Here is a 144,179-nt window from a genome sequence, read left to right on the forward strand (position 1 = left end):
ACGTGTGCATCAGGGGTGCGTGGGAAGTAACACACGCAAAAGGAGCAGGGTATGTGTATTTCAGGGGTGCACGGGAAGTATCACACGCGACTCCATCAGGGTACGTGTATTTCAGGGGTGCGCGGGAAGTATCACACGCAAAAACAGCAGGGTACGTGTATTTCAGGGGTGCACAGGAAGTATCACACGCAAAAGCAGCAGGGTACGTGTATTTTAGGGGTGCGCGGGAAGTATCACACGCAATTCCATCAGGGTACGTGTATTCCAGGTGTGCGCGGGAAGTATCACATGCAAAAACAGCAGGGTACGTGTATTCCAGGGGTGCACGGGAAGTATCACACGCAAAAGCAGCAGGGTACGTGTATTTCAGGGGTGCGCGGGAAGTATCACACGCAAAATCAGCAGGTTACGTGTATTTCAGGGGTGCGCGGGAAGTATCACACGCGATTCCATCAAGGTACGTGTATTACAGGGGTGCGCGGGGAGCACCACACGTGAATTGCATGTGTGGGTCCACCCAGGTGTTCCCTCTACACCCTCCACAGCCCCTGCACGTGGCCCACACCACAGGGGCCTACCCTGCACATGTCCTGCAGGCACCCCATCCACCATGGCCATGCCCCCCAGCCAACCCACATGTCACCTTGCACTACAGCCCACCAACGCATGTCCCCCTGCACCCCCAGCCACCAGGGGCAGCCTCCACCAGGCCCCCACTCATGTCTCCCATTACCCCCAGCCACCAGGGGCAGCCTCCACCAGGCTCCCACAAATGTCCCCCTGCACCCCCACCCCCCAGCAGTGCAGGGGCAGCCTCCACCAGGCCCCACCCATGTCTACCACCACCCCCACCCCCAGCTACCAGGGGCAGCCTCCACCAGGCCCCCACTCATGTCCCCTATCACCCCCACCCCCCAGCAGTGCAGGGGCAGCCTCCACCAGGCCCCCACTCATGTCCAACTCATGTCTCCCTGCACCCCCACCCCCCAGCCACCAGGGGCAGCCTCCACCAGGCCCCCACTCATGTCTCCCCTCACCCCCCAGCCACCATGGTCAGCCTCCACCAGGCCCCCACTCATGTCTACCACCACCCCCACCCCCCAGCAGTGCAGGGGCAGCCTCCACCAGGCCCCCACTCATGTCTCCCATCACCCCCACCCCCCAGCCACCAGGGGCAGCCTCCACCAGGCCCCCACTCATGTCTCCCATCACCCCCACCCCCCAGCAGTGCAGGGGCAGCCTCCACCAGGCCCCCACTCATGTCCCCCTGCACCCCCACCCCCCAGCAGTGCAGGGGCAGCCTCCACCAGGCCCCCACTCATGTCTACCACCACCCCCACCCCCCAGCCACCAGGGGCAGCCTCCACCAGGCCCCAACCATGTCTCCCATCACCCCCACCCCCCAGCAGTGCAGGGGCAGCTTCCACCAGGCCCCCACTCATGTCTCCCACCCCCCAGCCACCAGGGGCAGCCTCCACCAGGCCCCCACTCATGTCTCCCATCACCCCCACCCCCCAGCAGTGCAGGGGCAGCCTCCACCAGGCCCCCACTCATGTCTCCCACCACACCCAGCCCCCGGCCACCAGGGGCAGCCTCCACCAGGCCCCCACTCATGTCTCCCATCACCCCCGCCCCCCAGCAGTGCAGGGGCAGCCTCCACCAGGCCCCCACTCATGTCCCCTATCACCCCCACCCCCCAGCCACCAGGGGCAACCTCCACCAGGCCCCCACCCATGTCTACCACCACCCCCACCCCCCAGCCACCAGGGACAGCCTCCACCAGGCCCCCACTCATGTTTCCCTGCACCCCCACCCCCCAGCAGTGCAGGGGCAGCCTCCACCAGGCCCCCACCAATGTCTACCACCACCCCCACCCCCCAGCAGTGCAGGGGCAGCCTCCACCAGGCCCCCACTCATGTCTCCCATCACCCCCAGCAGTGCAGGGGCAGCCTCCACCAGGCTCCCACACATGTCCCCCTGCACCCCCATCCCCAGCAGGGCAGGGGCAGCCTCCACCAGGCCCCCACTAATGTCTACCACCACCCGCACCCCCCAGCCACCAGGGGCAGCCTCCAGCAGGCCCCCACTCATGTCCCCCACCACCCCCACCCCCCAGCATGCAGGGGCAGCCTCCACCAGGCCCCCACTCATGTCCCCCATCACCCCCACCCCCCAGCAGTGCAGGGGCAGCCTCCACCAGGCTCCCACACATGTCCCCCTGCACCCCCACCCCCCAGCAGTGCAGGGGCAGCCTCCACCAGGCCCCCACTAAAGTCTACCACCACCCCCACCCCCCAGCCACCAGGGGCAGCCTCCACCAGGCCCCACTCATGTCTCCCATCACCCCCACCCCCCAGCAGTGCAGGGGCAGCCTCCACCAGGCCCCCACTCATGTCCAACTCATGTCTCCCTGCACCCCCACCCCCCAGCCACCAGGGGCAGCCTCCACCAGGCCCCCACTCATGTCTCCCACCCCCCAGCCACCAGGGGCAGCCTCCACCAGGCCTCCACTCATGTCTCCCACCACCCCCACCCCCCAGCCACCAGGGGCAGCCTCCACCAGGCCCCCACTCATGTCTACCACCACCCCCACGCCCCAGCAGTGCAGGGGCAGCCTCCACCAGGCCCCCACCCATGTCTACCACCACCCCCACCCCCCAGATGTGCAGGGTCAGCCTCCACCAGGCCCCCACTCATGTCTACCACCACCACCACCCCCAGCCACCAGGGGCAGCCTCCACCAGACCCCCACTCATGTCTCCCATCACCCCCACCCCCCAGCAGTGCAGGGGCAGCCTCCACCAGGCCCCCACTCATGTCACCCACCACCCCCACCCCCCAGCCACCAGGGGCAGCCTCCACCAGGTCCCCACTCATGTCTCCCATCACCCCCACCCCCCAGCAGTGCAGGGGCAGCCTCCACCAGGCCCCCACTCATGTCTCCCACCACCCCCACCCCCCAGCCACCAGGGGCAGCCTCCACCAGGCCCCCACTCATGTCTCCCATCACCCCCACCCCCCAGCAGTGCAGGGGCAGCCTCCACCAGGCCCCCACTCATGTCTCCCACCACCCCCACCCCCCAGCCACCAGGGGCAGCCTCCACCAGGCCCCCACTCATGTCCCCTATCACCCCCACCCCCCAGCCACCAGGGGCAACCTCCACCAGGCCCCCACCCATGTCTACCACCACACCCACGCCCCAGCCACCAGGGACAGCCTCCAACAGGCCCCCACTCATGTCTCCCATCACCCCCACCCCCCAGCAGTGCAGGGGCAGCCTCCACCAGGCCCCCACTCATGTCTCCCATCACCCCCACCCCCCAGCAGTGCAGGGACAGCCTCCACCAGGCTCCCACACATGTCCCCCTGCACCCCCACCCCCCAGCAGTGCAGGGGCAGCCTCCACCAGGCCCCCACTCATGTCTGCCACCACCCCCACCCCCCAGCCACCAGGGGCAGCCTCCACCAGGACCCCACTCATGTCTCCCATCACCCCCACCCCCCAGCAGTGCAGGGGCAGCCTCAACCAGGCCCCACTCATGTCAAACTCATGTTTCCCTGCACCCCAACCCCCAGCCACCAGGGGCAGCCTCCACCAGGCCCCCACTCATGTCTCCCACCACCCCCACCCCCCAGCCACCAGGGGCCGCCTCCACCAGGCCCCCACCCATGTCTACCACCACCCCCACCCCCAGCAGTGCAGGGGCATCCTCCACCAGGCCCCCACTCATGTCTACCACCACCCCACCCCCCAGCCACCAGGGGCAGCCTCCACCAGGCCCCCACTCATGTCCAACACATGTCTCCCTGCACCCCCACCCCCCAGCCACCAGGGGCAGCCTCCACCAGGCCCACACTCATGTCTCCCACCACCCCCACCCCCCAGCCACCAGGGGCAGCCTCCACCAGGCCCCCACTCATGTCTCCCACCACCCCCACCCCCCACCCACCAGGGGCAGCCTCCACCAGGCCCCCACTCATGTCTACCACCACCCCCACCCCCCAGCAGTGCAGGGGCAGCTTCCACCAGGCCCCCACTCATGTCTACCACCACCCCACCCCCCAGCCACCAGGGGCAGCCTCCAGCAGGCCCCCACCCATGTCTACCACCACCCCCACCCCCCAGCAGTGCAGGAGCAGCCTCCACCAGGCCCCCACCCATGTCTACCACCACCCCCACCCCCCAGCAGTGCAGGGGCAGCTTCCACCAGGCCCCCACTCATGTCTACCACCACCCCCACCCCCCAGCCACCAGGGGCAGCCTCCAGCAGGCCCCCACTCATGTCTCCCATCACCCCCACCCCCCAGCAGTGCAGGGGCAGCCTCCACCAGGCCCCCACTCATGTCTCCCACCACCCCCACCCCCCAGCCACCAGGGGCAGCCTCCACCAGGCCCCCACTCATGTCTCCCATCACCCCCACCCCCCAGCAGTGCAGGGGCAGCCTCCACCAGGCCCCCACTCATGTCCCCTATCACCCCCACCCCCCAGCCACCAGGGGCAACCTCCACTGGGCCCCCACCCATGTCTACCACCACCCCCACCACCCAGCAGTGCAGGGGCAGCCTCCACCAGGCCCCCACTCATGTCTCCCAGCCAACATTTCACCACAATGTAGATCCCTGGCCCTTATGGTCAGCCTCCAAATGGCAAACACCCACCCGAGTATTGCATCCACCCACTTAGAAATGGCAAAACCATGACAGAAGCCCAATTGCAAGTTTGGAAATGAACACATGTCCCTCACATACACCCAATGGGTGTCAGTGAATGTCAAAGCCCATATCATGATATGCATGAAACCAATGAGATGATACTACACATTGAACTTTGACGAAAAAATATGTATTAAAAGCAACATAAATTGAATCAAAAATAAACAAACAATAATAGAATAAAAAAAAAAACAACAGCAGGTCCGTGAAATAATGCTAAACCACAAATCATAATGCAAAGGAAAGGTGTCCAAAGTCACAGTCCACAAAAATAAATCCAATGGAAAATTAAAATCGAAAACCATTGTTCCATGGCGAAATCATAATAAAAATTGAAAATCCAAAATTCAACTATGTACAGATAAACTATCCAGGGTCCATGATCCCAACCGAAGAAATGAAACCTATCTAATAACACTACCTACAAAAAATAACTATATACAAAAATGTGGCCCATTGTCCAAAAGGTCCAAAAAAAAAGCTAAACCAAAGGAAACCTAACACTAACTATATAACTATTTACAAGGGCAGCGGCCTAGTCCGACGGCTCACTTCGGGATGTTCCGGGCCAGGGCATCATCGAACCCCTGCTCAATGTCCCAGAGGCGCTCCTCCTCCATGGCCCCGAGGGTCCGCAGGGCCGTCCACATGTTCCCCCCAAACTCCCTGCGGATTGCCTCGAGGCACTCGGCACGCCTCAGGGCCCTCTGCATGGAGTTCTCCGCCTGACCATCGTGAGCCGTGCCTCTTCTGCCCGCTGCCGCTCCGCATCTATGGCGTGGCCCAACCGCTGCCGTGTCCTGGGTCCTCCTGCCCTCCGGCCGATGCCTGCCCCTCCGATGTCGAAGGCCCCGAGCCATCATGGCTCCCGCCACGTTGCTGCTGCTGCGGCTCTGCCCGTGCACTGCCTCCTGCTGCCTGCACATCCTCCGCTGGCTGGGGTGCAGTCGTTGATGTGGCCACCCCTGCTGGACGTCCGACTCCCGACTGTGGCAGGGATGCCTCCTCCACCAGCCTGGCCGCACCGTCAGAGGCAGCTCCACAGGGCCCCCAGGTGACTGATGGGTGGGAAGATAGCACGGAGGACGACTGGCGCATAGGGGGTTCACTTGAGGAGGGGGTCTGAGCAAGCCCCATCAAACGGAGGAATCCGGCCTGGGCGACCTGTCCCAGTAGGCCGACGCGGTCAACGAGCCATTCGAGATGACGTGCAGTCTCCTCATGAAAAGACTGCAGGTCACCTCGCATGGCCCGTTGACACAACACCACACCAGTCAGGACAGGCTCAACCCGGACCCGGATAGCCACGTCTGCAGGCAGAGGAAGGCCAGTTGTCGTTAGCTCATCCCCTGCCTGAAAACGGGTCTGGACGTAGGCATCCCTGCTGGTGCAAGATGATGCAGTGACAGGATCAGGGACAGGATTGCACACAGGCACCTCCGCGGCGACCTGTGCTGCCTCCTGTCCCTGCACTGCACCACTAGAACCAGTGGAATCCCCACCTCCAGACCCCGTCTCTGTTGCTTGCACGGCCTCCTCCTCCACCAAACCCCCCACCAACCTGGATGACTCCGTGCCATCTTCCCCCGTTGGGCCCTGTGGGGTCCCAGCTGCCCCTTCTGCTGCCGAGGAGTCCAACTCCGACCTCCGCCTCTTGGACCTCCCCCGGCAGCTGCGGCCTGGGACGCGGCACCGGACTCCTCACTCCCCGACGAGATGACAACCTGGGAGGAGAGCCGGGCCTTGCGTCTCCGGCTGGCGGTGCGATCCCCGCCGCTGTGCTCCACAGCACCTTCTCCGCCCTCTTCATCAGTTGGCGCTGCAGACAGGGAGAAATAAAACACAGGCATCAGGGCACTGTACAATGGACACATACACACATGACAGTTGCACATGAGTGGCATTGGCAAACCTCAGACATGGCATCACAATCGGCAACACACATGTCATTTCAACTTGCACACATGAGCCATACCACAGCCACATCGCAACTGCCAGCACCATCCATACACATACAACAGCATGAGCAGGCAAAGGTGAGCCAGACATCACATGCAACACAGGGAGTGCACTACACATGCACGCACACCACCACACTTCCATGCATGTGTACACCTCAGCCAACTGTCGCAGTGTTCCGATGGGCATCCATGTCACATCTGCCAATCAGGCTTCCACATCCCGCTGTCACATGCAGCCATGTTGCCTCACTGTTGCACCCTTGTCAAATACACACACATGCACATGTACACAGTGCTGATACATGCAGCTGAAAACAACATAACATGCGCGACATCACGAACATGCCCACTTACATACACATTCATCCAAACATGTGTGCCCACACAACTGCATTTGGCATGCAAGCCTACACACACAAGCACCATCCATGTCTCACACATGACAGCCCTCGCATGTGTTAGCCTCACGGTCCTGTACACCCCCACCCATACTCGGCCCCATACAAACAGATGTGCAACCGGCACACTACTGGCACATCACCACACGCACAGCTTACAATCACGATGCATGTACACTTACCGCTCGACTCCAGACGGGTCTGCCTCTCAAGGACCTGGACGTGGAGCGCTGGGGATATGCGTTCCAGGACCCTCATCTGATCTTCCGACAAGTGGCCCCGGCGCCCCTTAGCATCCGCTGCCTTCAAGAGGCGCCGGGCCTTGTTCAGGGTCCTGGACCTGAAGTCCTCCCAGCGCTTCTTGACATGTTGGAAGTCGCGGACTGCCACCCCCTCCGCGTTGATAGCAGTCACGATTTCCGTCCAGATCCGAGTCCGTCCTTCCTTGTCGGCGCGCACACTTCCGTAGAGGGCATCATACTGCCCCAGGACTTGCTCCACCAGGACACCAACTTCCCTGGCACTGAAGCTGGTGCCCCTCTGCCTCTCTGGCCGGGGGTTGTCAGTGATGCCAGATGTTGCAGTGCCCGACATGACAACCCCAGAGGCAGGAGTGGGTGGGCAACTGGGTCCTGGGGCTGGGCTGTGGAGCGATGGAATCCCAGTCGGGAGTCTTCGGTTCCAGCAGGGGTGGTCACAGCAACACCACCCCTGGCTGATGTGCAGACAGCAAATGGCAGGGCACGTGGGCAGCAGGCAGGCAGCAGCAGATGGCAGGTGGGAGCGTGCTCGGGGCTCTGGGGGGCAGTAATTCAGCCTTCTGGGCAGGAGCGTGGTCTTCCGTGTGCTTACGCGTAGCCAGCTTGATACGGAGTGATTTGGCACGTGAAAATCCTGCACGATTGCATGTAAATCGAGGAAAGGCCCTTAGCGCGTATGCACGTCAGCACGCATATGCGATTTCATTGGACCAAAGGCCCTTAGCGCGTAAGCGCGTCTGTGATGTGACACGCGTGGGTGTTTCCCTCATTACACATGATGACAGAGCACATGTGGATTTCCACCAATCACGTGTGAAACTTCCTGCGCACCCCAGAAATACACGTACCCAGGCCAATCGCGTGTACGCTCAATTCCCTCCGATTACACGTGTTGACACTCGGACGTGCAGTTTTACCACGTGTGCTCGCATATGCGATTTCATTGGCCCAAAGGCCACCATGCGCAGCTGTGACGTCACGCGCATGGCCGTAGAGAATGGCGCGTGTAAAAATGAAGAGATACACGTCTGAGTGTCAAAGCGCGTAATTGGTGGAAATGGCCTCATCGCGTATGCGCGTCTGTGACGTGTGTATAAAAGGTACGTGTAGAACGCCATTTCCTTGTGCGTGCTTTTCGTGGAGAGCGAGTGGGTGAAATCTGTACTTCTTGTCGGTTCACACGCGATTTACTTCACGGCGTTTCCAGTTCGTACTCCCTGTTACCTCTGACAGCTTTTTCTCTTTTCCTCTTTTTCCTGGGCCTGTTTCCTCAAACAGCGTTCCCTTCTACTGTTGTCCTGTCTCCTCAGACAGCGTACAATTCTTCTTTTGGCGGGGGTGTTGCCAACGTGCACACGCGCATATTTTTCACGCTTTTGTTCCTGGCAGACGGTGAGTCGCGCACGTATTTTACATCTGTGCTTGCCCCGTGTGTCGCGTACCCCTTCAGAGGTCATTCTAGGCTGCGTGTGACACGCATACGTTCATTCTTGTGTTTCTGGGTGCCACAGCGTAGTGCAGGTTTATTTTTCCACGCACGTGGTCTAGGAGGGGTTGCGTGCACCTTACTTCCCTTTTTTGGGGTGCCTGTCCGTTGCGTGACCCGTCATCTTTCCCCAGGGGTGACATACAGCCTTGCTAGAGCACTAGGGTACAATTACCATCTGGTACCCAACCCCTTTGACCCCCAATTGCCCAGGACAATAGTTCACATCGACTCCCATACGCACAATAACATCAGTGCCATGGCTGGGAGGCGACCAAGCCGTAAGGGTGGCAAAGGTGGCCGAGCCCCAAGTGGTGGCCGTGGTGGATCCAGTAGGGGACGTGTCCGTGACTTGCAGGGTGCCCCTAGCCCCCCATTTGTGGAGGAGCAGTAAGGGACACCCATGCCCCCCCTGGTTGAGGTTAACGTGGCTGACACCATCCATGCTCAGCCCTTGTTGGACCAGCCCACTGTGGAACCAGACCTGGCACAGGGTGACTCCATGGCTGACTTCCAGGTCAGCAGGTCTAGGCCACGTGCGCCGGTGAACGTTGGTGTCATCAGGCCACGTGGATCAGGGGCAGCTCGGTCATCTGCTGTCCCGCGTAGGCAGGCTGGGGAGGCTGCAGGGGCAGCTGCGGCTCCATCCACCCCACCTCTCACACACCCAGCCAGGACAGTGTCGGTCCAAGTCCATCATGCTGACATTCCCCCTGACACCATCACACTTGAGCTAATGCCTGCACCAACTCCCATGCTGAGTGTGCAATCCCACGCTCCTGCCCCTAGTGTCCAGAGCGGCGTAGGACACTCGGGATCCCCACCACCTTCCAAGCAGAAGAGGAAGAGTGCTCGTCCAGTAGAGGCTGATGCCCCAGACACGGCTACACAGTCCGGCCCGTCAGCTTCAATGAGGCCGAACTGAATGCACTTGTAGAGTATGTGTCCGCACATGACCGCGAAATGGTGATTGTTGCAGGATCCAAGACCACACCTGCACAACGTCGGGCACACTGGCAGACCATTGCGGACATCATAAGTGCCCTTGGAATCGTGAGGCGCACAGCTAATGAATGCTACAAGCTCTGGAATGACCTGAAGCGCAGGGCAAAGAATAAGCTGGTCTCAAGTCATGCCGCAACTCTAGTGACTGGAGGTGGGTCTCCAGCAGACGACATAGAACTCACTCCACATGAGCAGGTTGCTGGGACCTACATCACGGAGGAACAGATCCAAGGCGTGGGAGAACTGGCAGATTACGAGGCATTGTCCGGTGAGTGCACATGCATGTGTGTGTCATCCATGTGCATGGTGTGTGTGGGAGGGCTTCTGTTTGGGTGCCAGGTAGGGTGTGTGTGCCTGAGTGGTTCGGGTCACCCATGTGCCTCTTCCTATACATTCTTGGCACCAGCATTTGGGTATAGCAGCATCCCTTCTGCCAACATTAGACATCCAGCCCAACACCACGCCAGTTGCCCTTGGAGTGTCATCTTGCCACAACATTGTTGCTTATTTACCTCTGTTTATTCAGGCAGATTGTTTGCATACCACCACTTTCACTCGGGATTTCTCAGTCCTATTGTCACATGTATGACATGGCTATGGTACAGTGGACTGGCTTAGTTTCCTGGACATGATTAGTTTAGACATGTCCCTGTGCTATAGGACCATTTTGGACTGGCAGCTGCAGGTTAAACATTTGAACCATTTCAATGAAAAGATCAATTATATGATCAAACTGGACTGAATGAACAATTGGTGACCTCCTCTCCCTCTTCACTTCATGGCTAGGGTACATGCCATCTGTGTGATGGCATGTGTATTTGACCTGCCAATCACTGGCCAATGTGTGATGCCACTGCTAGGCAGCATGCAGCAAATGTGTTCATCTTCCATCTTGGTGTCATCAATGTGTGCCATCTGCCTCCCCATCACACGCAGTGACGGTGCATGCATGGGAGGGTTTTAGTCATGTGGGACATGTGTCAATCAAGTACTGTTTCTGTAGCCTCTCAGCCCTAATTGTGTGCCATAGTGCTAATGCCTGTTTCCATTTGTTTTCTTTTATGTCTTTGCAGGGGATGACGCACTTGATACTGCTGGGGTTGTGGAGATGGTGCAGACCCAGGAGGGGTCTGAGGGCCGACCGACCACCAATGAGGGACGTGGTGTGGTGGTGGGTGAGAACCCACAACTGCTGCAGGTCGTGCTCTCAAAGGGTGTCTCTGGCTGCACCTCCCCCGAGCTGTATTCAGGTGTCGATTCGGATGATGAGACCTATGTGCCGTCGCAGGTGAGTGTTCCTGGGAGGGATTCTGTTCTGTCCGACCCATCTGCACCAGGGTTGGAACCCCCAATGGGGATGTCAGTGTTGACAGGTACGCCTTTGGTGGTTACGGATGCAGGGTCACACTCCGGGACATCTGATCCTGTTCCTGGGCCAGCAGATCAGAGGGGGAATGCAGTCCTGCAGCCTCAGGCAGTGCCGGCACAGCAAGGCGCAGTTCGCCTTGCCCCAGACAGGTGTGGTGCCCGCCGACGTGGTGGCCGTCAGCCACCTGGCAATACCGCATGGGAGCAATCCATATACGGTATGGCAACCCAACAGTCAGCATCATCAGAGATGATGGCTCAGGCCATGGATAGGGTGGCCACTTCCATTGTCCCCCCCGAAAGGCTGATGGAGCGACGACAGCAGGCAACCGACTCCATCTGCCAGTCACACAGGGAAGACATGTTGGCGTCTGACAGGGACAGGCGGGCGGCACTGGCGACTCTGCAGGAAGCCATCTCCATAGAGTCCCAGGGCCACAGGGAAGCCATCTCCATAGAGTCCCAGGGTCACAGGGAAGCCCTGAGGGTGGAACTCCTTCACCTCAGGACGACTCTTGTTGAGCTTGAGGCTTCAACAAACAGAAGGACAGAACAGCAGCTAGAGCGTCTCACCCGTACGCTCTCAGCTGAGATGCAGGCAACTAGGGCGGAGGTCTGGGCATCCCGTGAGTTGTTGCATGGGGACCTCTGCACACTTATCCTCCAGAACGAGACCTACCACACCCGCATGCTTGCAGCCATGGAGGAACAGACTAGGGCTTTGCGTGGGCTGCCTCCCATAGTGCCACCACCTCCTGATGCAGCTGCAGAGGGTGAGGAGAGCGACAGCAGTGATACTCCCACAATAGGGTAGCCGTGTAGGCCATGAGCCCATGGAGGTGTTTTTTTTTCGCAAGATCCACACAGGTGGGTTTTGATGTGCACCCTGTCCTTGTACCTCCTGGGTCGCCTCCCACACCCCCCCGGGCCCATTAATGGCCATTTTAGATTTTTTTTAATGTTTTTTTGGGGCAGTATGTTGCCTTGTGTGGCTCCCGTGGGCATACGCTGCATTGTGGCTGGGCACATGCAGGCTTGTCATGTATTTGGTTCAGATGCTTGGGTTTTTGTCACACGCACCCCTCCTGCTTCCCGTTTCCATGGGCTTGCAAAGGGTGTGCCCAAGTGACATTGATGTACATAGTGACATTGGACTCCCTTGCGCATTGTGGGCAGTCTGTCATCAATACTGTGTATACATTCATAGTGCATATTGTTGTTGTATTGTACACTGCATGGTGTATTGATATGTGCCTCTGCATCCATCTCATCCTCCTAATTTGCAGGTCCATTCCTCATATCTTCACAATGCGGTCCACCTTGGAACTGGAGTCCATGTTGTAAGCAGTGCACCTACACTCTGGCGTGGCGCTAACACTGTATACTTGGAAGTGTTCGGAGGGCTGTCATCATCAGGTAGTGAGGCTAGCAAATTTTTAAGTCTGTAATGTCATGTTTAAGGTAGGTTGGAGGTTGTGTAGGTGATTGGTATTCTTGGTAAGTATTTGGTAATGTGGGTTGTAGGTCCTGCATTACTGTGAGCATTTCATGTGTGGACATGTTTCCATTAGGGACACTGTAGCTGGTGACACTTGGGGCATGTTGTGGGGATTAATTTCTTTCCTCTCACATTGCATGCCATGGTGTGTTGTGTGGCCGTGCCGGGGAGGGGATGGGTGACATGGCACTGTTTTCATGTAGTATTTTGCGAGTGGGTATTCATTTCTGCAGCATGGAAGTGTCTTTTGATGACACTGCATTGGTGGTGTTTGTGTAGGTAGGGATGCACACATTGTGACACTTCCACATGAACAATCTCAGGCTGCTATGGTTCTGACAGTTGACTGTCCCTTTGTTCGTCTTAATTGTCAGGTCGAGTCATCATTGCTTATCAGATGGTATGTGCCAGGCCTGTGTGCACTCCACTGGGGTGTGATTTCTATGTGAAGTAATTAGCCACCAGCTGCTTACGGGCTGCCTCACCACATGCCCTCTCCCCTCCCATGCGCAGCGGGCGTGCATGTGGTTGGGGATGTGGGGGCACCACCATGTCCACAGCCACGCCCCGGTGTGTTGCAACATTGTGCAGGACACATGCTGCCACTATGATCCTGCACACTACTGGGGGCGCATATAACAGCTGCCCGCCAGAACGGTCAAGGGAGCGAAAGCGTGACTTGAGCACTCCGAATGTGCGCTCCACTATGCCCCGGGTTGAAATATGGGCTGTGTTGTATCTTACCTCTGGATGCGTGATGGGGTTCCGAATTGGCGTCATTATGTGGGTGCTCAGAGGGTAGGCACTGTCCCCTGGTGAGGAGGTGATGGGTATCATTAGTGGGGTAGTGACATAACTCTGCATCTGACATGCATGCATGTGCTGTGGCATTCATACTAACCAAGCAGCCATGTATCGCCATGCCGCCCAGCTTCTAGGTCCCGGCTTAGGGTAGACATTCGGTAAATGAAGCTGTCGTGGGTGGAACCTGGATAGTTGGCATATACTGAGGTGATGATTCCCTTAGCATTACATACTACCTGCACGTTGATGGAATGCCAGTGCTTGCGGTTCCTATAGATGTGCTCAGATGCCCTGGGGGGACGTAGTGCCACATGGGTGCAGTCAATGGCACCTAGCACTTTTGGGAATTGTGCCACACCGTACAAATCGAGGGTGGCAGCCTGCCTTTCTGCAGGAGTCCTGGGCAGGTATATGTGCCTACGGACTGATGGGCGTGCAGTGATGATGTTCAAGACCTGGTGTAGGCAGCGTGACTGCATGGCCTGTGACACCCCACCCACTATGGCACTTGTCCGCTGAAATGATCCTGTGGCCAAGAAGTGCAGTACATTGAGGACCTTCTCCAGGGGGCTGAGTGCTTGGGAGCACAGGGTGGGTGATGTGAGGTCATCCTCCCACTCACTGACCAGGTCCAGTATTATGTGTGGTGGAAACCTGTACCTCCCATACACCTGGTCATCAGGCATCCCAAAAAGGCTGGTTCTGGGAGTGAAAATTCGGGCCCTCACTATCCTCCTCCTCCTTTGGTAACCCACGGCCACTGCTGCTATGAACGGTATATTCATCCTGGCGTATGAGCTTGTTTGTTGTTTGCGCGCACTTTTATGCTGCGCGGGTCGACATACGCCTGCTTCATGCTGGCGTACGTGTTTCAGGATTGGACCATTTATTTTTCGGCACGTCGTAGGCGAACGTGTGTATCTTTCCGCCCATCCCAGGAATACACGTAGCACGTTCTCCCAGGCCCAGCCGTGGGAAAATATTCCCGCCCACCCCTGGAATACATGTACCCCACTCTCACAGGCCCAGTCGCGTGTGGAACCTCCCGCGCACCCCGTAGTACACGTACCCAGGCCAATCGCGTGTGGAACTTCCCGCGCACCCCGTAGTACACGTACCCAGGCCAATCGCGTGTGGAAGTTCACACGCACCCCGAAGTACACGTTGTTAGGCGGAAACCTGTGCAGTTCCCTCTGGGACCACTGCAAAAGATTTAGGACTACAGGTGTTTGGCAGTAAACCCACTTGGTAGCAGTCTGTACCACACAGATTCACTTGGTAGCTGTGGCTGAGCAGTCAGACTTCCCTCAAGAAGAGTTAAGCAGTATGTGGAGTATACAATATAGGGCAATTCTTCACAGTAAGACAAGCAAACGCGCAACGAGGCTCAGTGTAAAGATATTAAGGTATTTATTTATAACGGAACATCTATGGAAAACACTATGGCACTATTACGGCAAACACTTCAATCACAATTACTCTACGAAGAAGAAAACGATCAATCCTCCTAACAATATTTCGACAAGTCTAGGTTCTACCGGTATCACTTATTTTCAGACAGAGGTGTATACCTCAACCTAGATGGCACTCTGATATCAGTTAGGATGGGAGAGAAAAATAGGCAGGTTACGAAGTCAACACAGTTCAATACTTTACGGGAAAAAAATGCAAGGCAAGAAGACAAGAACCACAATAGATCATAAAGTTCAGAGGCCAGGCCCACTCGGAGAGAGGCAAAGCGATTTGTCCCAAAAAGTCTCTTTGTGGAAATGCGTTCGAGCCCGTATAGCAAATTGTTATTGGAAAGTTTGGAACCAGTTCAGAACCACACGTTAAAGAAAGCTTGGAGGCGACCCAATGGAAAGGCGAGGATTAAGACACCTCACTCGATCCGGCAGAAAGGGAAGCCAGGCGGACACGGTACCTTGTTTGTGGAGAGACAGCTCCGGCGGGGGCAGTTGTTCCTGGTGGTGGATGCACGTTGGGTCTTTGCCAAGAGTGGAGATGATCTCGTCGTCGAAGAAAAGTGAAGTCCGGTGCACCACCAGGGAAGAGACCAGCCGCGGAGTGCTCCGTCACAAGGCACCACCTTTTGGTCATGGTACAGGGGTAGTGGCTATCCGGTTGCCGAGGTGCTCTGCACAGGCAATTCGACCACTGCGTCCTGAGGTGAAGAAAAAGGAAAAGGGGACTGGTTGTTCCCACCAGTCAGGGGAAGAGACTCTCCGGCAGGGAGATCTCCTCTGTCGTCGGGAAGTGGTGAGTCGGTTCCGCAGGACTCCACCGGGAGTGTCGTCGTGCAGGTCGGCTCAGCGTTACCCTCGTCGGATTCTTAGGTCCTGTGGCGACTTCTGAAGATCCAGTCCCAAAAGCCCTGCTTTTATGCAGAAAACCCCCATTCATTCAGCCTAGCTGTCAATCAACACACGCTAAGTGGTGAGCGGCGAGGCTCACCACTTGGGCCAATCACACCAGAGTGCAACCGGAGTTGGCAAGGCAACTCGGTCCAGGGTGCCTAAACCCCCTCCCACACACCTGTGGTAACCCAGACAGAATGGCACCACTTTGGAGGGTCTCTGTCCAGAGGCCCGCCAAAAGTGGAACAAAGGGCTCAACCTTTGGTTTAGGAGTCACAGAGACGAACACAGACGCCATTTTACAAACCGAGTTCTGGCAGAAAATACCATCCGATAAAGTTATTTAAGATAAGTAGACCGGTGGTACGTTAGAGATTAACGAGGAAAAGTATCAATCTCCAACAATGGGACGAATCCCAGAGGGTTATGTTCGGGGTCGAGCATAACAAGTAGTTTCCACTGCCACCAGCCAAAACTCGACGAGGGGGGACGGGACAGTGCCCCCTCGAGTAACAGATCTCGGAGTAATCGAATTACCCCTACTAGCACGTCCACAATAAGATGGTTTGTACTAGTTCTGTTAGTAAATTTAGGTCTAGTAAAGCCAATGGTGACTTTACATGCCCGTGGAGACAGTAGGCAGACCCCGGGTATGAAGTCTATGGTGGAGGTCTGCTAGGACGCCCCAGTGTTACGGCACGTAGGGTGCGGTGTAACACACATAGAAAAACATATCAGACCCTATGGAGTAAAAGACCCCATAGCCCATAGAACACATTGACATTCAAAGGAATTACACACATTCATGTCCAAGAGTGGGAGGAAAAGAGTCCCACTCTTGGCAGGATGGAAAAAAGCAAACTCCAGAAATCCAGCAAAAATGCTGGGGGACTCACTAGGTTAGGAAATTCAGCCTAAACAGAGAATTCTCCCTAACACACGTACCCAGGCCAATCACGTGTGGAACCTCCCGCGCACCCCGTAGTACACGTACCCAGGCCAATCGTGTGTGGAAGATCACGCGCACCCCGAAGTACACGTACCCAGGCAAATCACACGGCTGGGGGGTGGGGGTGATGGGAGACATGGGTGGGGGCCTAGTGGAGGCTGCCCCTGGGGGGTGGGGGTGGTGGTAGGCATGAGTGGGGGCCTGGTGGAGGCTGCCCCTGCACTGCTGGGGGGTGGGGGTGGTTGACATGAGTGGGGGCCTGGTGGAGGCTGCCCCTGCACTGCTGGGGGGTGGGGGTGATGGGAGACATGAGTGGGGGCCTGGTGGAGGCTGCCCCTGGTGGCTGGGGGGTGGGGGTGCAGGGGGACATGTGTGGGAACCTGGTGGAGGCTGCCCCTGCACTGCTGGGGGGTGGGGGTGGTGGTAGACATGGGTGGGGGCCTGGTGGAGGCTGCCCCTGCACTGCTGGGGGTGGGGGTGCAGGGAGACATGAGTGGGGGCCTGGTGGAGGCTGCCCCTGGTGGCTGGGGGGTGGGGGTGGTGGTAGACATGGGTGGGGGCCTGGTGGAGGTGGCCCCTGGTGGCTGGGGGGTGGGGGTGATAGGGGACATGAGTGGGGGCCTGGTGGAGGCTGCCCCTGCACTGCTGGGGGGTGGGGGTGATGGGAGACATGAGTGGGGGCCTGGTGGAGGCTGCCCCTGGTGGCTGGGGGGTGGGGGTGGTGGTAGACATGAGTGTGGGCCTGGTGGAGGCTGCCCCTGCACTGCTGGGGGGTGGGGGTGCAGGGGGGCATGTGTGGGAGCCTGGTGGAGGCTGCCCCTGCACTGCTGGGGGGTGGGGGTGATGGGAGACATGAGTGGGGGCCTGGTGGAGGCTGCCCCTGGTGGCTGGGGGGTGGGGGTGATGGGAGACATGAGTGGGGGCCTGGTGGAGGCTGCCCCTGCACTGCTGGGGGGTGGGGGTGGTGGTAGACATGAGTGGGGGCCTGGTGGAGGCTGCCCCTGGTGGCTGGGGGGTGGGGGTGGTGGGAGACATAAGTGGGGGCCTGGTGGAGGCTGCCCCTGCACTGCTGGGGGGTGGGGGTGATAGGGGACATGAGTGGGGGCCTGGTGGAGGCTGCCCCTGGGAGGTGGGGGTGATGGGAGACATGAGTGGGGGCCTGGTGGAGGCTGCCCCTGGTGGCTGGGGGTGGGGGTGGTGGTAGACATGAGTGGGGGCCTGGTGGAGGCTGCCCCTGCACTGCTGGGGGGTGGGGGTGCAGGAGGACATGTGTGGGAGCCTGGTGGAGGCTGGCCCTGGTGGCTGGGGGGTGGGGGTGATGGGAGACATGAGTGGGGGCCTGGTGGAGGCTGCCCCTGCACTGCTGGGGGGTGGGGGTGCAGGGAGACATGAGTGGGGGCCTGGTGGAGGCTGCCCCTGGTGGCTGGGGGGTGGGGGAGGTGGTAGACATGGGTGGGGGCCTGGTGGAGGTTGCCCCTGGTGGCTGGGGGGTGGGGTGATAGGGGACATGAGTGGGGGCCTGGTGGAGGCTGCCCCTGCACTGCTGGGGGGTGGGGGTGATGGGAGAAATGAGTGGGCGCCTGGTGGAGGCTGCCCCTGGTGGCTGGGGGGTGGGGGTGGTGGGAGACATGAGTGGGGGCCTGGTGGAGGCTGCCCCTGCACTGCTGGGGGGTGGGGGTGATGGGAGACATGAGTGGGGGCCTGGTGGAGGCTGCCCCTGGTGGAGGCTGCCCCTGGTGGCTGGGGGGTGGGGGCGGTGGTAGACATGAGTGGGGGCCTGGTGGAGGCTGCCCCTGCACTGCTGGGGGAGTGGGGGTGCAGGGGGACATGTGTGTGAGACTGGTGGAGGCTGCCCCTGCACTTCTGGGGGGTGGGGGTGATGGGAGACATGAGTGGGGGCCTGGTGGAGGCTGCCCCTGGTGGCTGGGGGGTGGGGTGATGGGAGACATGAGTGGGGGCCTGGTGTCGGCTGCCCCTGCACTGCTGGGGGGTGGGGGGGCAGGGGGACATGTGTGGGAGCCTGGTGGAGGCTGCCCTTGCACTGCTGGGGGGTGGGGGTGATGGGAGACATGAGTGGGGGCCTGGTGGAGGCTGGCCCTCGTGGCTGGGGGGTGGGGATGAAGGGAGACATGAGTGGGGTCCTGGTGGAGGCTGCCCCTGCACTGCTGGGGGGTGGGGGTGGTGGTAGACATGAGTGGGAGCCTGGTGGAGGCTGCCCCTGCACTGATGGGAGGGTGGTGGTAGACATGGGTGGGGGCCTGGTGGAGGCTGCCCCTGGTGGCTGGGGGATGGGGGTGGTGGTAGACATGAGTGGGGGCCTGGTGGAGGCTGCCCCTGCACTGCTGGGGGGTGGGGGTGATAGGGGACATGAGTGGGGGCCTGGTGGAGGCTGCCCCTGGTGGCTGGGGGGTGGGGGTGCAGGGGGACTTGTGTGGGAGCCTGGTGGAGGCTGCCCCTGCACTACTGGGGGGTGGGGGTGATGGGAGACATGAGTGGGGGCCTGGTGGAGGCTGGCCCTGGTGGCTGGGGGGTGGAGGTGATGGGAGACATGAGTGGGGCCTGGTGGAGGCTGCCCTGCACTGCTGGGGGGTGGGGGGTGGTAAACATGAGTGGGGGGCTGGTGTAGGCTGCCCCTGCACTGCTGGGGGTGGGGTGGTAGTAGACATGAGTGGGGGCCTGGTGGAGGCTGCCCCTGCACTGCTGGGGGGTGGGGGTGATAGGGCACATGAGTGGGGGCCTGGTGGAGGCTGCCCCTGGTGGCTGGGGGGTGGGGGTGCAGGGGGACATGTGTGAGAGCCTGGTGGAGGCTGCCCCAGCACTGCTGGGGGGTGGGGGTGATGGGAGACATGAGTGGGGGCCTGGTGGAGGCTGGCCCTGGTGGCTGGGGGGTGGGGGTGATGGGAGACATGAGTGGGGGCCTGGTGGAGTCTGCCCCTGCACTGCTGGGGGGTGGGGGTGGTGGTAGACATGAGTGGGGGCCTGGTGGAGGCTGCCCCTGCACTGCTGGGGGGTGGGGGTGGTGGTAGATATGGGTGGGGACCTGGTGGAGGCTGCCCCTGGTTGCTGGGGGGTGGGGGTGGTGGTAGACATGAGTGTGGGCCTGGTGGAGGCTGCCCCTGCACTGCTGGGGGGTGGGGGTGATAAGGGACATGAGTGTGGGCCTGGTGGAGGCTGCCCCTGGTGGCTGGGGGGTGGGGGTGATGGGAGACATGAGTGGGGGCCTGATGGTGGCTGCCCTGGTGGCTGGGGGGTGAGGGTGGTGGTAGACATGGGTGGGGGCCTGGTGGAGGCTGCCCCTGGTGGCTGGGGGGTGGGGGGTGTTGGTAGACATGAGTGGGGGCCTGGTGGAGGCTGCCCCTGCACTGCTGGGGGGTGGGGGTGATGGGAGACATGAGTGGAGGCCTGGTGGAGGCTGCCCATGGTGGCTGGGGGTGAGGGTGCAGGGGGACATGTGTGGGAGCCTGGTGGAGGCTGCCCCTGCACTGCTGGGGGGTGGGGCTAATGGGAGACATGAGTGGAGGCCTGGTGGAGGCTGCCCCTGGTGGCTGGGGGTGGGGGTGCAGGGGGACATGTGTGGGAGCCTGGTGGAGGCTGCCCCTGCACTGCTGGGGGGTGGGGGTGATGGGAGACATGAGTGGGGGCCTGGTGGAGGCTGCCCCTGCACTGCTGGGGGGTGGGGGTGGTGGTAGACATGAGTGGGGGCCTGGTGGAGGCTGCCACTGCACTGCTGGGGGGTGTGGGTGGTGGTAGACATGGGTGGGGGCCTGGTGGAGGCTGCCCCTGGTGGCTGGGGGGTGGGGGTGGTGGTAGACATGAGTGGGGGGCTGGTGGAGGCTGCCCCTACACTGCTGGGGGTGGGGGTGGTTGTAGACATGAGTGGGGGCCTGGTGGAGGCTGCCCCTGCACTGCTGGGGGGTGGGGGTGGTGGTAGAAATGGGTGGGGGCCTGGTGGAGGCTGCCCCTGGTTGCTGGGGGGTGGGGGTGATAGGGGACATGAGTGTGGGCCTGGTGGAGGCTGCCCGTGGTGGCTGGGGGGTGGGGTGATGGGAGACATGGGTGGGGGCCTGATGGAGGCTGCCCTGGTGGCTGGGGGGTGGGGGTGGTGGTAGACATGGGTGGGGGCCTGGTGGAGGCTGCCCCTGGTGGCTGGGGGTGGGGGTGGTGGTAGACATGAGTGGGGGCCTGGTTGAGGCTGCCCCTGCACTGCCGGGGGGTGGGGGTGATGGGAGACATGAGTGGAGGCCTGGTGGAGGCTGCCCCTGGTGGCTGGGGGGTGGGGGTGATGGGAGACATGAGTGGGAGCCTGGTGGAGGCTGCCCCTGCACTGCTGGGGGTGGGGGTGGTGGTAGACATGAGTGGGAGCCTGGTGGAGGCTGCCCTGCACTGCTGGGGGTGGGGGTGATGGGAGACATGCGTGGGGGCCTGGTGGAGGCTGCCCCTGGTGGCTGGGGGGTGGGGGTTAGGTAGACATGAGTGGGGGCCTGGTGGAGGCTGCCCCTGCACTGCTGGGGGGTGGGGGTGATAGGGGACATGAGTGGGGGGCCTGGTGGAGGCTGCCCCTGGTGGCTGGCTGGTGGGGGTGCAGGGAGACATGAGTTGGACATGAGTGGAGGCCTGGTGGAGGCTGCCCCTGGTGGCTGGGGGGTGGGGGTGATGGGAGACATGAGTGGGGGCCTGGTGGAGGCTGCCCCTGGTGGCTGGGGTGTGGGGGTGGTGGTAGACATGAGTGGGGGCCTGGTGGAGGCTGCCCCTGCACTGCTGGGGGGTGGGGGAGATAGGGGACATGAGTGGGGGCCTGGTGGAGGCTGCCCCTGGTGGCTGGGGGATGGGAGTGCAGGGGGACATGTGTGGGAGCCTGGTGGAGGCTGCCCCTGCACTGCTGGGGGGTGGGGGTGATGGGAGACATGAGTGGGGGCCTGGTGGAGGCTGGCCCTGCTGGCTGGGGGGTAGGGGTGATGGGAGACATGAGTGGGGGCCTGGTGGAGGCTGCCCCTGCACTGCTGGGGGGTGGGGGTGATGGGAGACATGAGTGGAGGCCTGGTGGAGGCTGCCCCTGGTGGCTGGGGGTGGGGGTGCAGGGGGACATGTGTGGGAGCCTGGTGGAGGCTGCCCCTGCACTGCTGGGGGGTGGGGGTGATGGGAGACATGAGTGGGGGCCTGGTGGAGGCTGCCCCTGCACTGCTGGGGGGTGGGGGTGGTGGTAGACATGTGTGGGGGCCTGGTGGAGGCTGCCCCTGCACTGCTGGGGGTGGGGGTGGTGGTAGACATGGGTGGGGGCCTGGTGGAGGCTGCCCCTGGTGGCTGGGGGTGGGGGTGGTGGTAGACATGAGTGGGGGCCTGGTGGAGGCTGCCCCTGCACTGCTGGGGGGTGGGGGTGATAGGGGACATGAGTGGGGGCCTGGTGGAGGCTGCCCCTGGTGGCTGGGGGGTGGGGGTGCAGGGGGGCATGTGTGGGAGCCTGGTGGAGGCTGCCCCTGCACTGCTGGGGAGTGGGGATGATGGGAGACATGAGTGGGGGCCTGGTGGAGGCTGGCCCTGGTGGCTGAGAGGTGGGGGTGATGGGAGACATGAGTGGGGGCCTGGTGGAGGCTGCCCCTGCACTGCTGGGGGGTGGGGGTGGTGGTAGACATGAGTGGGGGCCTGGTGGAGGCTGCCCCAGCACTGCTGGGGGGTGGGGGTGGTGGTAGACATGGGTGGGGTCCTGGTGGAGGCTGCCCCTGGTGGCTGGGGGTTGTGGTAGACATGAGTGGGGGCCTGGTGGAGGCTGCCCCTGCACTGCTGGGGGGGATAGGGGACATGAGTGGGGGCCTGGTGGAGGCTGCCCCTGGTGGCTGGCTGGTGGGGGTGCAGAGAGACATGAGTTGGACATGAGTGGGGGCCTGGTGGAGGCTGCCCCTGGTGGCTGGGGGTGTTGGGAGACATGAGTGGGGGCCTGGTGGAGGCTGCCCCTGGTGGCTGGGGTGTGGGGGTGGTGGTAAACATGAGTGGGGGCCTGGTGGAGTCTGCCCCTGCACTGCTGGGGGGTGGGGGGGTGGTAGACATGAGTGGGGGCCTGGTGGAGGCTGCCCCTGCACTGCTGGGGGTGGGGGTGATAGGGCACATGAGTGGGGGCCTGGTGGAGGCTGCCCCTGGTGGCTGGGGGGTGGGGGTGCAGGGGGACATGTGTGGGAGCCTGGTGGAGGCTGCCCCAGCACTGCTGGGAGATGGGGGTGATGGGAGACATGAGTGGGGGCCTGGTGGAGGCTGTCCCTGGGGGTGGCGGTGATGGGAGACATGAGTGGGGGCCTGGTGGAGGCTTCCCCTGCACTGCTGGGTGGTGGGGGTGGTGGTAGACATGAGTGGGGGCCTGGTGGAGGCTGCCCCTGCGCTGCTGGGGGTGATAGGGGACATGAGTTGGGGCCTGGTGGAGGCTGCCCCTGGTGGCTGGGGGGTGGGGGTGCAGGGAGACATGAGTTGGACATGAGTGTGGGCCTGGTGGAGGCTGCCCCTGGTGGCTGGGAGGTGGGGGTGATGGGAGACATGAATGGGGGCCTGGTGGAGGCTGCCCCTGGTGGCTGGGGGGTGGGGGTGGTTGTAGACATGAGTGGGGGCCTGGTGGAGGCTGCCCCTGCACTGCTGGGGGGTGGGGGTCATAGGGGACATGAGTGGGGGTCTGGTGGAGGCTGCCCCTGGTGGCTGGGGGGTGGGGGTGCAGGGGGACATGTGTGGGAGCCTGGTGGAGGCTGCCCCTGCACTGCTGGGGGGTGGGGGTGATGGGAGACATGAGTGGGGGCCTGGTGGAGGCTGGCCCTGGTGGCTGGGGGGTGGGGGTGATGGGAGACATGAGTGGGGGCCTGGTGGAGGCTGCCCCTGCACTGCTGGGGGGGTGTGGGTGGTGGTAGACATGAGTGGGAGCCTGGTGGAGGCTGCCCCTGCACTGCTGGGGGTGGGGGTGATGGGAGACATGCGTGGGGGCCTGGTGGAGGCTGCCCCTGGTGGCTGGGGGGTGGGGGTTAGGTAGACATGAGTGGGGGCCTGGTGGAGGCTGCCCCTGCACTGCTGGGGGGTGGGGGTGATAGGGGACATGAGTGGGGGGCCTGGTGGAGGCTGCCCCTGGTGGCTGGCTGGTGGGGGTGCAGGGAGACATGAGTTGGACATGAGTGGGGGCCTGGTGGAGGCTGCCCCTGGTGGCTGGGGGGTGGGGGTGATGGGAGACACGAGTGGGGGCCTGTTGGAGGCTGCCCCTGGTGGCTGGGGTGTGGGGGTGGTGGTAGACATGAGTGGGGGCCTGGTGGAGGCTGCCCCTGCACTGCTGGGGGGTGGGGTGGTGGTAGACATGAGTGGGGGCCTGGTGGAGGCTGCCCCTGCACTGCTGGGGGGTGGGGGAGATAGGGGACATGAGTGGGGGCCTGGTGGAGGCTGCCCCTGGTGGCTGGGGGATGGGAGTGCAGGTTGACATGTGTGGGAGCCTGGTGGAGGCTGCCCCTGCACTGCTGGGGGGTGGGGGTGATGGGAGACAAGAGTGGGGGCCTGGTGGAGGCTGGCCCTGCTGGCTGGGGGGTAGGGGTGATGGGAGACATGAGTGGGGGCCTGGTGGAGGCTGCCCCTGCACTGCTGGGGGGTGTAGGTGATGGGAGACATGAGTGGAGGCCTGGTGGAGGCTGCCCCTGGTGGCTGGGGGTGGGGGTGCAGGGGGACATGTGTGGGAGCCTGGTGGAGGCTGCCCCTGCACTGCTGGGGGGTGGGGGTGATGGGAGACATGAGTGGGGGCCTGGTGGAGGCTGCCCCTGCACTGCTGGGGGGGGCTGGTGGTAGACATGAGTGGGGGCCTGGTGGAGGCTACCCCTGCACTGCTGGGGGTGGGGGTGGTGGTAGACATGGGTGGGGGCCTGGTGGAGGCTGCCCCTGGTGGCTGGGGGGTGGGGGTGGTGGTAGACATGAGTGGGGGCCTGGTGGAGGCTGCCCCTGCACTGCTGGGGGGTGGGGGTGATAGGGGACATGAGTGGGGGCCTGGTGGAGGCTGCCCCTGGTGGCTGGGGGGTGGGGGTGCAGGGGGACATGTGTGGGAGCCTGGTGGAGGCTGCCCCTGCACTGCTGGGGATTGGGGGTGATGGGAGACATGAGTGGGGGCCTGGTGGAGGCTTGCCCTGGTGGCTGAGAGGTGGGGGTGATGGGAGACATGAGTGGGGGCCTGGTGGAGGCTGCCCCTGCACTGCTGGGGGGTGGGGGTGGTGGTAGACATGAGTGGGGGCCTGGTGGAGGCTGCCCCAGCACTGCTGGGGGGTGGGGGTGGTGGTAGACATGGGTGGGGCCCTGGTGGAGGCTGCCCCTGGTGGCTGGGGCTTGTGGTAGACATGAGTGGGGGCCTGGTGGAGGCTGCCCCTGCACTGCTGGGGGGTGGGGGTGATAGGGGACATGAGTGGGGGCCTGGTGGAGGCTGCCCCTGGTGGCTGGCTGGTGGGGGTGCAGAGAGACATGAGTTGGACATGAGTGGGGGCCTGGTGGAGGCTGCCCCTGGTGGCTGGGGGTGGGGGTGATGGGAGACATGAGTGGGGGCCTGGTGGAGGCTGCCCCTGGTGGCTGGGGTGTGGGGGTGGTGGTAAGCATGAGTGGGGGCCTGGTGGAGGCTGCCCCTGCACTGCTGGGTGGTGGGGGTGGTGGTAGACATGAGTGGGGGCCTGGTGGAGGCTGCCCCTGCACTGCTGGGGGTTGGGGGAGATAGGGGACATGAGTGGGGGCCTGGTGGAGGCTGCCCCTGATGGCTGGGGGGTGGGGGTGCAGGGGGACATGTGTGGGATCCTGGTGGAGGCTGCCCCTGCACTGCTGGGGGGTCGGGGTGGTGGTAGACATGGGTGGGGGCCTGGTGGAGGCTGCCCCTGGTGGCTGGGGGGTGGGGGTTGTGGTAGACATGAGTGGGGGCCTGGTGGAGGCTGCCCCTGCACTGCTGGTGGGTGGGGGTGATAGGGGACATGAGTGGGGGGCCTGGTGGAGGCTGCCCCTGGTGGCTGGCTGGTGGGGTGCAGGGAGACATGAGTTGGACATGAGTGGGGGCCTGGTGGAGGCTGCCCCTGGTGGCTGGTGGCTGGGGGGTGGGGGTGATGGGAGACATGAGTGGGGGCCTGGTGGAGGCTGCCCCTGGTGGCTGGGGTGTGGGGGTGGTGGTAGACATGAGTGGGGGCCTGCTGGAGGCTGCCCCTGCACTGCTGGGGGGTGGGGGAGATAGGGGACATGAGTGGGGGCCTGGTGGAGGCTGCCCCTGGTGGCTGGGGGATGGGAGTGCAGGGGGACATGTGTGGGTGCCTGGTGGAGGCTGCCCCTGCACTGCTGGGGGGTGGGGGTGATGGGAGACATGAGTGGGGGCCTGGTGGAGGCTGGCCCTGCTGGCTGGGGGGTAGGGGTGATGGGAGACATGAGTGGGGGCCTGGTGGAGGCTTCCCCCGCACTGCTGGGGGGTGGGGGTGGTGGTAGACATGAGTGGGGGCCTGGTGGAGGCTGCCCCTGCACGGCTGGGGGGTGGGGGTGGTGGTAGACATGAGTGGGGGCCTGGTGGAGGCTGCCCCTGCACTGCTGGGGGGTGGGGGTGATAGGGCAGATGAGTGGGGGCCTGGTGGAGGCTGCCCCTGGGGGGTGGAGGTGCAGGGGGACATGTGTGGGAGCCTGGTGGAGGCTGCCCCTGCACTGCTGGGGGTTGGGGGTGGTGGTAGACATGAGTGGGGGCCTGGTGGAGGCTGCCCCTGCACTGCTGGGGGTGGGGGTGATAGGGGACATGAGTGGGGGCCTGGTGGAGGCTGCCCCTGGTGGCTGCGGGGGTGCAGGGAGACATGAGTTGGACATGAGTGTGGGCCTGGTGGAGGCTGCCCCTGGTGGCTGGGGTGTGGGGGTGATGGGAGACATGAGTGGGGGCCTGGTGGAGGCTGCCCCTGGTGGCTGGGGGGTGGGGGTGGTGGTAGACATGAGTGGGGGCCTGGTGGAGGCTGCCCCTGCACTTCTGGGGAGTGGGGGTGGTGGTAGACATGGGTGGGGGCCTGTTGGAGGCTGCCGCTGGTGCCTGGGGGGTGGGGGTGGTGGTAGACATGAGTGGGGGCCTGGTGGAGGCTGCCCCTGCACTGCTGGGGGGTGGGGGTGATGGGAGACATGAGTGGGGGCCTGGTGGAGGCTGCCCCTGGTGGCTGGGGGGTGGGGTGCAGGGGGACATGTGTGGGAGCCTGGTGGAGGCTGCCCCTGCACTGCTGGGGGGTGGGGGTGATGGGAGACATGAATGGGGGCCTGGTGGAGGCTGGCCCTGGTGGCTGGGGGGTGGGGGTGATGGGAGACATGAGTTGGGGCCTGGTGGAGGCTGCCCCTGGTGGCTGGGGGTGTGGGGGTTCTGTTAGACATGAGTGGGGGCCTGGTGGAGGCTGCCCCTGCACTGCTGGGGGTGGGGGTGGTGGTAGACATGGGTGGGGGCCTGGTGGAGGCTGCCCCTGGTGGCTGGGGGGTGGGGGTGGTGGTAGACATGAGTGGGGGCCTGGTGGAGGCTGCCCCTGGGGGTGGGGGTGCAAGGGGACATGTGTGGGAGCCTTGTGGAGGCTGCCCCTGCACTGCTGGGGGTGGGGGTGATGGGAGACATGAATGGGGGCCTGGTGGAGGCTGGCCCTGCTGGCTGGGGGGTGGGGTGATAGGAGACATGAGTGGGGGGCCTGGTGGAGGGTGCCCCTGCACTGCTGGGGGGTGGGGGTGATGGGAGACATGAGTGGGGGCCTGGTGGAGGCTGGCCCTGGTGGCTGGGTGGTGGGGGTGATGGGAGACATGAGTGGGGGCCTGGTGGAGGCTGCCCCTGCACTGCTGTGGGGTGGGGGTGGTGGGAGACATGAGTGGGGGCCTGGTGGAGGCTGCCCCTGCACTGCTGGGGGGTGGTGGTAGACATGGGTGAGGGCCTGGTGGAGGCTGCCCCTGCACTGCTGGGGGGTGGGGGTGCAGGGGGACATGTGTGGGAGCCTGGTGGAGGCTGGCCCTGGTGGCTGGGGGTGGGGGTGATGGGAGACATGAGTGGGGGCCTGGTGGAGGCTGTCCCTGCACTGATGGGGGGGGGGGGTGCAGGGAGACATGAGTGGGGGCCTGGTGGAGGCTGCCCCTGGTGGCTGGGGGGTGGGGGTGGTGGTAGACATGGGTGGGGGCCTGGTGGAGGTTGCCCTGGTGGCTGGGGGGTGGGGTGATAGGGGACATGAGTGGGGGCCTGGTGGAGGCTGCCCCTGCACTGCTGGGGGGTGGGGGTGATGGGAGACATGAGTGGGCGCCTGGTGGAGGCTGCCCCTGGTGGCTGGGGGGTGGGGGTGGTGGGAGGCATGAGTGGGGGCCTGGTGGAGGCTGCCCCTGCACTGCTGGGGGGTGGGGGTGATGGGAGACATGAGTAGGGGCCTGGTGGAGGCTGCCCCTGGTGGCTGGGGGGTGGGGATGGTGGTAGACATGAGTGGGGGCCTGGTGGAGGCTGCCCCTGCACTGCTGGAGGGTGGGGGTGCAGGGGGACATGTGTGGGAGCCTGATGGAGGCTGCCCCTGCACTTCTGGGGGGTGGGGGTGATGGGAGACATGAGTGGGGGCCTGGTGGAGGCTGCCCCTGGTGGCTGGGGGGTGGGGTGATGGGAGACATGAGTGGGGGCCTGGTGTCGGCTGCCCCTGCACTGCTGGGGGGTGGGGGTGCAGGGGGACATGTGTGGGAGCCTGGTGGAGGCTGCCCTTGCACTGCTGGGGGGTGGGGGTGATGGGAGACATGAGTGGGGGCCTGGTGGAGGCTGGCCCTGGTGGCTGGGGGGTGGGGATGATGGGAGACATGAGTGGGGTCCTGGTGGAGGCTGCCCCTGCACTGCTGGGGGGTGGGGGTGGTGGTAGACATGAGTGGGGACCTGGTGGAGGCTGCCCCTGCACTGATGGGGGGGTGCGGTGGTGGTAGACATGGGTGGGGGCCTGGTGGAGGCTGCCCCTGGTGGCTGGGTGATGGGGGTGGTGGTAGACATGAGTGGGGGCCTGGTGGAGGCTGCCCCTTCACTGCTGGGGGGTGGGGGTGATAGGGGACATGAGTGGGGGCCTGGTGGAGGCTGCCCCTAGTGGCTGGGGGGTGGGGGTGCAGGGGGACATGTGTGGGAGCCTGGTGGAGGCTGCCCCTGCACTGCTGGGGGGTGGGGGTGATGGGAGACATGAGTGGGGGCCTGGTGGAGGCTGGCCCTGGTGGCTGGGGGGTGGGGGTGATGGGAGACATGAGTGGGGCCTGGTGGAGGCTGCCCTGCACTGCTGGGGGGTGGGGGGCTGGTAGACATGAGTGGGGGGCTGGTGGAGGCTGCCCCTGCACTGCTGGGGGTGGGGTGGTGGTAGACATGAGTGGGGGCCTGGTGGAGGCTGCCCCTGCACTGCTGGGGGGTGGGGGTGATAGGGCACATGAGTGGGGGCCTGGTGGAGGCTGCCCCTGGTGGCTGGGGGGTGGGGGCGATGGGAGACATGAGTGGGGGCCTGGTGGAGGCTGCCCCTGCACTGCTGGGGGGTGGGGGTGGTGGTAGACATGAGTGGGGGCCTGGTGGAGGCTGCCCCTGGTGGCTGGGGGGTGGGGGTGGTGGGAGACATAAGTGGGGGCCTGGTGGAGGCTGCCCCTGCACTGCTGGGGGGTGGGGGTGATAGGGGACATGAGTGGGGGCCTGGTGGAGGCTGCCCCTGGGAGGTGGGGGTGATGGGAGACATGAGTGGGGGCCTGGTGGAGGCTGCCCCTGGTGGCTGGGGGTGGGGGTGGTGGTAGACATGAGTGGGGGCCTGGTGGAGGCTGCCCCTGCACTGCTGAGGGGGTGGGGGTGCAGGGGGACATGTGTGGGAGCCTGGTGGAGGTTGGCCCTGGTGGCTGGGGGGTGGGGGTGATGGGAGACATGAGTGGGGGCCTGGTGGAGGCTGCCCCTGCACTGCTGGGGGGTGGGGGTGCAGGGAGACATGAGTGGGGGCCTGGTGGAGGCTGGCCCTGGTGGCTGGGGGGTGGGGGTGGTGGTAGATATGGGTGGGGGCCTGGTGGAGGTTGCCCCTGGTGGCTGGGGGGTGGGGTGATAGGGGACATGAGTGGGGGCCTGGTGGAGGCTGCCCCTGCACTGTTGGGGGGTGGGGGTGATGGGAGACATGAGTGGGCGCCTGGTGGAGGCTGCCCCTGGTGGCTGGGGGGTGGGGGTGGTGGGAGACATGAGTGGGGGCCTGGTGGAGGCTGCCCCTGCACTGCTGGGGGTGGGGGTGATGGGAGACATGGGTGGGGGCCTGGTGGAGGCTGCCCCTGGTGGCTGGGGGGTGGGGGTGGTGGTAGACATGAGTGGGGGCCTGGTGGAGGCTGCCCCTGCACTGCTGGAGGGTGGGGGTGCAGGGGGACATGTGTGGGAGCCTGGTGGAGGCTGCCCCTGCACTGCTGGGGGGTGGGGGTGATGGGAGACATGAGTGGGGGCCTGGTGGAGGCTGCCCCTGGTGGCTGGGGGGTGGGGTGATGGGAGACATGAGTGGGGGCCTGGTGTCGGCTGCCCCTGCACTGCTGGGGGGTGGGGGTGCAGGGGGACATGTGTGGGAGCCTGGTGGAGGCTGCCCTTGCACTGCTGGGGGGTGGGGGTGATGGGAGACATGAGTGGGGGCCTGGTGGAGGCTGGCCCTGGTGGCTGGGGGGTGGGGATGATGGGAGACATGAGTGGGGTCCTGGTGGAGGCTGCCCCTGCACTGATGGGGGGTGGGGGTGGTGGTTGACATGGGTGGGGGCCTGGTGGAGGCTGCCCCTGGTGGCTGGGGGATGGGGGTGGTGGTAGACATGAGTGGGGGCCTGGTGGAGGCTGCCCCTGCACTGCTGGGGGGTGGGGGTGATAGGGGACATGAGTGGGGGCCTAGTGGAGGCTGGCCCTGGTGGCTGGGGGGTGGGGGTGATGGGAGACATGAGTGGGCCCTGGTGGAGGCGGCCCTGCACTGCTGGGGGGTGGGGGGGATGGTAGGCATGAGTGGGGGGCTGGTGGAGGCTGCCCCTGCACTGCTGGGGGTGGGGGTGGTGGTTGACATGGGTGGGGGCCTGGTGGAGGCTGCCCCTGGTGGCTGGGGGGTGGGGGGTGCAGGGGGACATGTGTGGGAGCCTGGTGGAGGCTGCCCCTGCACTGCTGGGGGGTGGGGGTGATGGGAGACATGAGTGGGGGCCTGGTGGAGGCTGGCCCTGGTGGCTGGGGGGTGGGGGTGATGTGAGACATGAGTGGGCCCTGGTGGAGGCTGCCCTGCACTGCTGGGGGGTGGGGGGGATGGTAGGCATGAGTGGGGGGCTGGTGGAGGCTGCCCCTGCACTGCTGGGGGTGGGGTGGTGGTAGACATGAGTGGGGGCCTGGTGGAGGCTGCCCCTGCACTGCTGGGGGGTGGGGGTGATAGGGCACATGAGTGGGGGCCTGGTGGAGGCTGCCCGTGGTGGCTGGGGGGTGGGGGTGCAGGGGGACATGTGTGGGAGCCTGGTGGAGGCTGCCCCAGCACTGCTGGGGGGTGGGGGTGATGGGAGACATGAGTGGGGGCCTGGTGGAGGCTGGCCCTGGTGGCTGGGGGGTGGGGGTGATGGGAGACATGAGTGGAGGCCTGGTGGAGTCTGCCCCTGCACTGCTGGGGGTGGGGGTGGTGGTAGACATGAGTGGGGGCCTGGTGGAGGCTGGCCCTGCACTGCTGGGGCGTGGCTGTGGTGGTAGATATGGGTGGGGGCCTGGTGGAGGCTGCCCCTGGTTGCTGGGGGGTGGGGGTGGTGGTAGACATGAGTGTAGGCCTGGTGGAGGCTGCGCCTGCACTGCTGGGGGGTGGGGGTGATAGGGGACATGAGTGTGGGCCTGGTGGAGGCTGCCCCTGGTGGCTGGGGGGTGGGGGTGATGGGAGACATGAGTGGGGGCCTGATGGAGGCTGCCCTGGTGGCTGGGGGGTGGGGGTGGTGGTAGACATGAGTGGGGGCCTGGTGGAGGCTACCCCTGCACTGCTGGGGAGTGGGGGTGGTGGTAGACATGGGTGGGGGCCTGGTGGAGGCTGCCCCTGGTGGCTGGGGGGTGGGGGTGTTGGTAGACATGAGTGGGGGCCTGGTGGAGGCTGCCCCTGCACTGCTGGGGGGTGGGGGTGATGGGAGACATGAGTGGAGGCCTGGTGGAGGCTGCCCCTGGTGGCTGGGGGTGGGGGTGCAGGGGGACATGTGTGGGAGCCTGGTGGAGGCTGCCCCTGCACTGCTGGGGGGTGGGGGTGATGGGAGACATGAGTGGAGGCCTGGTGGAGGCTGCCCCTGGTGGCTGGGGGTGGGGGTGCAGGGGGACATGTGTGGGAGCCTGGTGGAGGCTGCCCCTGCACTGCTGGGGGTGGGGGTGATGGGAGACATGAGTGGGGGCCTGGTGGAGGCTGCCCCTGCACTGCTGGGGGGGTGGGGGTGGTGGTAGACATGAGTGGGGGCCTGGTGGAGGCTGCCCCTGCACTGCTGGGGGGTGGGGGTGGTGGTAGACATGGGTGGGGGCCTGGTGGAGGCTGTCCCTGGTGGCTGGGGGGTGGGGTGGTGGTAGACATGAGTGGGGGCCTGGTGGAGGCTGCCCCTACACTGCTGGGGGGTGGGGGTGATAGGGGACATGAGTGGGGGCCTGGTGGAGGCTGCCCCTGGTGGCTGGGGGGTGAGGGTGCAGGGGGACATGTGTGGGAGCCTGGTGGAGGCTGTCCCAGCACTGCTGGGGGGTGGGGGTGATGGGAGACATGAGTGGGGGCCTGGTGGAGGCTGGCCCTGGTGGCTGGGGGGTGGGGGTGATGGGAGACATGAGTGGGGGCCTGTTGGAGTCTGCCCCTGCACTGCTGGGGGTGGGGTGGTGGTAGACATGAGTGGGGGCCTGGTGGAGGCTGCCCCTGCACTGCTGGGGGGTGGGGGTGGTGGTAGACATGGGTGGGGGCCTGGTGGAGGCTGCCCCTGGTTGCTGGGGGGTGGGGTTGGTGGTAGACATGAGTGTGGGCCTGGTGGAGGCTGCCCCTGCACTTCTGGGGGGTGGGGGTGATAGGGGACATGAGTGTGGGCCTGGTGGAGGCTGCCCGTGGTGGCTGGGGGGTGGGGGTGATGGGAGACATGAGTGGGGGCCTGATGGAGGCTGCCCTGGTGGCTGGGGGGTGGGGGTGGTGGTAGACATGAGTGGGGGCCTGGTGGAGGCTACCCCTGCACTGGTGGGGAGTGGGGGTGGTGGTAGACATGGGTGGGGGCCTGGTGGAGGCTGCCCCTGGTGGCTGGGGGTGGGGGTGGTGGTAGACATGAGTTGGGGCCTGGTTGAGGCTGCCCCTGCACTGCTGGGGGGTGGGAGTGATGGGAGACATGTGTGGAGGCCTGGTGGAGGCTGCCCCTGGTGGCTGGGGGTGGGGTTGCAGGGGGACATGTGTGGGAGCCTGGTGGAGGCTGCCCCTGCACTGCTGGGGGGTGGGGGTGATGGGAGACATGAGTGGAGGCCTGGTGGAGGCTGCCCCTGGTGGCTGGGGTGGGGGTGCAGGGGGACATTTGTGGGAGCCTGGTGGAGGCTGCCCCTGCACTGCTGGGGGGTGGGGGTGATGGGAGACATGAGTGGGGGCCTGGTGGAGGCTGCCCCTGCACTGCTGGGGGGTGGGGGTGGTGGTAGACATGAGTGGGGGCCTGGTGGAGGCTGCCCCTGCACTGCTGGGGGGGGTGGGGGTGGTGGTAGACATGGGTGGGGGCCTGGTGGAGGCTGCCCCTGGTGGCTGGGGGGTGGGGGTGGTGGTAGACATGAGTGGGGGCCTGGTGGAGGCTGCCCCTGCACTGCTGGGGGGTGGGGGTGATAGGGGACATGAGTGGGGGCCTGGTGGAGGCTGCCTCTGGTGGCTGGGGGGTGGGGATGCAGGGGGACATGTGTGGGAGCCTGGTGGAGGCTGCCCCTGCACTGCTGGGGGGTGGGGGTGATGGGAGACATGAGTGGGGGCCTGGTGGAGGCTGGCCCTGGTGGCTGAGGGGTGGGGGTGATGGGAGACGTGAGTGGGGGCCTGGTGGAGGCTGCCCCTGCACTGCTGGGGGGTGGGGGTGGTGTAAGACATGAGTGGGGGCCTGGTGGAGGCTGCCCCAGCACTGCTGGGGGGTGGGGGTGGTGGTAGACATGGGTGGGGGCCTGGTGGAGGCTGCCCCTGGTGGCTGGGGGTTGTGGTAGACATGAGTGGGGGCCTGGTGGAGGCTGCCCCTGCACTGCTGGGGGGTGGGGGTGATAGGGGACATGAGTGGGGGCCTGCTGGAGGCTGCCCCTGGTGGCTGGCTGGTGGGGGTGCAGAGAGACATGAGTTGGACATGAGTGGGGGCCTGGTGGAGGCTGCCCCTGGTGGCTGGGGGTGGGGGTAGACATGAGTGGGGGCCTGGTGGAGGCTGCCCCTGCACTGCTGGGGGGTGGGGGTGATAGCGGACATGAGTGGGGGCCTGCTGGAGGCTGCCACTGGTGGCTGGCTGGTGGGGGTGCAGAGAGACATGAGTTGGACATGAGTGGGGGCCTGGTGGAGGCTGCCCCTGGTGGCTGGGGGTGGGGGTGATGGGAGACATGAGTGGGGGCCTGGTGGAGGCTGCCCCAGCACTGCTGGGGGGTGGGGGTGGTGGTAGACATGGGTGGGGGCCTGGTGGAGGCTGCCCCTGGTGGCTGGGGGTTGTGGTAGACATGAGTGGGGGCCTGGTGGAGGCTGCCCCTGCACTGCTGGGGGGTGGGGGTGATAGGGGACATGAGTGGGGGCCTGCTGGAGGCTGCCCCTGGTGGCTGGCTGGTGGGGGTGCAGAGAGACATGAGTTGGACATGAGTGGGGGCCTGGTGGAGGCTGCCCCTGGTGGCTGGGGGTGGGGTGATGGGAGACATGAGTGGGGGCCTGGTGGAGGCTGCCCCAGCACTGCTGGGAGGTGGGGTGATGGGAGACATGAGTGGGGGCCTGGTGGAGGCTGCCCCTGGTGGCTGGGGGGTGGGGGCGCAGGGGGACATGTGTGGGAGCCTGGTGGAGGCTGCCCCTGGTGGCTGGGGGGTGGGGGTGCAGGGAGACATGAGTTGGACATGAGTGTGGGCCTGGTGGAGGCTGCCCCTGGTGGCTGGGGGGTGGGGGTGATGGGAGACATGAATGGGGGCCTGGTGGAGGCTGCCCCTGGTGGCTGGGGGGTGGGGGTGGTGGTAGACATGAGTGGGGGCCTGGTGGAGGCTGCCCCTGCACTGCTGGGGGGGTGGGGGTCATAGGGGACATGAGTGGGGGCCTGGTGGAGGCTGCCCCTGCACTGCTGGGGGGTGGGGGTGATGGGAGACATGAGTGGGGGCCTGGTGGAGGCTGGCCCTGGTGGCTGGGGGGTGGGGGTGATGGGAGACATGAGTGGGGGCCTGGTGGAGGCTGCCCCTGCACTGCTGGGGGGTGAGGGTGATGGGAGACATGAGTGGGGGCCTGGTGGAGGCTGGCCCTGGTGGCTGGGGGGTGGGGGTGATGGGAGACATGAGTGGGGGCCTGGTGGAGGCTGCCCCTGCACTGCTGGGGGGTGAGGGTGGTGGTAGACATGAGTGGGGGCCTGGTGTAGGCTGCCCCTGCACTGCTGGGGAGTGGGGGTGGTGGTAGACATGGGTGGGGGCCTGGTGGAGGCTGCCCCTGGTGGCTGGGGGGTGGGGGTTGTGGTAGACATGAGTGGGGGCCTGGTGGAGGCTGCCCCTGCACTGCTGGGGGGTGGGGGTGATAGGGGACATGAGTGGGGGGCCTGGTGGAGGCTGCCCCTGGTGGCTGGCTGGTGGGGGTGCAGGGAGACATGAGTTGGACATGAGTGGGGGCCTGGTGGAGGCTGCCCCTGGTGGCTGGGGGGTGGGGGTGATGGGAGACATGAGTGGGGGCCTGGTGGAGGCTGTCCCTGCACTGCTGAGGGGTGGGGGTGGTGGTAGACATGAGTGGGGGCCTGGTGGAGGCTGCCCCTGCACTTCTGGGGGGTAGGGGAGATAGGGGACATGAGTGGGGGCCTGGTGGAGGCTGCCCCTGGTGGCTGGGGGATGGGAGTGCAGGGGGACATGTGTGAGAGCCTGGTGGAGGCTGCCCCTGCACTGCTGGGGGGTGGGGGTGATGGGAGACATGAGTGGAGGCCTGGTTGAGGCTGGCCCTGCTGGCTGGGGGGTAGGGGTGATGGGAGACATGAGTGGGGGCCTGGTGGAGGCTGCCCCTGCACTGCTGGGGGGTGGGGGTGGTGGTAGACATGAGTGGGGGCCTGGTGGAGGCTGCCCCTGCACTGCTGGGGGCTGGGGGTGGTGGTAGACATGAGTGGGGGCCTGGTGGAGGCTGCCCCTGCACTGCTGGGTGGTGGGGGTGATAGGGCAGATGAGTGGGGGCCTGGTGGAGCCTGCCCCTGGGGGGTGGGGGTGCAGGGGGACATGTGTGGGAGCCTGGTGGATGCTGCCCCAGCACTGCTGGTGGGCGGGGGTGGTGGTAGACATGAGTGGGGGCCTGGTGGAGGCTGCCCCTACACTGCTGGTGGGCGGGGGTGGTGGTAGACATGAGTGGGGGCCTGGTGGAGGCTGCCCCTACACTGCTGGGGGTGAGGGTGATAGGGCACATGAGTGGGGGCCTGGTGGAGGCTGCCCCTGGTGGCTGGGGTGGGGGGTGCAGGGAGACATGAGTTGGACATGAGTGTGGGCCTGGTGGAGGCTGCCCCTGGTGGCTGGGGTGTGGGGGTGATGGGAGACATGAGTGGGGGCCTGGTGGAGGCTGCCCCTGGTGGCTGGGGGGTGGGGGTGGTGGTAGACATGAGTGGGGGCCTGGTGGAGGCTGCCCCTGCACTGCTGGGGAGTGGGGGTGGTGGTAGACATGGGTGGGGGGGCCGTTGGAGGCTGCCCCTGGTTGCTGGGGGGTGGGGGTGGTGGTAGACATGAGTGGGGGCCTGGTGGAGGCTGCCCCTGCACTGCTGGGGGGTGGGGGTGATGGGAGACATGAGTGGGGGCCTGGTGGAGGCTGCCCCTGGTGGCTGGGGGGTGGGGGTGCAGGGGGACATGTGTGGGAGCCTGGTGGAGGCTGCCCCTGCACTGCTGGGGGGTGGCGGTGATGGGAGACATGAATGGGGGCCTGGTGGAGGCTGGCCCTGGTGGCTGGGGGGTGGGGGTGATGGGAGACATGAGTGGGGGCCTGGTGGAGGCTGCCCCTGGTGGCTGGGGTGTGGGGGTTCTGTTAGACGTGAGTGCGGGCCTGGTGGAGGCTGCCCCTGCACTGCTGGGGGGTGGGGTGGTGGTAGACATGGGTGGGGGCCTGGTGGAGGCTGCCCCTGGTGGCTGGGGGGTGGGGGTGGTGGTAGACATGAGTGGAGGCCTGGTGGAGGCTGCCCCTGGAGGGTGGGGGTGCAGGGGGACATGTGTGGGAGCCTAGTGGAGGCTGCCCCTGCACTGCTGGGGGTGGGGGTGATGGGAGACATGAATGGGGGCCTGGTGGAGGCTGGCCCTGCTGGCTGGGGGGTGGGGTGATAGGAGACATGAGTGGGGGCCTGGAGGAGGGTGCCCCTGCACTGCTGGGGGGTGGGGGTGATGGGAGACATGAGTGGGGGCCTGGTGGAGGCTGCCCCTGCACTGCTGGGGGATGGGGGTGGTGGTAGACATGAGTGGGGGCCTGGTTGGGGCTGCCCCTGCACTGCTGGGGGGGTGGTGGTAGACATGGGTGGGGGCCTGGTGGAGGCTGCCCCTGGTGGCTGGGGGGTGGGGGTGGTGGTAGACGTGAGTGGGGGCCTGGTGGAGGCTGCCTCTGGTGGCTGGAGGGTGGGGGTGGTGGGAGACATGAGTGGGGGCCTGGTGGAGGCTGCCCCTGCACAGCTCGGGGGTGGGGTGATGGGAGACATGAGTGGGGGCCTGGTGGAGGCTGCCCCCGGTGGCTGGGGGGTGGGGGTGGTGGTAGACATGTGTGGGCCTGGTGGAGGCTGCCCCTGCACTGCTGGGGGGTGGGGGTGCAGGGGGGCATGTGTGGGAGCCTGGTGGAGGCTGCCCCTGCACTGCTGGGGGGTGGGGGTGATGGGAGACATGAGTGGGGGCCTGGTGGAGGCTGCCCCTGCACTGCTGGGGGGTGGGGGTGATGGGAGACATGAGTGGGGGCCTGGTGGAGGCTGCCCCTGCACTTCTGGGGGGTGGGGGTGGTGGTAGACATGAGTGGGGGCCTGGTGGAGGCTGCCCCTGCACTGCTGGGGGGTGGGGGTGATAGGGGACATGAGTGGGGGCCTGGTGGAGGCTGCCCCTGGGAGGTGGGGGGGATGGGAGACATGAGTGGGGGCCTGGTGGAGGCTGCTCCTGGTGGCTGGGGGTGGGGGTGGTGGTAGACATGAGTGGGGGTCTGGTGGAGGCTGCCCCTGCACTGCTGGGGGGTGGGGGTGCAGGGGGACATGTGTGGGAGCCTGGTGGAGGCTGGCCCTGGTGGCTGGGGGGCGGGGGTGATGGGAGACATGAGTGGGGGCCTGGTGGAGGCTGCCCCTGCACTGCTGGGGGGTGGGGGTGCAGGGAGACATGAGTGGGGGCCTGGTGGAGGCTGCCCCTGGTGGCTGGGGGGTGGGGGTGGTGGTAGACATGGGTGGGGGCCTGGTGGAGGTTGCCCCTGGTGGCTGGGGCGATAGGGGACATGAGTGGGGGCCTGGTGGAGGCTGCCCCTGCACTGCTGGGGGGTGGGGGTGATGGGAGACATGAGTGGGTGCCTGGTGGAGGCTGCCCCTGGTGGCTGGGGGGTGGGGGTGGTGGGAGACATGAGTGGGGGCCTGGTGGAGGGTGCCCCTGCACTGCTGGGGGGTGGGGGCGATGGGAGACATGAGTAGGGGCCTGGTGGAGGCTGTCCCTGGTGGCTGGGGGGTGGGGGTGGTGGTAGACATGAGTGGGGGCCTGGTGGAGGCTGCCCCTGCACTGCTGGGGGGTGGGGGTGCAGGGGGACATGTGTGGGAGCCTGGTGGAGGCTGCCCCTGCACTTCTGGGGGGTGGGGGTGATGGGAGACATGAGTGGGGGCCTGGTGGAGGCTGCCCCTGGTGGCTGGGGGGTGGGGTGGTGGTAGACATGAGTGGGGGCCTGGTGGAGGCTGCCCCTACACTGCTGGTGGGCGGGGGTGGTGGTAGACATGAGTGGGGGCCTGGTGGAGGCTGCCCCTACACTGCTGGGGGTGGGGGTGATAGGGCACATGAGTGGGGGCCTGGTGGAGGCTGCCCCTGGTGGCTGGGGTGGGGGGTGCAGGGAGACATGAGTTGGACATGAGTGTGGGCCTGGTGGAGGCTGCCCCTGGTGGCTGGGGTGTGGGGGTGATGGGAGACATGAGTCGGGGCCTGGTGGAGGCTGCCCCTGGTGGCTGGGGGGTGGGGGTGGTGGTAGACATGAGTGGGGGCCTGGTGGAGGCTGCCCCTGCACTGCTGGGGAGTGGGGGTGGTGGTAGACATGGGTGGGGGGGCCGTTGGAGGCTGCCCCTGGTTGCTGGGGGGTGGGGGTGGTGGTAGACATGAGTGGGGGCCTGGTGGAGGCTGCCCCTGCACTGCTGGGGGGTGGGGGTGATGGGAGACATGAGTGGGGGCCTGGTGGAGGCTGCCCCTGGTGGCTGGGGGGTGAGGGTGCAGGGGGACATGTGTGGGAGCCTGGTGGAGGCTGCCCCTGCACTGCTGGGGGGTGGGGGTGATGGGAGACATGAATGGGGGCCTGGTGGAGGCTGGCCCTGGTGGCTGGGGGGTGGGGGTGATGGGAGACATGAGTGGGGGCCTGGTGTAGGCTGCCCCTGGTGGCTGGGGTGTGGGGGTTCTGTTAGACGTGAGTGCGGGCCTGGTGGAGGCTGCCCCTGCACTGCTGGGGGGTGGGGTGGTGGTAGACATGGGTGGGGGCCTGGTGGAGGCTGCCCCTGGTGGCTGGGGGGTGGGGGTGGTGGTAGACATGAGTGGAGGCCTGGTGGAGGCTGCCCCTGGAGGGTGGGGGTGCAGGGGGACATGTGTGGGAGCCTAGTGGAGGCTGCCCCTGCACTGCTGGGGGTGGGGGTGATGGGAGACATGAATGGGGGCCTGGTGGAGGCTGGCCCTGCTGGCTGGGGGGTGGGGTGATAGGAGACATGAGTGGGGGCCTGGAGGAGGGTGCCCCTGCACTGCTGGGGGGTGGGGGTGATGGGAGACATGAGTGGGGGCCTGGTGGAGGCTGCCCCTGCACTGCTGGGGGATGGGGGTGGTGGTAGACATGAGTGGGGGCCTGGTTGAGGCTGCCCCTGCACTGCTGGGGGGGTGGTGGTAGACATGGGTGGGGGCCTGGTGGAGGCTGCCCCTGGTGGCTGGGGGGTGGGGGTGGTGGTAGACGTGAGTGGGGGCCTGGTGGAGGCTGCCTCTGGTGGCTGGGGGGTGGGGGTGGTGGGAGACATGAGTGGGGGCCTGGTGGAGGCTGCCCCTGCACAGCTCGGGGGTGGGGTGATGGGAGACATGAGTGGGGGCCTGGTGGAGGCTGCCCCCGGTGGCTGGGGGGTGGGGGTGGTGGTAGACATGAGTGTGGGCCTGGTGGAGGCTGCCCCTGCACTGCTGGGGGGTGGGGGTGCAGGGGGGCATGTGTGGGAGCCTGGTGGAGGCTGCCCCTGCACTGCTGGGGGGTGGGGGTGATGGGAGACATGAGTGGGGGCCTGGTGGAGGCTGCCCCTGCACTGCTGGGGGGTGGGGGTGATGGGAGACATGAGTGGGGGCCTGGTGGAGGCTGCCCCTGCACTTCTGGGGGGTGGGGGTGGTGGTAGACATGAGTGGGGGCCTGGTGGAGGCTGCCCCTGCACTGCTGGGGGGTGGGGGTGATAGGGGACATGAGTGGGGGCCTGGTGGAGGCTGCCCCTGGGAGGTGGGGGTGATGGGAGACATGAGTGGGGGCCTGGTGGAGGCTGCTCCTGGTGGCTGGGGGTGGGGGTGGTGGTAGACATGAGTGGGGGTCTGGTGGAGGCTGCCCCTGCACTGCTGGGGGGTGGGGGTGCAGGGGGACATGTGTGGGAGCCTGGTGGAGGCTGGCCCTGGTGGCTGGGGGGTGGGGGTGATGGGAGACATGAGTGGGGGCCTGGTGGAGGCTGCCCCTGCACTGCTGGGGGGTGGGGGTGCAGGGAGACATGAGTGGGGGCCTGGTGGAGGCTGCCCCTGGTGGCTGGGGGGTGGGGGTGGTGGTAGACATGGGTGGGGGCCTGGTGGAGGTTGCCCCTGGTGGCTGGGGCGATAGGGGACATGAGTGGGGGCCTGGTGGAGGCTGCCCCTGCACTGCTGGGGGGTGGGGGTGATGGGAGACATGAGTGGGTGCCTGGTGGAGGCTGCCCCTGGTGGCTGGGGGGTGGGGGTGGTGGGAGACATGAGTGGGGGCCTGGTGGAGGGTGCCCCTGCACTGCTGGGGGGTGGGGGCGATGGGAGACATGAGTAGGGGCCTGGTGGAGGCTGTCCCTGGTGGCTGGGGGGTGGGGGTGGTGGTAGACATGGGTGGGGGCCTGGTGGAGGCTGCCCCTGCACTGCTGGGGGGTGGGGGTGCAGGGGGACATGTGTGGGAGCCTGGTGGAGGCTGCCCCTGCACTTCTGGGGGGTGGGGGTGATGGGAGACATGAGTGGGGGCCTGGTGGAGGCTCCCCCTGCACTGCTGGGTGGTGGGGGTGGTGGTAGACATGAGTGGGGGCCTGGTGGAGGGTGCCCCTGCGCTGCTGGGGGTGATAGGGGACATGAGTGGGGGCCTGGTGGAGGCTGCCCCTGGTGGCTGGGGGGTGGGGGTGTAGGGAGACATGAGTTGGACATGAGTGTGGGCCTGGTGGAGGCTGCCCCTGGTGGCTGAGGGATGGGGGTGCAGGGGGACATGTGTGGGAGCCTGGTGGAGGCTGCCCCTGCACTGCTGGGGGGTGGGGGTGATGGTAGACATGAGTGGGGGCCTGGTGGAGGCTCGCCCTGGTGGCTGGGGGGTGGGGGTGATGGGAGACATGAGTGGGGGCCTGGTGGAGGCTGCCCCTGCACTGCTGGGGGGTGGGGTGGTGGTAGACATGAGTGGGGGCCTGGTGGAGGCTGCCCCTGCACTGCTGGGGGGTGGTGGTAGACATGGGTGGGGGCATGGTGGAGGCTGCCCCTGGTGGCTGGGGGGTGGTGGGAGACATGAGTGGAGGCCTGGTGGAGGCTGCTCCTGGTGCCCTGAGGGGTGGGGGTGATGGGAGACATGTGTTGGTGATCAGTAGTGCAAGGTGACATGTGGGTTGGCTGGTGGGCATGGCCATGGTGGATGGGTTGCCTGCGGGACATGAGCAGGGGTGCAGGGTAGTACCCTGTGGTGTGGGCTGCCTGCAGGGGCCGTGGAGGGTGTAGACGGAACACCTGGGAGGGCCCACATGGCCAAATCACGTGTAGCATTCACCGGCACCACCGAAATACACGTACCCTGCTGAAATCGTGTGTGAATCTTCCCGCGCACCTCGGAATACACGTACCCAGGCCAATCGCGTGTGGAACTTCCCGCGCACCCCGAAGTACACTTACCCAGGCCAATCGCGTGTGGAACGTCCCGCGCACCCCGAAGTACACCTACCCAGGCCAATCGCGTGTGGAACTTCCCGCGCACCCCGTAGTACACGTACCCAGGCTAATCGCGTGTGGAACTTCCCGCGCACCCCGAAGTACACGTACCCAGGCCAATCGCGTGTGGAACTTCCCGCGCACCCAGGAACACGCGCACACGCTATTTTTCACACAGCGGGTGTCGGTGTTTGTCGGTGCCCCTTTGCACCTCATTTGTCCTAGAGGGCTACTGTAAGGCCCATTCATCATGGCTGTATATGGGTGCTTATTGTTAGCGCACATTTTGGCGCACATTTTTTTCAGTCGCAGGGGCGCTACCGCCTGCTTTCTTGTGGCGTACTTGTTTGGCCCTGTGCGCGTCTTTGACCGTGCGCTGGTTTGCCCTATTCGATTCCATGAATATGGGTTGTAGGCGAGCGTGTGGGCGTTCCGCGCACTTGCCTCCTGTACTTCCCCCGTGACGCCCATATTTTCACGCGTTGTTCCCCATTTCGAGTGTTACGCCCCGTGTTCCGCCAACTTTTGTGATGTGCGCCGCGCTATGTGTGATTTCACAGTGGCCGTGGCGCACGCTGTTGGATGACCTGTGCGCCGGCGTGCGTGGCGCACATTTTTAGCGCACATCCAATGTTTTTCTCGCACACAGACTTCCATGAATCGATGTGCGCTGGTTTCCCTGCGATTTTCGCACTTGCACTGCGATTTGCGCACTTTTACTGCGATTCGCACGTTTTGGCACCTCTGCGCGGGAATTTTCGGCGCACATTATTTTCATGAATCGACCCCTATATTTGAGATCAGAACTAACTGACCTATGGAATATCATAATTAGACCAAACATGATATTGCACAATAGTAATAATAATGAATACACATATAACACATGAATATGAACATTTAAAGCATGTAGTTTTGAACCAAGGTAATATATGCACATCATATCATGTAGGAATGTATGACATCGCTGATTGAGATTAAGCAAAAATAAACAAATATTATTTATTTCACAAATAACTGCTACAATGTCATTTATCCAGGCAATCAAAAATAATATAATTTTTATTTTTAAATAAGTGATGTATAGAAAGCATGCAGTATATTTGATTTCAGATACAAGTAATGCAACTTACATTTTCTCGTAATGAAATCTGTTTCCGCCAAAGAATCTAAAGCATAACACGCCCGCGATAAGACATAAACTATTCCTACTCAGAAGGAATACACTCCATTATAAGATGTCGGATACATTTCACACTAAATGGCCAATATTAGTTTTTCTTCATCCAGGTTTTGGGAATGAACATCCCGGTTCACATGTAATTGAAAACATAACACTAGTGTAGCAGCTGTTTGCTTCTGAGCCTGATTCACAACATGAACAGAGGTATTCAACAAGTGGACCCTGTAGGTGATTTCAAATAACTCGTGTTCACTTGGTTAGATAGACTTCAGTATCTGAGCATGGAAGTAACATCTTTTCACCTTAATATATTATATTTTACAGAATTTATTGAGTGGTGTGAAAGAGTCAGGGACCTGACCCTGTCAAGATGAGATGGGGAACCTGCTCAACCTGGGGCAGGAGGCCTACCAGGGATTTTCCTCAAGCCAGTCCTGCCCCATAGGATGGGTGTGGGGCTGGAAGGGCCCCAGTCTCTCCCTTCTACCTGTGCCTGGCTATATACATTCCCAAGCTGAGAGTCGTCAACTCAGATGACATCAAAATAGTATGTTTTCCAAATGAAAGAATCCATGACAGTGTTAAACTACTGATGGGCTCTCCTTACCTGACCTTGCTGCTTGTTGTGGAAGCGAAGAACGAGCTCCGAATGCTGGGATTTGTTGTGAAAGGGGGAGAGATCCGAAGAGTGAACCGGTGGGAAGGGATGAGAAACCCTGCTAATAATTCAGAGGATCGGAAGAGTGAGTCCCCCGGCTGGTCTTGACAAAATAGCGACCAAGAAAGATGAAGGGACTGCTCCTTTCAGCATAGGAATGATAAACAGGCTATCCCTCATCGACAAATCACTGTAGTGGGGACGGACGAATTTGAACAGCATGACAGATCTGCATGTCAAGCTCTGATCAACGTTTCTGCTGAATTAAGATCCACACTTATGAGGTTGGTTGGCTGGAGCTCTAGCCGTAAAATATCATGACTAGAGCCAGAAGACGGGGGGGCATGTTCCCTGGGGATTGGATTGTGAAATCGAAGAGGGTTCTTCCATCTTTTCAATGACATGGACCTTGTGTTAGCCAAGCTCGATATCATTTGCATTCAGGAAGCTTGGCTGACGGATGTTCCAGCTCGCGACAGATATGTAATCCTCCTGAATCATGCAAAAAAGGACAAAACCGACAGGCCTTCTGGTCGTGCTAAAAATGGCCTTCACCTGGAAGTAATACGGACGATAAACCTGAATGCCTATATCCAGATTGGAGGCAGACGGATAAAGTCATGTGCGTAAGACATATTTCTCTTAGATTAAAGAAAAAGAAAACATTTGCAAGAGCCAAGTATTGGACAATTAACAATGAATAATGCTCCTATAAGATGGAGTAAGCAAGTCTCTAGAGGCCAAGAGGAGCAAAAACACCCAGTATAATTAAATCAAATAGCAGTAAATAGGAGGTAGAAATGGACACATTTGCGTCTCCTCACACCTGATTCAGAAGTAAAAAACAAGGGCTATTCATTAAGCCTCGGTTGAAGGTAGTGATGCGCTTACACAAGGTCAACAACAGACGGGAATCTTTGGCTTATGGCTTATGGTTTGACTGATGAGAGATGATGGACTAATTGGAAAAGTGGGGAGTAATCTGACATGACTCAAGCACCTGGGTTTCGTATTGCTTACGTGCCGCTAGTGAGCAAGGTTCGGTGAGCATGCCAACCATCAGAGGGCCTAGGGGGCAACGTGCTAAACAATGTTGCAGAAACCATTCCTTTGCCATTTTCTCTCTTATAATCAGTTTAATACACATTTAGAGGTAGTTCAAGGCATGCCCTACAGAAAAGGAGTAGCCAATGAGGTTCTAACCCATATGCATGCCATAGGTGCATATGTTCCCCTAACCAATCCTTCCCGTCAAAAGGTTTTACAATTTGCCATGTAGCATGATGTTATAGATGACACATATTGGGGTATATAACCTCTGTGTAATCAAGTTTGTGTGTGAGCGTGCAAGCATCAGTCCATTGTTCGGCAGTTCACCCTGCTTTATTACATTGGGAATAAAGTAGAACTTTGCCATATTTTCTGAGTCTCTGGTTATTTGGTCTGAGATCTTTATTGGTAATTCCATATAGCACAAGCGACGCTTCAAGGTGCTAGAGCACAGTTTGAATCTGCAGGCTATTCTCAGTCGCCATTGTCAGGCTCCTGCTGCTGTCCTTGGCTTGGTTCTGCAATCTCTTGTTGCTTGGAATGTTGGAGCAGACTTTCCTAGCGTAGTTTGCTCGGCCACTGAGGTGCATCGCTTTCAGGATAGTCTAGATGGTGATTTATTCTATTAAGCAATGCATAATTCTTGGCAAAACACAGGAAAATTCCAAACTGTTGAACTAAGCAACATACTAAAAGATTTGTTTGCAATGGTGATGGGCATGGGAACCTCTTACCCACTGGATCTGCTTAAATGCCAGAGATTCTGCTTATTTACTCCCCAGCCATCACCCCTTTTTCCATTGGCTTGCTTCCATGGCATTGAGCCGCATCCACTTAAGATGACCAAAGGCTTGGAAAGTCAAGATGATGCTGCACCACTAGATCAATACAGTTAACCATGGAGTACACCAACAACTCCAGCTTTATGTACGTGAAGCGTCCAGTCTCATGGACCCGGACGCAAGGTAGATAAATAAAGGGCAATCTTGGTCTCATTGCTTGTGTGCTTTACATATGTGGTTGTCTCGTTTGGGAAAATACCTTTTCCCTGTTTTTAACTGTTGCCCATTTCAATTTTTTTCAGCAACCGTGACCAACCTGACAGCATGGAAGAATTGTTGCCTTTTGTGTTATGGGAAGCTAAGGCTGAGTGGCCTAAATTGTATCCTTGTACACCTTGTGGTATATAAAACATCGATCACTATAGGAACCAATCCATTTCCGAGGAAAATGTTCACCAGGCTGAAGACTTTTAAGTCTTTATTTTGGGGGAGAAAGTAAGTACTAGAAAGTCGCAGTAGATGAGTGAAGATTGAACGTTTGACACAAGACTGAAAGCTTGCCCAGGAAATTTAGAGACAGGTTACTTTTCCAAGACTGGGGCAAAACAATTGTGGATTTAATTAATTGATTAGTTTGTTCAGTGAAATTGTAGAGTTTGCTCATATATTCCTAAATTGTGACGTTTAGGACAGGGTATGCAGCAAGCCAAGGTTCAAAGGGCAAAGTGTGGCAAGCGAGACTTTAATAGAGTGTCTACCAATATTCAATCATGGTTTTAAGGAAGGAGAAAGAAACGAGTCTGATGTGTACATTTATAATGTTTTTGAAAGCAACTTGGAAGTAGGTCTGTGTGTCATCAGAAATGTAATTTGTAAGTATGTCCAATAGCCGGAGGTGCATGTTCAAATGGGTGGGGAATCAAGAAGATTCTCGAAGCAGAGGTGGCAGGGTTACCTTCTGATAACAGTTTAGTGTTCAGTTTTGTTATGAAGCAAGTTTTCCGTCACACAGGCCATAACTTATTTCGCGTCAGAGCTCAACCGAGGGATTCTAGGAGCTTCCACTCTTGAGTCCATCGTTCAATGACTACCACCATTTCAAGGACATATGAAGTAAATGGGATGATAGTGAGGGTGCGCAAGTTAACAAAATCTGCGGTCAAGAGGCACTGAGGTGGCACTTTCTTAGTAGACTTTATAAATGCACTCTAAAAGCAGGGGCTTTTTTTTTTAACATGGTTTAAACATAGTAGAAAGGCAAGGGAATTCATTTGAAGTGCTTCATTCCAACCTTCTTCCATGAAGGGCGTTTGGAAGACGTTTGTTTGAGAACAACACTCTGAGAGGGTGTTCTGTGCCACTCTTTGGGGAATGAAGACTTTGATATCAGTGCTGGTTATACAAACTACGAATCTGATCTGCTTGTGTTTTCACAAAAGACCCTGAGGTGCTTGCTAACTCGGAGCTGATGCTGCCGGTTCTAGGAAGTCTCCTATGATGTTTTATCTTTTCTTACATTTAATATGTGCCTCAAAATGTCTGTTGGAGGTGAGGCACATCATTTGCCTGAGAACAGTCACTCTGCTATACATTACTTTTGGCCTGGCACGGCATTCCCACGTGTCTCTAACATCTGTGACTCGTGTCATTCGTTGGCCTCAGGCTATGCTACGGACCATTCTGCCCTAGGTTTTGAAAACGATTTCACCACCGCTGTGGTCTGTCCTGCAGTCCTATATAAGCCAGCCTCCTCCTTGCTTCCTCTTTTGTGAAATTGGTTATTTTTTAAGCTTTTGTTTACAGATACAAGCAGAGGCCAATAGCTGATGTGAAGTGTGGGTATGTTTAGTTTGCTGGAAGTGCTTGGATATGTTTTTGTTTTTGCTTCATGTCCTGTATTTCACTTTGTATATTTCTCTATAAGTTAACATAGTTTGAGTTTTCTGTTTACAGTAAAGACAGCAGTGTTCTCTTCATGTGACTCTGTGTGTGGGGCGAGGGTGGGGATGCATTACCCTGGGGATATGTTGTTTCTTAGTTCTATTTACTAGCGAATCTGATATGTTGCATATGCTTCACCGACAGCCACTCTTTAATTATGGTTATGTTCGACTACCATAGGAAAATACTATGTTAAGAAGCATTTAATAGACAACCATGGAGCTACCATGGACAAAACAGCACAAAACCTACCAATAAAGGTAGATGGACGACTCAGAATGTTTTTGAAGATTTGTTTGCAGTGGAGTGGTAAACATATTATGATGTAGTCACACAAAACATTTAAAAAAGCCTTAAAAATGAAGCTCTCGCGTAGCACAAAAAAGTCGCAAATTGGGAGGTTAAGATGGTACTGAGGTAAAGCCAATGTAATTGTATAAGCAGTGGTACATGTGTAATGCTCTGCAGTGAGTATGATAGAATGCTGATCTACAAAAAGAGACACTATGTGTGCACAGATTTCAAAATAACAATCACTCAAGGACGCCAATATGCATGGAATGACTATTGGACCCCTTGCTCACTATTCTTAGAGAGGCACAGATCTACCCTACTGATGAGGCCCAGTCAGGCTGAAACACGTGTCTGGAGTGGCTTTTGGTACACTTGTTCAGAGAAGAATTGCCTAGCATTTCGGTGCTGGACTGCCCCAGGGCAGGACAAAGACTGATATGTTTTGGATATTTCTCCTCTGTGAAAGATAGTGAGCTAAAGAATCTGGGTAAGGCTGTCGTAACCTGGGCTATTGTCCGGCAGAGAGACTCCCAGGACCTCTTATTTTTTGCATAATTTAAGTCACTTTGGGTCTCACCCTCTCACTAGGGAGTCCAGAAGTGGACCCCTTGCTCACTATTCTTAGAGAGGCACAGCTCCACCCTACTGATGAGGTCCAACCAGACCGAAACAGATGTCTGGGGTTGCTATTGGTAATCTTGTTCAGAGGCGGATTGCCTAGCATTTCGGTGCCCAGGGCAGGACAAAGACTGATACGGTTTGGATATTTCTCCTCTGTAAGATAGTGAGCTAAAGAATCTGGGTAAGGCTCTCGCAACTGGGACTAATGTTCGGCAGAGGGACTCCCAGGACCCCCCTTGTTTTTTACTGTGGAGAGTGCAGCAGGGGGTATGTAGCTGCAGGGCGTGGGCACTTCCGATGGGATAATTATGACAGGAGGCTAAGCCAGTGAGCACTGCAATTAGTTCCAATGTTATATTGTGGGTTCTATGTGACCTGATCAAAGACGATTTAATCGAATTGTTACTGGTCAATTTTGCCGCAGATTTATACAAAGGCCGACCCCCCTCAGCCCGACACTTAACACCCATAGATTGATTATTTTACTAAACCCACCCCCACATATATTTGGGGCAAAATCTGTTGTCAAACATTAGATGAATGCTTCTTCGACAAAATCCTCTGTGGCCAAAACTCCCTATCCCATATTATGTTGAGTGAAGTGTTTATGTGGCACACTAACACTATAAAGATGGTTTCCAGGCACTGAGAAAACAGCCAAATCCCCATAAGTAGGTCTTAGATGGTCATAGTTAGTAAGCAAGTTGTTCTAAAACTTAGATGGTTTTCAGTGGATTTAAACTCAGTAGGAAGAGTGTTCCATAATCTTGCAACGCATGCAGAAGAAAGTATCAATCACTTTCTCATCTTTCTACTTTTTGGCACAAGCTGATGGAGCATTGAGGTAGACCTCAGATGTCTGTATGGTATGTATTTTAGAAATTCAGATTGCAAAAAAACAGGAGCGATACCATATGATACTCTGTGCACGATGCCCACAGATTTAAACTCTACCCGGCTGACTACTGGGAGCCAGTCTACAGCAAGCAGTTTGGGATAAAATGCTCATATTTCCAAAGTCTCTTTCAGATGCGAGCTGAAGCATTCTGCAGTAGCCAAAGACGTTTGGTCATGAATTTGGCAAGACCCAGGTAAGCACTGTTTGAATAATCTAGCAGCGATAAAACCAACAGAATAGCCACTGTAAGGAAGGCATGGTATCAAAGTAAGACAGACACAAGTGAACACATTTCAAGGGTGTTTATTGAACTTTATCAAGGGTGTGATAAACTCTTATCTTAACATAAATCTAAGATTGGAGCAAGCAACGACCAGCAAATAATAATAATGCAGTCCTAGTGGAGTCTCGTCAAAATTAAAGGGCCTAACTTAAAAAATCGATTGCCAATCCTTACCGCTTATTTACAAATAGTGTGGAGAAATGTTCATGAAAAAGAAAGAAGTGTTCACAAAATGATAAATCAGGATGTTCAGGCCGTTGGCCTCCCTTCCCCACGTTTTCAGCATGGGACAAGGTGGTTCACTCGAGCATAGCACACTCTTGAGCTTATTCGGCAGAAGGACACAGTTCTATTACAAGCATCAGGGCCTTCTATGCCCAAATCTCTTAGGTTATCAAGAGTCTCTTGATGCAGAGGCCCTGATGTATCAAACAAATGAAAACATTCCTTTCCAAGTATTCAAGTAGGGCGATTCACTCCTCACCCTGGACCCCCCTCAGCTGGGCTCATATCCCCTTTCGTACTACAATCTTTTCTCGGGTGACTCACGATTCACCCCGGATCCCCCTCAGTCGGGCTCAGATCCCCTTTTCACAATTAGTCTCCCTCAGCCGGGCTCAGACCAATTACAGTTTAAATATCTTTTGTTGCGTGACTCACAGTTCACCCCGGATCCCCCTCAGCCAGGCTCAGATCCCCTTTTCACAATTAGTCTCACTCAGCCAGGCTCGGAATAATTACAGTTCTTATTTGCTATTGAAGACTTTCGAATGTGCACAGGGTTTGGCTTCACCCGTTGCAGGACCACTTTGATTTCACAATTTACAGTTTTACACTCTTAGTTGGATACCTTACAGAGACCTTCGAATGAGCACCAATGTGGTGCCGGACCTCTCTGAACATAGCATCTACTTTGGTTTCAAAGGTTGACTCACTCCTTGGATATTCAATTACATTTGTGTCGCTCATCACCTACGCCTTAAACTCTGTTCTTTACAGATTTATTCATACAATGTTGCCGCTTGCATTCTTGGTTTTAACACAGACCGGTCTGCTATCAGTCCCCCTGACTCATTGGCTGTTCTGACCTTATTGGAGCAGCTTTGTTGCCGGAGCCAAGGACAGTGCCACAGCGGCAATCGGTCCTCCCCGCCTCAGCCGTCGATGCAGGAAAGCCCCGGGTACCCAACACACAATGCACCTTTCTTCAGCTTTAATTCCTGGTCTTATGTTTCTTATCCTCGAGCGCTCGTGAAAGTAACGTTTTGTTTCCTCTGAAAAGGCCAAGGGCAATTCCTTCCTTGCAACCCTTTCTGGTCCTGCCGTCTTTCTCCTCGTATTAAACTGCCATCTCGGAACTGCTGCTTCCTCAGATGTTTTCCCTCACTCAGAGTATGCTTTCGTGCTCCCCCTTTTATCTGTGTGGGGAAGTGTGATGGAAGTCAGGCGTGTGTAATTATCAGTAATTTCCTGACTCTGCATGACCCTTGTGTTGGGGCATGTCAGGTATACAGCTCTGCTGTTAGTCCATTGTCGCTCATGCTGAACTTTCTGTGAGAACGTGTTCGTGTCGGGAAAGGGGGTGTTGAGTTCTTAGGTATCCTACTTGGTAGGATGGGGAAAAGGTGTTACAAGGAAGGGAATACCGCATCTCACCTTCCGGTGTCCCACTTCCACTCCCCGGGGACCCCTCATCCAGGTGATCCTCCTGCAATGGTCCACCCTTCAGGAACTGGATCAGATATTAGATGACCATTTCCTGCCCACCTGAACAACAGATCCCTGGGGACTGGCGGCTGAGACACCTTCAGGCTTCTCACATACCCTTCCCCTATGTGAGGTGAATATGCCTGTTCTTTGTCCTGTTCTTTGTTGTTAATACCTGGGAGAGAACAGGGATGAGATATGTGCAAGAACTCTCGCATATTCCATTGATTTTCTTTTGCTCATGTAGGTAGAGGTGGAGTGCTTTTCTTGCTCTCTCTAAAGTAACCCATGAACTGGTCTTTAAGGGTTGACTCAGGTTTCATACATTTTCTATATCTTGAAGGGGTTTTGTGGGGTTCTGATTTTTCCCAGTGCCATATTGGAGAGTTTTGGGAGCAGTAATTTGATTGCCAGCAATTCTGGGGTATAAAATCTTCAAAGGTAGGTGGGGTTTCCTGCATGAGAGTAGAAAAGATAGGGAAAACCCAACCCAGCATAACTTCCTCATGGAGTCCCGGAATGATGGCTGAAGATATTAAACAGGATTCGCCCCGAATATTAACGTTTTCAGGTATTTTGGGGTATACTTCATTGTCCCTGTGTACACAGGTAACTCTAACTAGGGCGGCGTTCTTGAGGTCCTTTGTTGTGACCAAATCAGCTCGTATAGTGGTTTGCTTACTACCTGAGTCAATTAATGCCTTTACTTGCTTGCCATTCACCTAATCCTTTTAATATGGGAAGTCAGCAGAAGACTGACGTAAACATATGCTCAAGGTTTCTAAATCCTCTTTGGGTTCTTCCCACTCTTCTCCCTATAAACAGCCGATTTCCATAGGTTCGTCCCTTAAACTTTCCGTGCCTAGGTAAATGCGCAGTTTCTCTACAGGAAAAGCAGATAAGAGTGGGTGGTCTGCTTCCTTTAGTTTACTCCCTTCTGCTTTTGTCTTTGGTGTCAGGGTTAGATCTCTTGATTTCTTTTGGTATCCCTTCCTTGATTCTGTACAACCCCCCTTGTTTGTCTACTCCCTGCGGTTGAGGTTGGTGGATAGGTTTGTAATCCTTCCGCTCCTTCCCTCGATGTGCTGAGTGGAAGTGTTTAGCTGCATCTGAGTTGTTTTGTGCAGTTTCAATGGCCATGACTATGGTAGGTCGACTTAAATTTAAGATGGCTTTTTGCATAAAAGGGGGAAAGGAATTGGTGATCATCTCTATTAACTCTTCTAGAGATTTGTTATTGATCCAAAGTGCTACAGTGTTTTTGACATGATCACACATTTCTGTGGGGGTTTCTCCTGGGTTTAATTTAATGGCCCTCAATTTTTGCTGATAAAAATTGCAAGTTTGCCCCACCCTTTTCAAAAACCCTTCTTTGCTGGATACAAAGGTGGCTTCCTGGGCAAGATTAAGTAGTTGTTAGGCGATTTGTAGTTCACCTTTCAAGAGAGGAACCAAATAGCACCTTTTAAGGTTATCTTCCCATTTTAGTTGTTCAGCTAGGTGTTTGAAATTCAAGAGCACATTTCCTAGATCTTTACCTTCTAGGTAGAGTTTAAGTACCCCCTGTGGTAGTAGGGGTCTAGCTTGCAACTCAACAAATTTTGTTAGCTTTTCTTGGATTCTAGCTTATCAAAAGTGTCTTGATCCAGTGGGCCTGATGTAGCCTACAAACGAAAACATTCCTTTGCAAGTGTTCACGTAGGGGTCGATTCACTATTCACCCTGGATCCCCCTCAGTCAGGCTCAGATCCTCTTTTGTACCACAAACATTTCTCGGGTGACTCATGGTTCACCCCGGATACCCCTCAGTCGGGCTCAGATCCTCTTTTCACAATTAGTCTCCCTCAGCTGGGCTCAGACCAATTACAGTTCTTATTTGCTATTGAAGACTTTCGAATGTGCACAGGGTTTGGCTAGACCCGTTGCAGGACCACTTCGGTTTCACAATTTACACTCTCAATTGCATACCTTACAGAGACCTTTGAATGAGCACCCACATGGTGCTGGACCACTCTGTATATGGCATCTACTTTGGTTTCAAAACATCACTCACTCCTTGGATATTCAATTATATATTCACATCGCTCATCATATACGCCTTAAACTCTGTTCTTTGCAGATTTCTTCATACAATGTTGTCGTTTGAAATCTTGGTTCTAACACAGAGCGGTCTGCTATCGGTCTCCCCGACTCACCAGCTATGCTGACTCAACTGGAGCGGCTTTATTGTCGCAGTCAAGGACAGTACCACGGCGGCAAACACTCCTCCCCACCTCGGCCATTGATGCAGGAAAGCCCTGGGTACCTTCGACACACAATGCACCTTTCTTCAGATTTAATTCCCGGTCTTATGTTTCTTATCCTTGAGGGCTTGTGAAAGTAACAATATTTTAACTCTGAAAAGGTGAGGACAATTCCTTTGTTGCAACCCTTTCTTGTCTCACCATTTTTCTCCTTGTATTTAACTGCCATCTCGTAACTGCTGCTTCCTCAGGTGTTTTACCTCACTCAGAGTGTGCTTTCGTGCTCCGTCTTTTATCCCTGTGGGGAAGAGTGATGGAATTCAGGTGTGTGTAATTAGCAGTAATTGCCTGACTCTGCCTGACCCTTGTGTTAGGACTTGTCATGTATACAGTGTAATGCGTGTGTGAAAATGAGCTAAAACATGGCGCCGGTGCACATCCATTTTTGCCATTCACTTCCAAATTGCAATGAAAGCCTACATTTCTGTGAGTTCAATTAGAAGGCAGACATGAATTCTGCAATGGTTGCAATATTATATTATGAAATAGAGGGGCTCACTACGAAAGATAGGTATTGTATTATTTGCTCTAGGACGAGCCGAGAAGGGAGTCAGTGATGTGCAGGTGCATTGATAAGGAGTGCTGGGAACGAGCGTGCGGGAGACAAGCTGGGTTTTTCCACTACTGTCTGGATTTTTCTGCACTTTGCTCCCATGCTTGCTGTCTGTCCTTTGGCCAGGGATAGTTTGCAATCTATGAGGTGCAGGGATTTGTCCCCCATAAGAAGAGAGGTATCCTGCTGAGGACAGAGGATTGGAACCCCGGTTGATGAAGTCTCGCTAAGAGGGAGGACGCTCTGCTCCAGACCCCTTTAGTACGTGTGATCTCTCTGCCTACCTGCCTTGTGACTGGGTAGTGTTGTTGTGGCTGAGATGACTTTTTCTCCTACAACTGCACTAACTGTGATGTAGACCCTTTGTAACTATCTTTGTTTGTGTGTTTATGTATAACCAAACTCATTTATTCCAATAGTTATCTGTATGCCTATAAGTTGTGTAAATAAAGGGCCTGTAAAGAGCCAATTATATTCTAATTGTTGGTTTTTGTATGTATTATTGCTTTCCTGAGTCCAATAACTTTTTGGTCCGTGTAATAGGGTGAGTAGTTCCGAGGTCGTTACATGTGTCCAAAAAAAAGCTACACATGCTGCTCTGGTTTTAGTCCATTGTCGCTCACGGTGAACTGTCCGTGAGAAAGTGTTTGTGTCAGGAAAGGGGGGTGTTGAGTTCCTAGGTATCCTACCTGGTAGGATGTGGAAAAGGTGTTACAAGGAAGGCGATACTGTGTCTCACCTTCTGGTGTCCCACTTCCACTCCCCGAGGACCCCTCATCCAGGTGATCCTCCCGCACTGGGTCACCCCCAGGAACTGGATCCAAAAAGGATGACGGTTTCCTGGCCACATTGATGACAGATCTTCAGGGACTGGCGGGTGAGACACCCTTAGGTGTCTCACACCACCCAGATGAGAATAGACGGGTACACGAGCGAAAATATTTCTTTAAGTAAGAGTGTAAAGACACCCTTGCTGACCACGGCACTAGATACCGTAAAGTGAAGAAGGATTACCAGAGTCCTTTCTTTGGGTGCCTTAGGTGAGGGTTTAGTGCAGAGGTCTAGTTCTGGCAATGAAAACAGACCAGGTGCTAGAGATATTACCTAGAACTAAAATGATCATAGTGAATTGATTTTCCCCAAGTGAAAGGCCAGCTTCTTGTAACTGGTGTAATTGTTCACCAAGACACCAAAAGATCTAATTAGTTCCAGCATGGCCGAATGTAGATATTAAATAACCGGGGTTAGAGAGCAAGGCCTGGGAAGCCCCACACTCCAGATCGCAGGTTTTTGAGAAGGCAAAAGTGAGCATGATAGTGTGTTGACGTCTAGTCCGTAAGTCAATATCAGTTTGTGAGACAGTGCATCAAAGGCACCAGGCAAATCCACGAGGGCCAATGCTGTTGTGTCATCCTTATCGCGCCCCATCCCCCATGGGTAACTGGCTCTGTTCTGTGCAGGGATCTGAACACTTTCTGAATGGGATACTGGAGTATTGAAGGTCTCAACATGATTCCGCAGCTGAGGAGTTACTTCACTTTCCAAAAGGTTAGCTACGTAGGTAAAATTAGAAGTGGGTCGAAAAATGTTAAAGGCCAGCGGGTTCAGCTAACAGTTTTTCATAGGGGAGTAACTACTGCCACCTTCAAGCGGTTTGGTTCTGATCCGAGAGAAACCCATTCAGCAGCTGGATACCATTACCTAGGGAACAGCATTGGAAGTGGCTGGGCACAAAACTTTCTGGTGCAGTGCATTGTGGCTTGACGTTGTACGTTGTGTATGCTGTCGTGCTAGGTCCGTTCCCCTAGCAAAGGAGGACTGAGGTAAGAGAAAGGAGGACAAATTAATTGTGCATTGCCGAGGCAAGAGTGTGCCGCTGGGGACTGCAACTCTCCTCCCCTTGGGTTCTCGCGACCGCTGAGGACCGCAGTGAGGGCGCCCATCCTACGTCTTGCATCAAGCTCCACACCTGGTGGGCCGCTTCCTGTGCGGCCATTCCTTAATTGATGCTTGGGTGAAGTACCAGGACGTGGGCCTCCGATTAGGTGCCATCTGCTCCTGCAGAGCTCAGAGGGCCCTGGAAGCCGCCCTCGTCCCACTTGGGCAGGTAGGGTAAGTTAACCTAGATGCTGGTGGTAGTATAGTCTTCTGTTGTCTTATAAGCCTATCCCTAACCAAGCGTTTGACGAGAAAGGTCAGTGCAAGTGTTTTAGAGATTGCACTCACATAGTGCCCTAATTTTCCCTTTTCGGAAAAGATTACTGTTTAATTTAGAAGTCCTGAGGGTCCGGACATTATCTTATCTGATGCCGGCTTCCATGGCCCTGTTAAGATGGAAAGGCAAATTCTTTCCTCACACAACCTCTCTGTGCACCCTACTTCTACTCATTGGGAGTATGCCAGTGTATGGGAGCAGACAGAAGAATACCCCTAAATATGACCAGAAGAAACCCCCCTGTTGAGTGAGAGGACCGGGTGCTTGATCATTAGACCGGAAGCCATGATCTAGTGAAGTTAACATATCCTCCCTCTCTGCCGTGTTCCATGGTGATCATGAAGACCCGGGCCCAGGGTAAACGGTCCCATAGCATCAGCGTGGTGGCTGGAAAAAGAGTGTGTAGCCCGTTGGAGAGGAAAGTTACAATTAAGGCTGTGCCACGGACAAAAAAGGCCATAAGAGACAATCGTGTCCTCGTGAATGGTACGACTCAACATAAAATCTCTTGCTTCTTAATTGCAATTTGGCACCACCAGCTCTTGTGGGAGAAGTAGCTATGGCATGAAATGTCATTGACTTACCACTGTCTGCATGTGCAGAGGTCGAACAAGTGTCTAACTTCGATCTTTCTGATTTTAACAACTTTGGAGCACTGGACAGTAAAGGATCGCTGTTGAATCTTTGTCATCAGGTAAAAAGGAACTCGATTGGCCCCTTCTTTACCTCGACCGACACAGAAAAGGGTCAAAATGTCTTGGCTACACCCAGTTTGGAGGCATTGGTATCCAGTTTGGAGAACACAACCGTGTTTGAGAAGTGGTTATCCTTCGATGCATAAAGCAGTATCAATTGACTCTGCAAACGGAGGATTACAGCTGAAAACGAAGAAGATGTACTGGAGGCCCTCTGCAATTAAATGTCTTTACTGAACAGCTCTCTGAAGAACCTTACGAATGGTAGAAAGCGTATATGGCAAAACACCCTTCAATTCCTTTGCGCAGGGTGGAAACGATTAGGAGTCTGGTGGAAAATATGAGAACTGGCCCCACGAACAGTTTAAGTAGACTCAAGGGGCAGCACACAGTCACCTTCTCAAATATGCTGGGGGATGGTACACATAGAAAGGTGGATCTGAGGGGCCCTCCAGATAAATGGGTTCTAATACAGCAGGACCTTAAGCGTCTAAATCAGTCATTCATCGAATGTAACCCGGTAGAGGTGACTCAATCTCAAAATAGGCCCCAGATTGAACGTCCCCCGGCCACAGTTGGAGTACAACGTAAGTGCGGTGACATCAGATCGTATTCCGCTCAGAGGACAAAAGCAAGCAAGGTAACGTTGGATCATACATTTGCGGTAACCGGGGAGAAACCTCGGTGCCCGGCAAATGGAGTGAGTTCTACTAAGACGGTATACACAAGTAAGGCAACAAGGTGTTCCTCTGCTGGCATGGGTCTTATGGTTAAGATTGAAGAGCTTCCTCCTATGCTGGACAGCCCTTTTTTTTAATAGTTCACGCCCACTGGACATATATGAAAAAATTCCCGTTCTGGCATCCCTCATAACGAAAGATATTTGTGGCGTTGAACTTCCAAGGTGGGACAGTCCAGCCAATTGGGTTATGAAATTTAATTCACCAGCTATAGCATCATTACTTTACATGTGTTCTAAAGCCCTGGACGATATAGACCTGAACTTAACTGTTTGTATGAGCCCTGAAATGAATGATGGGTTGAGATCTGTCCTGAACCATCAAAATGCACACGTGCCCAAACTCAAGGAGCCACATGGCTTTTTGGTGGGGTCCAGGAGGTCTCCATGGGAAATGATTGATACATGTGCACAATCAAGGTGATTGTAATGACTTGCTGGAAAACCAGAGTGCATAGGTCCTTCCTCGCTCAACCTTGGGGTATTCAAATTATTTGCAGTAGCAATGTATTCCTTTTACAAGAGACCTGACTGCTGGAGGACCTCTTAATGGATGGATACTCAATTATATCTACACATGCAGTGGGAGGGAAGCAGGGGCGTTCTTCTGGTGGGATGTGCATTGGTGCACAGACCTATATGTACTTGGTGCCGTTTATGGCACATACGCGAGGCAAAACCATGCCTCGCGTATGATATTTACATCGAAGGCTCCATTACCATATATTGCAAAAGATCACACTGGTTTTTCTGTGTTACAGCCATATTCCATCTCTGGCTTTCTCATCTCTTCTTCTTTCTATCTGTTTCTCAGTATTGATTTTATAGTTCGCTCTGAGTGTATCCAAGTGAGCCGCATCCCCCAATTTAAGGGCATCTACAATATTTTTCGTAGATTGTTTTGCATTTAGGTTAAAATCAAGATATGGTTTTTGAATTAATATTTTTTAGGGCACAATCGGTAATGGTAACATGTGGGTGTTCAATCTAGTTTATCGGTTCAGTGGGTCAAGAGGAAATTATACATAATTGTGAGTATCTCCTGTAGACATGGGGATTATTAACCTCTGTACTCAGCTGCAATCAATAAACCCTCTGTTTACTGGCCATTGCCAGGGCTACATTACTCTCATATTGGAGAAGAAGGCCATAATAATCCTACTGAAAGAGTAATTTCAGGATTTAAGGGGTATGGTCAATGTCAGGGTGTGTTATAATGCCTAAACTCCAGTTGACTCCGTAAATAATTTAGGTGTAGAAATGTCTGCCTCCCTTTTTCCTGGCTTGCAAGTCAGTGCCAGATGTAGTGCAGGCCACTTTAAACTTAGAACATTAAAAACGATTATCCACTACATCTCCCAGGCTCTACAGGGACTTGTGGCTGCTGCATCGGTACTAGGGATTATAGACTACTGTTATGCCACTTTGCTTGCTCAGCCAAAATATCATTTGAGCAGGCTTCAAATTCTGCAAAATTCTGCGGCCCAGCTGGTGGCTGGGTTGCCTAAGTATTCCCATGTCTCTATGGTGCTCCATGAACTTCATTGCTTGCTGGTTGAGAGTAGAGTCAAGTTTAAGGCCCTATGCTTGACTCACCAAGCCCTGTATGGACAGGGTACTGCATATCTTCTAGAGAAGATCACGCTCTATAGGCCTACTAGGGACCTTCATTCATCTTCTCCGGGTCCCGAGGTTTTAGAAAGTAACTGTGGGCGGTAGGGCTTTTTCAGTGGCTGCTCCTCCCCTCTAGAACACTCTCCCTCTATCTCTGAGATCACTGGAACATAATGCCAAGTTTTGGAAAAAGCCCAGAGACCTTTATCTTCCCAGCCCAATTAGAATAATAGATCGGTGCATTGGCTAACTCTATTGTAATGATGGAAATAGTGGCCTATTTCTTTTCTTGCTAAGGCGATTCTTTCCTTCTGCCTCCTAATCCACGTTGCCGGGATACCCCTGGATGATAGTGTGCTCTATAAATATTCTGTAACATAATATAAAATAAACTCCTTAACAAATTCATCTACATATCATATTTACCAATAGGTAGCTAATATGACTTTATTTGGACTACATCCAATAGGTTGAGTGTGCTGGGATATACCCAAATATCTGACCATTAGATGCTTATATATAGGCCCAAATCATTCAAACGGGTCGCTAACAGGATTGCATTCATATAATGACTGAATGCCCCAGGCTTCATCCTCCTCATTGTACAGCCCCTGCATTGCCTCCAATGGTGCAAGCGGTTGAAAAGGCAATCTAGAGAGGACACTAAGCATTCAAAATCATTAAAAGAATCAGAGTGTGATCTTAAATATACATTAAAAACAATCAATACAATGTGATCATTCAATTTAATATTTAGCTCCACTATATCATTACAACCTATCAAATGAAGGTCACACAATTAGTTTCCCACTGGGCATTTCACATCCACGTTTAATATTGACAAGAAGAAGTAGGGTAGATTGGTTTGTTTATTGTTTCCACAGACTATCTCTTGAAATTAACTGTGGATAAATTGACTGTGGAAACCGGCTATATCCCAAGATGAAATGTTCACATTACACCGAGTGCTGTTGGCTACCTGTTGCCTGCACCATATACCTTTTTCTCACGGTCGAGAAATACGAATTTTGAGATTATTTTGAAATATTTGTCACAAATGCATCTTGGCCACACCCCCTGCGAAACCCGTTTCAATCAGGTGGCTACGTGCACCAGCGCATGCGCATCAATGGAGTGCAACACTGAGTGCTGTTGGCTGCTGGGCATCAGTGGAGGTGGCGAGAGAGGGTCCATTACATTAAATTACATTCTACTAATAGGTATTTCCTGTTAAAATTCAGGATTTAAGATTTCTTTGTATTTATTTTTTTTCTTTTGAAATGTCATACACGTAAACTTTGATATTAGCAATGCCCAGGAAAGCTCACTCCCAGGCAGAGGAAGAGGGTGCAACAGAACCTCTTGCTTCCGCTAAATTAGACGGGGAGAACCAGAGATGCCCCCAAGGAATCCGGCCAACTCGAAAATGCCATACTAAATCCCTAACCGCTGATATTATAGGGTGTTGGGTTAAACTGAAAGCCCTGTGTGAGGGGGTTTGGTAAACTTTTAGGTGACCTTAATGGTGGACAAGATTCTCGGGAGGCAAATCCCCCCTCCACAAGAACTATTAATTGATTTCATGGAAATCTCGGATTCTGTCATGAAGGCGGAATTCCCTAAAATGGACAGAGGACACCAGCCGTGAGAAGTGAAAGAGCTGATGCACCCCTTACATCCAGAGACAGTTGATGGGGAGCCGATTCCCGCCCAAAACGCAATCCAGACTCTTCAAACAATTATAGTCTAGGTACATGAGGGTTAGGGGGGGCACAAGCTCAAGCCCGGACACTAACAAGCTAAATGATCAACTGAATAAGGCTATTGGAGATTCAAATCCATTGTATAGGCTGGTTAATCCTAAAGAAGAAAAAACAGACACACTGTCAGTAGCTGGGGAATCGCAATCTGTAGCTTTGATAAATAGCAGGTTGATGGAAGATATCATATTAGAGGAAACCCAACCTCCAGATCTGTTTTCCCCGATCTCATTGGATTTGTCTCATTGGTTTCTTTTATTAATCCGACAACACAAATGTTATTGGGCCAGAATCAGGCATGCACCCCAATGATGTAACTCACATGTACAGCTATGAATACTGCTTTAATGGTTCTAGCCAAACTGTAGGAAGGTCTGATAGGAAGGCATAACAACATCTAGGCCTACTTATCAATTTTATGGCTGAAGTAACCTTAATTGAACAGTATATTCACCAAAGGGAGATGGGAATTCCAATGTGAACAGATATGGTTGGATTGGAAGTTTCATCTAGGGAAGGGGCCTCCAGGGTAATAGATTTGAGCACACTGCCCATAAATGTTCAATATGCTGAGGCTAATACTAATTGTAGCCCTCTCAGACGAGATACGGGTCTGAGGGTAACAAAAGTGGCATAGACCAAGCTCCCATAGATGAAGTCAACCAGGTGGCACTGCCTCCAAGGGAACCAACTCTCAAAATATATAACAAGAATAAAGGGCAGTAAAATCTACACATGAGGGCAAAAACCCTAAAAAATCAACATACCCCTACAAAATCACTAGCATTCGGTTCTAGATACTTCCTGCGCTCATTGTCGACTCCTTTAAACGAGAATCGTCAAATACATTCCAGGGGAAGAAAAAAAAAAACCAGCATAATAAAAAGAAATCAAGGGTGATTATATTGGCAAATGATACCCCTTGTGCGGAACCAATTCATCCTGTCTCAGAATAACGGGAGGGAATAGATAAATTACTGCACAAGGCAGAATTATTGAATTTGACAGTGCACATGGCTCAAGAGAACTTGTGTATAGTCATTGAGTCCTCTATACTTAATCGGACTCTAGATAATGAAGGGTCAGAAGGGAAACAATCGGAATGTTACGAGGGGACTAGTCCCAATAGAAATTCTCCAAGAGAGGAATTCTTAACATTAGAACAGAGAAAAAGGTGGCTATTAAAAAACAGTAAGCCACCAAAAAGGACTCAACATTCAACTGTTATACCAAGGCAAGAATACAACCAGCAGATAGAGAGCCATTTACGCTCAGGGGAAAACCCTGAGCCAAATTAGAGGAGAAACGATAGGGGCCGTAGGAAATTAAGACATGAATCAGGAACCTCTGGTAGGCGGGGGATGCCCATTATTCTTATCCCTATTCTGAGACTGGTATTAAGCAATACCCTTTCACATTAGAATGTATTAAAGGATCCTACCCCTAGTATCTGATGAATAGGACAAGTGTTTTGAATCGCTTACTGGACACCCCGGGCCTAGAGGATATTCAATCCACTGATATTGGCCAGGTGGAATTTTTAAGTGACCATAACCTGGCTAAGGTGAGGTTGTTATTCTCCTCCCAACTGGCTGCTAAAGTACTATGGAAAGCTATACATTGCCTATATAACAAGGATTTGATCAAAAGGAGGAGATGAATTCCCAATTATTAAACACTAGGAGAACAGATTTCACCCCTGATCATTATAAGGACAAGATATTCCATAGGCCCCGAATAAGAATCTCCTGCACCCAGGCAGAACCCAATGCCTCATATCAGGTAAGGTGGATAGTACTGCTACAAAATAAGAAAGAATACAATGGATTGGGCCTCTGGGTGGGTGAGGGGGCTCCACGCAGTAAGCGGTGTGTACAGGATTAGCTAGCAAAGAAAAGGATAAATCTAATCCTGAGTGTGGCCTCCTTGAACACTAGGGAATATAAACATCTCCTGGTTAAAGATCAACACCTGCTGTGAGTCCTGGACATAGTAGCTCTTTAGGAGATTTGGTTCGTAAATTGACTGGTCTGGGATGGTTATGCTTTGTTGGTGGTACCTGCGGTCAAGCCAAAAAAAGGTAGGCCCGTGCCCGGTTTCTAACTGCTTGCAAAAAGAATCTAGGATAAACCTTGGAACCCTGGGTGTTTTGTCGAAGGGGCATTTTGCACTATTAAACCTATACTGGAACCATATTACAATTTCTGACCATCGGTTTTTGGAGGATGTGGAACAGATGTTGGATTTAATTCTCCAAGATAATAATTGTGGGTGACCTAAATATTCAATTTGCACAGTCAGTTGAGGGTTTAACTACCAGCCAAATACTGTAACAAGCTTAAGTTTTCATGTAAACTGTTGCGCCCGGCTACCCAAGGGTTTGGCGCTCATTACCAAATAAATAAACAAACAAACAAACCAGGTCTGTAAATGGTGGCCAGCCTTAATGGAAGAATGTGATTTTGTAATGCTGAACAGGGCTCTAAATGGTGATATTCCAATGAGATCTACTTGGGCACGGAAGCAACAGGCTTCCATAATTGACTATATATATGTAGAAATAAATATATCTTAATGACTGTTAAGGAATTTCAAGTGATCCCTCAAAATCAAAGTGATCACAGTCTTCTGTTGCTGACCTAGGGCCTACCTCTCAGCTATCCCCAAGGGACCCATTATGGTTTCAATGTGGAGATCACAGGGGAGGAATAGGTTCAGATGGACACGTCAGCCTTATATGATTTGAATGTCTGTAGAAATAGCGACCATACCCCTCTGGATTGCCAATTAACAGGGGCAGAGGATCGTTATGTGGCAGCTCTGAGTCTGTTTACAGAGATAAATTACAGAGGCTCTAGGCCGGTATATAAGCACAATCCTGTCTTCTATACTGATATAAAAAAAAACAAGAGTCAATTAAGAAAGAACCTTAGAGCATTGTTCTAAATTAGACATAACACTGAGAATACCTATGACTCTAAAATTCAAGCTCCAATATAAAGATTGGCTGAAGAGACAAGCCTATATGTACCAGCAAGATGGAGAATTATTGCTACGCACAATAGCAACAAAAACAGTGCCCAGATTTGGGCCCTATTGAATTTAGGTACCAATGATGCCCAACTACTGCTGCAAACTTACCCCATTAAAGAGAAAGTTTGGGTACTATACTTTCAACAATTATATGCCTCCCGACTAATACTGCATGCTAAATATAACTATAAATGGCATGCAGAGGACAATCTAATTTTTGACCGGGATAACATATTCCTACAGATACAAAGTAAGTGCATCGAGACCACCAGGTCCAGATGGGCTTTCTAATTTCATGCTAAAGGCTCACACAGAGAAGTGGACAACAGTTCTCTTCTCTAGCTTTACTCAGGTTGTCCAGTCGAAACAGATCCCATAGTCATGGAAGAAGTCAATTATTTCCATATTTAAGAAGGGCGATCAGGAATTACTGCAAAACTACCGGCCGATCGCTCTTCTTGATGCTCAGGGAAAGATTTTTGCTTGATTGCTCCTCAGAGACTCAACAACTTGGATTCAGCGTATGTCTCTTGGGGACAGGCAGCAATCAGGCTTTGTATCAGGTTTGGGTACATTGGTAAACTTGCTGGCATTAACCTTGGTTAAGAAAAGAGTGGTTCAGGCAAGACTATATGGCCTTTATAGATTTTAAAATGGCCTTTGATTCGGTTCCAGAGAGCTTCTGTTGTTAAAAATGGAGGAGGCAGAATGCCCGGCACACATTTTTTCTTTGATCTCTCAACTCTACACAGACACGTCCATACAAATCAGACTGAATAAGAATGCCTCTTGATGCAAGCACTGCCGACCTTCAGAGGTCTCCAACAAGGTTGTATATGAGCACCCGCACTTTTCAATTTCTTTATGCCGGATAGTGGGCAACAATTGAAAAGTATCACTGCATACCCACCAACACTGGGAAATTATCCTTTACAATGGCTCCTGTAATCAGATGACTTGATTATCATGGATGAAACCCTGATCGGCCTGCAAAGATCATTAACGGCGTAGGAGCATTATCTAAACAGGATCATTTAACCACTAATGTGGATAAAACTAATATCCTGATTTTAACTGCAAAAAAGTCCTTGAGGAGGTGCGTACAGAAAGTTTTTATATAAAGAGCCATAAGTATCAGGAGGATAGCTCAGGGGCAACGCGCTCATCTTGGAAGCAAGATGACATGGAGCAACGCAAGTTCGATCCCTGCGTCCGTGCTTAGAAACCTCTGGGTATTAAGCACATTAAAAATAACCCATTAGATTACATTATATTGGCTATACTGAATGAATATCGTTATTTGGGAACAGATATGAATAATAATAAACAGGAGATCCCATACATCCTGAAGATTAAGAGGAAAGTACTAGCAGCGGCGTCTCAGTCTTCTGCTATACACAGGAAGTATGGGAAATTCACCTACAAGCTTTTAGTTATTTTGTATTTTTTCATAAGCAGAAGGTGATTCCCATTATAATGTATGGAGAAATGACCAAGATGACAGAATTTGTGCCGTGGTGGAATAAAATTGAGGGTTTGTTTTGAAGGAACGTGCTGTCTCTTCCAATATGTTGGCCAATTCAGTTGATAAGATTTGAGTTACTATCACTAAATTTTATGTACAAGTGGCAAATTATGAAGTTGTACAGGAAATGTACTTGTGTAATCCTAACTTGAATTCAATATTGCCGTTGATAACTCTATTACTGGAACCAACTGAGGATCGCTCACTGCAGGCGCGAAAAACTCCACTGTGGATATAATGAGTGAAGCTCATATCCAGTTAGATCTCTTGATCAGGGGCGCCGAGTACGGGGTGGGGCTGCACGGCCCGGCCCCCCCCCCGGCAGAATGAAGTTGGGGCTGAGCACCCCACGGGCCGGAGAGAAGAGACGCAGTATGGATGGCCCTTTGTTGCATCCATACTGTGTCTCTCTCTGGCGGCCCGTGTAAAAGCTGGGGAAAAACGATGTTTTTCAAGAGGATCTTGCTTTGCATCTGTCCCTAAATTTCTAAAAATCGTTTTGGGTTGGGTGTATTTGTACATCTGTGCACCCCTGTTGGCAAGAGGGGTGCACAGATGTTGAGGTACACCCAACCCAAAACTATTTTTAGAAATGGAGGCACAGATGCAAAACAAGTCTGCCCCTCAATTTTTAAAAATCGTTTTGGGTTTGGTGTATTTGTACATCTGTGCACCCCTCTTGGTAAGAGGGGTGAACAGATGTAGAGGTACACCCAACACAAAACGATTTTTAGAAATGGAGGCACAGATGCAAAACAAGGCTGTCCCTCAATTTCTAAGGGAGCGAATCTGTGTTTCGCAGACCCAGGGAGCGAACCTGTGTTGCGCGGACCGAGGGATCGAACCTGTGTTGCTCTGTGTCGTCTTGCTTCCAAGGTGAGCACGTTGCCCCTGAGCTATCCTTCCGATACTCTAAAGATCTGAAGTACATTTAATGATACAGAACCAGAACCAGAAATGATACAGAACCAGAACTATTGAGCAAATCTGTCATCATCAGAATAACTCAACACTGTCGTGGTTATACAAGAGCTCATATATTAAAAGGGATGGAATTACTCAGAATGTAGCAGCACTATTCAATAACCCAAAGTTCTTAAGCATAGTTAATGTGAAAATACTACACTTCTCACCGTTGGGACAGTACTGCCACTTCTCACAGAGGCTTCTACACCTTTTATGGGGCAGCACGGATCCAGCCTACTGCTCACATGCTCAGAATTGTCATTTTATAGCAGGACTGCAACACTATACCATTGTGTTTTGTATGTTGAGTGCTTCTTCATCACCAATGTGGATTCATGGCTCTCTCCCAGTGTCTAAACAGTAGATCTGTCTACATTCAATTGGCAACAGGCATGTCCGGAGCTGTCTGCTGTCCATAAGCTGCCGCTCAGGATGTTGGAAGCCGTGATGGGGCAAGGGATAGAAGGCTCGAGCCTGTCCGATAGCAGAATCAGCAGGGTCTTAAAACCTGCTCACTCCTTCTGGAGGGGCCATGGGGAAAAATGAGCCTGATCCCACATACAGGGGGTTGTTACCCCTTTATCTCTCTTGAATGAAAGAATGAGCTCTCCCAGACACAAGTTATCACCCCTGCACACACATTGAATGAATATGGTATGGATGTATAGATCGAGAAAACTGGAGTGACAATTCAGAGTGTTTTAACAGAAATATAATTGTCTTCCCGGATGGGAGACTGATTCCATTAATGTACATGGGGTCACTGAGATGACTAAGAGTGAAACTGTACATTCAGTTGTGAGATTACCAGAAACGGTTGATACTATGCTCCAAGGAGTGAGGTGCCCACTCAATATATCACACTGTTTATAGGTGTGAGACCCATCCTGAATGCTTGCCCAAAGAGCGTTGGCCAGAGTTTCACACTGAAGAATTGAGCATGTGATCCGGGGTCTGCAGCCCACAACATGCAAGGGATTCCCATGCTCCCACTTGCGAGATTTGCACCAAATTAGTGAGATTGTGCTCCAAGGTAGATGGCACACGCACAGTCTTTGCTCTGATGTTTGACACACTCACAGGATGGGACAGCATTTCGTTCTCCCATCCTAGTTGTGTTGCTCTGCCTTTTGAGGGCTACTACAACCTGGATGATTTTAGAGGGGTGTGCCTACTGGAATGCAACTCGAAGGCTTAAATCTCCTTCTTACTTGACTTTAGTATATGCAGTACATGCTAGCCAATGTTTCCACTATTCTGCGCTGGCATGCCTCCACCCCCCGCGCGCCTTTGCACCAAGTTGGCGACTACATGCAAATTTGCAGTCCTATAACTGCCAGTGATGTCACTTCCTGTATTCCCCCCCCCCCCGGGAAATTCATAAGTCGGCTCCCCTGCTCTTGATGGTTAATCCCGATAGAGCTAGGGTTAAGCTATGGCAATATGATTGGAGACTTACTTGGGAAGAATGTAATAAATATGAGACTTTTAAGAAAGGCCATTTTCATTTGAAACCTTTGAATAAAATTCCAGTTTATCTGTTTAAGTTTCCATCGCCAAATTTTAGAGGACTGTTTTTAAGATTGCATTTTAATTTATGGCCGACCAGTGAAGTTCTAGGAGTAAAATCAAGGGCATTAATCGAGAAAAGATGTTGTCGATTTTGCAAAAATGTTGTTGAGCCTGAAACATTGAAACATCTGATGGTGCTATGTCCAAAATTGCTCTCTCAGAGAAAATTTGTTTGCAATATGTTTTTAAGGATTATAGAGATTTAACACCATATGCACTGTGAGAAAATATTTTTATGGGTCAACGACAAACTGATTTTAGCAGTTATAAAATATTAAATATTTTGAAACATTTTAAGCTATGAATAATGGGAAGTTTAAAAGAAGTTTGTTTTTTATGTAATACAGCTTAATGAAATCATTGTTGAGGCCCTTGATTATCAAATTGTAAATTAATTTGAAATTTTGTTTTTGTAAACATTTTCTACCTTTAATGTGCATAATTGTATTGAAAGGCTGAATTGTTTATTTATTCAACTATAATATAATCAAACAATAATTAAAAAAATAAAATAACATTACCCCTAAACATTCACTGGATACTCAGGCGGAGGAGAACAGAAATATGCCACCCAAGGATTTATTAAAAATGTGTTTATCAGTTTTAGTAAATCAACATACAAAATCAAACCCAACAATATCCCTTCCAGTTATGCACATATGAAGTGCACCCGTTCTAGCCTCAATCGTGAGTGGTACCTTCAAGATAGAACAATACATTCCCATGTTCTTACAGAACTTGACATAACATGCAGCCCTACCGCCTGTACATAAATATCTCTCTGCCCCAATAACATCCTCCCCATATCCATCCCTGGAACGGATACCGTACCATCAATGGCCCTGCACCTTTCACCTCCACATTCCCACCCTTACCTAAGGGGGGCATTAGATCTGAAGGTGCCTGAAGCATGTCCCACACTTCTTGCAAACTCCCTCCCCCTCCGGTCTCACTGCCTGATCCTCTTTGTCAATTTCCGCTTTGAACCATTTCTGCACCTCTCTCATCCAAGAGTCAAAAATGGGGCCCCCAGTCGACTTCCAAGCCATTGCAATTGCTCACTTTGCCAGAATCAATCTCAGAGAAACCACTTTTGTGAGAAGCCTGTTCTGGGGGGCAGTCCAGCATACAATGTCGGACCATGGCTTGTACCCGCACTTTCGTGAAGGTGCAGATTTTATCAATCACCCGACCCCAGAAAGTTTCAGTCACATCACAGCCCCACCACATGAGTAAGTATGCTCTCAGATCTCTCTCACACCTCCAGAAATTGGAGCCCTTTTTGCTACCACAACAGGCGTAACATAGGCAAGCATGCATGATGCACTTATATTGCAGCCACTGAAATCTTGCATTTCTTGACACCTGTTTTGCATAAAGAGCAATCTAGCCCATTCACTAAGCATCAGTGGTTCTCCCAGGTCCTCATCCCACCTACTTCTTGGTTTAGCTATACCTTCTCTCTGGCGACCACTGCTGCAGCATAAAGTTCAGTGATCTGCCTACCTCTGCTTGCCAGAATCAGGCAACACTTAGTTAATTGCATGCCTCAGGTCATGCCGGGAACTCCACCCCTATAAACCCCTAACGACTGTCATCAATTGGGCATATTCTAGGAACTTGAGCCACATTCCAGGATGCTGAACCCGGAATTCCTGGTGTGTGAGGGCCACATCGGCATCATAAAGATCTTCAACTCACCCACCCCAACCAATTTGTGCCACCCCCCCGCAACTCCTGCCAAATATGTAGCCTAGCCTACTATATGACAATCTAATTTCAGGCATGAAGGGTACCTTCTGACCCGGGACTCTACTAACCTGCCAAAAGACCTTTATCAGTGTTGCCACTGGTGAGGGGAGCCAAGTGAGCTCCCTATCCCTGGCCCCAATCACCTACAGCAACTGCAACGACCTATACTCAAAAGCAATCATCTGGGTGACAAGCTCCTCCTGCTGAGCCACAAACCATTCCACCATATGCTGGAGCGTTGCCGCGCAGTAGTAAAAGGGAACGTCCAGTGCCTCCAGACCTCCCTTCTCAGCTGGGAGCTGCAACATCTTCAATGCAACCTTTGATCTCCCACCCTTCCATAACAAGTTTCCTAGTATTGTATGCAGCTTGTGAAAATTTTCAGCCAATAAAGGCACCGGCATGACCTGGAAGACCTATAGTAAGCGTGGGAGTGAAATCATTTTCATAGGTGCCACCATACCCACCACCGACAGTTTGATCGTCATCCAGAATTCCTCAGATCTATAGAAGGCAACCAGGCTCTGCATCACATTATATTCCTACATCCATTCCCACTTTATCCCCAGATAATTGAATCCATCACTCAGAGCGTGCATACCAATTTGGCACCAACCCCTTCAGGTATTGTATAAATCCTCAGTACCGACAGTTCACCAAATTCCCTGACCGAGTTGGTTACCCACACTAAGTTGCCGAGCGAGTCATGCACATACAAGAAGGAAATCCCACTGCCAAGTGTCTCCTGCGTATCGCTCTTGCAACTGGTTCAATGACCACAGCAAATATCATAGGTGACAAAGGACTGCCCTGGCATGTGCCTCTCTGCACTGGCCACAAATCCGACACATTCCCATTTACCCTCACCCTGGACGTGAAACCTTCATAGACCAACTTGACCCACCCTATAAAGGAGGGGCCCAATGCCATTCTTTCCAGTACCATCCACTGGAAATCCTAGCAAATAGAGTCAATCGCTTTGTCGTGGTTTTAGAACACGGCACACTCCAGCCAGGGATTAATGTAGCGCACAATAAAAGTGTTTTTATCTTTATTCATTCTCCGATTTTACTTTGAGAAGGCACCCAACCCATCTCACACCCACCTTAACAAATACCCCATGTTGCAATGGACTACGAACCAGGTTGGTGTGTAACAATGAAATATTTATTAATTTTTAGAATTCAAAGAAAATCAAGCAAATCAAAATTAGGGCAGCAGCCACCACTGTGTGGCAATATACATGCACAAATCCCACAATACAGTTACTTCACACTCCTAACATAAAATACATAAACCTTTACTAGATATTGTTTTTTTTTTTACTTTTCTTCAAAATAACAGATAGCACACAGGTTATGCACTCCCCATGCGACACTTCCCCCAAACACCTGCTGACTAAATTCTTTGTGGATGGAAATTCAGCCCACCACCTCAAGATGGGAGGCCAGAAATGAAAATGAAAACCTTCAAAAGGAGCACAATGGCATACTCAGTTTTTACTTGTTACTTGTATCTCAGTTTATAATTGCCGTAGGATAGCTATGACAGAAATTTGTGTGGCTGCACGTACGAGACAAGGTAGCTTACAGACTACTGAACAGGGCACCAAGGCAACGTGGACACAGGTAAGAAATCGATTTTTAGAAGGAAACAATGCAGAAGAAAACACACGCAACAGAATTGCAACTCTTATTTTACACAGGCTTTAAAATGACAAGCAGCGTCAAAATCGGAAATTGGTTTTTGGATGAGAAACAAAGGGACATAGACAGGATTCTGAGGGAAAGGGAATATTCTCAATGGGATGATGTTTGGGTTTTTCTGGGAATAGTGCAAATCGTAATTTAGAGAAAAGCACAATACATGGGCAAATTGTGTTTTTGTTGCACAAAGACTGGTTCTGCTGAGACTATATTGTAATGACTATATTATCAAAGGAAGACCTTGTGCGCAAGGGGGTTAATTTCGAATTTTGACCAGCTCGCACTGCGTACCTCCTTATAGGGGAATTAATTAATTTATTTCAAAATGGTACTAAGGACTTACACAGATAACTGAAATAATGATAAAAGGAATATGCTAACAGATATGGACTAACACAGATTCTTCTAAGGAAAGGTGAACAGATGATACCAGCAATTTGGAATTTTGTATGTGATTTTAATAGGATTTGAATAGGATTTAAGGGTAAAAGAGCGGGATATGCAGTTTTTGGGTATTGGGTGATATGATACTTACAAGATAAGCTTGAGTTTGGGAATTCATACAGCCAGCAAGGTCTCTGGACAGCGTGGCAAGGATCTGTTCACTAGGACAGCGAGGTCAAGAGATCTGGTCACTGAGACAGCTGGGCTCTCCTGGATGGCATGCGGGACAGCTAGGTAAGTTCTGGTCACTGTGGTCAGCTGGGCTCCCCTTGATGGGAACAGCTGCCTTTCTCCTTTCTACCTGGATCATTGGGTATGCCCGATCTGGATGGGTGGTTCTGCCTGGATGGAGTCAGCTGTCTCTGGAGCTGGTTTTTGAGTTTTTGAATATCTCCTGTGTTTCGCTGTCTCCTACTTATATAGCTAGAGTGACATCATAGAATTTTACAATCTGGTGGGAGGTACTCTGGAGTTATTCCTATCCTAGGTTAGGCCAGGCTACTGGTGTTCCCTCCTCCCACCGAGCTGATTGGTTCAGAGGAACTGACATCATTTTATGTGTGTGCATTCATGACTTCTTTGTTTCCCCAAAGTTACTTTTACAAAATGAGTTATGGAGCAAAACTTCAAATCTGTACTAGTCACCATCATACAAAGCAGATCTGCAGATTCCATATGTCACAGGGAACTGGACAGGCTGATCACCAACTTTGTGCGAGGTAACATCGCACAATTTTGCCTTTTTTACGAGAAGCATAATATTTAAAAAAATTCTGTCATCAACTACAAATTTGCCCACTACTATTTCACATATTTTCACCAAGTTGTATGTCTGTGTCATTTATACTTCACCCAGAAATGCATTTTTCCTGCCATTCCAGTTCCCCAGGTGCTAGCAACATGCACTGGGTCACATTTTGCTTGTTTAAAAACCATATGACATACTGGCATAATATCAAAGTATTGCTTATTTACGGTGCTGAAACAAATGTCTTAATGTACAACAGTTCTTTTAAATTCAATGGTCTAGATTAGCCACTGTGTGGGCGATCCTGCCACCCCCACAACCGAATTGTCTTCCCCTGGGTTAGCCTGAGCAAAGGGTTTCCATGACACCCTTTGAAGCTATGTAGTTGGGGCTGGGAATGGGTGTAAAAGGAAATCACACCTCTTGGGTCCTTTGTTCCTTTCTGTAGGGATGCCGCCCAGTCTGACGAGGCCGCAACTTTCCACACTTTGGTCCTTTTATATGCCCATGGGGGCTGGTTCACTTGTGGAGATAATTCTTTTCCCATGGGAGGCAGGGCAACTTTGAAGTAAATGCCTGGGCCAAAAACCTGTTCTGCTGGTTTCAAAGTTTTTTTTCTTCTTTCTTTCAACAGAAACCAAATCTTTTTGGGAATAGATATCATACACATTTTATAGCAAAACCCCTCATCCCCACATATTCAATCCCATTTCTGTGTGTGCACAGGCTGTAATTACATTTTACTTTCAAATGGCATTCTCCTGAGTTGCAAAAGCACTATTTTACATGTGGGTTAATTTTTCTTTTATGTCAAGTTGCAAATGCGGTTTCTGCCGCACACAGTTTCTTTTTGATCTGGAGGGCTTTTTCATTAGAATGTAGGTTCATGGACACAAAGGGATGCTGCAAAGAGTTTCTTTGTAATTGCCACGAGACCAGAGCGAGAGCCGCACTATTGCTTTCCTTTGCAGTAATTTTAGTGTGCAGCTCTATTTCAAAAGGAAATCATAGCCGTGTTGACTTGAGCACAATTCTTGCTCTACATAAGGAACAAATTGCAATGCCTTCTTGAATGCAGGTAATTTTTCTTGTGCTTAATTTGAAGCAAAAGAAATGTAGCCTTTCGCTGGGGTGGCTGTGTCCAAAGCTCGCCACACATGTGCCAAGGAGAACACAGCACACCCGTTTTTGATTAAATGTTGAAATGCGGTTTGTGGTGAAGGGGATTTCTGTTAGGGCTGGTAAATGTACATCACACCTTTATAGGATCATAGTCAATGGCCTATATCACCCGCTATCATTTGCATTCCTGCCCGTCTTAGGTAGTACCACCACCAAGGCTTCCATCATGATGCTCGGGCATCCACTTTTACCATGGCCTCATGGTAGACCTCCAACAGCCTAGGGGTGAGGAGATCCTTTTAAGTCCTGTAGACCTCCACTGTTAAACCATCAACTCCAGGGGTCTTCCCCATCCCTAAGCTATCTATTGCATGCTCAATCTCCTGCAGTACTAACGGGGTACCAAGCGCCTCACACTGTTTATTTATTTATTTATTTCAATTTATAAAGCACAGAACGGCCCTGAGGCATCGTGGCGCTGTTACAGAATATTCACTTAGATACAGATTACATGAAGCAGGTCACTCAGCTGATTCAGTCCTGCTTCATTGAGGAACCCGGTCATGTTGGTGAGCTCAAAATCAGCCCGGCTGGCATAAAGGGAATCATAAGAAGCTGTGAACACCTCACAAATAACCTCCTCCATGTCTCCAGTTGCAGCCCATATCCGTCACAAAATTGCTTCCCCCGCTCTCGCTTCATCAACCAGGCGAGAAGCCTGCCCATCCTGTCCCCCTGCACATGTTTTCGCAGCATAGGCAAAGACAGCCAAATTATCCCAAGCCACACTAAGATCCCCCCCTACACCTGTCCTCAGGGTGTGTACCTCTTCCCTTATGCCCTCTCTTCCGTCTAGGCTATCTCCCCTTCCAAATGAGAGACTTTGTCTACGAGAACTCTGAACCCCCACTTACATCGATATACAAAAATCCTTGAGAAACCCTTTCAACGATTCTCATTCCGTGGAACTACGTGCCATTGTACTCCAATTACATTCCAAAACAGCCCATCTCCTCCCGAAGAGCAAATCTAAATGCCCCATCCAAAAGCATATCATTGCGAAATCTCCATGTCGCAATGGGTGTACACCTTTGGCGCATCTCCAAGCACATACATAGGGGCACATGATCAGACAATGACCTATGCAAAAATTCCACTTTACGATCATTCCAGCCTGACAATTCACGAGAAGGACCCATGGACACTGAATAGGACGAGCAGCAGCGTCGGACCCATGTCATTGGTGCCACACATCTATGTGCACCATATCTGCTACTTTCCACTCAAGAGTCCTAGACGCTCTTGTCAGTGGTCTCACACCAGTACTGGACGTGTCCAGTAAGTTAATTAGCACACAATTAAAATCCCCCTGCCATAGCACCCCATTTTCCTGGTCTCGGCCTACCAATGCACCCATGCTTTCAAAAAAGGATGCCTGTTCCACATTTGGTGAATACGTGCCAAGAAGTAGCATTGGCCACTCCATCAGCCTACCGACTATTCCCACATTCCGCAGCTCCCGATCAATCAATATCTTGTGCCCTGATAGGGGGACCGAATCCCTAACCCACATCAAGACTTCCTGAGCATATGAAGAGAAAGACACTCCCACCTGCTGCCCCTTCCATCCAGTCTTCAGCCTGTCCAACTCAACTCTTCAACAGGTGCGTCTCCTGAATTATTGCCACATCCACCTTATGCCGTACCAAGTACCAATGGAGCTTACTTCTCTTGACAGCATTATTAATATCTTGTACACTCCAACTTACCATGTTTAGGCTTGCCATGGAAACCAATACTCATATACCAGCCCATCCAACAAACGAAGGCACACCAAAATCTTCCATGTACCCCTCACCATATCAGCATCTCCAGCACCACAAGCATGTGTGTTATAACTGGAACAAAGCAAAAAACACCCACACCCCACCACACCGTTCCCTCCATTCCCGCGCCGCATATTGTGGGATGTTTTTACCCATGCATCCGAGCCCTACCATAAAATGCACTACTGGCATTGAAAACATCATGATGGCCAGAGCTTCCCAGAAAATGTACAGGGAAATGCATGAAGAATAGGCTGCCACCCATTTTTGCCGATGTTATGGGCACAGACGGGCACTGCCTAAAACCACCATTGGGCTACACACAGTAGCCTGAACCCATTGCAAAAGGGGCAATACTGATTGCCAAAAGCAACCCACCACTATTGGGAATTCATTCCTTCAACGGGCACAACATTGTTTTACTGCAGAACCACACCAGTGCCATGTGCTGAACCTGGATAATATACTTCCATGTAAAATCTCTTGTTTGGAATGCATTCATTCAAGACTGATCCAAAAAATGGACGCATTACCGATAAATACCTCAAGGCGGCGCTAGCGGTCTAAACTCTGACAGGGAAACTGCATGTCAGGAGTTGCAGGAGAGGCCTTTACATCAAAGGCTGGGAGTTAATTAAAATCTTAACCACATGCTGTTCCCAGAAGACAATCTGATTTAATTAACAGGCCAAAAGGCTGGGAACCCTTCTCACCTCAGGAAGCCCAGGAAACCACATGGTCATACTAACCAAATGCAAAGTGGCTCACTGGTCTGCTGACCTCAGCTTCCCAGAGATCACACAATAGGCTCTTGCACTTGAATAGAATATGCTGATGTTGACTGTTGACTGTACACAAAGAGCTCCCAGCAGAAGAGACATGTGATCACTGACCCATCCAAGTCTTGGAGGCGGACTCCAACACTCTGAGAACTGAATGGAAAGCAAAATATATATTTTATAGAAACACTGATAACTCTTGGTAACCGGATGACAGAAATGTGAAATGTGGGGAACCTTAAAATGGAAACTTTGCCTACAATTCAAGCCCAAACTCCAATTTGTGTGATGTTCTGGGGCAAAACCCAGCTATTTATTGACACCACATACACTGTATTTAAGCTAGACAAATGGAAAGTTACTGAGATATGTGTAGTAGGGAGGTGTATATGTGTATCAATTTTAATGAAAAACCAATATTGCAAAACCAGTTAAAAAGCGCAAAATGTTGCCATTTCTGAATGCAAGCCCCCAGGAAGAGCAGAGTTTGAACAGTGTATACCTCATGTGATATGTGATGAGTGCATGTAATTTTAAACAACTGTGTATCTGTGCAATATGTATTTGAATCAAATATAGATTTGTGGGCAAACTGACCAGGGGAGGATCCTCTGACCCATAAAACCTACAGTATCACTCTGACTCACATTTCCTTCCCCCAATCATGGGAGAGGGGAGAATTGGGCCAATGACAAGAAGAGAGGGGCAGGCTTAGCTAGGCCCAGGCACACACCCATTTTCAAAACACATAAAAAGAGACTGCTGGGACAGGTAGAGACATTCAAATCCAGTTGCTGCGGAGCGTTTTGCCGGACCACAACACATCCAGAAGATACCAGTTCCAGACTGACTCCAGCTACATACTCCAGAACCTAGAACGTACACTTTAGAACCTAAATCAGAGGCCTAAAACCACAAGCTGAGTTCTCTGCAGCAGGCCTCAAATCATTGCAAGCTACTCACAGCCGGGCGAGCTGCTTGAATTCCTTGCCAAGAACTTTTGCTAGGACCAGTGCAGAGATCCAGGAGCCGTGCAGAGACCGCTGTATCTGGACAGACCAGACCAGTGTCAGACCAGCAGAGCAGAGACCAGACGCTGTGCGTAGAGACCGTCCGTGGCGAGACCGGAACCGAAGTCCAAAACCTGACAGATCCGTGGCACCACCCAGACCTTCCAAATATATTGTGAGTACAGCTAGGACGGGGCAAAACCAAATCTCTTAGTTTAAAATAATCTAATCCAAACTATTTTAATCTAACCAGAACTGCCTCCTAGAAGTTGTCACTTGTCATTTTGTAAAGCTGCACCACTGTCACTTGTCAATGCTGCAGCTGCAAAGCTGTCACCTGTAATTTTGAGTTTACTTTAAATCAGAAAAACGGCCCTTACAAATTTGTTCATATCTATGGAACCGTTTGGGCTATGAACTTGGTTTAACTTTTAGCTTAGAATCTCAGCTTTTCAACAAGCCTAGAACCGACTTGCTACTCCTTATACTTTTGCCGTAATCACGATTCACGCACTCGCAAATTTTACAGCGATTTGCGATTTGGTTAAAAATCCAGCCACGTGTAACCATCAGCAGTCGTTTCTTTCCTTGCTAAAAATTAGTTTGCCTCTTAATCACCATCTCTGAATCATTGCTAAAGTGAGCCTGCACTCATCCCAAGTATCTTCCACTCACCCTGAACCTCCTAAAGGGAATTAAAAGCATTTTCAGCATATTTCTCACTTCATTGCCACCACATTCAAAGCACTTGGGCCTGTGTTTTAAAACTCATACCGGTTTTCTCTAAGCTTGCTGGGGGGGAACTGAATTTCGTATTGTATTTGATTGCATTCCTGAGAACTGTGTGCTCCTCTTTCCATCTCCTTCCATTTCTTACATTGCATAGGGGAGGGGGGTGAATTGCCAGAGAAAAAGTGATTATTTTATCTTTTGCTAAAATCATATCAAGTATTTCTGTACTGCATTTTATTCCTCATTGCTTTTCCCTTGAAATCATAAAAGTAGTTTTGCTACTTTATCCATCCTTTACTAACTCCTCATTGATTGTAAAGAAGTGTGCTAGTGCCAGATTACCCATTGTTGATCAACATCATATGTCTAAGTGTACTATCAGATATTCATTTATTATAAAGTGTGATATATATATATATTGTTTGAATTCTCAAATAAACCTTTTAAACTTGCAAAACAGAACTACTTCTTGGCTCAGTAGGGTCAGGGGGATTCTAAGAGAGGGGTGTTATATAGGGGTATTCATCCAGAACTCATGAACTGGACAAAAAAGATATATCAATAAGGGTTTCTATTCAGTATCCCAGACTAGGCATTGACTTAGCTGTAGTGTTGAATTGAATCCTCTTACAAAGTGGGGGCTCGAGCCGGGATATTCTGGGTTAGATTTATCACTTGTGCAGATTAATACAGTGTGCTAACTGACAAGATACATACATCCAGTCGGATCACCACGCTGTGTTACGCTGTAAAGCACTCCTCAAAGGAACGCTCTAAGGAAACGGTCTGTTTTGCAAAAATAAAATACAAACTTCTGTAAGTCAGGAAGGAACTCAAATTCCAGAATGACGACACTGGTAGACATCAAAATAGCCAGAGAGCACTTCTTACATAAGCTATTTGTGAGAGGTGAGTGGACTCATCAGGGCCAAATGGTCTGGTTGCAGGCAATCGCGCAACAGGTCAATGAAACAGGGTCAGATACATGGGGAGATCAGGGTCCCCTACATGTGGCCCTGAGTGAACTATACATGGCCCCTAAGGCCAAGGATGAGCACAACAATATTGCCAGTGTAGCGGCATATTTATATTTACATATGGGAGCCATGCAGGACAAATGTGCTGAAGGCCAAGATCTGGCGAGTAGGCAACTGCTGGCATTACAGAAGGCCCAATCTGATCTGGACTCTTCTGAGCAGACAGTACAAAAAAGAAGGCGGGTGAGGCGCGCACTCCCGGTCCTGGTCAATTGAACCTGTTGTAAAAAATAAGTAGCTGGGTCAAATCCCAAAATGGACAAAAATTCACACGGTTAGATCCCTTCTGCTGCAAATCAGGTACTTAGTAATAACAGGGTTAGATCCCTTGCCGCAAATCAGGTACTCAGTTGTTCTCCTCCTAGCGCTTTCTTATCTCAAATAATCATCAGGGAGGCTGTTGAGCAGGTGTGTCTAATTAGACTCAAAGGATTCTGGTAGCTGTAGTGAAAACGTTTTTTTCTGTTCAGGTGACCAGCAACCGACACCCCTCCAAAGCACAAGTCCTTCCCAAATTTGGGGGAGGGGAGAGAACCATCTTTATGATTCTCCAAAGTGGGGCACAGTCACCCCGTGGCGCTGCCTCTGGAGCCCGGGACTCCCATAGCATTCAGTACAAAAAAGAAGGTGGGTGAGACGTGCACTCCCGGTCCTGGTCAATTGAACCTGTTGTAAAAAATAAGTAGCTGCGTCAAATCCCAAAATGGACAAAAATTCACAGGGTTAGATCCCTTCTGCTGCAAATCAGGTACTTAGTAATAACAGGATTAGATCCTTTGCTGCAAATCAGGTACTCAGTAATAACAGGGTTAGATCCCTCGGCTGCATTTCTGTGGTCTGTAGTTGTTCTCCTCCTACCGCTTTCTTATCACAAATAATCATCAGGGAGGCTGTTGAGCAGGTGTGTCTAATTAGACTCAAAGGATTCTGGTAGCTGTAGTGAAAACGTTTTTTTCTGTTCAGGTGACCAGCAACCGACACCCCTCCAAAGCACAAGTCCTTCCCAAATTTGGGGGAGGGGAGAGAACCATCTTTATGATTCTCCAAAGTGGGGCACAGTCACCCCGTGGCGCTGCCTCTGGAGCCCGGGACTCCCATAGCATTCAGTACAAAAAAGAAGGTGGGTGAGGCGCGCACTCCCGGTCCTGGTCAATTGAACCTGTTGTAAAAAATAAGTAGCTGGGTCAAATCCCAAAATGGACAAAAATTCACAGGGTTAGATCCCTTCTGCTGCAAATCAGGTACTTAGTAATAACAGGGTTAGATCCCTTGCTGCAAATCAGGTACTCAGTAATAACAGGGTTAGATCCCTCGGCTGCATTCCTGTGGTCTGTAGTTGTTCTCCTCCTAGCGCTTTCTTATCTCAAATAATCATCAGGGAGGCTGTTGAGCAGTTGTGTCTAATTAGACTCAAAGGATTCTGGTAGCTGTAGTGAAAACGTTTTTTTCTGTTCCGGTGACCAGCAACCGACACCCCTCCAAAGCACAAGTCCTTCCCAAATTTGGGGGAGGGGAGAGAACCATCTTTATGATTCTCCAAAGTGGGGCACAGTCACCCCGTGGCGCTGCCTCTGGAGCCCGGGACTCCCATAGCATTCAGTACAAAAAAGAAGGTGGGTGAGGCGTGCACTCCCGGTCCTGGTCAATTGAACCTGTTGTAAAAAATAAGTAGCTGCGTCAAATCCCAAAATGGACAAAAATTCACAGGGTTAGATCCCTTCTGCTGCAAATCAGGTACTTAGTAATAACAGGATTAGATCCTTTGCTGCAAATCAGGTACTCAGTAATAACAGGGTTAGATCCCTCGGCTGCATTTCTGTGGTCTGTAGTTGTTCTCCTCCTACCGCTTTCTTATCACAAATAATCATCAGGGAGGCTGTTGAGCAGGTGTGTCTAATTAGACTCAAAGGATTCTGGTAGCTGTAGTGAAAACGTTTTTTTCTGTTCAGGTGACCAGCAACCGACACCCCTCCAAAGCACAAGTCCTTCCCAAATTTGGGGGAGGGGAGAGAACCATCTTTATGATTCTCCAAAGTGGGGCACAGTCACCCCGTGGCGCTGCCTCTGGAGCCCGGGACTCCCATAGCATTCAGTACAAAAAAGAAGGTGGGTGAGGCGCGCACTCCCGGTCCTGGTCAATTGAACCTGTTGTAAAAAATAAGTAGCTGGGTCAAATCCCAAAATGGACAAAAATTCACAGGGTTAGATCCCTTCTGCTGCAAATCAGGTACTTAGTAATAACAGGGTTAGATCCCTTGCTGCAAATCAGGTACTCAGTAATAACAGGGTTAGATCCCTCGGCTGCATTCCTGTGGTCTGTAGTTGTTCTCCTCCTAGCGCTTTCTTATCTCAAATAATCATCAGGGAGGCTGTTGAGCAGTTGTGTCTAATTAGACTCAAAGGATTCTGGTAGCTGTAGTGAAAACGTTTTTTTCTGTTCCGGTGACCAGCAACCGACACCCCTCCAAAGCACAAGTCCTTCCCAAATTTGGGGGAGGGGAGAGAACCATCTTTATGATTCTCCAAAGTGGGGCACAGTCACCCCGTGGCGCTGCCTCTGGAGCCCGGGACTCCCATAGCATTCAGTACAAAAAAGAAGGTGGGTGAGGCGCGCACTCCCGGTCCTGGTCAATTGAACCTGTTGTAAAAAATAAGTAGCTGCGTCAAATCCCAAAATGGACAAAAATTCACAGGGTTAGATCCCTTCTGCTGCAAATCAGGTACTTAGTAATAACAGGGTTAGATCCCTTGCCGCAAATCAGGTACTCAGTAATAACAGGGTTAGATCCCTCGGCTGCATTTCTGTGGTCTGTAGTTGTTCTCCTCCTAGCGCTTTCTTATCTCAAATAATCATCAGGGAGGCTGTTGAGCAGGTGTGTCTAATTAGACTCAAAGGATTCTGGTAGCTGTAGTGAAAACGTTTTTTTCTGTTCAGGTGACCAGCAACCGACACCCCTCCAAAGCACAAGTCCTTCCCAAATTTGGGGGAGGGGAGAAAACCATCTTTATGATTCTCCAAAGTGGGGCACAGTCACCCCGTGGCGCTGCCTCTGGAGCCCGGACTCCCATAGCATTCAGTACAAAAAAGAAGGTGGGTGAGGCGCGCACTCCCGGTCCTGGTCAATTGAACCTGTTGTAAAAAATAAGTAGCTCGGTCAAATCCCAAAATGGACAAAAATTCACAGGGTTAGATCCCTTCTGCTGCAAATCAGGTACTTAGTAATAACAGGGTTAGATCCATTGCTGCAAATCAGGTACTCAGTAATAACAGGGTTAGATCCCTCGGCTGCATTTCTGTGGTCTGTAGTTGTTCTCCTCCTAGCGCTTTCTTATCTCAAATAATCATCAGGGAGGCTGTTGAGCAGGTGTGTCTAATTAGACTCAAAGGATTCTGGTAGCTGTAGTGAAAACGTTTTTTTCTGTTCAGGTGACCAGCAACCGACACCCCTCCAAAGCACAAGTCCTTCCCAAATTTGGGGGAGGGGAGAGAACCATCTTTATGATTCTCCAAAGTGGGGCACAGTCACCCCGTGGCGCTGCCTCTGGAGCCCGGGACTCCCATAGCATTCAGTACAAAAAAGAAGGTGGGTGAGGCGCGCACTCCCGGTCCTGGTCAATTGAACCTGTTGTAAAAAATAAGTAGCTGGGTCAAATCCCAAAATGGACAAAAATTCACAGGGTTAGATCCCTTCTGCTGCAAATCAGGTACTTAGTAATAACAGGGTTAGATCCCTTGCTGCAAATCAGGTACTCAGTAATAACAGGGTTAGATCCCTCGGCTGCATTTCTGTGGTCTGTAGTTGTTCTCCTCCTAGCGCTTTCTTATCTCAAATAATCATCAGGGAGGCTGTTGAGCAGGTGTGTCTAATTAGACTCAAAGGATTCTGGTAGCTGTAGTGAAAACGTTTTTTTCTGTTCAGGTGACCAGCAACCGACACCCCTCCAAAGCACAAGTCCTTCCCAAATTTGGGGGAGTGGAGAGAACCATCTTTATGATTCTCCAAAGTGGGGCACAGTCACCCGGTGGCGCTGCCTCTGGAGCCCGGGACTCCCATAGCATTCAGTACAAAAAAGAAGGTGGGTGAGGCGCGCACTCCCGGTCCTGGTCAATTGAACCTGTTGTAAAAAATAAGTAGCTGGGTCAAATCCCAAAATGGACAAAAATTCACAGGGTTAGATCCCTTCTGCTGCAAATCAGGTACTTAGTAATAACAGGGTTAGATCCCTTGCTGCAAATCAGGTACTCAGTAATAACAGGGTTAGATCCCTCGGCTGCATTTCTGTGGTCTGTAGTTGTTCTCCTCCTAGCGCTTTCTTATCTCAAATAATCATCAGGGAGGCTGTTGAGCAGGTGTGTCTAATTAGACTCAAAGGATTCTGGTAGCTGTAGTGAAAACGTTTTTTTCTGTTCAGGTGACCAGCAACCGACACCCCTCCAAAGCACAAGTCCTTCCCAAATTTGGGGGAGGGGAGAGAACCATCTTTATGATTCTCCAAAGTGGGGCACAGTCACTACGTGGCGCTGCCTCTGGAGCCCGGGACTCCCATAGCATTCAGTACAAAAAAAGAAGGTGGGTGAGGCGCGCACTCCCGGTCCTGGTCAATTGAACCTGTTGTAAAAAATAAGTAGCTGGGTCAAATCCCAAAATGGACAAAAATTCACAGGGTTAGATCCCTTCTGCTGCAAATCAGGTACTTAGTAATAACAGGGTTAGATCCCTTGCTGCAAATCAGGTACTCAGTAATAACAGGGTTAGATCCCTCGGCTGCATTTCTGTGGTCTGTAGTTGTTCTCCTCCTAGCGCTTTCTTATCTCAAATAATCATCAGGGAGGCTGTTGAGCAGGTGTGTCTAATTAGACTCAAAGGATTCTGGTAGCTGTAGTGAAAACGTTTTTTTCTGTTCAGGTGACCAGCAAAATCAGCCTCCCTGATGATTATTTGAGATAGGAAAGCGCTAGGAGGAGAACAACTACAGACCACAGAACTGCAGCTGAATATTTGTCCATTTTGGGATTTGACCCAGCTACTTATTATATTTTTTGCAACAGGTTCAATTGACCAGGACTGGGAGTGCGCGCCTCACCCACCTTCTTTTCTGTACTGAATGCTATGGGAGTCCCGGGCTCCAGAGGCAGCGCCACGGGGTGACTGTGCCCCACTTTGGAGAATCATAAAGATGGTTCTCTCCCCTCCCCCAAATTTGGGAAGGACTTGTGCTTTGGAGGGGTGTCGGTTGCTGGTCACCTGAACAGAAAAAAACGTTTTCACTACAGCTACCAGAATCCTTTGAGTCTAATTAGACACACCTGCTCAACAGCCTCCCTGATGATTATTTGAGATAGGAAAGCGCTAGGAGGAGAACAACTACAGACCACAGAACTGCAGCTGAGGGATTTAACCCTGTTATTACTGAGTACCAGATTTGCAGCAAGGGATCTAACCCTGTTATTACTGAGTACCTGATTTGCAGCAGAAGGGATCTAACCCTGTGAATATTTGTCCATTTTGGGATTTGACCCAGCTACTTATTATATTTTTTGCAACAGGTTCAATTGACCAGGACCGGGAGTGCGCGCCTCACCCACCTTCTTTTCTGTACTGAATGCTATGGGAGTCCCGGGCTCCAGAGGCAGCGCCACGGGGTGACTGTGCCCCACTTTGGAGAATCATAAAGATGGTTCTCTCCCCTCCCCCAAATTTGGGAAGGACTTGTGCTTTGGAGGGGTGTCGGTTGCTGGTCACCTGAACAGAAAAAAACGTTTTCACTACAGCTACCAGAATCCTTTGAGTCTAATTAGACACACCTGCTCAACAGCCTCCCTGATGATTATTTGAGATAGGAAAGCGCTAGGAGGAGAACAACTACAGACCACAGAACTGCAGCTGAGGGATTTAACCCTGTTATTACTGAGTACCGGATTTGCAGCAAGGGATCTAACCCTGTTATTACTGAGTACCTGATTTGCAGCAGAAGGGATCTAACCCTGTGAATATTTGTCCATTTTGGGATTTGACCCAGCTACTTATTATATTTTTTGCAACAGGTTCAATTGACCAGGACCGGGAGTGCGCGCCTCACCCACCTTCTTTTCTGTACTGAATGCTATGGGAGTCCCGGGCTCCAGAGGCAGTGCCACGGGGTGACTGTGCACCACTTTGGAGAATCATAAAGATGGTTCTCTCCCCTCCCCCAAATTTGGGAAGGACTTGTGCTTTGGAGGGGTGTCGGTTGCTGGTCACCTGAACAGAAAAAAACGTTTTCACTACAGCTACCAGAATCCTTTGAGTCTAATTAGACACACCTGCTCAACAGCCTCCCTGATGATTATTTGAGATAGGAAAGCGCTAGGAGGAGAACAACTACAGACCACAGAACTGCAGCTGAGGGATTTAACCCTGTTATTACTGAGTACCGGATTTGCAGCAAGGGATCTAACCCTGTTATTACTGAGTACCTGATTTGCAGCAGAAGGGATCTAACCCTGTGAATATTTGTCCATTTTGGGATTTGACCCAGCTACTTATTATATTTTTTGCAACAAGTTCAATTGACCAGGACCGGGAGTGCGCGCCTCACCCACCTTCTTTTCTGTACTGAATGCTATGGGAGTCCCGGGCTCCAGAGGCAGCGCCACGGGGTGACTGTGCCCCACTTTGGAGAATCATAAAGATGGTTCTCTCCCCTCCCCCAAATTTGGGAAGGACTTGTGCTTTGGAGGGGTGTCGGTTGCTGGTCACCTGAACAGAAAAAAACGTTTTCACTACAGCTACCAGAATCCTTTGAGTCTAATTAGACACACCTGCTCAACAGCCTCCCTGATGATTATTTGAGATAGGAAAGCGCTAGGAGGAGAACAACTACAGACCACAGAACTGCGGCTGAGGGATTTAACCCTGTTATTACTGAGTACCGGATTTGCAGCAAGGGATCTAACCCTGTTATTACTGTGTACCTGATTTGCAGCAGAAGGGATCTAACCCTGTGAATATTTGTCCATTTTGGGATTTGACCCAGCTACTTATTATATTTTTTGCAACAGGTTCAATTGACCAGGACCGGGAGTGCGCGCCTCACCCACCTTCTTCTCTCTTCTGAGCAGAGGCTGCACAGAAGCCAGGAGTCCGAAAATGAGAGTAGACAGTACATCATTAAAATAAAGAAGGATATGGATATCCTGCAACAGGAAAAGGCTGACCAGGATACCTGAATTCTCGCTTTGCAGACGGAGCACCAAGACAGTTTGGACTCCTTACTGCAGTGCCAGAAAAAGCTGGAGCAACAGATCAATTTCAACAGGGCATGCACAGAGCAGGTAGCCACCCTGCAAATCCAACTAGACAGAGAAAAAGAGGAGAGCAATAAATTGATTCTAAAAGACCTGGATACCCAGGCAGAGTTTGATGAAGAACGCCAGAAAGCTGGTGCCTTTCAAAGGCAGAGGGACGACCTGGCATCACAAATGCAGACTCTTGGTCAGGAAAGGGATACCTTAGGCCAGGAAGTCTGCCACTTAAAAAGGAAAATGGAAGAAAATCACCTGGCCCTTCAGGGACTGGGTGACCTCCAAAAATAACACCAGAACTTGTTAGAGCACACCAGGAGGGTGGAGGATGCTCTGGCAAGAAAGGAGCAGGCCAATAGGGACACAGCTCAGGAGGTAAGCCTCCTGCAGCAAGACTGGCCCAGTGCTCCAGGACCAATCAGGAGGCACAGAGAGAGAATGAGGCTCTCTGTCAGCACAATGATAGGCTCCAGCAAGAGGTAGCGATGCAGGAGAGTCTAGTAAGGCCTTAACTGAGGAACTGAAAGCGCAGGCTCTTGCATTGCAACAGGGAACAGGGGCGGATAGAGATGAGGTTCGCTGGGAAAGAGAAACTCCTGAGCATAACCTCAGGAGCCCTAGTACCAGAGGCCTTCATCTCTCCCAGTCCCTGGACTCTGCCACCCCCATGCTGCCTGGCGCACATGAGCACGGGGCCACAGGGATGGCAGATTACTATCCAGCTAAAAGTATGGGGCTCATAGGCCAGTACCACCCAGGAATGGAGGGGCGGGCATCCGGGTATGGGCACCCAAGCACAGTGCAATTTAGAGGGGAACCCCAGGAGAGAAGGCCCATTAAGGGCATCATGAAAACTTCTGCCCAGTTAGGTCAGTGGGGGGGGGGGGTACCCATCAAATCCTGGCAGCAAGGAGGAATCTGAAGACTCCTCTGAACGGCGCAGGACACAGGAGATCAGGTCCCCACATTTTGCCAGCCATTCCCAGGCTCGCAGAATACGGGAAAACCTGGAAGATCAGACGGGAACCTCTGGGAGCAGTGCCTCTGAGCCAGAGGATGAATGGACCAGGGTTACCCGAACCAAAAAGGCCAATAAGGCAAAAAGGGCCTTGCTTAAGGACCCATTGAAGCAAATAAAGGCAATAAGGAGTGTCATCACGCCTTATCATAAGAACGCAAAGTATTCCATTTGGGAACACTTGGAGCTCTATGAGCAAATGATGGAGACTTTCCATTTGAAGGACAGCAGTAGCTGCATCCAATACGTCAAATGGACATTCTCCCCAGAATACTCCAGTTTCTTTGCGGGGCTGGAGGACCAAAATCATTTAAGATGGTCCACCTATAAGGCGGCCATCTTGAAACATTTTTCTGTTCACAGAAATCCTCAAGAGGCTTGCAAGGCAGCCTACAATTTGCAATGTGGGGAGGATCAGGCCCCACAAGAGTTTGTGCAAGAATTAAAACGTGCTTTTGCGCAGACCACCAGAAGGGTGCGCACGGATAGCAGAGAATTTATCAATACGTTTTTCCATGCCTTACCCAAATAAATAATGACCCAGCTCGTGAGAGATTTTCATGAGAAAAGATCTTTAGACTGGGTCATTGAACAGGCTACCCGGATCTATGAGGTGCAGAAGCCTATCGAAAATAAAAATAACGCGCCGAAAAACCCCAAAGCCAACAGCACCCCTGCTGCTGCCAAGGTGGCAGAGGTAAAGGTTGCCCCCGTTTTAGATTTGGAGATGGGGGGGCCTAAAAACCTGCCTGCACCAAATAATTCACAGCCCAGAAGGCCCTCAGGCCAGTCACAGACAGGGAGTCGAGGAGGTAGTCCCACAAATGGGGTCCCCCGCTCCCCTGACTATGTAAGTCCCCGCTACAAGGGAAACCGACCAATCCTGGGTTATGTGTGGACTCCTCCAGCCCAAGGGGGGGGGATCCAGCCAAGCACCTGACACGGGGAACTTCCCTCCTAACTTCCCCCAGGAGGGCAGAAAATCTCCAAATCCTGGGCAGAACTTTTTCCCCAGGTATCCACCCAATTTCCAGCCCCAAAATCATCCATCCTTCTTTCCCCAATTCCCTGAGCCCAGACAACCTAATCCGGGAGAGGGGAGACCAAGGGTGGAGGGGTACCAAAATCTTCCCAACCAGGGGTACTACCAGAGAAGGGATAGCTACCCTTCCCGGGATCAGCCCAGGGGAGAAAATAGAGCCCCGTATCAGCCTGAGCGGGTTTCACAACTTGAGCGCCAGGTCCAAAATATGGCACGAGATCTGGGTCACATACTGAGGGCTCAACAGAACCCTCAGATGAGCATGCCACCGCAGAATGCCCCAAACTCGGGACCTGGTGCTCCAGAACAATGACGGGGGCATCACCCCGATAACCCACCGGTTCCCAGGGAGGAGGCACAAGGGGAAGGGGGGTGTAAAGCCTTGAAGGAAGCTTCCTTCCCAACTTGTAAACAGCCCCTGGAAAACCAGGAACCGGAAACAAAATCTCCTACCCCTGAAAGCCTGCCTCCCAAGGAGCAGAGGGGGGGTAGGAGAAACAAAGGACCCAAACAGACCCACTTTGTGGAGGAGGTACAGGTCTTCCAATTTGAGGGAGAGGGATCCTCAGAAGATCCTTGGGAAAGGATTTTCTCCTTTAGAGATGGGGGAACTCCTCCCAAGGAAAAATGGGTCCCAAGGGATGCCAATTCAGACTGGGGAGATGTGGAGACTGAGCTACCGCCACCCATCATCTCATCCCAGAACCGACAATACCAAAATCCCCTGGTTCAAACCCATCCTGGTGACTGCCTCCAAAAAGGGGGGGCGGCCCAGAATCGGAACCAGGGTAACCCACAATGGCTCTGATCTCCAGTTGCCAACTTTTTCATTCAGATTCCCAAGGCTCTCCACAGAATTCTGCCCAAATCTCTTCGCTAGCAATGTCCAAAACCAGAAAGTTAGCCCACCAGTTGTCCAAAAATGTGCATTATCTGTGCCCCCTTGAGGAGAAGGAGGGAAGATACTATGCCCCGGTACAAGTACAGGGGCAGGGTACAATTTTGGCACTGGTGGACACTGGATCCCAAGCTACCCTTCTGTCCAAAAGGGCCTTTGAGGAACTAAATTCAGGAAGGGGGGAGAATTACCGAATTCCTCTCACCTCTCTTCCTGGACAACTGCAGAACTTTGACGGGAAGGAAATTCCCGTTGAGGGGACTGCAGACTTGGACATTAAAATTGGGCGACACAAGGTGAAACACCCGGTCATAGTAGTGACTCCAGAGGGCACCCCTTGTTTACTAGGGAATGACCTCCTGAGAAGGTTGTCACCCCTAATAGATTGTGTAAACAAGGTCCTCTGGACCCAGACTAGCCGACCAATAAAATTAAAACAGAGTGTCAACCATGTTAGTTTAAACGGCACCTGCCACATGTTTGAACAAAAATCTGACCAAGTAGAATTTCACTTCCAGAACAACCAAACTCCAGACGTGAAAGTAATAGCAGTAGGACAACAGGCTGGTGATGGGGGGTCCTCTCTATTTCTGAAAATCAACCTTCCTTCCAGTTTAAGGTGGTATTCCACACTGGAAGGAAACACCCTGAAATGTTTTACTAATCCACAATCAGAAACTCCCACTCCTATAGTCCAGAAAGATGTGAAATCAGCTCAAAGCCTGGCTGATATTCAGCAAATTGGAGAGCAGTTGTTCATCCCTGTCCAGTTAAATGATGGGAAGGACTCTGTTCTCGCTCGAGTGTGTGTGAACAACGGTAAGAGCTTCATCAGCGAAGCCATGTTCCGCCAACTCCCAAAAGATCCAGCCATTCCCACATTCAAACTGATAGACAAATGGGAAATGGACCTGGAAGCACCTAATTCCAAACATCTCCTGCCAAGCAGGTGTATGCTCAAAATCTCCATTGGCAACAAGAGCATAGTCCATAATTGTTGGGTCGTGCGAGACGTCATTGCCGCCTTTTACTTAGGCAGTGACATTCTCAATCGCTTTGCCATTAGTTTGGACCTAATAAACTTCAATTCTAGGTCCCGATTAGCGGATAATCTCATGGGCTTTGATGATCCAGAAAAAGCATTTAGGTCAGCTCAATTGCTACCTTATGCAGTTGAAATTCAGATCAAAGAGGAAGTCACCATCCCAGAAAGGACCCGACAATTCTCCCTGGAAGTGAAAGTTAAAAGAGGACAACATTTGAAAAACCCTGATGCTTACATACATCTAAACGCTTCTCTCCAACAGCAAGGGTTGGGGGTAAACCCAACTCCATTAGTCAACATAGAACATGACACCATTCTAATAGAGGTGGATAACAGTGACTTAAAGAGTATTACTCTAGCCGCAGGCACCATTATTGGAATGGCGGTTGATGACCGACATTTTTCCATCGATTTAGGAAATGAACTGTTAGGACCAATCCCCAAGGACTGTTTTGACAGTGACAGTGATGACAATACAACACCAGACAGGACTTTTACCCGGCATGGGGGGAACTTCCTGGTGTACACTTCCTGCCCCTATGGTAAGGAAGATGTGACTTGTGACTTCAGGAGGGATGAGGTGATTTTCCAGGTCCATGAGGGTTGCCTTTCCCACCTGAGGCCTCCAGTCCAAATCAGCACTCTGACCAGTGACTTCTCCACCCAGCTGGAGGAGGCCGCTGAGATATCCAAACCAGAAGTCTTTCCAGGCTTCAGGCAGATGGTGGAAGAGAGAGTCAACCTAGCTGATGCCTGTGTGACTCTGGAACAAAAGCAAAAGTTGAAACAAGTTTTCTTGGATTCCAAGACCTCTTTGCGGTAGACTCATATGACTGTGGCCCCACCGACATCTACACAACAACAATCCCCACGGACCCTGGTATGACTCCATTGTTTGTGAAGCAATATCGCTTGCCTCTCGCATCAATGGAGTCCCTTACTGAAATAATTAAGAACCTGGAGTCGCGGGGAATAATCCGTCCAGTTCACAGCACCTTCAATAACCTGGTGCTGGGAATATTGAAGCCAAACTACCAGTGGAGACTCTGCGCCGACCTCAGGGAGCTCAACAAACGGGTCCATACTTCCCGATGGCCTCTGCCCTACATTGACCAAGGGGTGGCCCAGATCCAGGGGTCACAGGTATTCACTGCAATAAACCTGACCAATGGATACTGGACTGTGCCTGTCAGTAGGGAGGACCAATACAAGCTGGCTTTTACCTTTGGGGGCCAGCAGTACACATGGACCCGGACTCCCTTCGGATACCTCAACTCCGGCAATGAATTCAACATTTTCCTACACAAGGCCATGCCCGACCTGGGTGCAAGGGGTAACCTGGCTTATGTAGATGATGTCCTCATCAAAAGTTCATCTGTGGAGGAACACATAGCGGAGATCTGTTATGTTCTGACCCAGTTGAGGGCCGCCGGAGCAAAACTTTCCTTTCAGAAAGCACAGTGGTGTAGAACCCGTGTTAATTTCTTGGGGCATGAGATTACTCCTCAGGGTCTCTGTCCCCAGGAAAAGAAAGTGGAAGCACTTCAGAAACTGAAAGACCCCACAACTCTGTGGGAACTAAGGAGCCTCCTCGGACTGACTAATTACAGCAGAAAGTTAATTGAGGGCTACGCAGTAATCACCAGACCCCTGATTCATCTCCTGAAGGGCAGGGGTCAAGTGGGAATGGGGTCCAGAACAAGCCGAGGCAGTAAGACAACTCAAAAGAAGCCTCTCACAAGCGCCCTGCCTAGCTTACCCTGTCAGAAACAAGGAGTTCTTCCTGGAGACTGGGTTCTCTAATAGGTGCTTGATGGCAGTATTATACCAAAAGCATGACAAGGTCAATAAAGTAATCTCCTATGCAAGCAAAACTTTATCCTCTGTGGAGGAAAAATTCAACGATTGTGAGAAGGCACTCCTGGCAACGGTGTGGGCATTGAAGAATTACCGCCCGTTTATCCATGGGGAACACATCATAGTGGAGACTCCACACCAGCCTCTGCAATATCTCCAAAGTGACAGTATCCGGGCCGGAAATGTGAGTAATTCCAGAATTACTTCCTGGATTCTGTCAATGCAAGGCTTTCCTGTGGAGGTCAGATATGGCCAAAACAAGAAGAGTCCCCTCGCGCAAGGTCTGGCTGACTTGCATGATTGTGCCAGAGAAAACTGTCTCGAGGACGAAAGTCTAAAAATCAAGGACAACATGGAGGCATACCTTAATTCCCCACACAAAGTCTTTGAAGAAGACAAGTGTGAGGGAATGCCCACTGTCTATGTGGATGGATGCTCTTACCATGTTGACAACGACAGGGAGAAAGAACTGGTGGCTGGCGTAGGGAATGCATGGGTGAAGGAGTTCCCAGAACCCTCCGCTGGATACAAAATTGGTCCCCGAAGTAGTCAGGTGGCAGAATTGATGGCTGTGCATCAGGCCATCCTCACTGCTGTCCAGTATCAACTCCACAAACTGGTCATAATCACAGATTCAGATTATGTACGGAACGGGTTCGTGGAGCACCTGGTCAACTGGAAAACCAGAGGCATGTTATGTGCTAATAACAAACCCCTGAAACGTGGGAAGTTAATCCAAAACATTGATGATCTGGTCACCTCGAATGGGATGACCATCGACTGGAAAAAGATCAAGGGTCATTCCAAAGTAGAGGGACCAGACAAAACTGGAAATGACTTAGCTGATCAGCTGGCCAAAACCGGGGCCATCCAAGGGGATCTAATAGAAATAGAGTCCCTGTTGGGGGAAATCCAGGTCACTGCTATCACTAGGTCCCAGACAAATGCTCACAATGATCTTTCAACTGCCCAATGGAGCAAGGAGACCCCTGATGCTGATTTGATTACAGCTCAGAAGGGGGATCCAATTATTGGTAAGTTTTACCAACACCTTGAGGACCCTGAGAACTTTCCCCTGACGGATACTGATTACATTGGGAAAGAGGACCTCAGAGTGTTGATGAAATGTCCAAAAATGTTCCGAATCCAAGACGGTTTGCTGGTAAGGAAATCCAAAGCTGGTCACGATCAGTGGGTGGTTCCTACCTCATTCCAAAGCCTGATGTTAAGTCACGCCCATGATGCGGCCACCACCGGTCATAGGGGGTTTCACACAACACTGGAAATCTTAAGAGAGGTTGCATACTGGACACACATGGGGCAGGACCTCGACCAATACTTGAAGGGGTGTCTTGTGTGTGCACAATTTCAGCCATCATCCCTGACACACCGTGCGCCTCTCCAAAAAAGGGGGATGACACTGCCATGGTCAGATTTGCAAATCGACTTTGTAGGCCCTGTGATTCGCTCGTTTAGAGGAAACAAGTACATGTTGACCGTTACATGCTTGTTTACCAAGTGGGTGGAATGTCTCCCAGCCCCAAACTGCAAGGCAGAAACAGCAGCTGCCCTGATGATTAACCACATCTTTTCCCGTTTTGGTCTACCTCAAAGGATTGAGTCAGACAGAGGTAGCCACTTCACCAGTGAAGTAATGACAAAGATGTGGGAGATACTGGGGGTCAAAAGGAAGTTACATATTGCTTACCGGCCAGCTTCTTCTGGGGCAGTAGAGAGATATAACCGAACCATTGTGAGCATATTAAAGAAGTTTGTGGCAGATTCTGGGCCAAGTTGGGATATCCGATTACCTCTGGTCCTAATGGCCATCAGATCTACCCCTTCATCTGCAACCAAAATGTCACCATTTGAGTTGATGACTGGACACAAGATGGTGCTTCCCCAGCATTTGCTCTACAGAACCCAAGAGCAAAAGTTGATAAATGCCTCCACAACTCATGAGTATGTGGAGAATTTAAGGAAACACCTTCAGCATGCTTTTGCCTATGCTCAGCGGAATCTAGAAAGATCAGCCGAGAGCATGAAGACCCATTATGATTTAAAAACTACCCGAAAGGAATATAAGGTGGGTGATCAGGCCTATCTATACAATTTCCAAAGGAACCAGGCCAAACAGCGAAAATTCTTGCCTACATGGTAGGGACCGTTTGAAATTATAGACAAGATCTCCCCTGTGGCCTACAAGATCCTCATCCCAAAAGGCGGTTTGGCAGAGGGGGAAGACAAGTGGGTCCACATAAACCAGTTGAAGTGTTGCCATCCCAGGCACACTTTGCAGCAACTGGAAGAGTCCTCTGCAATCCCAGAGGGTACCGCTCCAGAGTAATTCAATTCCAACCTTAAAATATCCTACATATAGCCTATCAAATTTTGTGTTTCTCAAGTTTATGTGTTCCTTTCTCTTAATTTAAAAAAATGTGTATGTTCATATCTGTTGAGTTCTAAAATATATATGCCACCCCACTATGTCAATGGTGGGGGAGAAATGTCCATGAATAGGTATTGCCGCTCTTCCTTTGTCTTCATAGGAGAAAGAAAACCTGGAGACTGGCCAAGGAGGACGATCCGGAGACCGGGAGCAGAGACCCGAGGGGCCCGGGGTACCGCCCAATCTTCCCATCAGGACCGGCGAGGAGAACCGATCGATCCGACCGGATGGAGAAAAAGATGCTGAACTGTGCCATCTACCTTAAGAAGATGAGGAGAACATCCCAGATCTTGCGAGTTCCATCAGTGAAACAGAATGGCCATCGCAAGAGGGGGGCTTGTGGGATGTTTTTACCCATGCATCCGAGCCCTACCATAAAAACTGTGCATTGCTGGCATTGAAAACATCATGATGGCCAGAGCTTCCCAGAAAATGCACAGGGAAATGCATGAAGAATAGACTGCCACCCATTTTTGCCGATGTTATGGGCACAGAAGGGCACTGCCTAAAACCACCATTGGGCTACACACAGTAGCCTGAACCCATTGCAAAAGGGGCAATGCTGATTGCCAAAAGCAACCCACAACTATTGGGAATTAATTCCTTCAACGGGCACAACATTATTTTACTGCAGAACCACACCAGTGCCATGTGCTGAACCTGGATAATATACTTCCATGTAAAATCTCTTGTTTGGAATGCATTCATTCAAGACTGATCCAAAAAATGGACGCAGTACCGATAAATACCTAGCGGTCTAAACTCTGACAGGGAAACTGCATGTCAGGAGTTGCAGGAGAGGCCTTTACATCAAAGGCTGGGAGTTAATTAAAATCTTAACCACATGCTGTTCCCAGAAGACAATCTGATTTAATTAACAGGCCAAAAGGCTGGGAACCCTTCTCACCTGAGGAAGCCAGGAAACCACATGGTCATACTAACCAAATGCAAAGTGGCTCCCTGGTCTGCTGACCTCAGCCTCCCAGAGATCACACAATAGGCTCTTGCACTTGAATAGAATATGCTGATGTTGACTGTTGACTGTACACAAAGAGCTCCCAGCAGAAGAGACATGTGATCACTGACCCATCCAAGTCTTGGAGGCGGACTCCAACACTCTGAGAACTGAATGGAAAGCAAAATATATATTTTACAGAAACACTGATAACTCTTGGTAACCGGATGACAGAAATGTGAAATGTGGGGAACCTTAAAATGGAAACTTTGCCTACAATTCAAGCCCAAACTCCAATTTGTGTGATGTTCTGGGGCAAAACCCCGCTATTTATTGACACCACAGTCACTGTATTTAAGCTAGACAAATGGAAAGTTACTGAGATATGTGTAGTAGGGAGGTGTATATGTGTATCAATTTTAATGAAAAACCATTATTGCAAAACCAGTTAAAAAGCGCAAAATGTTGCCATTTCTGAATGCAAGCCCCCAGGAAGAGCAGAGTTTGAACAGAATATACCTCATGTGATATGTGATGAGTGCATGTAATTTTAAACAACTATGTATCTGTGCAATATGTATTTGAATCAAATATAGATTTGTGGGCAAACTGACCAGGGGAGGATCCTCTGACCCATAAAACCTACAGCATCACTCTGACTCACATTTCCTTCCCCCAATCATGGGAGAGGGGAGAATTGGGCCAATGACAAGAAGAGAGGGGCATGCTTAGCTAGGCCCAGGCACACACCCATTTTCAAAAAACATAAAAAGAGACTGCTGGGACTGGTAGAGACATTCAAATCCAGTTGCTGCGGAGCGTTTTGCCGGACCACACAACATCCAGAAGATACCAGTTCCAGACTGACTCCAGCTACATACTCCAGAACCTAGAACTTACACTTTAGAACCTAAATCAGAGGCCTAAAACCACAAGCTGAGTTCTCTGCAGCAGGCCTCAAATCATTGCAAGCTACTCACAGCCGGGCGAGCTGCTTGAATTCCTTGCCAAGAACTTTTGCTAGGACCAGTGCGGAGATCCAGGAGCCGTGCAGAGACCGCTGTATCCGGACAGACCAGACCAGTGTCAGACCAGCAGAGCAGAGACCAGACGCTGTGCGCAGAGACCGTCCGTGGCGAGACCGGAACCGAAGTCCAAAACCTGACAGATCCGTGGCGCCACCCAGACCTTCCAAATATATTGTGAGTACAGCTAGGACGGGGCAAAACCAAATCTCTTAGTTTAAAATAATCTAATCCAAACTATTTTAATCTAAACAGAACTGCCTCCTAGAAGTTGTCACTTGTCATTTTGTAAAGCTGCACCACTGTCACTTGTCAATTCTGCAGCTGCAAAGCTGTCACCTGTCATTTTGAGTTTACTTTAAATCCGAAAAACGACCTTTACAAATTTGTTCATATCTCTGAAACCGTTTGGGCTATGAACTTGGTTTAACTTTTAGCTTAGAATCTCAGCTTTTCAACAAGCCTAGAACCGACTTGCTACTCCTTATACTTTTGCCGTAATCACGATTCACGCACTCGCAAATTTTACAGCGATTTGCGATTTGGTTAAAAATCCAGCCACGTGTAACCATCAGCAGTCGTTTCTTTCCTTGCTAAAAATTAGTTTGCCTCTTAATCACCATCACTGAATCATTGCTAAAGTGAGCCTGCACTCATCCCAAGTATCTTCCACTCACCCTGAACCTCCTAAAGGGAATTAAAAGCATTTTCAGCATATTTCTCACTTCTTTGCCACCACATTCAAAGCACTTGGGCCTGTGTTTTAAAACTCATACCGGTTTTCTCTAAGCTTGCTGGGGGGGAACTGAATTTCGTATTGTATTTGATTGCATTCCTGAGAACTGTGTGCTCCTCTTTCCATCTCCTTCCATTTCTTACATTGCATAGGGGAGGGGGGTGAATTGCCAGAGAAAAAGTGATTATTTTATCTTTTGCTAAAATCATATCAAGTATTTCTGTACTGCATTTTATTCCTCAATGCTTTTCCCTTGAAATCATAAAAGTAGTTTTGCTACTTTATCCATCCTATACTAACTCCTCATTGATTGTAAAGAAGTGTGCTAGTGCCAGATTACCCATTGTTGATCAACATCATATGTCTAAGTGTACTATCAGATATTAATTTATTATAAAGTGTGATATATATATATTGTTTAAATTCTCAAATAAACCTTTTAAACTTGCAAAACAGAATTACTTCTTGGCTCAGTAGGGTTAGGGGGATTCTAAGAGAGGGGTGCTATATAGGGGTAGTCATCCAGAACTCATGAACTGGACAAAAAAGATATATCAATAAGGGTTTCTATTCAGTATCCCAGACTGGGCATTGACTTAGCTGTAGTGTTGAATTGAATCCTCTTACAAAGTGGGGGCTCGAGCCGGGATTTTCTGGTTAGATTTATCACTTGTGCAGATTAATACAGTGTGCTAACTGACAAGATACATACATCTGGTCGGATCACCACGCTGTGTTACGCTGTAAAGCACTCCTCAAAGGAACGCTCTAAGGAAACGGTCTGTTTTGCAAAAATAAAATACAAACTTCTGTAATTCAGGAAGGAACTCAAATTCCAGAATGACGACACTGGTAGACATCAAAATAGCCAGAGAGCACTTCTTACATAAGCTATTTGTGAGAGGTGAGTGGACTCATCAGGGCCAAACGGTCTGGTTGCAGGCAATCGCGCAACAGGTCACTGAAACAGGGTCAGATACATGGGGAGATCAGGGTCCCCTACATGTGGCCCTGAGTGAACTATACATGGCCCCTAAGGCCAAGGATGAGCACAACAAGATTGCCAGGGTAGCGGCATATTTATATTTACATATGGGAGCCATGCAGGACAAATGTGCTGAAGGCCAAGATCTGGCGAGTAGGCAACTGCTGGCATTACAGAAGGCCCAATCTGATCTGGACTCTTCTGAGCAGAGGCTGCACAGAAGCCAGGAATCCGAAAATGAGAGTAGACAGTACATCATTAAAATAAAGAAGGATATGGATATCCTGCAACAGGAAAAGGCTGACCAGGATACCAGAATTCTGGCTTTGCAGACGGAGCACCAAGACAGTTTGGACTCCTTACTGCAGTGCCAGAAAAAGCTGGAGCAACAGATCAATTTCAACAGGGCATGCACAGAGCAGGTAGCCACCCTGCAAATCCAACTAGACAGAGAAAAAGAGGAGAGCAATAAATTGATTCTAAAAGACCTGGATACCCAGGCAGAGTTTGATGAAGAACGCCAGAAAGCTGGTGCCTTTCAAAGGCAGAGGGACGACCTGGCATCACAAATGCAGGCTCTTGGTCAGGAAAGGGATACCTTAGGCCAGGAAGTCTGCCACTTAAAAAGGAAAATGGAAGAAAATCACCTGGCCCTTCAGGGACTGGGTGACCTCCAAAAATAACACCAGAACTTGTTAGAGCACACCAGGAGGGTGGAGGTTCTCTGGCAAGAAAGGAGCAGGCCAATAGGGACACAGCTCAGGAGGTTAGCCTCCTGCAGCAAAGACTGGCCCGGTGCTCCAGGACCAATCAGGAGGCACAGAGAGAGAATGAGGCTCTCTGTCAGCACAATGATAGGCTCCAGCAAGATGTAGCGATGCAGGAGAGACTGATAGAGTCTAGTAAGGCCTTAACTGAGGAACTGAAAGCGCAGGCTCTTGCATTGCAACAGGGAGCAGGGGCGGATAGAGATGAGGTTCGCTGGGAAAGAGAAACTCCTGAGCATAACCTCAGGTGCCCTAGTACCAGAGGCCTTCATCTCTCCCAGTCCCTGGACTCTGCCACCCCCATGCTGCCTGGCGCACATGAGCACGGGGCCACAGGGATGGCAGATTACTATCCAGCTAAAAGTATGGGGCTCATAGACCAGTACCACCCAGGAATGGAGGGGCGGGCATCCGGGTATGGGCACCCAAGCACAGTGCAATTTAGAGGGGAACCCCAGGAGAGTAGGCCCATTAAGGGCATCATGAAAACTTCTGCCCAGTTAGGTCAGTGGGGGGGTACCCATCAAATTCTGGCAGCAAGGAGGAATCTGAAGACTCCTCTGAACGGCGCAGGACACAGGAGACCAGGTCCCCACATTTTGCCAGCCATTTCCAGGCTCGCAGAATCCAGGAAAACCTGGAAGATCAGACGGGAACCTCTGGGAGCAGTGCCTCTGAGCCAGAGGATGAATGGACCAGGGTTACCTGAACCAAAAAGGCCAATAAGGCAAAAAGGGCCTTGCTTAAGGACCCATTGAAGCAAATAAAGGCAATAAGGAGTGTCATCACGCCTTATCATAAGAACGCCAAGTATTCCGTTTGGGAACACTTGGAGCTCTATGAGCAAATGATGGAGACTTTCCATTTGAAGGACAGCAGTAGCTGCATCCAATACGTCAAATGGACATTCTCCCCAGAATACTCCAGTTTCTTTGCGGGGCTGGAGGACCAAAATCATTTAAGATGGTCCACCTATAAGGCGGCCATCTTGAAACATTTTTCTGTTCACAGAAATCCTCAAGAGGCTCGCAAGGCAGCCTACAATTTGCAATGTGGGGAGGATCAGGCCCCACAAGAGTTTGTGCAAGAATTAAAACGTGCTTTTGCGCAGACCACCAGAAGGGTGCGCACGGATAGCAGAGAATTTATCAATACGTTTTTCCATGCCTTACCCAAATACATAATGACCCAGCTCGTCAGAGATTTTCATGAGAAAAGATATTTAGACTAGGTCATTGAACAGGCTACCCGGATCTATGAGGTGCAGAAGCCTATCGAAAATAAAAATAACGCGCCGAAAAACCCCAACACCAACAGCACCCCTGCTGCTGCCAAGGTGGCAGAGGTAAAGGTTGCCCCCGTTTTAGATTTGGAGATGGGGGGGGCCTAAAAACCTGCCTGCACCAAATAATTCACAGCCCAGAAGGCCCTCAGGCCAGTCACAGACAGGGAGTCCAGGAGGTAGTCCCACAAATGGGGTCCCCCGCTCCCCTGACTATGTAAGTCCCCGCTACAATGGAAACCGACCAATCCTGGGTTATGTGTGGACTCCTCCAGCCCAAGGGGGGGGATCCAGCCAAGCACCTGACCCGGGGAACTTCCCTCCTAACTTCCCCCAGGAGGGCAGAAAATCTCCAAATCCTGGGCAGAACTTTTTCCCCAGGTATCCACCCAATTTCCAGCCCCAAAATCATCCATCCTTCTTTCCCCAATTCCCTGAGCCCAGACAACCTAATCCGGGAGAGGGGAGGCCAAGGGTGGAGGGGTACCAAAATCTTCCCAACCAGGGGTACTACCAGAGAAGGGATAGCTACCCTTCCCGGGATCAGCCCAGGGGAGTAAATAGAGCCCCGTATCAGCCTGAGCGGGTTTCACAACTTGAGCGCCAGGTCCAAAATATGGCACGAGATCTGGGTCACATACTGAGGGCTCAACAGAACCCTCAGATGAGCATGCCACCGCAGAATGCCCCAAACTCGGGACCTGGTGCTCCAGAACAATGACGGGGGCAGCACCCCGATAACCCACCGGTTCCCAGGGAGGAGGCACAAGGGGAAGGGGGGTGTAAAGCCTTGGAGGAAGCTTCCTTCCCAACTTGTAAACAGCCCCTGGAAAACCAGGAACCAGAAACAAAATCTCCTACCCCTGAAAGCCTGCCTCCCAAGGAGCAGAGGGGGGGTAGGAGAAACAAAGGACCCAAACAGACCCACTTTGTGGAGGAGGTACAGGTCTTCCAATTTGAGGGAGAGGGATCCTCAGAAGATCCTTGGGAAAGGATCTTCTCCTTTAGAGATGGGGGAACTCCTCCCAAGGAAAAATGGGTCCCAAGGGATGCCAATTCAGACTGGGGAGATGTGGAGACTGAGCTACCGCCACCCATCATCTCATCCCAGAACCGACAATACCAAAATCCCCTGGTTCAAACCCATCCTGGTGACTGCCTCCAAAAAGGGGGGGGCGGCCCAGAATCGGAACCAGGGGAACCCACAATGGCTCTGATCTCTAGTTGCCAACTTTTTCATTCAGATTCCCAAGGCTCTCCACCAAATTCTGCCCAATGGCACTGGTGGACACTGGATCCCAAGCTACCCTTCTGTCCAAAAGGGCCTTTGAGGAACTAAATTCAGGAAGGGGGGAGAATTACCGAATTCCTCTCACCTCTCTTCCTGGACAACTGCAGAACTTTGACGGGAAGGAAATTCCCGTTGAGGGGACTGCAGACTTGGACATTAAAATTGGGCGACACAAGGTGAAACACCCGGTCATAGTAGACTCCAGAGGGCACCCCTTGTTTACTAGGGAATGACCTCCTGAGAAGGTTGTCACCCCTAATAGATTGTGTAAACAAGGTCCTCTGGACCCAGACTAGCCGACCAATAAAATTAAAACAGAGTGTCAACCATGTTAGTTTAAACGGCACCTGCCACATGTTTGAACAAAAATCTGACCAAGTAGAATTTCACTTCCAGAACAACCAAACTCCAGACGTGACAGTAATAGCAGTAGGACAACAGGCTGGTGATGGGGGGTCCTCTCTATTTCTGAAAATCAACCTTCCTTCCAGTTTAAGGTGGTATTCCACACTGGAAGGAAACACCCTGAAATTTTTTTACTAATCCACAATCAGAAACTCCCACTCCTATAGTCCAGAAAGATGTGAAATCAGCTCAGAGCCTGGCTGATATTCAGCAAATTGGAAAGCAGTTGTTCATCCCTGTCCAGTTAAATGATGGGAAGGACTCTGTTCTTGCTCGAGTGTGTGTGAACAACGGTAAGAGCTTCATCAGCGAAGCCATGTTCCGTCAACTCCCAAAAGATCCAGCCATTCCCACATTCAAACTGATAGACAAATGGGAAATGGACCTGGAAGCACCTAATTCCAAACATCTCCTGCCAAGCAGGTGTATGCTCAAAATATCCATTGGCAACAAGAGAATAGTCCATAATTGTTGGGTCGTGCGAGACGTCATTGCCGCCTTTTACTTAGGCAGTGACATTCTCAATCGCTTTGCCATTAGTTTGGACCTAATAAACTTCAATTCTAGGTCCCGATTAGCGGATAATCTCATGGGCTTTGATGATCCAGAAAAAGCATTTAGGTCAGCTCAATTGCTACCTTATGCAGTTGAAATTCAGATCAAAGAGGAAGTCACCATCCCAGAAAGGACCCAACAATTCTCCCTGGAAGTGAAAGTTAAAAGAGGACAACATTTGAAAAACCCTGATGCTTACATGCATCTAAACGCTTCTCTCCAACAGCAAGGGTTGGGGGTAAACCCAACTCCATTAGTCAACATAGAACATGACACCATTCTAATAGAGGTGGATAACAGTGACTTAAAGAGTATTACTCTAGCCGCAGGCACCATTATTGGAATGGCGGTTGATGACCGACATTTTTCCATCGATTTAGGAAATGAACTGTTAGGACCAATCCCCAAGGACTGTTTTGACAGTGACAGTGATGACAATACAACACCAGACAGGACTTTTACCCGGCATGGGGGGAACTTCCTGGTGTACACTTCCTGCCCCTATGGTAAGGAAGATGTGACTTGTGACTTCAGGAGGGATGAGGTGATTTTCCAGGTCCATGAGGGTTGCCTTTCCCACCTGAGGCCTCCAGTCCAAATCAGCACTCTGACCAGTGACTTCTCCACCCAGCTGGAGGAGGCCGCTGAGATAGCCAAACCAGAAGTCTTTCCAGGCTTCAGGCAGATGGTGGAAGAGAGAGTCAACCTAGCTGATGCCTGTGTGACTCTGGAACAAAAGCAAATGTTGAAACAAGTTTTCTTGGATTTCCAAGACCTCTTTGCGGTAGACACATATGACTGTGGCCGCACCGACATCTACACAACAACAATCCCCACGGACCCTGGTATGACTCCATTGTTTGTGAAGCAATATCGCTTGCCTCTCGCATCAATGTAGTCCCTTACTGAAATAATTAAGAACCTGGAGTCACGGGGAATAATCCGTCCAGTTCACAGCACCTTCAATAACCTGGTGCTGGGAATATTGAAGCCAAACTACCAGTGGAGACTCTGCGCCGACCTCAGGGAGCTCAACAAACGGGTCCATACTTCCCGATGGCCTCTGCCCTACATTGACCAAGGGCTGGCCCAGATCCAGGGGTCACAGGTATTCACTGCAATAGACCTGACCAATGGATACTGGACTGTGCCTGTCAGTAGGGAGGACCAATACAAGCTGGCTTTTACCTTTGGGGGCCAGCAGTACACATGGACCCGGACTCCCTTCGGATACCTCAACTCAGGCAATGAATTCAACATTTTCCTACACAAGGCCATGCCCGACCTGGGTCCAAGGGGTAACCTGGCTTATGTAGATGATGTCCTCATCAAAAGTTCATCTGTGGAGGAACACATAGCGGAGATCCGTTATGTTCTGACCCAGTTGAGGGCCGCCGGAGCAAAACTTTCCTTTCAGAAAGCACAGTGGTGTAGAACCCGTGTTAATTTCTTGGGGCATGAGATTACTCCTCAGGGTCTCTGTCCCCAGGAAAAGAAAGTGGAAGCACTTCAGAAATTGAAAGACCCCACAACTCTGCGGGAACTAAGGAGCCTCCTCGGACTGACTAATTACAGCAGAAAGTTCATTGAGGGCTACGCAGAGGTCACCAGACCCCTGATTCATCTCCTGAAGGGGGGAGTCAAGTGGGAATGGGGTCCAGAACAAGCCGAGGCAGTAAGACAACTCAAAAGAAGCCTCTCACAAGCGCCCTGCCTAGCTTACCCTGTCAGAAACAAGGAGTTCTTCCTGGAGACAGGGTTCTCTAATAGGTGCTTGATGGCAGTATTATACCAAAAGCATGACAAGGTCAATAATGACCTCAGCCTCCCAGAGATCACACAATAGGCTCTTGCACTTGAATAGAATATGCTGATGTTGACTTTATATTTACATATGGGAGCCATGAAGGACAAATGTGCTGAAGGCCAAGATCTGGCGAGTAGGCAACTGCTGGCATTACAGAAGGCCCAATCTGATCTGGACTCTTCTGAGCAGAGGCTGCACAGAAGCCAGGAGTCCAAAAATGAGAGTAGACAGTACATCATTAAAATAAATAAGGATATGGATATCCTGCAACAGGAAAAGGCTGACCAGGATACCAGAATTCTGGCTTTGCAGACGGAGCGGCAAGACAGTTTGGACTCCTTACTGCAGTGCCAGAAAAAGCTGGAGCAACAGATCAATTTCAACAGGGCATGCACAGAGCAGGTAGCCACCCTGCAAATCCAACTAGACAGAGAAAAAAGAGGAGAGCAATAAATTGATTCTAAAAGACCTGGATACCCAGGCAGAGTTTGATGAAGAACGCCAGAAAGCTGGTGCCTTTCAAAGGCAGAGGGACGACCTGGCATCACAAATGCAGGCTCTTGGTCAGGAAAGGGATACCTTAGGCCAGGAAGTCTGCCACTTAAAAAGGAAAATGGAAGAAAATCACCTGGCCCTTCAGGGACTGGGTGACCTCCAAAAATAACACCAGAACTTGTTAGAGCACACCAGGAGGGTGGAGGATGCTCTGGCAAGAAAGGAGCAGGCCAATAGGGACACAGCTCAGGAGGTAAGCCTCCTGCAGCAAAGACTGGCCCAGTGCTCCAGGACCAATCAGGAGGCACAGAGAGAGAATGAGGCTCTCTGTCAGCACAATGATAGGCTCCAGCAAGAGGTAGCGATGCAGGAGAGACTGATAGAGTCTAGTAAGGCCTTAACTGAGGAACTGAAAGTGCAGGCTCTTGCATTGCAACAGGGAACAAGGGCGGATAGAGATGAGGTTCGCTGGGAAAGAGAAACTCCTGAGCATAACCTCAGGAGCCCTAGTACCAGAGGCCTTCATCTCTCCCAGTCCCTGGACTCTGCCACCCCATGCTGCCTGGCGCACATGAGCACGGGGCCACAGGGATGGCAGATTACTATCCAGCTAAAAGTATGGGGCTCATAGGCCAGTACCACCCAGGAATGGAGGGGCGGGCATCCGGGTATGGGCACCCAAGCACAGTGCAATTTAGAGGGGAACCCCAGAAGAGTAGGCCCATTAAGGGCATCATGAAAACTTCTGCCCAGTTAGGTTAGTGGGGGGGTACCCATCAAATCCTGGCAGCAAGGAGGAATCTGAAGACTCCTCTGAACGGCGCAGGACACAGGAGACCAGGTCCCCACATTTTGCCAGCCATTCCCAGGCTCGCAGAATCCGGGAAAACCTGGAAGATCAGACGGGAACCTCTGGGAGCAGTGCCTCTGAGCCAGAGGATGAATGGACCAGGGTTACCCGAACCAAAAAGGCCAATAAGGCAAAAAGGGCCTTGCTTAAGGACCCATTGAAGCAAATAAAGGCAATAAGGAGTGTCATCACGCCTTATCATAAGAACGCCAAGTATTCCGTTTGGGAACACTTGGAGCTCTATGAGCAAATGATGGAGACTTTCCATTTGAAGGACAGCAGTAGCTGCATCCAATACGTCAAATGGACATTCTCCCCAGAATACTCCAGTGTCTTTGCGGGGCTGGAGGACCAAAATCATTTAAGATGGTCCACCTATAAGGCGGCCATCTTCAAACATTTTTCTGTTCACAGAAATCCTCAAGAGGCTCGCAAGGCAGCCTACAATTTGCAATGTGGGGAGGATCAGGCCCCACAAGAGTTTGTGCAAGAATTAAAACGTGCTTTTGCGCAGACCACCAGAAGGGTGCGCACGGATAGCAGAGAATTTATCAATACGTTTTTCCATGCCTTACCCAAATACATAATGACCCAGCTCGTCAGAGATTTTCATGAGAAAAGATATTTAGACTGGGTCATTGAACAGGCTACCCGGATCTATGAGGTGCAGAAGCCTATCGAAAATAAAAATAACGCGCCGAAAAACCCCAACACCAACAGCACCCCTGCTGCTGCCAAGGTGGCAGAGGTAAAGGTTGCCCCCGTTTTAGATTTGCAGATGGGGGGGCCTAAAAACCTGCCTGCACCAAATAATTCACAGCCCAGAAGGCCCTCAGGCCAGTCACAGACAGGGAGTCGAGGAGGTAGTCCCACAAATGGTGTCCCCCGCTCCCCTGACTGTGTAAGTCCCCGCTACAATGGAAACCGACCAATCCTGGGTTATGTGTGGACTCCTCCAGCCCAAGGGGGGGATCCAGCCAAGCACCTGACCCGGGGAACTTCCCTCCTAACTTCCCCCAGGAGGGCAGAAAATCTCCAAATCCTGGGCAGAACTTTTTCCCCAGGTATCCACCCAATTTCCAGCCCCAAAATCATCCATCCTTCTTTCCCCAATTCCCTGAGCCCAGACAACCTAATCCGGGAGAGGGGAGGCCAAGGGTGGAGGGGTACCAAAATCTTCCCAACCAGGGGTACTACCAGAGAAGGGATAGCTACCCTTCCCGGGATCAGCCCAGGGGAGTAAATAGAGCCCCGTATCAGCCTGAGCGGGTTTCACAACTTGAGCGCCAGGTCCAAAATATGGCACGAGATCTGGGTCACATACTGAGGGCTCAACAGAACCCTCAGATGAGCATGCCACCGCAGAATGCCCCAAACTCGGGACCTGGTGCTCCAGAACAATGACGGGGGCAGCACCCCGATAACCCACCGGTTCCCAGGGAGGAGGCACGAGGGGAAGGGGGGTGTAAAGCCTTGGAGGAAGCTTCCTTCCCAACTTGTAAACAGCCCCTGGAAAACCAGGAACCGGAAACAAAATCTCCTACCCCTGAAAGCCTGCCTCCCAAGGAGCAGAGGGGGGGTAGGAGAAACAAAGGACCCAAACAAACCCACTTTGTGGAGGAGGTACAGGTCTTCCAATTTGAGGGAGAGGGATCCTCAGAAGATCCTTGGGAAAGGATCTTCTCCTTTAGAGATGGGGGAACTCCTCCCAAGGAAAAATGGGTCCCAAGGGATGCCAATTCAGACTGGGGAGATGTGGAGACTGAGCTACCGCCACCCATCATCTCATCCCAGAAACGACAATACCAAAATCCCCTGGTTCAAACCCATCCTGGTGACTGCCTCCAAAAAGGGGGGGGCGGCCCAGAATCGGAACCAGGGGAACCCACAATGGCTCTGATCTCCAGTTGCCAACTTTTTCATTCAGATTCCCAAGGCTCTCCACAGAATTCTGCCCAATGGCACTGGTGGACACTGGATCCCAAGCTACTCTTCTGTCCAAAAGGGCCTTTGAGGAACTAAATTCAGGAAGGGGGGAGAATTACTGAATTCCTCTCACCTCTCTTCCTGGACAACTGCAGAACTTTGACGGGAAGGAAATTCCCGTTGAGGGGACTGCAGACTTGGACATTAAAATTGGGCGACACAAGGTGAAACACCCGGTCATAGTAGACTCCAGAGTGCACCCCTTGTTTACTAGGGAATGACCTCCTGAGAAGGTTGTCACCCCTAATAAATTGTGTAAACAAGGTCCTCTGGACCCAGACTAGCCGACCAATAAAATTAAAACAGAGTGTCAACCATGTTAGTTTAAACGGCATTGCCACATGTTTGAACAAAAATCTGACCAAGTAGAATTTCACTTCCAGAACAACCAAACTCCAGACGTGACAGTAATAGCAGTAGGACAACAGGCTGGTGATGGGGGGGTCCTCTCTATTTCTGAAAATCAACCTTCCTTCCAGTTTAAGGTGGTATTCCACACTGGAAGGAAACACCCTGAAATTTTTTAACTAATCCACAATCAGAAACTCCCACTCCTATAGTCCAGAAAGATGTGAAATCAGCTCAGAGCCTGGCTGATATTCAGCAAATTGAGAGCAGTTGTTCATCCCTGTCCAGTTAAATGATGGGAAGGACTCTGTTCTCGCTCGAGTTTGTGTGAACAACGATAAGAGCTTCATCAGCGAAGCCATGTTCCGCCAACTCCCAAAAGATCCAGCCATTCCCACATTCAAACTGATAGACAAATGGGAAATGGACCTGGAAGCACCTAATTCCAAACATCTCCTGCCAAGCAGGAGTATGCTCAAAATTTCCATTGGCAACAAGAGCATAGTCCATAATTGTTGGGTCATGCGAGATGTCATTGCCGCCTTTTACTTAGGCAGTTACATTCTCAATCGCTTTGCCATTAGTTTGGACCTAATAAACTTCAAAGCTTGGTCCCGATTAGCGGATAATCCCATGGGCTTTGATGATCCAGAAAAAGCATTTAGGTCAGCTCAATTGCTACCTTATGCAGTTGAAATTCAGATCAAAGAGGAAGTCACCATCCCAGAAAGGACCCGACAATTCTCCCTGGAAGTGAAAGTTAAAAGAGGACAACATTTGAAAAACCCTGATGCTTACATACATCTAAACGCTTCTCTCCAACAGCAAGGGTTGGGGGTAAACCCAACTCCATCAGTCAACATAGAACATGACACCATTCTAATAGAGGTGGATAACAGGGACTTAAAGAGTATTACTCTAGCCGCAGGCACCATTATTGGAATGGCGGTTGATGACCGACATTTTTCCATCGATTTAGGAAATGAACTGTTAGGACCAATCCCCAAGGACTGTTTTGACAGTGACAGTGATGACAATACAACACCAGACAGGACTTTTACCCAGCATGGGGGGAACTTCCTGGTGTACACTTCCTGCCCCTATGGTAAGGAAGATGTGACTTGTGACTTCAGGAGGGATGAGGTGATTTTCCAGGTCCATGAGGGTTGCCTTTCCCACCTGAGGCCTCCAGCCCAAATCAGCACTCTGACCAGGGACTTCTCCACCCAGCTGGAGGAGGCCGCTGAGATAGCCGAACCAGAAGTCTTTCCAGGCTTCAGGCAGATGGTGGAAGAGAGAGTCAACCTAGCTGATGCCTGTGTGACCCTGGAACAAAAGCAAAAGTTGAAACAAGTTTTCTTGTATTTCTAAGACCTCTTTGCGGTAGACCAATATGACTGTGGCCGCACCGACATCTACACAACAATAATCCCCACGAACCCTGGCATGACTCCAGTGTTTGTGAAGCAATATCGCTTGCCTCTCGCATCAATGGAGCCCCTTACTGAAATAATTAAGAACCTTCAGTCCCGGGGGATAATTCATCTAATCCACAGCACCTTCAATAACCCGGTGCTGGGAATATTGAAGCCAAACGGCCAGTGGAGACTCTGCGCCGACCTCAGGGAGATCAACAAACGGGTCCATACTTCCCGATGGCCTCTGCCCTACATTGACCAAGGGCTGGCCCAGATCCAGGGATCACAGGTATTCACTGCAATAGACCTGACCAATGGATACTGGACTGTGCCTGTCAGTAGGGAGGACCAATACAAGCTGGCTTTTACCTTTGGGGGCCAGCAGTACACATGGACCCGGACTCCCTTCGGATACCTCAACTCAGGCAATGAATTCAACATTTTCCTACACAAGGCCATGCCCGACCTGGGTGCAAGGGGTAACCTGGCTTATGTAGATGATGTCCTCATCAAAAGTTCATCTGTGGAGGAACACATAGCGGAGATCTGTTATGTTCTGACCCAGTTGAGGGCCGCCGGAGCAAAACTTTCCTTTCAGAAAGCACAGTGGTGTAGAACCCGTGTTAATTTCTTGGGGCATGAGATTACTCCTCAGGGTCTCTGTCCCCAGGAAAAGAAAGTGGAAGCACTTCAGAAACTGAAAGACCCCACAACTCTGCGGGAACTAAGGAGCCTCCTCGGACTGACTAATTACAGCAGAAAGTTCATTGAGGGCTACGCAGAGATCACCAGACCCCTGATTCATCTCCTGAAGGGGGGGGTCAAGTGGGAATGGGGTCCAGAACAAGCCGAGGCAGTAAGACAACTCAAAAGAAGCCTCTCACAAGCGCCCTGCCTAGCTTACCCTGTCAGAAACAAGGAGTTCTTCCGGGAGACAGGGTTCTCTAATACGTGCTTGACGGCAGTATTATACCAAAAGCATGACAAGGTCAATAAAGTAATCTCCTATGCAAGCAAAACTTTATCCTCTGTGGAGGAAAAATTCAACGATTGTGAGAAGGCACTCCTGGCAACGGTGTGGGCATTGAAGAATTACCGCCCGTTTATCCATGGGGAACACATCATATTGGAGACTCCACACCAGCCTCTGCAATATCTCCAAAGTGACAGAATCCGGGCCGGAAATGTGAGTAATTCCCGAATTACTTCCTGGATTCTGTCAATGCAAGGCTTTCCTGTGGAGGTCAGATATGGCCAAAACAAGAAGAGTCCCCTCGCGCAAGGTCTGGCTGACTTGCATGATTGTGCCAGAGAAAACTGTCTCGAGGACGAAAGTCTAAAAATCAAGGACAACATGGAGGCATACCTTAATTCCCCACACAAAGTCTTTGAAGAAGACAAGTGTGAGGGAATGCCCACTGTCTATGTGGATGGATGCTCTTACCATGTTGTCAACGACGGGGAGAAAGAACTGGTGGCTGGCGTAGGGAATGCATGGGTGAAGGAGTTCCCAGAACCCTCCGCTGGATACAAAATTGGTCCCCGAAGTAGTCAGGTGGCAGAATTGATGGCTGTGCATCAGGCCATCCTCACTGCTGTCCAGCATCAACTCCACGAACTGGTCATAATCACACATTCGGATTATGTACGGAACGGGTTCGTGGAGCACCTGGTCAACTGGAAAACCAGAGGCATGTTATGTGCTAATAACAAACCCCTGAAACATGGGAAGTTAATCAAAAACATTGATGATCTGGTCACCTCGAATGGGATGACCATCTACTGGAAAAAGATCAAGGGTCATTCCAAAGTAGAGGGACCAGACAAAACTGGAAATGACTTAGCTGATCAGCTGGCCAAAACCGGGGCCATCCAAGGGGATCTAATAGAAATAGAGTCCCTGTTGGGGGAAGTCCAGGTCACTGCTATCACTAGGTCCCAGACAAATGCTCACAATGATCTTTCAACTGCCCAATGGAGCAAGGAGACCCCTGATGCTGATTTGATTAAAGCTCAGAAGGGGGATCCAATTATTGGTAAGTTTTACCAACACCTTGAGGACCCTGAGAACTTTCCCCTGACGGATACTGATTACATTGGGAAAGAGGACCTCAGAGTGTTGATGAAATGTCCAAAAATGTTCCGAATCCAAGACGGTTTGCTGGTAAGGAAATCCAAAGCTGGTCACGATCAGTGGGTGGTTCCTACCTCATTCCGAAGCCTGATGTTAAGTTACGCCCATGATGCGGCCACCGCCGGTCATAGGGGGTTTCACACAACACTGGAAATCTTAAGAGAGGTTGCATACTGGCCACACATGGGGCAGGACCTCGACCAATACTTGAAGGGGTGTCTTGTGTGTGCCCAATTTCAGCCATCATCCCTCACACACCGTGCGCCTCTCCAAAAAAGGGGGATGACACTGCCATGGTAAGATTTGCGAATCGACTTTGTAGGCCCTGTGATTCGCTCGTCTAGAGGAAACAAGTACATGTTGACCGTTACATGCTTGTTTACCAAGTGGGTGGAATGTCTCCCAGCCCCAAACTGCAAGGCAGAAACAGCAGCTGCCCTGATGATTAACCACATCTTTTCCTGTTTTGGTCTACCTAAAGAATTGAGTCAGACAGAGGTAGCCACTTCACCAGTGAAGTAATGACAAAGATGTGGGAGATACTGTGGGTCAAAAGGAAGTTACATATTGCTTACCGGCCAGCTTCTTCTGGGGGCAGTAGAGAGATATAACCAAACCATTGTGAGCATATTAAAGAAGTTTGTGGCAGATTCTGGGCCAAGTTGGGATATCCGATTACCTCTGGTCCTAATGGCCATCAGATCTACCCCTTCATCTGCAACCAAAATGTCACCATTTGAGTTGATGACTGGACGCAAGATGGTGCTTCCCCAGCATTTGCTCTACAGAACCCAAGAGCAAACGTTGATAAATACCTCCACAACTCATGAGTATGAGGAGAATTTAAGGAAACACCTTCAGCATGCTTTTGCCTGTGCTCAGCGGAATCTAGAAAGATCAGCCGAGAGCATGAAGACCCACTATGATTTAAAAACTACCCGAAAGGAATATAAGGTGGGTGATTGAGCCTATCTATACAATTTCCAAAGGAACCAGGCCAAACAGCGAAAATTCTTGCCTACATGGAAGGGACCGTTTGAAATTATAGACAAGATCTCCCCTGTGGCCTACAAGATCCGCATCCCCAAAGGCGGTTTGGCAGAGGGGGAAGACAAGTGGGTCCACATAAACCAGTTGAAATGTTGCCATCCCAGGCACACTTTGCAGCAACTGGAGGAGTCCTCTGCAATCCCAGAGGGTACCGCTCCAGAGTAATGCAATTCCAACCCTAAAATATCCTACATATAGACTATCAAATTCTGTGTTTCTCAAGTTTATGTGTTCCTGTCTCTTAATTTAAAAAAAATGTGCATGTTCATATCTGTTGAGTTCTAAAATATATATGCCACCCCACTATATCAATGGTGGGGAAGAAATGACCATGAATAGGTATTGCCGCTCTTCCTTTGTCGTCCTAGGAGAAAGAAAACCTGGAGACTGGCCAAGGAGGACAATCCGGAGACCGGGAGCAGAGACCCGAGGGGCCCGGGGTACCGCCAAATCTTCCCATCAGGACCGGCGAGGAGAACCGATCGATCCGACCGGATGGAGAAAAAGATGCTGAACTGTGCCATCTACCGGAAGAAGATGAGGAGAACATCCCAGATCTTGCGAGTTCCATCAGTGAAACAGAATGGCCATCGCAAGAGGGGGGCTTGTGGGGTGTTTTTACCCATGCATCCGAGCCCTACCATAAAAACTGTGCATTACTGGCATTGAAAACATCATGATGGCCAGAGCTTCCCAGAAAATGCACAGGGAAATGCATGAAGAATAGGCTGCTACCCATTTTTGCCGATGTTATGGGCACAGAAGGGCACTGCCTAAAACCACCATTGGGCTACACACAGTAGCCTGAACCCATTGCAAAAGGGGCAATGCTGATTGCCAAAAGCAACCCACAACTATTGGGAATTCATTCCTTCAATGGGCACAACATTATTTTACTGCAGAACCACACCAGTGCCATGTGCTGAACCTGGATAATATACTTCCATGTAAAATCTCTTGTTTGGAATGCATTCATTCAAGACTGATCCAAAAAATGGACGCAGTACCGATAAATACCTCAAGGCGGTGCTAGCGGTCTAAACTCTAACAGGGAAACTGCATGTCAGGAGTTGCAGGAGAGGCCTTTACATCAAAGGCTGGGAGTTAATTAAAATCTTAACCACATGCTGTTCCCAGAAGACAATCTGCTTTAATTAACAGGCCAAAAGGCTGGGAACCCTTCTCACCTCAGGAAGCCCAGGAAACCACATGGTCATACTAACCAAATGCAAAGTGGCTCCCTGGTCTGCTGACCTCAGCCTCCCAGAGACCACACAATGTGCTCTTGCACTTGAATAGAATATGCTGATGTTGACTGTTGACTGTACACAAAGAGCTCCCAGCAGAAGAGACATGTGATCACTGACCAACTCAAGTCTTGGAGGCGGACTCCAACACTCTGAGAACTGAATGGAAAGCAAAATATATATTTTACAGAAACACTGATAACTCTTGGTAACCGGATGACAGAAATGTGAAATGTGGGGAACCTTAAAATGGAAACTTTGCCTACAATTCAAGCCCAAACTCCAATTTGTGTGATGTTCTGGGGCAAAACCCTGCTATTTATTGACACCACAGACATTGTATTTAAGCTAGACAAATGGAAAGTTACTGAGATATGTGTAGTAGGGGGGTGTATATGTGTATCAATTTTAATGAAAAACCAATATTGCAAAACCAGTTAAAAAGTGCAAAATGTTGCCATTTCTGAATGCAAGCCCCCAGGAAGAGCAGAGTTTGAACATAGTATACCTCATGTGATATGTGATGGGTGCATGTAATTTTAAACAACTGTGTATCTGTGCAATATGTATTTGAATCAAATATAGATTTGTGGGCAAACTGACCAGGGGAGGATCATCTGACCCATAAAACCTACAGCATCGCTCTGACTCACATTTCCTTCCCCCAATCATGGGAGAGGGGAGAATTGGGCCAATGACAAGTAGAGAGGGGCAGGCTTAGCTAGGCCCAGGCACACACCCATTTTCAAAACACATAAAAAGAGACTGCTGGGACAGGTAGAGACATTCAAATCCAGTTGCTGCAGAGCGTTTTGCCGGACCACACAACATCCAGAAGATACCAGTTCCAGACTGACTCCAGCTACATACTCCAGAACTTAGAACTTACACTTTAGAACCTAAATCAGAGGCCTAAAACCACAAGCTGAGTTCTCTGCAGCAGGCCTCAAATCATTGCAAGCTACTCACAGCCGGGCGAGCTGCTTGAATCCCTTGCCAAGAACTTTTGCTAGGACCAGTGAAGAGATCCAGGAGCCGTGTAGAGACCCCTGTATCCGGACAGAACAGACCAGTGCCAGACCAGACCAGCAGAGCAGAGACCAGGCGCTGTGCGCAGAGACCGTCCATGGCAAGACCGGAACCGAAGTCCAAAACCTGACAGATCCGTGGCGCGACCCAGACCTTCCAAATATATTGTGAGTACAGGTAGGACGGGGCAAAACCAAATCTCTTAGTTTAAAATAATCTAATCCAAACTATTTTAATCTAACCAGAACTGCCTCCTAGAAGTTGTCACTTGTCATTTTGTAAAGCTGCACCACTGTCACTTGTCAATTCTGCAGCTGCAAAGCTGTCACCTGTCATTTTGAGTTTACTTTAAATCCGAAAAACGACCTTTACAAATTCGTTCATATCTCTGGAACCGTTTGGTCTACGAACTTGGTTTAACTTTCCTCTGAAAGATTAGAATCTCAGCTTTTCAACAGACTTGCTCCCTCCTCCTTATAGTTTTGCCGTAATCACGATTCACGCACTTGCGAATTTTACCACGATTTGGTTAAAAATCCAGCCACGCGTAACCATCAGCAGTCATTTCTTTCCTTGCTAAAAATTTGTTTGCCTCTTAATCACCATCTCTGAATCATTGCTAAAGTGAGCCTGCACTCATCCCAAGTATCTCTCACTCACCCTGAACTTCCTAAGGGGAATTAAAAGCATTTTCAGCATATTTCTCACTTCATTGCCACCACATTCAAAGCACTTGGGCCTGTGTTTTAAAACTCATACCAGTTTTCTCTAAGCTTGCTGGGGGGGGAACTGAATTTCGTATTGTATTTGATTGCATTCCTGAGAACTGTGCGCTCCTCTTTCCATCTCCTTCCATTTCTTACATTGCATAGGGGAGGGGGGTGAATTGCCAGAGAAAAAGTGATTATTTTATCTTTTGCTAAAATCATATCAAGTATTTCTGTACTGTATTTTATTCCTCATTGCTTTTCCCTTGAAATCATAAAAGTAGTTTTGCTACTTTATCCATCCTATACTAACTCCTCATTGATTGTAAAGAAGTGTGCTAGTGCCAGATTACCCATTGTTGATCAACATCATATGTCTAAGTGTACTATCAGATATTAATTTATTATAAAGTGTGATATATATATATTGTTTAAATTCTCAAATAAACCTTTTAAACTTGCAAAACAGAACTACTTCTTGGCTCAGTGGGGTCAGGGGGATTCTAAGAGAGGGGTGTTATATAGGGGTAGTCATCCAGAACTCATGAACTGGACAAAAAAGATATATCAATAAGGGTTTCCATTCAGCATCCCAGACTAAGCATTGACTTAGCTGTAGTGTTGAATTGAATCCTCTTACAATATGCCACCCCAACCCACAGACGCATTCCCCTACCCCCACCAAAGCAGGAAACATGCCTAACACACATTATCACACTGGAGGTTCCCATCTGGAAACTGAACGTCAACAGAAAGTTAACAGTCGGGTCCCCTGGAGAATATTCAGGGGCAAACAAGGTCTAACCGAGCTAGAGCTACAGCAGAAACCCCGCCTCAATTTCCCCTGGTCCACCACCCTCATGCATAGCATGACTTTCCCCTTAATATCCCTCTTTCACAAAGAAACCCAGTTCTCCCAATCCCCTGTAGGCATCAATGCAACCAAACCCCCTGTATACATCAGTTGGTCAGTCAAGGAGGTTGGTCATTCAGCACTTTGCTTTGTGAGGCAAGCACCCGCCTGATCACCTGCAGCCATCCCATCACCAGGGTCCCATTAGCATCCACCACTGCCCTCCCAGAGGGTGCTCTGCCGCTCCTCGGAACATCTATGCGTTGCATGTGTACACGGCCAGTCCTTAAATGTGTTACACCAGATCCCCAGAGATGCCCCTCCCCAAGCATGCAGGAATCCAGCCAGTCCCAAGCGTCCTTTGGAGTGTGAAAGAAAAAGGACCTGTCTTGCACCACTTGGACCAAAACCTTTAACTTCGCTGGGTAAAACACCATGTACCTATAGTCATATTCCTATAACTTCTTTTTCACTGCCTCATGTGATTCACGCAGTTTCTGCACTTCCTGTGTGAAGTCTGGAAAAATAAGAATCCTCGATCCGCCAACCTGGTATGATGAACACCTCCTAGCATCTTGCAGGGCTGCCTCGCTGTCCCGAAAATTTCTGGAAATTCGCGATCAGGACTCTTGGCGGGGCTCACACCGGCAGCCTCCGCCCGGTATCCCTGTGAGCACTCTCAATCGTGAACCACTTCGATAGCCCCTTTATGCGCAGTGTCTCGGCCAGCATATATTTGAGATCCAGTTCCACACACCAACCTTCCTCACCCTTAGGTATGGCCAAAATGTGGACATTGCATCTTCTCGAGTGTCCTTTGGCATCCACTGCCCAGTTTTCTAGTGTCCTCATGGCAACAGCAAGATCATTGACCCTAGCTTGCAGCACTGCCACACGTCCTTAGTGTCACTCACTCTGTTCCACCTCTGCAACTCTTTCATTAACTTTCTTGAGGTCAGCCCGCACCAGTGACACCTCCACTGACTGGCAGCTCGTTATTGAGGGCATCTAGGGCAGAGCCCCTCCTCTCTCGCTCAATAACAAGTCACCACTGTTTGCTGGCTGCCTGCAAGCTGCAGTACATTTCAGCAGCCAGCCTGAGGCCTCACCTGGTTGCTGGGTCTGTGGTCCTCTGAATTGGTTTCTGTCTTTGCATCTGGGGTCAGAAGGGCGCTTTTTTGGAACAGCCCCCACCACTCCCCACTCCCACATGCATCAATCAGATGGCCCAGGGAGATGTGTAAAATCACGTTATGGCATGGTGAGGCCTTGCCTCATTCCCGCTTGTAGATACTAGATTCTACTAGATTGATTGGTACTGGTCTGCCCTCTATCCTTGTCCATCATTAGCTTGTGTGGGGTCAAGAGCTGCTGATGATCCCACCCGAGATTCTTCTCAGAACTCAAGAGAAGTGCGACACCAGCCTGGAGCTGAGCCAGAGCCAGCAACCCATGCCAACACTAAGCTAAGTAAACAACTTCTTTCTCTTTTGCCTCCAGAACCAGCCTCTCTAGGTTATATGGGCTCCCTCTGGTCAGAGGTGCCCAGAACACCCATATGACTTGGAATGGCCAGCTTTCGTGTCCTCCTTTCCTGTGGCCTGCCATAGGCTCCCCTTGGCCTCGGCGAGCCCATATAACTTAGAGGGCCCTCCTGGGCCTGCCCTGTGGCCTACCCTGGGCTCCTTGGAGAGGGCCCTCCTGGTCTGCTGTGGCCTACTATGTTGCCGATGGATCATTAATAATTGGCAAATTTCGTTTAAGTTTCCTTGGGCTCCTCTGGCCTGAGCTGTGCTCCTTGGAGAGGTCCCGCCTGACCTGCTGTGCCCTACCCTGGGCATATTGCGGCCTGCCGTGGGCTCCCCGTCGCGGCAGGGGAGCCCAAGGAAACTTAACCGAAATTTGCAAATTATAAATACTCTGTCCCTTTTAAGTTTCCTTGGGCTCCTCTGGCCTGGGGCTGGGCTCCTTGGAGAGGGCCCTCCTGGCCTGCTGTGACCTGCCCTGTGCTCCCCCGGCCCAGGAGCACAAGGAAACTTAAACGAAATGTGCTAATTATAAATACTCCGTCGCCGACGAGGAATTTATAATTGGCAAATTTCATTTAAGTTTCCTTGGGCTCCCCCTGCCCGAGACTGGGCACCTTGGAAAGGGCGCTCCTGGCTGCTGTGGGCCTGTGGCCTGCCCTGGGCTCCCCTGGGCCGGGGGGAGTGGGGGCGGGGAGGGGGTGCAAGGAAACTTGAATGAAATTTGCCACATATAAATATTCTGTCACGGAATACACCACGACGGAGTATTCATTGGCAAGATCTGCGGGAGCCAGAAGTCCTTGGTGCGCAAATTTAAAGACGTGTGAGAACATGTACAATCCTGTGCACGCTCTCACACGGCTTTATATTTGCGCACCAAAGACTTCTGGCTCCTGCTCCTGTGTACATTACTTTTGCACCACGTACACACAGGGATTTTTCTTACACACGTGATATGCATGCAATATTTTAAACCATATTGCATGCATATCACGTGTAAGAAAAATCCCTGTGTGTACGTGGTGCAAGGCTAATGTACACTCTGCGCATGATAGTAGTAGACGGGACGCTCGGGCCTGCAGAGTGGGAAAGGAAACACAAGTGCTGAGTTTCCTGCTGCACCTTCAAGGTAAAGGGGGTTCCGTGGCAAAGAAAATGAGAGGCAATCCCGGGCAAATCATGAATTTGATAGCACTTGGAGCCAGAAACAATTATAAGATTTAAATTATTTCAAATTAACGCCACAGGGCAAGTTCTCTTTCTTCCCAATTAATGCAAGAGTGCAAGATCCTGATATTCCCAGTTAATGCAGGAGAGCAAGATCTAATTAATCCAAGTTAATGCAGGAGGGCAACATTGAGATTCAATAAGCAGAAGCTAAGACCAGCTCCTGGGTGTCAGGCATTACCTTGTAGGCAAGAGCTACTGCAGGGGAACTAGGAGCTACCAAAAATGCTCCTTTAACATTTTGTACATTTTGCATGAACCATTGTGTTTAAATGTGTATTAGTGTGTTCTAATTCTTCTTTATTAACAATTACTCAATTTAATGTCACTTGTGCGTGTTTGGAAGGCACCAGTTTGCCCTAGTAGCCGAAAGTAGCATGTGGTAGCTGTTGGTTTCAAGCTAACCAGGCTCTACTATGCTAGAAGCAGGAGCTAAATAGCCCCCAGCTCCCCTCAATATCGAAACCTGGGGCAATATCATAATATTCCCAAATAATGCAGGAGGTAAATATCTGGTTATTCCCAGTTGCTGCAGCAAGGAATAATGCCATTATGCCAAATTAATGCAGGAGGGGAAGATCATGTTATTCACAGTTAATGCAGGAGGGCAAGATACAGATATTCCCAGTTATCGCAGGAGGGAATTATACCATTATTTCCATTTAATGCAGGAGGGCAAGATTCCATTATTTCCATTTAATGCAGGAGGGCAAGATTCCATTATTTCCAGTTAATGCAGGAGGGCAAGATTCCATTATTTATAGTTAATGCAGCAGAGTCCAGTGGCAGAGTTTTCCCAGTGGGGTGTAAAGGCATATTCTTCCTTCCTGATATTTTTCTTAAAATATGAATCCAGTGCTTCCCATCGGTGTTTGATGCGCTCCCCCTCCAGTGTCCATAATTTAAATATAACGACGTATCTGTCTCAGTTAAGTATTACAATATTATCCTGTCTTTTTCAGCTCAAACTGTGTGTGTTTTGAACACATTAAATAATGTTTTTCGCTTCCATTCCTATATCTGCCAATTCTTTAAACATTACTGTCCTGCAATATATATCTCTGATATGCATGCAATACTTAAAATACGGCGATGTGAATAAATATGTGAAAATAGAGCAGCAACAAAAGGGGCCATTGCCATATTCAATTAAAAAGCATCTGTTAATTACCCAATTTAATGGTGTGCAGTTTAGCAAATGCTAAATAATGAAAGGCTGAGTACGTTCTGTCAGGGCACAAACAGTTAACATGTAGGTTCAAAATAGACCTCAGCAGTGAGCGGTTAACTCACTGAGCTATATGTCCAGCGCTAAGTATTTTCTAACAATGAACTGCTTTGCATTAGTAATACCCATACAATGGAATGTTCTAGTTTGCATTTTTATTTGAATTTTGAGTGTGTTCTGTTTTGGTCTGCATCTTCTGATGTTTTGGTCTGCATCTTCTGACGTTTAGATAGTTAATTTCTTCCTTTCTTCCGTCTTGCAGTAACATCACGTTAGTGGGCTTTTGCAATGGACAGCTATGCCACCTGCAGAGGGGAAGAATGCTGCTTGCTGTAGTATTCTTCAACCTAGGAGGGCTGAGTGACCTCAGGAGGTATTTGCATCAGTTGACACAAAGAAGAGCCAGACCTACTTTACAGGTAAGAAAACTATTTGGTTGTGGTTATTCGTGTGACATGAAGGCATGTTTGTGATTGCTTTTGGCATTTTATAAAGTAAGAGTATTGGAATACTTAATTCTTATTTTCAAGAACTTCCTGTAAAACTAAGTTCTGTAAAATGCATACTTTTAACACATTTTTTCACATTTTCTTGAGGGGAGAACCCGCCGAAACCTCACTAGATTGGTTTGGGCTCCGTCGCTACGCTCGTTCGCTGACGCATATCGAGGAGAAATATTTACACCTCTCCAGTGAAAAGATACACCAGCCACCACTGCCTCCACTCCCACTGACTGCATCGTATTCCCAAGGCAGACCCTTGATTCCTGGATGGACCCATCAGACTCTCCAAAGCGGACACACCACCTCCTGAGGTTTCACTTGCAACTGGGAGTTGCATCACGCTGGAATATGTCCACTTGCTGGCCGCAAAATGATCCAGCTACCGCTGCTGCCCTTTTACCATATTTGGACCCTTCCCGGCCAGCCTTTACGCACTCAGAACTCTAGTGTGCGACCAGCATACAGCAGCCCAGCAGCCTTATTTGGGGTAATGGATTCACCTGTCCACCTCCTCTCATTCCTCTAATTTTCGCTAGGGTATTCCTGCTGGCCCAGGCAGCACACCAGCACTGTCACCGCCAGACCACGCACTCAAGCTTTTTCGATAAACTGGCGCTTTGGTTTTCTGCTTCCAGGCATGGTACAACCACAGTGAATCTCTCCGGAGCATCTCTGCTGACGGGGAAGCATCCCGTCTGGGTTTGCTTCGATCGGCTCCTGACCACTGGCTCCGCAGCTCCCGGTTCCTCAAGGGAGGATACATCACTGTGGTTGAATTTCCCTCTTCTATTTCACTAATTTCCTAGCTAATAGGCCCTCCACAAACACTAGACTGCTCACTATGATTCACAGAGGTGCTCTCTATGCTTCTGCATCCCCTCCTTGTCTCAGTACTGACCTTGAGGACTTGTAGTGAGCCAGTTGGACTCTTCCTCATCACAGTACTGGGGAAGAGATCTTCACTTAGGTAATTCCTCTTCTTCCTCATCCCAGTACTTTCTATGGGAATGGTAGGGTGACACTAACTCATGACTCTGTTAGGGAAGGGGTTGTTTTTAGGGTTGCAGGAAGGGGGTCTACGGTCAGGTGATTGGCAGAGGATACCGCATTCTGTTCAGATAGTCATCTCTAAACCTATACGATAATCCCTCCCCATGAGATCCTACTGCTGAGTGCCACACCAGGGGGCCTATCGGTTAGTGACCTCACCACCCGGACCTCATGTGCAGGGGCTTCCCCTACAGGAGAAGGGACGACATCCAATGATCTGTCACACATTGGATGAGGGGGTAACCAAACATGAGAATAGCACATAGAAAAATATAGTGCTTTAAGAAATCCAGGAGACGCTCAGTAGATGTGATTGAAAATGTCTACACACAGAAGAATAAATTGGATTTGTATGAATTCATTGAAATAATTAGTTATTTTCCAATCACGCTGTAAAGGAAGTATATTAATAGCTGAGCAGCCTCATTGATGGTAGTTTACATTTGCATAAATTAGTAAAATATTGGTGGGGAAAGAGCCAGAAATTACATGTGGATAGCAAAAAACAGACATCAACTCCATCTCCAGTAATTACAGTATTTACAGACATACCCAGATGGACAGAACAGCCCAGTGGTGACAGTAGGTGGGGTTCAGTTGGGGGGAGGGGTGGGTGGATTCATAGCACCAGAAGACTTTGGTGTTGTCGCCTGGAAGACAAGGTCGTTTTAAAGGGAGATCTGATCTTAACACCTTTTGGACCGATCTTCATTCCCTTGGCTAAGGCGATCCAATAATGCAAAGCCAGGAAGGTGAAGGAACGCAAGAGTGATACAGCACAGGATGGACAGAGACTGTTTGGTTGAGCAGGGTTTGGAAGCCTAGAGTGAGAGTGCAAGAAGATAGATTCAGTCAAGTGGCGGGCAGGGTGCGGGGGTAAACCAAGGATTGAGTTAAAAACAAGAAGTAATTCAATAGGAAGCTGTTGTGCATGGATATCCACCCTGTGTGAAAGAGGTGCATGAAGGGAGGATTGTGGGAGGTTGTAGGGGCATAGATAGAAAAGTTCAGTGCCATGCTGAGAGGCTCAAAGGAGTAGAGGGGAGTCCCATGGGGACAGTGGAGCTGCAACTAATGGATAGCAATGGAATGAATGTGGAGACATAGAGGGTACAGCAAAGAGTAAGAGGAAGAAATAGTTACGTTGAACAGAAAATGCAGCCGTACCTGATATCTAACACAATTAGCCTGTATCCCATTGAATTTCAATGTTACAGCCACTTACAAATAGGGCACCTTAATTGTATTCACTAGACTGTCACCTAGGCAATCTAATGAAAATGTAGTTTTCTCCTCAGCATAGTACAGGATACCCATAGATGGCAATTCACTGTTACTATCTCAACTCATCTAAACTAGAAGTAATCTATCTTACACAGAATGCCCCCCCCCATTCCTAACTCACATATATCCTTCTCTAGTGATTCTCTTCCTATCGCTCAAAGCCTGCAACCTTGGGGTCATCATTGAGAGTGATAGCAATGTCCATAGCAGCCAGACTCAACCAACCAACATGACGAAAAAGAGTGGAATGGTTGGAAAGTTTTGTCCCTCCTTATTAACAAGTCAACCAAATCTCTCATCTCCACTCTTGCACCGAGTTCTCTTGACTGCTGCTCCAGCCTACTACTTACCGCTGTCTCTGTTACTTTAAACCACTTGACAAACTCTTCAGCTGTGATAACCTCCCATGCTCCTCTCCCACCATCTTCTTGCTGGCTGGATATCTAGGCTCAGCTTCTCTCTTCAAATTCTTACTTAGCCTTAAATCAAATCATGGGCTAGATCCCTTCCTGCCGACACTACTCTCTCCCTACACCTACATGCATAGATTGCAGAGCTTTAGCACCTACACGCATCCTCATAGCTCCAGTAACACTCTCAATCTTTCTATTCCTTGCTCAGATGGTGATATGTCCTATTGCTTGCCCAGATAGTGATATGTCCTATTGCTTGCCCAAACGGTGATATGTCCTATTGCCATCACTTCCCCTTTCTTACCACTCATCATTGCAACTCCCTTCACATGACATCAAAGCAATTGCCAACACACTTTCATCATCAATTAAAAGCCCTCTCCGCCTTATGGAAGAAGCTCCCTCTCACTCCAGGCTGGTCTCCCCTCCTTTAACGTCACTGTCCAATTCCTAAAATGCCAGTATCCCTGTAGATCCCCTCAATGTTTGTCATGAGGTTTAGTGTTCTACTGTTGCTGGGTTGTGTCCCTGTTTTACCCCCTAAACCACTGGTTTACTCATTTATACAAATTGTATGAATTAACATCTGGCTCAGGACTCTTCTGATTGACCTGTGCACCTTATGCGCATGTTTCTGTTTGAAGCACTGTGTTTTCCAGCCCAATAAGTAAACTGTCTACACCAGGGAGTTGTATGTTTTGTCCTAATAGCCCCACTCAGAAATAATACAACCAAGGCTGTGTGGATAAATTGCTTATCGAAGATCGGACCAACCACAAAGGGAAAGCTAAAGAAGTTGGAAAAAAACTGGCCATTGGGAAGTCGTGAAGAAGGTGGCATACCAAACCCAAAGCAAAGGCCACCAAAACGCCGTCATGCAATGACAGAAAACATACTACAATACCACGTAACAGACTGCATCAACAGAACCATGGAATCTCAGAAACCGAGCAAGTAAAGAATATTTATTCCAATTGGCCACTGTTTTTTGACAAGCCCCCAAATCAGTAACCAAAAGACGGAATTTGGGGGTTGCATTCTATGATTTTCTATTGTCCATGCCCCTACGGTTACATATCTACATCTACACATGATCCGCCACAGAAATGCACCCATACTGTCTCATCTACAATATAGAAGTTGTCCCAACCTCACTGCTTTGGTGCTTTAACTAATGCAACTGTGTGTGCATAGGATTACCTCTGAAAAATGTAAGTGATTACCATGGGTCTAAACTCGAGCAACCAGACTTCCTTTTGGACTAAACAGAACTGACTGGTGTCTCATGTTCTTTTGGTGCAGAGGTCCCATCCCAAACGCATGCGCACGCGCTCCTGCCATGCCACCAGTTAAGTCACAATATTAATAAAGTGAACGCCTCTTCCCCTGCATGTCGCGGGAATTCTGTGCACAACACTGAGCGTGAGTCATATGAATTACAACACAGTCACTGCCCTGATTACCCCAGCCAATGTCTCCAGCAAGCGTATTTCCCTGCCCCACTCCGTAACTCTGACCTCATTCCACTTATGCTACAGGGCTCATTTCTTTTCTCATGTCACAGAATACAAATACATAAACAGGGCGGTGTGAACATCTCCCGAATGATAGAGGGCATGTTGGCATTCATGATAACATGTAAAACGGTTTTGACCTATCAATGGTGGTGGTGATTCCCTGACAGTGACAGTCATCCGCCAGGGAACCAATCTCTTATTTTGGCTGGCGCCGAGGTATTACATTAACTTACTCAAATTCTGTTTTTTCACAATCCTCCTCATCGCTGCTTTTTATGACGGAATGTGAAATCTAATTTTGTGGTTTTCTGTGCGAGTATCCTGTTTTTGTCTCCTCTTTGGTGCTGTCCTTTTGACTATGGTAAGACCACCATCATTAGCATAGTTTTCTGTTCCACTGTAGTATTTACAATAATGCAGTCAGAATTGCATGTAGCACTTCCTGTCAGATAACTCCTCCTTCCAAACACTGTCATAATAGCTTTTATTTTTTCCCACTTCAATGGTGCGCAATTTAAAGGTAGATGAAGAGCTGAGTCGGCCCGGTTGAGATTCTCACTTAAAAAGTGAAGTCTGGCTACATGTCTAAGACTGGTGCGTGCATAACCGCTGTGCAGTCTAACCAGACTGTACGTTTTTTTTCTATGGCAGAGCCATATACTGCAGGCTATACTTCCTGGGTCTATGTAACGTGTGCTTTATTGTCTCTGCAGTGACTCGCACCAATGAGGGGCTTCCCCCATGCCTCTCCTTTTCCGGTGCTGCTTCTTTAAGAAGCCTATGCCGACATTGGAGCTAGGAGACTTCTCTGTCCGCGAGGGACTTCCCAGTCGAGGAAGTGGACTGTTGTTTATAATTTGAATCACTTACCTTCCTCCCATCTGGTGCGCTGGAACTGTTTGCTGCAGGGCAGCTAACCTGTGTGACTTCTTTAGTAAAACTGCAAATTCATTGTGGGTGTCAGGTTTACACACGGTGAATGGAACTGGGCAGGGGATCCATATTTTTTTAAGTGTATGAGTGACCCACATAAAGCAGCTACCTCAGGGGAGGAATTTGTTGACAGTGACAGTGAGCTACATGGAGTGTCAAGTGACTGTGTTTTTAATTTATGTGGAACAAGTTCCCCCACTGGGAATATCTATCTAACCTTCTTACTCAAAGCTGTGCTCTGAGCTGTTGTGGTGCACTGCCTGTCTCCAGGGTCGCCCCCGGAAGTGATGCACTCTTCCTGAACCCTCATATGTCCTGATCGTATCTGGACCGAATTAGAATTCACCCACATTACGATGAGGGCATGACATTTCCCACAAGTTTTTAAGAGATATCACAGTTATCTCCCCTTCCATCAATCAGCCTATCACGTTTATGCATGAGGCCTGTTAGCCTCGTTATGTGGGAGGGGCCAGCAGGGGTGCGTGGTGGAGATGGGAAGGGACGGAAAGAAAAGGGAAGTGGGCAGAGTTAATGAATAAAGCAAAGTGATAAGACACAGCGGTCTCCGGCTTTCTTATTAAAGGCTTGACCCGTATACGAGTGGCGGGCCCATCACACTTCACATTGGCAACGAAGCAGGCACTGTACTCCCGCATCCCGAGGCGAGGCGCGCCGGCTGAGAATAGGCCTGTGCCACGCCCGCTCGACAAGCCTGGGTGGCTGCAGTGCTCCACGCGGGCGGTCCAGCCTAATCTGGCCGCGTGTCTGAGGCATGCCCGGGCAGTGGTGGTTATTGCTGCAAGCGGCCCGACCTGCCGGAAGAAGGGTGAGGTGCCAGCCCCACCCCCTTCCAGTCCGTGCACCTGAGAGGGCATTAGGGGCACCCAGCAGTGGCTCCCACTCAGTGCGATAAGATGGAGCTGGGCCAGTGGGACGCCAGGTCTCTGTCTCTATTTCCATTAGCTCTTTCTCTCCGCCGGAGTGTGCAGAAATATTGGTATGGGGTGCGGCTGGTTCTCTGTCTCATGGGTGTTAATTTGATGGATCTGTTGTTGCTGTCAATAGAAAAGAGAAAACGTGCTCAGCATTTTGGTTCACAGGCATGGGCTGATGCAATTTGGCACTACACATAAACAGACTGCCACATAGGGAGGGGAAAGGAATTGAGGCCCTCCCAACTGTCACTGTCCTCGTCTGGGGTCAATCTGGCACTGAAGTCCTCCCTGTTAAGCCTCCCACCCCAGGCTGAGAAGGGCTTCCATCTCCTCTTGACAAGGTCATGGTACTGACCTAGTCACACATACTACACACTTTTCCTTAGGGAGTCTGGGCATGGTTCATTCTGCACAAGGATTGCTCTGAGGCCAACTATATTGGCGTAAGTGATCAGTCCAGTACACAGGTAAGAGTTAACGTAGTGCACACAGTCAGCGCCTGCTGTATTGTTTTTGATGATGTGTCCCATGTGTATTCCTGAATCAGCTTGGTGAATTGTCGAAGGGGCGCATTGATGGAAGCAAGTCCCTGAATGTATTTCATGCAGTAGCTAGCAGTCCCCAAGAATGAGCACAGAGAGGTGAGGTTGTAAGCCCAGGTGTCAAGGTGTGAGGGCATTTTCCTTGCTTGGTTCAGGTTGCACATCATCTTTTGAGAAAATGTGGCCATTGAATTTGAGTATCGGTTTCTTGAACGCTCATTGGCTTTTGTTCAATGTGAGTTACATAGTTTCAAGTGGCAAATCGACACTTTTAAGCATACTCTAATGAGATTTATGAGATGAGACAAAGATTAGAATGTCATCATTGTAGTTAATGCAATCTGGAAGATATTGAATGACTCAGTGGGCCTCATTACGGGTCTGGCTGTAACCCTGCCAGTGCTATCGGCGGGTTGCCGCCAGACCCGTAAACATGTATCAGTGCCTAACTTCCTGGTGCCACCGGCTCATTACAAGTCCGTCGACCTGGAAGTCAGGCACTGGTAGATGTGTTAATCCCCATTCCCATAGAGCCACATAGGACTCTTTGGAAGTGGGGACATGGAAGCACCGGCACCGTTGCTAACGGTGCTGGTGCTTCCGTAACGGGTTTGCCTACCGTGACCGCTGCGCCCGGCAGGGTCAGACCTGTCATGGCACAGCAGCTCCGGCAGGCAAACCCATAGTTTGCCGGTCCGGAAACAGAGGTGCCAGTGAGCTTACAGGCACCCTTCTTTCCGGACAGGCAAACATGTCATGAGGCCCAGTGTATTTAATCGTGAAAAACCTCAGCAGCTCACCATGCCGCAAAAATCTATTTCTTGTGTCTGTACATGTCTTTGTGGATCACCGATGTTGATATCTTATGTTAATAGAGTTTTATACTGCTCCATTTGCCACACAGTGGTCTATCTGTGCCAAGGCCTGTCTGAAAAGTTGTGTATTGTGCTCTGTCCCGGGGTATCCAGTCCTTAGTCTGCAGAGGGGCTGGAAAAGCGTATCTGAGGCGAGGAACATTGAAGAGGGATCAGAGTAAAACAAAAATGAAATGTTTGTAAAAACAAGATAGGGGATACAATGTAGGGATTGGGTAGTGATAGGTGATAGATTGCAGAGCTTTAGCATCAGAGAGGAGCAGTCCAAGCATACCACTGACCAGGAAAAGGGTTATCATATAATGCTTTTAAGAACTGGCATATAACCTGTGAGGACAGATTCTAGTAACGTGAAGGATTATTGTAGTTTGCAAGTAAGTGTTTGTATGATCAACTTGAGTTGTGCGCCAGCGTAGCCTTGATGTATGAGGCTTGCTTTTCTGTGAGGTTCTACTCCAGTCCCTCAGTCACCCAGGTGAGAAAGTCTGGGATTGCTAAAACAGCTGTCAAAAGGAACAGAGTCCAGAGTGGACTGTGGACAAGGTGAATGTAGTGCGACAGAAGAGAGGAGGAGAAACAGGGAGTGTGGACCATCCCTTTGAGTGCAATACATGCATCCGCTTGCACTGGGGTCCAGGAATGATTGGGATAAAATGGTGAAGTTCACTGTAAGATAAAGGTTCAGATCAAAGAGGCAAAAACACATTGAACTTGTCGAAACATTGGTTGATTCGTTTTGACGCGATTTCCAAAACCTATGAAATGACTTATGTATTATCCATGTGGGCTCCTTTTGATTGATTTGGAGTAATCTTACCAGACTTTGCATCACGCTCTAGGTGGTCATAACCTTTTATGAGATCCAGCTTGTATAAAAGAAAGCCCGTTGTGATGCTGAATCATGTACTGGGTTTTTTGGCTTTGATGTCTCCCGCTGTGAAAGGCCTAGTTGGGCATGTGCATGTAAACACAGATGCCAATTTGGTCTCTAAGATCCCTTTTTGGTTATGCATTTACAGGGGAGATCACAGAAGTAGGTCCAATGACAGGTTCACGTCTGCCATGGTCAACCAAAGACTGAAGTTCCGCTTTCACATGCTTCTAAACATAAACTTTATTCTTTGATAGAGTTGGGCCACTGGTTTTACTGTCTGTCTGTGTGTAGTTTATTCATTACCCTCAAGACATCCCTAGAGCATGGAACAATGGGAGAGAGTATTTGGTGATGAAATTGTGACCTGTATTTTGAGCTGTGTCTATGGAAGTGAAGACGACCCATAGACACTATGTTCTAAGGTCATGGTGCATGTTTGTTTTGAGGGTCTGAATTTCAGAAGTGATGTAAGGCTGAGAATGGTGACGGGAAGGTGGGAATGTGTGAGCAGGATAGTTTTGGTCAAATGTAGTCATCACTGCACAGTGAAAGTCGGAGAAAGCATGGCCAGTGGACGAGGTATGAATAGGGGAAAGACACAGGCGAAGGTCCTCAAATCATTATGGTAAGAGGCAAGAAAGTCCTGCCTGACTTTCTCCTTATTCATTGAAAAGGGGTGATGAGGAGTAGAAGGTGGAGAGACTGAGATGTTAAAGTGAACAATGGAGAGGGATCAAGGGGATAGAAAGACATGGTGACAAGTGATTTGCCACAATAGTTGGTAGACTGGGTAGGGAGGCAGTAGAAGAAGTGGTCAGATAGGATGGATTTAAGTCCAAGGCAGGTGGCTGCAAAGGGCTTGGGGAGGTTAAAGTCCCTCAGCATGACAAAGGGGATATTGGTAGGAAGTGACTCACGTAAAAGGGTAAGATATGAGAAGAAGGAGTTGAGAGTAAGATATGAGAAGAGTCGATAGAGAGCCAGAACAGGGAGAGGATTACGATTCAGAGTTTTTTTTTGTTCTCAAATTTTGAACACAGAAAATCAAAAATACCATGTCCATGCAGCATTTCTCATTGAATCCACAATATCGTCAAACAGAAAACAAGAGGTCTTGGCACAGTATCTATATCCCATTACCCCACCATATAATAGAAGTCTCCTGCTTCCCGCCCTTATGACCCTTCCCACCTGATTCCCTCTGTGATCCATGTAATTTGCTGTCCCAGTTTGTACCTGCATTCTTGGGGGCCTGAAATTTGGAGAGGAGGTAAGCTTGTTAAGCTTGTTCAATATCGTTCCCCAGTCCAACTCCACCTCGTCTTCCAAGTCTCGAGGGGGTCATTAGGAGTTTGCCGGTATTCCACCGGTAATTCCGGCGGGATACCAGCAAACAGACCTATGATTCCAGAGCCTGATAACCTGGAATTTCGAAAAAAATATTGCAGGCGCTGGCAACAGTGGGTAAATCCCTATTCCATGGAGTCCATAGGACACCATGGTGGATTGTCGGTATTACTGGCACCAGTATACTGGTACCGGTAATACTTGCTGTTTTTTCTGGCTGGAGCTTGATTTACCTTCAGCTCTTAGCTGGAGGCAAATCAGTCAACACCCACGGGCAAACTTGTAGTTTGGCAGTGCAGGAAAAGTGTCCATAACGGAATTACCATGACTTTTCCCACACAGCCAAACTTATGAGCCCCAAATGTCTTGATTGTTTTTCAATATTTCTACCTCTGCAACTGTTTCAGGATGGGACCCTTGGGACATTTCCAGGAAATCGATATCTGTTTTTTTGCAAGAATTAACATAAATTGTGCTTTTTTTTTTGGTCTTATGTCTTTTTTTCATCACCAGTATTATGTCCCACAAGCATATTTTTAGTGTACACACATATAATTGTATGCACCACGATGCCCTTGGACTGTTGCACGCTTTATAAATGTTAATAAGTAAATAATTGGCTTGCAATAACCCACTGATCTGAGTAATCACTTCCGTCCATTAAGTTCCGATAATTGGGGAATTCCATACCATGTGCCAGAATCCTGCAGGGCTAAGCCCCCAACGTGGTCATTCATGGAATGTTGAAGCTTTAATGGCATGCAATTCACTGAGGTAATGTATACCCTATGCAAAATATTAAATTGAATATGTTGCAACCTCGCATTACGGGATACTTTCTTTACCTGCTCCCATGCTTTAGCCCATTCTGCCTCCGAGATTTGCGGTACAATATCCCCTTCCCATTTTTACTTTGTTGCCAGTGTCCCCTAAGGTTTTGCCCTTGTAACGGCTCATACAGTCTCGTGATTTTCCCTCAGTAACAATAACACTTGCATCACCGGGCTTGGTTCCTCTGGGAGGCCACCCCATGCACTGGCCAACTTGTGGACCACTTTCACATATGACAAAAAATGACCCTTCGAGATTCCATATGTTATTTGCCATTGCTCAATAGACATACATTTTTCATCTTCAAACAGGTCCCCTGCTGTTCTACAATTTCTTTCCACACGTGTAGTGAACCTCACCCCTCACATGGCTGTATAGATGGTTGCATCAATCCCCACGATAAATCCCAGCTATACAACCCCATTGACATGTAATGTAGTCAATGATTTTGTCCACACCACTCTCAGTGTCTGAAATACATTTGTGGTACCTTTCCTTCCAATAGGATTCCACAATACATCGGTTCCCTGTTTATACTCCAGGAACCCCCCCAGTAACCCCTCTATTAAATCTCCCATAGTATGATATGATGTGACATTTATAATGCGCCTGTACACAAGTGTTTCTAGGCGCGACAAGACAAAGGAGGGGGAAACAAGGGAGGACAAAATACCGGTCTTACTAGGCCCTGTGTGACTCAGATCACGCAAGTGCATGGAAGAGGGAAGGGGAGAAGTGCCAATTACAATTAATCACTGCTTGTAATTGTGCTGCCATAAATTATAATTCATAGTCTGGCAAATGTAATCTCCCTTCACGACATAGTCTTCTTAACGTTGCAGCCAGCATAAAACGTTCTCACCTAAATAACTATCGCCATTCCAGGAAATCGAAAGCCTTTACCGCATCCAAGGAAGTTAATGCTAATTCCTCCTCTGATTGTCTCACCAGGTCCATGACATGATGAAATCAGGTTCATTGTTGTATTGCGTCCTCCCACAAATCCACATTGGTCCGGATGGATCAATGTCTGTACCACCCTACATAACCTAATCGCCAATACTTTCTCCAGGATTTTAGCATCCACGTTAAGTAACGCTATAGGGCGGTACGAGTCACAAACGCTAGAATCCCGCGTACCCTTCAGTAGCACTGTGATAATCACCTCCCTCCTCGATTCCGGGAGAATCCCTGTTTGAAATGCCTGATCATATGCCCTTTTCAACTGCAGGACCAGTATACCTGCACACTTAAGACAACATTCTGCAGGGAAACCATCGCTGCCCGGGGATTTATTTGTGTGCAGTGACTTATAGCATGATGCATAACCGATTTTGTAATGGGCTCCTCCAACCCCTCCTGAAGGTCAGCCGCCAGTCTAGGTAGTCACTCCTGTTCCAACAGATCGACTGTATCAACTTCAAGATAGGTAGCTTCATTTTCATACAGATGTTGGTAATATTCCAGTAAGACTGCATTAATACCCTGCTGGGACCACACCATGTACCTCAACTTATTGAGAATCTGAGTTATGAAGGACTTAGGACATTCCCGACACCTTAGGACATTCCCGCCTTATCAACCAGGCTAACAATCATTCTTTACATCATACCTACCCCCATCAAATTTTTCCAGAGATTCCCCACACTTCCTGATGGGAAACAAACACTTTGCCAGTTCACCCTCCCCCACACTTGTACTCCCTCTACTATGTCTTTCTCCAGCTACGTGATCAACCCCTCCAGATTTTTTTAAGGTATCATTCAGCGTCTTTAACAACCCGAACACCATTGAAATACACATGCCCCGTAGAGTCACCTTAAAAGCTACCCATTAGAGGCCCACATCCAGCACCGATCCCTCATTAAGCTGAAAAAACGCAGCTATCTCTTTCCTTAATTACGCGTCAAATGCAGCATCCTGCAATGGCTCCCCACTAAAACCTCCAAAGCCATAAATCCGATCGTCTCCTATGTCCCTGCATCTTTGTTACCAATGATGAATGATCCAACAATATCATACCAAGATATGTCGTATCCGAGAATCTATGAAAATGTTCCTTCCCCACAAAAATATTGTCTCTCCTTAATTATTGTACGCAAAGACACAGGGCCTGTTGTTTCTGGGATCCGACTCTCCTGTACTATCCAGTTCTTGGTTCAGCAAACAAATTAAGTCCCCTCCCCAAACAAACATGGCAGACCTATACATTCCTGCTATTTTAGACTGGAATTTTGCTTGACACGTGTTTCACCACACACTTGTAGATGATAAACTTTCTATTTGCATATAATTACACTGATATTCTAAAAATAAAAATTAAAAAAAATAAAAAGGCACCTTTGTAAAAGGTTGAAGAAACAAAATTGGGTAATTGTATACAGTGATTAGTGTTCTGCATTTGTCTATGGAATAGTTTAGTCAGACTGGCCCCATGATTGTAGGCTGGGAGAGGGTCCTATTGAAATGGGCTGTATTGGAATAGGCAATGTTGATCAGATTGAAGGCTCTGTACACTAACGTGAATATGACGAATAGGAATGCTGGAATGGTAATTCCCCATTGGGCCCATTTGGGAATTCCCCATTCCCCATTAGGCCCAATGGGGAATTTTCAGTGCTACTACCGTTGGCGGTATTAGCGCGGTAATAGCACCAAAAATCAGAAAATTTGCTGTGGATTTACCCCCAGCTGTGAGCTGGGGGTAAATCCTTGCTAACCCGTGATTTGACAGACCCTTAAATGCGGCGGTAATAGCGTTCTCGGCATCCAGCGGCATTATTTTATTTATTTATTTATTTATTTGCATTTGTTAAGCGCACTTGCAGCCCATAAGGCATCGAGGCGCTGTTACAGAGAATGCACAGGTTTAAGATTACAGACATGTGCCAGGAGGGCTCTTAGTTACAGATTGTCAGGCATATATGCGATGGATGATGCAGAATCAGGTTTAGACAAAGGGTCTGGTTTTGATAGCTTTACGAAAGGTTAAGTGAGACTCAATGAGTCTTATGTGAGGTGGCAGGGCGTTCCAATGCGTGGCTGCTTGGGGTGTGGTAGGCGTAACAATTAAGTTGGCGTAGAGGGATCTGAGAGGTCTCGTGGCGGTGTGCCTGGTGATTCTGTTAGTCAGCTAGGGGGGGGCAAGTTCGTGAAGGCATTTGTGGGTGAGAGCCAGAGTTTTAAAGACAATTCTCTCTTTGACAGGGAGCCAGTGTGCTTGCCTTCTGATTTCAGTGATGTGGTTTCTTCTTGCGGTGCCGGTGGCTGCCCTAAGTGCATTGTTTTGGGCTAGCTGGAGTTTGGCCAGGTTTTTGTTAGATGTCCCCACAAGAAGGGCATTACAATAGTCTAGTCTTGACCCGATGATTGCCCTGGCAATCATGAGGCAGCTTTGGGGGGCCAAGAAGGGCCTGCCTGCGTTGATGACTTTGGAATAGTAGGCTGAGGATGCAGCAATAGCATTGACCTGTCTATCCATCGACAGGTCGGAGTCAAGGTAGACTCTGAGTGTCTTAACATGGTTCGAGACCTTGATTGGAATGTTATCAATAGTGAAGGAGGCGTATTGCTCCCCGAGGTTACTGAGAGTGGAGGGGGACCCAATGAGGAGGAGCTTGGTCTTTTCGCTATTGAGGCAAAGCCAATTCTCCGCCATCCAGGATTGGATGGTAGAGTAGATAGAGGTGAGGGTGTTGGTGTCTGCTAGGTAGTCGCCCGTGAGTTGGATGAGTACCTGCGTATCGTCCGCATAGTTGGTATATGAGATACCAAGGGAGTCCAGGATGCTAAACAGGGGCCTAGTAAAGAGGTTGTAGAGTGTGGGTGCGATGCAGGATCCCTGAGGGACACCGCAGGTGAGGAGGCTAGGGGTGGCAGCGGCAACTTCAGAAAAGACTTTCATGGCCCTTTCTTGGAAAAAGGAGGTGATCCTATGGCAGGCTTTAGGGGAGAAGTTGGCTTGGGTGGCTAAGTGGTGGCACAGGGTCTTGTGGTCAACCAAGTCGAACGCTGCGGAGGGGTCAAGGAGCAGTAGGAGGGCCGTTTGCCTGCATCTCTGAGATCGTCCATTTGGTTCTTCATGTCTAGGAGGGCCTTTTCAATGCCATGTTGGGGGCGGAACCCGGATTGCCGCAGGCCGAGGAGACGGTTGTCCTCTAGGAACTTTTGGACTTGCAGGTAAGCTGCTTTGTCCAACATTTTGAGCAGGAATGGTACAGTCGTGATGGGCCTGTAATTTCCCGGAACATTTGGGTCGAGTGAAGGTGGGCATACCCATGCTTCCTTAAGTCCTGAAGGGACATGGCCTGATTGGAAGGAGGAGTTGATAAAGGCTGTGAGGAAGGGGGCTAGGGTAGGTGCGGAGTCTTTGATGAGGCTGGCTGGGCAGGCATCCCCTTTGCAGTTGGAAGGTTTAATAGAGTTGAGCAGGGTTATGACCTCTAGTTCAGTGATGTCTTTGAATTCGAACTGCGGGGATGGCGTGGTCTTGGTGGGTGGCTTAGCGTGCATGTTAGCTATAATGTGGGAGAGGGCTTTTTGGTGGCCACAAATTTTTGTTTGGAGGGTGTTGAGCTTCTCTAGCATGGCAGATTGAATGCTGTTACACCACTTGTCATCTTTGATGACTGAGGAGAGGGGGGCAGAAGGTTTTTCGAGTTCCCTAAAGATGGTGAATAGTTCCTTAGATCCTGAGTTGGCGTCAGCGATCCTGGCGTTAAAGGAGGCAGCCTTTGCCAGGGTGATGTTGGTCTTGTATGATTTGGAGATGGCTTTGAACTTCTGTTTAGTGGCTTTGGAGGGGTTTGCTTTCCAGGTGGATAGTGCAGTCCTCTTTTGCACACATTTCTCAAGGTGTTCTTTGGAGAACCATGAATTGGCATGTTTGGCTTTCTTACCTTTTTTGAGAGTCAGGGGAGCAATGGCATCCACGGCTGACGTGATGACATCCTTGAAGGTGTCAGCTAAGGTGTCAGGTTTATTCGATGAGGGGGCCTGAATGGCTGGGTTAAGGAGGTAAGGTGCTAGGTTCTCGACTTTGAGAAGGCGTGAGCTTCTGGCGTAGGTAGCAAGGCACGGTGATGGCGGAGAGAGAGACACTTTTTTGGTTCCGAGGTTGAATTGGATGTAGTGATGGTCGGAGCATGGGATAGGGGTGTTGGCCGTGATGAAAAGGGAGCAGTTGTGATGGCTGATCCAGTCAAGGGTGCGTCCTTTGATGTGGATGGGGTGGGAGATGGAGTGCGCAAAGCAGAGGTTGGAGAGTGCCTTCTTGAGGTGTTTCGCATGGGAGTCTTTGGGGTCGTTAAGCCCTAGGTTGAGGACACCGAGGAGTAAGACCTGTGAAGCCTTTTTGATGTTGTAAGACAGTGCTGGGATAAGGTTCTGGTGGAAGTCAGTGCACAGGCCTGGGGGTCTGTAGACAATGTGCATGGATACGGTGCAGTTGGGTGAGACTATGATTTTTAGAGGGAGGTAGTCGCTGTTGCTGTCAAGGATACCTTCAACTTCTCTGATGTTAAGGGTGTCTCTGGCGATGAGGGCAACGCCTCCACCTCTCTGAGAGGTGCGGTCTTTCCTGAAGATGGAATATCCAGGTGGGATGGCCAGAGATAGGGCTGGGCCTGAGCTTTCATTAAGCCAGGTTTCAGTGAGGATGAGGAGGTCGAGCTTGTCGTTTATGAGCAAGTCGTTGATGTTGAGGGCGTGAGCTGGTATAGAGCGGGCATTAAGAAGGGCGCATTAAGTGTGTAGGAGGAAGGAGGCATGGGGAGGGGGCTAGTGGGTGATGGAGGGTCAGAAGTACTGGGTGGTGTGTTCAAAGGTGCGGCAACAATAGGATAAAAAGGCATAGAAACATTGGGGGGCTGCACACAATCAATGGGGGCACCAGCAGTAGAATCAATAGGTATAGAAACATCGGTGGGCTGCACACAATCAATGGGGGCACCAGCAATAGAGTCAATGCAGTCAATAGGCATAGAACCATCAGTGATCTGTACAATACCAGGTGTGGCAGAGGGGGCACCAGCGGTGTGCGCTCCGTGTATGGGTGCAGTGGGACAGTGGGGCGAGGATTGAGGAGCAGAGTTAATGTTATTGGTGGGGTTGTTGATCATGAGGTAGTATTTGTTGGTATGACCCTTGAGGGCTTGTCGTGTCGTGGCATGGGAGTGCGAGGCAGCCATGGGGCTCAAGGCGCATCTGGTGGCAGCGTACATATGTGCTGGCAGCTATCTTCCTGTGCCCAGCCTAGCATTTCGGTAATCCAAGGTGGGGGTGAGGCTAAAGGGGTTGGGGGGCTGGGTGCGAGACCGTAGTCGCGCATACCTGCTGTTATACAGCAGGGGCGTGCGAGTACTCGTAGGGTAGGCGCACATGCAAGGTAAACCATGCTGGCATTAAGGCTGTTGGCCTTACCTAGAGCAGGTTTTGCAAAACGTAGGGGTGCTCTCTGCGCCCTCGAGCAGCGGAGAGCTGCAGAGAGCGGCGTTGGCCTTGTCCTCTGGCCTTCGCCTCGATGCGGCTTCGCCTGCCGGTCTGCCTCCTCTCCCTTTAAAGCGGGAGAGGAGGGGCTGGCAGGCTGAACAGCTGATTCAGATTCAGCTGGAATTCGGCAGCGCTGTGAGTGGGCGGGGCGCTGCTCCTTCGGTGTGCAGCTGAGTGCGGGCATTGGCCGCGTGTGCCTCAATGGTGGCGGCGGGGGGGGGAGAGCTCCATGGTGGACAAGTGGGGCCTGTGGGATCCTGAAGTTGGCTCTCGCAGCGGAGCTGCAGAGAGCGGCATTGGCCTTGTCCTCTGGCCTTTGCCTCGCTGCGGCTTCGCCTGCCGGTCTGCCTCCTCTCCCTTTAAAGCGGGAGAGGAGGGGCTGGCAGGCTGAACAGCTGATTCAGATTCAACTGGAATTCGGCGGCGCTGTGAGTAGACGGGGCGCTGCTCCTTCGGTGTGCAGCTGAGTGCGGGCATCGGGGCCGCGTGTGCCTCAATGGCGGCGGCAGGGGGGGCGAGCTCCATGGTGGACAAGTGGGTCTGTGGGATCCTGAAGTTGGCTCTCGCAGTGGAGCTGCAGAGAGCAGCGTTGGCCTTGTCCTCTGGCCTTCGCCTCAATGCGGTTTCGCCTGCCGGTCTGCCTCCTCTCCCTTTAAAGTGGGAGAGGAGGGGCTGGCAGGCTGAACAGCTGATTCAGATTCAGCTGGAATTCGGTGGCGCTGTGAGTGGGCGGGGCGCTGCTCCTTCGGTGTGCAGCTGAGTGCGGGCATCGGGCCGCGTGTGCCTCAATGGCGGCGGCAGGGGGTGCGAGCTCCATGGTGGACAAGTGGGGCTGTGGGATCCTGAAGTTGGCTCTCTCAGCGGAGCTGCAGAGAGCAGCGTTGCCCTTGTCCTCTGGCCTTCGCCTCGATGCGGCTTCGCCTGCCGGTCTTCCTCCTCTGCCTTTAAAGCGGGAGAGGAGGGGCTGGCAGGCTGAACAGCTGATTCAGATTCAGCTGGAATTCAGCAGCGCTGTGAGTGGGTGGGGCGCTGCTCCTTCGGTGTGCAGCTGAGTGCGGGCATCGGGGCCGCATTTGCCTCAATGGCGGCGGCAGGGGGGGCGAGCTCCATGGTGGACAAGTGGGGCCTGTGGGTTCCTGAAGTTGGCTCTCGCAGCGGAGCTGCAGAGAGCGGCGTTGGCCTTGTCCTCTGGCCTTCGCCTCGATGCAGCTTACTACGCATTCTTGTGTGTAATCTTTACTTTGCGCAATGACATGATGGATTCACCTCGGGTCATGTCAGGTATTTCGGTCCGGCATAAAACCGGCCTTGTTAGGGTGCCCTAGCCCAGTCATGACACGTTCTCAACGTACTCAATATTTTAACATCCGAGTTCAGCATGGACAGTGCGCGGTATGAAACCATATCTATGTGATCTTTGCCCGGTTTGGGCAACGTAACTATTAATGCTTCCCTCATCAATGGAGGTAGGAAACCAGTGCTGGAAGACCTTCAACAATTTGTCATTTAGTTCTCCACTATATGCCTTAAAAGATTCTGAGGGAAGACCATCCGGCCCCAGGGTCTTCCCCAGCGGGAGGGACCACACAGCATCCTTTACATCTTGCTGGGTCAGTGGTACGTTCAATTCAGCAGACAGCACATGACTCAGTTTGTGCATATCTATTAATGGCAATGTTTCTGTCATGTCTGTCCATGTGCATGGCGTGATTGTTGTATATAATGTTTCGTAATACTGTGCAAACTCATCATTAATGTCTACTTGGGACTAACCACCGTACACTCCATGTTACGAATATTCGGTATTGTATGAGTCCATCATTCCTCGTTGACCAACCATGCCAGTAACTGTCCCACTTTGTCTCCCTCTCCATGTAGATTACTTATAAGTACCTTATAGTCGTGATTGCCCAACTCTTCCCACTGGGTGATAGATTGCATCCTCAACTCTTGTAATTCTACCTCCCTTTCCAGAGGGCCCACCATCCCATTTTCAATTGAGTCTATCCTATTTTCTGCATCGTCCAGTGATTTTCTGAAGGAGGCTCGTACACCATGCGTGGATGACATGCAAATGTCTCTTAGCACCACCTTGTAGGCATCCCATTCTGTACCCCATTCTGTACATGCGCCCCCAACTAACCCTTCATTTATCTAAAAATAATCAGCTATTTGTGTTCCCAAATCCTCCCTATAGGATGTGCCTCTCTGTCCGTCTGTCTGCATTTTCCACGTGGGAATACTAGCCCTACTATTATGGAATCGGAGCATCAGCTCCAAAGGTGAGTAATCAGACAGCATTCTTCCTAAATACTGTGTGCCTTTACCCATATGGGCATGTTCCCCTTCCCAGGAAGAAGTGGTCTATCCTTGTATACACCCCATGTGGATTTGAGTAGAAGCCGTAATCCACTAAATCAAGGTGTTCTGCCTAAACAGTGCCACCAGATTCCAATTAGTGAAACTCTCACGCAGAAAGCAGGAGGCCCTGGAATTATGCGTAGTGCTTACAGACCTATCCAAATCCAGGTCAATTGTACAGTTGGAACCTGTGCCCCATAACCAAATAGCATGTCTATATTTCGCACATCTGTCCAGGAGTTTGGGGACAAAATCATCACTGTCAACATTGGGTGCATATGATTTAATCAGACACACTTGCTTGCCGTCCAGGCTACCCAACACTATGGAATATCTCCCCTCGGGGTCACAGTGGCATACTGAAAATTGCAACATGACCCCCTCCCCGGCCACCCATATGGAAACTCCCCTGGCATATGAAGAATAAGAGGAACAATATCCATAACCACCCCATCTCTTGATCAATGAATCGAGTTTGTCAGAGAGCAGATGCGTTTCATATTAAAAGCTATACCGGCTCCATTTTTCTTCAGATAAGTTCGCACTCTGCACCTTTCAGTAGAATTGTTCAGAGCCCTCACATTCCACGTCAGGCCTTTAACCAACATGCCATTGTGGTGCATGAAGTAGAACCTCCCCACATCCACCAATATATTCATGCCTGGGTCCGCAATTGTGGAGTGTAGATCGTGCCATAGCCCCTCCATCAAACCAGTTAGATGCCCAACCCCCAATGCCTGATCTCTCACTTTATCTCGTAACATAAGGTGTATAGCCAACTACAAAATAACCATAAAAACTATTAATACAGTAACATCTTTTGATGACCAATGGACATTCAAGAGTCCATGAGCTGAATAGCTCATGTGCACTGGTAGTACCCTACAGGGAACCCTACAATTCAGGGCCACAAGCTGCACGCTTTGTGTGCGCAAGTGATGGCAAACCGTCTTCTAGGAAGTCCAGATCAAGATGTTCTCATGGAGTAGCAATTAGAAACAGTGTGTCCTGGAATACAGTAATACCAATCACTAGATAAGCGTGCACTTCCGGTCCCACTATCGGTAACCACTTGGGGAGTAAATAGCTCCGGGGGAATGTGACCAGTCTAACTCTGTTTGACTCTGCTTCCACATCTGATTGGATTGCTCTCAGCCAATGTATTCCAAGGTGCACCGTTGCACAAAAATGGGAGCACAGCCAGGGTCCATGATTTGGGATCATTCCCAGCAGTTGTTTAGGATGCTGCCTCCTTGTTCAGGAGCAGGCCAGAGTCCATGTCCGAACATGCCATATCAAATTCTACCTCTTCACCTGGATTCTCCTTTGCAAGGAATGGACATTGTTCCAGTCCAAATGTGTCTCATCTCGCATGATTCTGTGAATTTTCCATGCCTTCTTCCTCTGGTCCATCCTCCAGACAGGCCTCGAATCCATTGTGCTGGCGCCAAAGCAAGGAATCTTCTAGTGTGTCAAAAAAGATTGATTTCCCTTTGAGTAGTATCTTAAGTTTCGCCTTGAATAACAACTTGTACGGATCTGCGCTCGTCTCATGGTGAATTTAGGTCTATTAAACTTGCCACTTATAATCCGGGGAAACTTAGAGGTGTGTTGCCTCCATGAATCTGGTCCCCTCCCCCGTGTGTCGAAGTTTCAATTCCTTGTCCTTATAGTTCATTATTTTCACTATAATAGCTTGGGGTTGTGCGCCTGCTGGGGGTCTCCTAGTTAGGGCTCGATGCGCTTGCTCCAGCACAAATCCCTGTGGAAAATTCTCAAGGTCTAATGAGTGCACAAAACAAGTTTTCGGCATAGTTTGTGACATTGTTAAATTCTTCACCCTCTGGCAGGCCCACAATGCAGATTTTATTCCGCCTTGCGCTGCCTTCTGCCTTTTACAACTTTTTTCCAGGAGCCTGGTACGAGTCTGTAGTTCCTTCATTTGTTCCTGCAGCATAGAAAACACTGCTGTAACCTGAAAAATACTTCCCCCTGATCATTGACCCTACCCTAGCGTATTAACAACACATATACTCTCACCTCATCTATTTTTGTCTCCAACGATGTTCTCAGAGCTGCAATAGTGTCCAAAACCATTCTCTTCAAGCAATATTGCTGGGACAGCTCAGTGGTGTCTTCCACAGAGGTTAAAGTCATTGGTGGAGATGAGGGCTTCTTGCCCATTGAATGTGCGCCCTGTGTGAAACGGTCCATTTTGATTTGTTTATGATGTGTGCCCATCTTTCCACCCAGCATTTTCCCTCAGTCCCATGAAGAGATCCACCAGTTCCACTGGACACAGAGGATGATAGGGGGAGAGCAGCCCTGGTTCACTGCCTTCACTTATCCACCCCGTGGGCCTTGGCTCAGCCCCCGCACATTATTATCTCCAGCTGCTTACCGGATACGTGGAGGCCGCTCGTCATGGCTCCAACTCACCGGCTCTTCTTCCCCCAGGAGGGGCCACCCGTTAGCCGCCCCTCCTACCCAGGCCTGTACAGCTGTCTCCATTACACGGTTTCTTGCACTGCCCATGCAAAATGGGTCCCTGTATCTCCTCACGTAGTGTGTGCACGGTTCCCATCTTGGTTCTGTGCGTCGTAGTCACTGGAGGGGGCCCTTACTTGCAGAGCATGTATCTCCATCGGGTGGTCAGTAGTGCCGGTCACACCCAGCATCAGCGGTGCACTGGTGGTTCGTACACCTCCCTGCTCAACCACTGCCGATTGTCAAGGCATCTAGTGTCAGATTGGGTGCCCGGATCAACAAGTCAGAGGAGGAGCCGGGCAAGGTCACATCTGTGAGCTTTGGCTTTCACACCACACTCCCAAACCAATACTAACTTAAACAATAATTATAAAAAATACTGTAATTCATAGGAAAGATATAAATAGAGGGAGGAAGGATAGCTCTG

Source organism: Ambystoma mexicanum, chromosome 14 (genome assembly GCF_040938575.1).
Source record: "Ambystoma mexicanum isolate Mex_15411 chromosome 14, UKY_AmexF1_1, whole genome shotgun sequence".
In the NCBI taxonomy this organism is placed as follows: domain Eukaryota; kingdom Metazoa; phylum Chordata; class Amphibia; order Caudata; family Ambystomatidae; genus Ambystoma; species Ambystoma mexicanum.